Consider the following 130,859-nt stretch of genomic DNA (forward strand, 5'->3'; position numbering starts at 1 on the left):
ATATATATATATATATACACACACACACACACACGACGCTTGTTCGGGCTTTACTCCCATGCTATAGTAAATATACAGCGCGGGGTTAAAGCTCCTGCAATCCAGCAGGTTTGGGTATGTCTGTCAGAGGCAGCCAAGGACCCGCAGGAGAAGACAAGTGGGTTTTTAAGAACTTCTGCCCTTTACAGGTGTTAGAGCGCTAAATGAGCGATGTTTAGAGACCGCCGCGGACCCCCGGAGCGTCAGAGCTGCAGGGGCCTACAGTGGCTTCATATCTGCATTGGAACCGCCGCTCAGAGGTGTCGTCACAGGAAAAAGGGCTTTTTCTTCTGTCCAAAGCTGGGAGGAGGCAACCAGACCCCCGTGCATCCGCTTATGGGGGTCCGCCTCTGGGTGAGAGCCATGGCCTCTAATGAAGTGCAGGACAGGATGGGAAGGATAAAAGACGCCGATAATCAAGTCAAAAATCGACAAAAATAAAAAAAAGGATATAAAAAAAGATAAAATAAAAACCCTGAAAACCCCGCCTTTCCACCTTTAGGGCGCCTTCACATGGGCGTCTTGCACAAATATGTGCCATACACGTGAGCGATGTGCTGTCACAGTGCCGGCGGCAGCATCGCGCCCCCTGATCGCAGTATCGGGCACGTGGATCCCATTGAAAAAGTAACAAAAGGAAGAAACTCCACAATGGTCAGCCGCGGCGGCGGATCGCTGCGTCCCCTAGGAACGCCGCACATCCGTGGGGAATTCCAATGGTGGGGAGCGCGATATGGGGGCGGGATTCACAGGCCCGTGGCACTCGCGCCTGTGTGAAGTTAGCATAAAAAGACTATATAAATTTGGTATTGACACAATCGTAGCGGTCTGCAGAATTGTTTTACCGTATTACGTATACTGCGCGGTGAACGCCGTTACAAATATTTTAAAAATGCTAGAATTGTAGATTTTGGTAATCTCGCCTCTAGAAAAGAATACAATAATTCTATTGGGAGGCGGCAACGCAAAGGCAAATGTTTAATCAGCGCGCCTGGACGCATCCGCCGTACAGACGAAGGAAGATCCAGCCACGACAGAGGGAACGGCGCCACGGCTAGACAGGTGGCAGTGACTTTTTGGCATCATGGCTGTGGGCACAGGTGGAAACCGCTGCGGGATTCTGCACTAGGAATCCATGCGTGCCCGCGGACATGAGGCCAAAAATCATGGGATTAAAAATACAACTCGTGCCGCAAAAAACGGGCCGTCATACCGCGATTAGTTATATAGGTTATGAAAAATTAGTTGGTCATTAAGACGAAACAGACTGGGTCACTAAGGGGTTAAAGTTGTTTGAATGGTTTGTTGACCTTCCTCTGTGTGTTTTCACAACATCATCACTCTTCTCGCCAGTGTGCGGCCGGACTGCAGTGCGAACCTGCGAGACGTAGAAGAGCGGAGACCGCCGGCGCATCCATGTTTGCCTTGTAAGACCTCGTATACATTAAAGTCTACGTTTTTTAAAATCTTTAACGGCACAAAAACGTACGTTCAGCGCGCGCAGAAAGTACGGTGCGATCGCTGCCTCGTCTGTGCGTTCCACCATGAAGTTTGGCTGCGCATTAGGGCTCATTCACATCAGTGCTTCCATTTTTAACGCATCCATTTTTTCAAAATTAAATGGATAACGAAACGAAAACTAGAGTTTCCATTTTTTTTAATCATCCGAAAAAAAAGGACTATTTCTTGTAATTCCCTCCGGCTTCACAGGGACGTATTCGCACGCACAACTCAGGGAATAGAAGCCATTCATTTCAGTGGGTTCATTCAGATTTCCGCATTTTGCACAATAATTTCAGTTGCAAAGAAAAATATTGAACACGTTCTCTTTTTCTGTGTATTTGTGCACCAAAGGTCTCCTTAGAAGTCAACGAGGAGTGCGCAAATGTGCGCAAAATACGCAAGGAAATTAAAAAAAAGGACACATCTGGGGCTAATTAGCCATTTTAATTGGTGCGTTTGTTTACCGCATGCAAATGAACATGCCCTGCGGGGGGGGGGGGGGGGGCAAAAGGTGCGGGAAGATCGGCCAATGCAGTGCAAAAACGCATTGATGATTCCACAAAAACGCAGTACTTAAGCGTACGCAGGCGGTCTTGTGAAGGCGATCTCACGTCCGTTTTAAACTGATCTGCTTTCTTTCCTTTGGCGCATGATTTAAAAACAAACAGCAAAAAAACCCGGAAACCTTTCCCTTCAGCTCCATCCGCCATTGACCGTAAAATATAAAAAAATGAAAGCGGCATTCCGATCATGAAAATGGCGGCTGATATACTCTTGTGGGAAAGAAGCTTAAGTCATATGACTCCTTCACACCACAAAGTGTCATCAGACCCCACAGTACATTCAGAGCAAGAACCAGAATTCCGTTACGCTGCGTTCACGTTCACATTAGGGGCCTTCGTTGCAGATTTCCTCCTAAACAACAGAGCAGACAGACAGACAGGGTAAATACTCATGTGGAAACTGCGCAAAGAATTGATGTGTCGGCGCTTTTTTTTGTTTTTGCCACCAAGGAGATTTTAAAATCCGCACCGTGTGACCTACGGCACAATTATATAGCATTCAATAGAAGGCCACAGTGGTGAGATTTCTGGCATGGATTTGGGTGCGGAACCCATGCCAAAGTCCGCAGTGAGATGATGCCGCGAACAAGTCCGAGGCGCCGTGCTGTATAACCTATTAGGCATAATCAGCCCGTCACTTGACTGCAGCCGATCAGTGCATTCACCAACTGCAAAGTGACGGGCGCGAGCTGCATCCTCCTAATGTGTACGTGAACGCAGCGTAACGCAATTCTGGTTCTTGCTCTAAATTTACTTTTTTTTTAAACATTTGTTAATGTTCCTTTAGGGACTTGAACCATAACGGCTCTGATCGCTATGATAACGCACTGCAGGACTTCTGTGCTGTACTGTTTTATCACTTACAATAGTGATCATAGGCAATGGCAAGCCGGGATGCCAGAGTCCTGCATCCTGTTGTCATGATAGCTCCTCGCAGTTACATCATGGAGGTCTGATGATGTCATAGAGGGAGTGCGCTCCTTCTTTGAACCCTTTACATGCCATGACCTACATAGATTGTGGTATTTAGGGGGTTAAAAGCAGAGATTGATGTTCTCATCGATCTCGGGTGCTGCTGGCTATCAGTAAGAGCCGCCTTCTGCTGCAAGATGGCGCGGGCTCAGTTTCTAATCCTGCGCTATCCACATGACATAAGTTTACACTCTGGTGTGTTATGTCATATAGCGCTAAGGGGTTAAAGGAAATCCCCGGTTATGTTTGGGATTCCAAGCATATTTTGCCCTGATTACCAGGAGTCACGTGGATGTCTACCCATTCCTGGATTGTAAGTGGTGTTCAGTTCCTTTACACATCCAGACCCCATGATTCGGCATTACAGGTGCTGGGTTGGTTCCTGGATAAATTTGCTAATTTTTCTGTCCCTTTGTGGAATATTTACTTACCCATCATTTTTTTTGCATTTAATGGGTAATTTTTCATCCAATTATGGGAGGTGTTGTGAGGGAACGCCCAAAGATAGGACATGCTGCTATTTTTTCCCCATGCCATAATGCTATACGAGGGGAAAAAAAACGCTCATGTGTATGACCCTGTTATCGGACCACACCGGTACCGATCTGATGACCTCGTTGCCAGGTGCCAAATTGGTAGATATGGAAGCTGTGATGAGGAGATTTTGCTAGCATTATCTATCAATAGCATGAAATCACTCCATGTTATGTCAAGACACTTCTCAAATGAATTCTACTTTATTATGAACATTGCCAACTCTTATACAGAAAGACGAGGGCGTATCCAAATGTTGCCTGGTACAAAGATTAGTGTTACGTAGCTTATTGTTACAAAGGTGAAAATACTTATTGATCACAAGACTTATTGACATCTACCAAATATTCTCAAAGCTCTTAAGGCCCGTCTCAGACATAGAAATTACCTAAGTCAGGATATTGCTGCTGCATTAGACAACATTTCTGCAATAGTTGTGTGTTTTCTCTGTTAACATAGCTTAGCCTTATTTAATTTGTCTGTTGACTTCTTATCTTAAAATCCTAGTTACCGGCACTACAAAGCATAGGTTTTAGTCTTCTATTTAAGGGTCAATAGTCCAATACAAGGTAAGAAACATACACTGCATTCTGAAACGTAACACTTTATATTCCATGAAACACCATTTAAAAGAATAGGGTTCCTATTCGTCCAAAATGTGTGCGTCTTGCAACACACAAATCTTGCACGATTTTCTCAGGCATATGAAGGCGACCTTAGGCTAACTTCACATGGGCATTGGCGATATCGCCCTCGCCATCCATGTGAAATCCCCAAGGATGCGAGGCGCTTTCATATGAAAGATAGCAATGTTTTTACCATTGTTTTCAATGGGAGACCGTGCATCGCGTCCACTCTGCACTCTGCATACGGTGCAATGCTGCTGCCGACCCCAATGAGAACAATGGACGCTGCGATGCAAAAGCATGCACAAGAAAAAGCATGCTGCAATTTGATTCCCGCATAGCATTGCAGTGCCATGCGGTAAAAAAAACACTCATGGATATGACCCCATCCAGAAGAGCTCACAAATCTCGCACGACTTTCTGGCCCGTGTGAAGCTGGACAGAGAGAAATTTATAAGAAAAACTATTCAACTGAAATTGCATGGGATAAAGAAAAGGAAGTGGTGCCTGAACATTCAAGAGAGCGAGGGCGCCCTAAGGGGTTAATAGAACAAGCAAAACTTAAGGGCACAATGAGAGATAGAAATTCCGTGCTGAACAATAGAGTGTTTGAGCAAATAAAAGGCAACATCAGAAATAATTTTTTCAACTGTAGCTGGTTCAGAATTTGGCCGTATTAAAAATATGTTTTTAAACTATATACCCATTTTGCACCAGGACAGGGTCCTTTATATTTTGATAAAGAATGGAGTGAGATGTGTGCCTACAAGGGCGCCTACACTGGCGCCAAAGTTGACTCCAAGAAAACAAAATCCAGCTGAAAGGCTGCCGTAAGTGTGTGAAGTCTGCAGCATGCGGTAAAGACTGACACTACTTCATCCTGTAGGGATGGTGATACATACAAAAAATACATCCTGTATTAATTACACCATATTTGTCGTTTAGTTAATCACCTGTGGGATCTGTAAGATACAATATATGCATTGCACAACACGTCCCCTAAAGGTTCCGATCCGTAAACACCTGTTAGGCAGTGTTCACACCGCTGTAGGTAATGCATCAGCAGTTTCCAAGCATCTTCAGGAGGTGCACAAGGGTTAAATCACCAGAGAGAGGGGCTTAATGTTGGAGAAACAGGACAAAAACTGAAAGCAAGGATGAGGTCTCATCGCCACACGATTAAAGGAGGACAGAATTACCTGTGGCTGGACATTTTTCTAGTCACCGATAGAACATATGAAAGTTACTATAATAAAAGACAACTTCTAATCTCAACATCATAGAAGAACTTGGGAGTACAGGTTTATAGCAGTCTTTGACACTCAAGACAGGACTAATCACTTCAAGCGGCTTTATGCTACAGTGGAGAATATGAGAAGTCTACAGCAGAGATAACACTCTGGCCTGGTGACCCCCCTAACACCAATTTGGAGACCATAAAACTTTCACATTCTTATCAGTGCACTAATTAATTATTTACTCCTCTATTCATCCTGGTATTTTTATGTGCAAAGTGTGAGTGTGTTCATTCCATTAGCCTGAAGAAGAACCCTGAGAGGTTTGAAAGCTCGCTATAACATCATGTATTTTTGGTAGCCATTAAAAGGTATCCTATGTACAAGATTACTTGGTTTCTCTTACTGAGAACAATCACATTTTGCTCCACTGGCTAACACCGTACCAAACTTTTTTTCTTTCTGCGTTTTGAATATTCACTTTGCGAACTAGATGTCCAATGGGCCTAAATTAAAGGTCTGATTTGTCATATCAGTATAAGGGCTTATTCACTTGTCTCTCTCTGCAGGGGGAGGAGGCGGGCCAGGCCGTGAGCAGTGCACTGAGCTTCTGCCCTCTCTCCGCTATTTGCAATGGGAGGGAGCGGGGCAGGCCTTAGCCCCGCCTCTGTTCCAGTCCTCCCATTGCAAACAGTGGTGAGGGGCAGAGAGGGGGCGGGATCTCAGTGCACTGCTCCCAGCCTGGCCCGTCTTCTCTCCCTGCAGAAAGGGACACCGTATATCAGGCGGACATGAAAACCTGACCGATATACAGACGTGTGAATAAGCCCTAAATCTGGTGACAACGCTTCTGAACACCGATCGGTTTGTAGACGCCTTGCTGTTTACAGATGTAATATAGTGAATGTCATTCTATTCATGGATTTTAAATGCCCTTCACAGAAGTGGCATAACAAACGGCCTGCTGTTATTGGCTGTGACTTTTTGTTACCTCATTGTTTCTTTTGTGTATTTAAAGAATGGTCATTCTGTAAAAATAAGATTTTTGTACTTACCGTAAAATCTCTTTCTCGTCTCTTTCATTGGGGACACAGCGGAAGACTGTGGGTATGGCTACTGCCACTAAGCAGAAAGGTGCTAGCTCTTCCTACTAGCTATAACCCCCCCTGCAGGCATCAAGCTAACCAGTTTGTATGCAAGCAGTAGGATGAGCCAAGTAGGATACACAATTAAGAGTCATTAGGACAACAAAACTAATTCAAAAACTGTAACTCTCTGCAGCACAATGTGCAACTGCAAAGAGAACTCCCCAACAGGGAAAAGGGTCAGAATGTGTCTTGTGGGGTTACTTGTTAATACATATATGGTGCACAGTGGGTGAACCCTGGCTAGGGAATTCCCATCGGTACCCTGGGTCCAGGTTTGCGTTTAGAAAATATCCTTTGTCCGCAATCCAGTTGGTCTGGAGAGACGTCTGGGACCTGGTTAACCGGAAGCTTTCAGTTTATAGATTCAAGCTGAAGAAAGAATAGCCCCGTGCTCTGCTGATCGGATCCAGCGAGAAATGACTACCTTGGAAGCCGCAAGACCACATCTTGGGCCATCAGGAATCAAGAACAGTCGGAGTGTCTGTAAGAGGTCATTTGAGAAAGGTAGGTCTGCAAGACTTACACGAGATCCAGTTTGTGAAGAGCACGTTCTCTTAGATGAATTGTGGATGGACAAACTCTGGGGGGATGAGAATCACTGAAAGGCCTTCCATCTTGATAAGTCATGGGATTCATGGGAAGGGGAAAAGATGTACAGGAACCAGAATTCTGTCTATAGAATTACTAGAGCGTCCACTGCTCGAACTTAGGGGCCCTGATACCGGGCCACAAACACTGGCAGCTGCCAATTGATTTTGGACAACATGAGGCTGATGTCCAGTTGACCTCACCTTTGGCAAAGCTCCCAAAAGACTTCGGTATGTAGTTCCCATTCTCCTGGGTTGACTATCTCTCTGCTGAGAAAGTTGCCTATCCAGTGGTCTACTCGGGAGACCATCGGGGTATGTGGACTGCCAAGAATGCTGGAAGATGATCTTCGGCCCAAGCCAAGATCTTTGCTGTTTCCTTCATTACTTTTGTGCTGCAAGTCCCACCTTGATGCTTTATGTACATGACGACTGTTGTGTTATTGGTTTGGACAAACACTGGTAGCCCTGTCAGCTGAAGTGCAAAGTAGTAAAGGGATAGGAGAATAGCACGAAGTTCCAACATGTTTACCAGTAGCTTGGCCTCCTTTTTGGTCCAAGTTCCTTTCACGGAGATATTCTTCAGAGTACCCCTCAGCTGGGAAGGATGGTATCTGTGGTGAGCACTTGCCATTGGAAGGTCAGAAAGAAATGTCTCAGATGGATCTATGGGGGCTTCAGCCACCAAAACAGGGAGCGTTGAATGTGCGATCTTCCGATCCAGGGAGGTCGAGAAAATGGTCCACTGCAGAGGCTGTGTGTGACATTGGCCGAAAGGAATCGCCTTGAAGGAGACCATCAGCCTGAACTCCATCATACAGTGACGAATAGTCATGGGATTTGGAGTTTGCAGAGAGCGTACATGTTTCTGTAGTAGTAGTAGTTTTGTCGTCGTCGGCAATAGTACTCAGACTTGAGCTGTGTTGAATAGTAGACCCAGAAAATACAGCCGTTGCAATGGAATGAGAAAAGACTTGGGATGGTTGATGATCCACCTGAACCTGGACACCCTTTTTACTGTGAAGTGGAGACTCTCCGAATACCTCAGTGTAGTTGCTTAACTCATTGGGTAGATGCCTTGCAGACTCAAATAGAGGAGAAAACTGTCCCGAGTGCCGACCCCACTGCCTCAAAGGAAGTTTTGGCTATAACTCCCCATCATAAACATCTTGAAAAGACAAAGCATCAGCCATAGGGAGAGGGATGTGTTTCACCCAACGGGACATTGGTGAATCTACTGCTGTTGAAGTCTATCACTTTTTTACTAAATCATCTAGAAAAGAAATCGGATTAATGAAGGGTTTATTGGGAATGCTCCATTCCTGGTTCAATACATCCTCAAACTTTTCATGAGGAGGAAGCCCCCTTTGGAGAATGCTTTGGACGTTGGAATTAAAAAGTCGCCGCTGTTGTATTGAGTCTGATCTGTGACTTGAAAGGTATCCCTCACGGAAACTATCAGGCTTATCCACTACAGTGTAAATTTTAGAAGCCTGTTCTTCATCCAGATGAGGACCCAGAGTTTGTTCTCTGACTAATGTCTCTGGAGGCAGATTGCGATTTCCGTTCAGGAAGAACTGAATGGGATGGGGATGCAGGAGATCTAGAGGATCACTTTGAATGAGATCTAGTTCTACGTAACGAACTAGTCTCCAACTGATGCATTTTGACCAACTTGATTGTTGGAACGGTCTAGCCTTTCTAAGATCGCTGACCTTACCCGGGCGTCTACTGCTATCCCCTGTGACAGGGAGCATGCACATGCTGGTTCCACGATTTGTATAGGCTGGGCAGAAGGGGTGCTAAAAGTTGGTTTTATGGCTGCCTGCTGCGATGGAACACAGAGCAAAACTGTTCAAACTGGCTGCATGTAAGTTTAGTATTACAGCAAGAGCACCCCTATGGTAGTATGTGGCTGACCCCTTTCTAGAACCTTTCGCTCTGGAGTCAGACATGGCACTAAAACAGCCATTGTACAATTACTGCAATATAGACTACTGCAAGATGTGCTGCAGGAGAGGCAATAGTGCAGGGAGGCTAGCCCCCGGGTGGAGCTTACCAGTCTGGATAATGATCCCAAGAATCCTTGATAGGAGAGTTGGCTCTTATAAGTGCTCTGTATTACAGGTCCCAGCAAATCCTCATGAAGAAACTAAAATTGAAGGACCTGGAGAAAGGGTATGTGGACGGACCTTATTCGGATGAGAAGCCAGCAAGGCTTTTGTTTAAATGCTCTGCATGAGCGCCAACGACCTTAGCAGCGACGTCGTCCAAGCGACTGTCGGCCTGTGTAAATGGGCCTTCACACTTTTCTGCTTAGCGTTCACCTCCCAGTGGCAGTAGGTATAACCAAGGCCTTCAGCTGCGTCCCATAATGAGATCGATGAGAAAAGAATACACTTGTGAATAAGAACTCCGTTCAAAACAGCCCAATTTTGGAAAAGGTTTTTACTTGTGAACTTTAAATAGAATGCGGTTTTCATGCTGGATACCACTGAAGTGCCAGATGTTTGCGGTTTACGGTGTCCGTGCGCCTGGCAATAAGTGTATGCAAGCAGTGAGCTCGTATTTGGAGTTACATCTGAGAGCAAGCGCAATGCATTTTATCTTTAAAAAAAAAAAAAAAAACGAATTGCATCCATGCATTTTTGATTTTCACGTATTTGAAGGGGGAAAAAAAAAATCACAAGTGCTTGTAATAGTTTTAACCCTTTCCAATCAAATTTGTATTCTGGTTTTCCTAGGGGGCTTAATCTTTTTCTGCCGTTATACAACAGCGCTATATGCTGGCTAAAGCCAGTACTGCATGAGGTGACACGTTGGATAGGCTCCAACAGCAGAGAGGCTGGCAATATACAGTAAGATAACCCCGACGGACGTCTTCCAACATCGAAGCTGTACAGCCTTAAATCATAATGTCTTTAGAGGTCAGACAGTGGATTGGAAAGGGTTAATGGTAAAAGTCACTTGCACGTGCGATGCGATTTTTACCATTAAAACTATTACAAGCACTTGATTTTTATTAGGAAATATTGGGCGATTCCCTGCAAGGAATGACCCAAAAATAGAACATGCAATTTCTAAAAAAAAAAAAAACCACTCATGTGAACATACACATTGAAATCAATGTTCTTTTCATGTGAGACTTCCAACCAGATTGCTATCAGATGGACCTTGTGTGTGTGAATGCTTCATTCATCACAGGCAATGCACTATGGGGTGGGTGGGTGGGGGGGATGGATGTCCCATTCACAGACGAGTGCCCTAAAAATTGAACTTTTATTGATATCAAATGAAAACTAAAGGCTACAGACTAACAAGTAAAACAGACAAAGCACAACATATAAGTATCACGGTTGGAGAACCTGTCCTCCACAACCTTCCCCATGGAGGGACCCCTAGATGGGAGGATATAGCTCCAAGGAGGAGGAGGAAAACCCCAAGCAAAAAAAACTTCATGTCTGGGTTGTCTCTGACGCCAGAGAAGTGTCCTACTGGTGTGTGTGTGTCAGGGTTAATGCTGAACGTAAAAGGTGCCAGTATGCAGAATTTATGTAGGAATAATCAGCCGTTTCCATTTTCCTATTAATGCCCGTTTTATCGATTGGCTTAGCTTGACTAACGAGTCACCCCAATCCAAGCAGAGATAGTTACTAGGATAAAACACAATTGACACACTATATATTAGAGAAGTTCGGGAATTATTCCCCGACTCAAAATGGTTGAGCCATACACAAAATTAATGAGGACGTTCAGGTGGGGTGAATATATGTATGCAAATGAGCTCTCCACCAGAAAGAAGAAACAGGTATGTAAAGTAACCTAAAGCAAATTTTCATTTGAAGCATTTCTGTGAGAAAGAGCAAAAATACAATTGCCAGTAGCGTTCCCGTACCAAAACGTACGAAGGGGGCTATTATAACTATGCAGCTTTAACCATTTATCTGTTTGAGCTTTCTTCAGACTTGGCTCCTAAGGAGTGCATTCTAGAATGAGACTAGTTCGGGCGTTTTGTTGCGAACCTAATTTTGCCTGGGCATTCTAGGTTCTTCTAGACACGGGGTCACTGTGGGGCCTTACTTACCTAGAGACAGTCATGCCACTAGCCCACCCGGGTTTATTCTCCCAGGAATCTGGACCCTTTCTTTGCCATTGATAACATCCAGGATATGCAGGATATGGCATCTGACATGTGAAAAATCCTCTACAGCATCTGGTAAGACTGCTTAATATTCCATGTGCTATAAACAAATATCTTGCAGCATATTGAAATCCCAGGAGAAAAAAAAAAAATAATTTGAATGTGGGTATGTCATTTTTTTTTTTTTTTTACTTGGACTGTCAAAGTGAAAAAAAAATGCAGCATTTCCTATTCTGGTGCAAATTTTTTTTTAATAAGAATCGCCCATTCAAGTCTACGGGTGCTAAAAAAAAAAAAAAAAAAGATTGCATGGTGCGAATATAATCCATTTAACACACACATGTAACCATGGGAACCATAAATGAAGAACCAGAAAGCAATTACTTTCAAGAGTGTGAAAATTGACGCATGACATAAAAATTGTGCATGAAAGTCATTACAATACAGGAAAATCACAAGGAGAAAAAAAAAAAAAAAAGGCATGCATGCATACAACCTCAGGCTGGATTCAGACGAACGTATCGGCTGGGTTTTCACGCCGAGCCGATATACGGCGTCTCTGTAGGGGGGGGGGGGGGGGGAGGAGCCTGGAAGAGCCAGGTGCAGTGCTCTGAGCTCCCGCCCCCTCTGCACTATTTGCAATGAGAGGCGGGGCTAATGCGTGTAATTTAGCCCCACCTCCTTTCATTGCAAATAGTGCAGAGAAGGCAGAGAGGGGGCGGGAGCTCAGTTCCTGCTCCTGGCTCTTCCATCCTCCCCCCTTCCTACAGATGAGGACACCGTATATCGGCTCGGCGTGAAAACCCAGCCAATATACGTTCGTCTGAATCCAGCCTCAAGATGACCCGTCACCTGCATCCCAAGGTATGATGCTACTTAGTTATTTTAATATTTTACTTCGAAAGGTCATCAGTAGATGATCAGCTGGGATCTGTCACCCGATCCTTAGGGCCAGGTGCCTTTAGAGCTCCTGTTGAATTCCCTGAGCGCTGCACTGCAGTACTAACCCGGGTCGCTGCACTATGGTCAGCGCTTTCTGTTCCTGTGCCGATTGTAATGGCAGCGGCCCTTTCAATAGCAAATGCAAAGTAATGAAAGCTAAAATAACTAAGTAGCATCATTGAAAATCAGTGAGAGCTGCACCGCAGTTACAAGCAGCGGCCACTACACCGGTCAGAGCAGCAGCTTCCCCTCCCTAAAAACTTTTGACATGTCATAGTAACAGATCAGAAGTTTTAAATCGCTGGGGATCAGGTGCCGAGATCCCCACCGATCACTGGAACAAGCTAGCTGAAGCGCACCTCCGAATACAGTCATTGCTCGCTAGCTCAATTTTAAGTCTATAGCCCCATCATCTAGCAAGCAGTGAAAATACTCAATAAGCGCTTCAGTTAACTTGTTCTAGCGATCGCTGGCAGCTGGACCCTAGTGATCAAAACTGTTGAAATGTCCGTATGAAGTGTCAAAAGTTTTTTTAGAAAGTGCGGCTGCACTTTAGATGGCAGGTTTACCCAATCTTCATCTACTGTGTATTGCCACCTTAGTGCGTATGGGAAGGGGGGGTGTCCCAAGCATTCCTGATGGCAGATGTCAAGGGGAATAAAAGCTTTGGGGAGTTTGATTTCAACATGCCTGACACTTTTGTTCTCATGGAAGAGAAGATGTTGGCAGATGTCTGGCAGCAGCTTATTCCCCTCTTCCCATTGAGACTACATGCATGCTCAGACAAGCCCTGTGTAAGTGTATAGGAAGGATGGGTGTGGGGAGGGTTAACTGCCCTTTAAACGAAGTGCTCAGCCTGCAGCTAAGGTGTACGGCCACATTAATGTTGTCATACGCCTTTAATCTGGCAGCAAAAAATCCAGAAAGTCTACTAATCTGCAGATGACCGAGATCTGATTAGAAAGTCTCCCCGACTATAAAACCAAGCGATGGATTTTGAAGCAGCAGCATATAAAAATCTGATCCCGAGCCCATTTACTGCTGAAGAACCAGATTTCCTGGGAGTCTGTTGGGTTGTGGGACAATATTTTGGCTTTGCTATACCATAGGGTGTAACCTGCTATTTTGGGCATTCTTTCTTAGGCTGGATTATACCTCGTGTCTCTCTGCAGGGAAGAAGGGGGGGGGGGGCCTGGAAGAGCCGGGAGCAGTGCTCTGAGCTCCCGCCCTCTCTCTGCCTCCTCTCCACTATTTGCAATGGGGAGAGGCGGGGCTAATTCTCCCCACTTAACCCCGCCCCATCCAGCCTCCCTTCATTGCAAATAGTGCAGAGGGGCGGAGAGCTCAGTTCCTCCTTCTGGCTCTTCCACCCCCCCCCCTTTCCCCCCGCAGATGAGGACCCCGTATATCGGCGTGAAGACCGAGCCGATATACGGTCGTCTGAATCCACCCTTAGGCTGTATTGACTGATTATTGATTACTGTGTGTTGCAGGATGCCCAGAAATGGCTCAAGAAAAGAACCTACTATCCCCGACACTACAAGACGTCTTAGACTGGCCGGCATTGCTCATGTGAGCCGCACAGGCAAATCAAAGCAGAGCGTAATGTGACTCATACTTGCCTTCCTCGCCATCTTCTTGTAAAGCCACTGGTGCACGCATCCCATGGACTGCATAGGTGCATGTGCGCTTATACGGACATACCGATAGAAAGGTAACGGTACAGAGAAACCTATCACACTTTACATCTATGACCAATAGGCAGAAGATCGGTTCACTTTAATGTATCTTGACATGTAATAACAGAACAGATAAGAGGTAATGTTGTGATTTAAACCCCGAGCCGCTCCTCATGGATTTTAATATTGCATCATGACAGTCGTGTTAAGAGTTCAACTGAGGGAACCCTCAACCACACCTAAGAAATTTGGGTTGTGGCCTTTTGGTATTCAGAAATCATCCCCCCCCCCCCCCCCCCCCCCATGTCAGATAGTCTGAAAAGTTAAACAACTTTAAAGAAGTTCACCTAAACTAACAAACACAAAGCATAACTTCTTGGCTTTTCAAACTATACCTTTATTTAACCACTTTCATCCATTGCTTCCCTTCTGAGTGGTCGCGAAGATACAAGTGCATTATGTTGTGCACAGCATGTGAGGTGTGAGCTAGATACGCCTAGCACGGTAAAAGGAAGGGGGAGGAGTCATAAAAAAAGGAGGGGACAATACGCCTGGCAAAATGACAATCTCTTGCTTCAATGATGCCCCCTCCCACAACGCTTCACAGCCCTGGCCACCATCGTAAAACTTGCAGCAAAACTTTTCTATTGAAGTCATTTCGTTTTTTGTGTTTTTAGTTTTTTTTTTAAATTTATTTTAAAGAGAAATTCGAAGAAAAAAAACAAACAAAAAAAAAAACATCCAGACAGAAAATCCCGGCAATCCAAACCTCAAATCCTGATGGGAGGAAGAAAAAAGAATAAATATTGGGATAATGGGAAGGGGGTTAGGATATAAACCTTGGCTGGACAATATGACATCTATTTTGTACACTGCACCGTCCCACTGAAGCGTAAATGCAGCATCGTATCCCATAATGCAATTCTCTGGTCTTTCTAGGCAGACTATAGAGATGGAAGGGTATTCTGCCCAGTCTATACACAGCATATATGACCAAACCTCATAGGCTGCATCTGCCATTTACAACTTTCATTCATTTACCCCCCCTCTTCCAACCCTTTTAGCAATTCGCTTGACCACCGCCGGAGGGCATGAAATAAAAAACTGTATTGATAGGGTATTTTCCTTTCAGTGGTTTATTTACAGGTAAACACCTCAGTATTTTAAATTGAAGCTGAAAAAAATAGCGTTGGAATAGTGGCTATTTCTTAACGAGTGCTAGTTTTCTCTTCTTCCACTGGTTCTTTGCATTTTTCACATATTTATAGAACTCTTAAACCATTTCACCAGCTTCTCTACCCTGCATTCAGAGGTTTGTTTTTTTTTTTTCTTTAGAAGAGCCAAACCAAATCAACTCTTCCTTTAGGCAAAACTGAAGAAAAGCAAAAAAGAAAAAATATATTTATATACTATATCATTTTCCCTCCTGCTCCTCTCCACTCTCTACATTCCTCAGAGCAGTGTTTTCAAGTCTCAGCACAGCCGGTTCACCGTTGGAAGGGAACCGGAGACACACGGCAGCTTTAGAAGGCAAGTCCCTCTTCTCGGTGCCAGCAGGGTGAGCGAGATAGATGCATGGCTTGGTTTTTTTTTGCTCTCTCTTTAAAGTCCAACAGTAGAAAACAAACGCGACGGGGTAATCCTAGGCCAGGCCGAACCCCTCAGAGCACTCCTGAATTGCCAAAAGCAGCATGTGACGTAGCTTCTCGTAGCTCTCGTAGGCCGGAAGGTCCAACTGGTTAAAACTGGAGAGAGGGAACAGATGTAAACGTCTAATAGTAATGAAGGGATATAATGCGGTAGTGGACATCCAGGGAGGAGTCTCATGAGATAGCAGCGGATGCTTACCATGTGTGGGCAGAAGGCAGCCTGTCCGTAGACCGATCATCTCGATGTATTTGGAATTTCTGAATGCCATTCATTCCCTCCAGAGCTGCGAAGCCCTGCAAGGGAACCTTGGATGTTCCAGTGACAAACTGAAGAAACTTGGCTCTGTCCGCTTGATCAAAGGAGCGCAACGCTCTCCAGAACCACTGAATCTATGAGGAAAAAAGGCAGCGGTACTTGTAGAAGTTCAACCACATATTAACTGTAAATATATGTATACATTATAGCAACTTGGGGTAGTAGTCACACCCAGTTTGAGATTCCATCCAGGGTTATGTCCCGAAGCCCTTAGCCAGAAGCACTCTCTGCTGCTGAAGCACATACCACAGTTTTGGCACATGTCCCTTTCTTTTCCTACACAGCATGCCAGAAACGAACAGGAACCTGCCAAAACAGAGACTTACCTCTGTCCCAGCAGCTCTCTATAATGGCAGAGATAGCGTTCGGACAGATCCCATTTTAAAGATCTGTTTGCTGTCATTTAATGTAAAAAACGGTTTGCATCCAGAGATTGAAAACGCACACTATGAGTTACCCCGTCTTAAGGTACCTTTACGCAGAATGACTAGCATCTGAATAAATTACTCAAAAGAGCAAATTCAAACAATAGCTGTTCAATGTAAACATGGCCACTGACACGTTGTTGGTCAGCTTACCAAAAAAAGTCGCCGTTTGATCAAAAAAGTCGTCTGGTGTAAAATTCAGTGTCGTTCGTATTTGAACAACTTGTGAACAAGTCTCCTCTAATAGAAATATCTCGGAAAAAACAATAAAGTATCGCTCTGTGTAAATCCAAACGAACAGTAGTCGCTCAGAAAAGTCACTTAGGGGCACAAACGACAACCTGAACAATAGTACCGTGTAAAAGGTACCTTTAGACTCCAGGCTGATGCATTTCATGTGCACCAAGTATGTAAGGACAGGAATGAGATGTGCGCTGCTGCTGGCTCTGGTAGCCATGGTGTAAGCCATCTGTCCTTACCTGTATGGAGTTAGACTGATACTTGTGATACTCTGTGTTAGATTTCAAGTCATCAATATCTATGGTGGGCAAGCCAGAAATGAGTAACTCCAGTTCTTGCTCTGTGAAGATGGAGATGAGACGCTTGGGGATGATTTCGTAAAATCCCTCCAGGAAAGCAGCCAACTGCTTACGGATTGCACCTTAAAAATGAGATAAAAGACATTCCTTAAATGCCAAGAGCATGATACTTGTGGGTATCATCAGGTGTAAAGAGTAGGTAGCCACAGCATTTCTATGAAGTACTACAGCGATCACAAGCTTCACACAAGTACATACCGGTCATCTTCATCTGGCACACAAGGTGAACATATTCTTTCTTGTTGTCTTCAGTAACCAGGATGTTTGCACCGTTAGGTTTTAAGTCACGGACTTCACAGACACCAAATTCCTGAACCTAATGCAAATGCAAACAAATGTCAAGGACTCGACCCAGAAAAAATATAAAAAAGATTCAATCCAGAAAACTACTAAAAACGGTACAAAACTCTAACGACTTATTCAAAGTACAGAAATAAAAGTCAGAACCACGTCTGTTAATTAAAAACTAAAACGTCAAGCTAAAGTGCAACCTCTGAAGCGATCACTCAAAATAGGTCTAAAAGTGGTCTTCTTGAGAGGCCCTGCGCTCATAGAACATGACCGGTACGCATAGTGATGAAACTAAATGTCTCTAGCAGGAAATCTAGTGTAGATAAGGGATAGCTTTTTTTTTTTTTAGACAGGTATCACTCACTATCGCTTTTTTAAATAATGTTCTTGCCCGTGGGTGCCATAAATACATGATGGGCCTAGACATTTGAGGACCCCTTAAGACTTGTGTTATGTTAGCCATATTCTTGTGGTTCTTCCTGTTACTGCAGTTTTGTCTCATTCTTTGCAGAGCCAGGCACAGCCACAATTGAGCGTATGGCCCTGTGGATGTGTGGGCAAGGAAGGGGGCAACAGTGATTGTTTGAGCGTCAAAGTCCTTTTATTCAGTTGATTGGTGAGGGTGCCTGGAGATAGACCTCCAACAACCCTGAAAATCCCTTTGAGTAAATCCATAGCCATCCACCCTACTGGCTACCAATGGCACAGGATCAGAAGCTATGGGAGTCAATCATAAAAGATTTCACAGTTTTTTCAGGCATATATTTAAAAAAAAAAAAAAAGTGAGACTTTTGGCTGCCTGTGCCACTTTTTTTTTTTAAAGGGGTGCGGTTTGACAATAGCATGTGTGGCCAGCCCATGCCAAACACATTGATGTATAATTTATACCGAAAACTGGCAGAGATTATACCAGATCGGATCTGATGTACTTTTCTGCTTAGGTGCGCGGAGTTGCCACGATATGCCTAATACAGAGTCCTGCTCCTCTTCATGTATTGGGGGCATTGTGTGCTGGTGGAAGGATTAAGACCAGCCTTTGAGATGCTAATCTTAATAAATTTCCCCTCATGTATCTGAATGATAGTGCGACTGTAACAAATCTATTGCTCACTCATTTACCTCAGTGCTAAATGTTAAGTCGTATCCCAGTGTGGAGACATCATTCTCAAGCAGGTACACTAATCCTTGGTAGAAGTGATAATCCTCGCTCTCCATGTCAGTGTATCTGAAAGGCAAATAGTTATTGAAATAACCGTGTTTTGGCATAATATATAGGTTAGACGTACGAAGCAGATGGGAACAAACACAGTTGTATGATCAGAATATACTGACTTGTAGTCTGTAACCATCTAAATACACAAGTCTGCACCGGAGCTGTATACACAAAACCATAGGATACTTTTAATCAAGGCTATTTGAAAAAGTTTTATAATGAGGCATCCAAGAACTTTATCAGATCATCAATAGATGATCAGCTGATTTCCAGAATTGCTGTCACTGCGGGAAGCAAAAGGTGCCAATCATACCACAGCGGCCAAGGTTGGTACTGCAGCGCAATTCCCATTAAATTCAATGGGAGCTGGGCCTGCAATACTAACCTGGACCGCTACGCTATGGTCAGCACTTTCTGCTTCCAGTGCTGATCACAGTGACAGCGGTCTTGGGAATCCGTTGATCAGCGGGGATCCAAGCAGCGGGTCCCCACCGATCATCTATCGATGACCTGTTGGCCAGCAACAGGAAAGACAAAGTCCTGGAATATCTCTAAATTCGTATATTATAGGGGTTTTCCAGGGAGAATATCACTGATGACAGGCTGGGGTCAATTGCTCGACGGACCGCACCTGATCAACTATTGAGGATATCCCAAGGACCCATCATCAGTAGTTTTCTCCCTGGAAAACCCCTTTTAAGAAAAGGAAATGAGCTGCTAAGGTGGACACACCAGATTATGCATGCAGCTCAGTGCAATTACAAAAGATACAGAGGTCAGGTGTAGCAATTATTAGGCCCTACCTGACTGATTTGCCCAAGATGTGCTTGTAGAATGACCGTGTGAAGTAGCACTCCAGAAGCCTATTGTCATACACGGCTTTAGCGACTATCCGTCCGACAAACTTGAAGTAGCTGAGGTGGTTGGGGTTACAGTGAGAGGAGGGGTTGATTGTGTAGGTGACTCGGTCCCCAGGTGACGTGCGAAACAGGGCATACATCGGATTAAACATTTCCCTGGAGATGATCATGTACCATTCTCTGAGAAGCCCGCCAGCATCCTGGCCTTCTTCCCCTTCAAACACTATATACCTATAAAAAAGGAGAATGTTTAGTATTTCTCTACATCGAAAGCCTTGATTTTGTAAAATGTGGAAACGCACTGAAACAAAAACGCGCCCACTGTATGCTGCATTACTTACAGTCTGTTTTTCATTTCTTCAGGGGATTTCCTGTGCAGTTCCCTGTAAGAGTCTTCAAACACATGGTCTCTTCTCACATGTACAGCCATATCCTCCTTTCGCAATCCTTCATCGAGTCGCTCAAGCTCCTGACGGAAATACCTGCATTTTGCCAAACAGCAATTCTTAGTGAGACCTCGAGTTTAGTGGGATTCCTTAAGTAGCAACCCCTAATGAAGTACTTAATATAAAGCATCTAAATGACAAGCATTACATTAAAAAAAACACAATAGCGAGTACAGAAATACTAGAAGCAGAAGGGGATAGGACCATTTTGGATCATACGTACTTGCGCTTAACATCGAAGTCCAGGACCCTAATGTAGTCGACAAGAACAGCAAATGGTCCATCGGCCAGGTGAGTGGTAGACTGCCTGAGGATCTGATTTAACACAGTGCGGTGCGTCTCTGAGGAGACAAATAGCATAAAATATATCTTATTGCTGTGGGTATATAGGCAGTCGTAGCACACGCACAAAAAAAGTCTCAAGGGGTTGTTTCATCAAGGACGTTATCCCCTGTGGATAATTTAGGATTAGCGGGGGTCTCAGTTTAGCATGAATTTGGTATACCTAATTTTTTCATGATAAAATGAAGTTCTGCAGTTGCCTAGATCTGCATGCATGATGCTAATTGGAGAAAAGTGATGTCATTCGGGATATCCTAGCCTTTGAAATATTTTTAATATTCATTTTTGAAAAAAATTATTGCTTTTAAGAACTGGAGAGCTGATTATTACTCAGTTTTTGTGGTTATATGGAGTGTTGAAGGTCCCTGCATGAATTGGGCGACTGGTGGTCACGCCACTGAGTTCAATGCGACTGCCAATGACAGCCAAGTCAAGCACTCGGCTATCTCCAGTGCTCCCAATGAAATCAAATGGAGCAGCAATGCGCATGCCCAACCATTCCCGTTACACAAGGGCCTTGACGGCACAAAAAATTGCTATTGATGACCGTTGCTCAGGGCAGAATGAACCCAGAACAGCGATGCTTGTTGCCCCCGTGGATGTCTTAAGCCCCATTTACACGCAAAGATAATCTTTCAAACGAATGAAAGACTTTTTGCGATCTATTTGCATAAAGTGCTAATGGCCATTACCACTTTATCATCTTCATTTGCATGTAAAAGGGCCACCAGAAGCTGTTTGTTGAGCCCAGCTTGTAATCACACGCTCAGCTGTGCAAACAGCTGCATTGTTCTTTGTGGCTGCCAGCAGATTACAATGTTATCTGACGGCTCCCGTGGAGATCAAGCATCTCTCAGTAGACCGCACGCTGTTATCTCCCACTAGCTGAAGGATGGATTTTAAGTTGATTTTAAAAATCATCGTTCAAGCGAAAACTGCATGATGCTCCCATTTACATGTAATGATTATCGGTCATTTTCAGTCGTTTGAAAAAATTTTAAGCGATAATAGTTGCGTGTAAATGGGCTTTTATTCTGAAACGTTGCAGCATTCCATAATAAATACACTTTGAAATTTGATTTAGAGCCGAGCTCAGTAACGGGGATGGACTGTATTGGCCTTTCCCCGCCTGCTGCATGTAAAGTGACAGCTCTCTGCCTATACACAAGGGGAGAGAGCCATCAGTCTTCACGCAACGGACGAGAAGAGGTCAATACAGCCCACTGTCATGACTCAGAGCTCGGCGTCAAGTAAAACGGCAAAGTGTATTTATTCTGAACCACTGCAGCATTTCAGAATAAGACACCCATGAGGGCAACAGGCATCCCTGTCTCAGGTTTATGCTGCCCCTGGTTCAAGCAGCATGAACCTGACAATCTTCTTAAAGGGGTTTTCCCACTACCTACAATTGATTACCGACACATCTAGTCCTTCCTGGTTGCTGCCGACAAGGACCTGGCCTGTGACTGCTGCAGCCAATCACAGCTCACAACAGTGACCTTCTATAGGCTGTGATCGGCTGCAGCAGTCACATGTCCTTGTCAGCAGCAACCAGGAATTGGAGTGGCAGTGAGGCAATAGTGGGAAAACCACTTTAAGTACAACTTGATGAAACACCAAAATGTTTTACTATACCCTTACCTGCAAATCGTAGGAACTTCTGAGTGTCAGGAGGCAGGCTAGATGAAATGTGCATAGCTGAGGGCTCCCTTGAAAAGAAGGGATCTAAGGAAGAAGGTGTAGCAGGAGTGAGGGGTGCTGGTGACAATGGGGGAGGCTCATCTTTTATGTGAGCCAGTTGGCTCTCCCGCGTGTCCCGCACAGGAGGCTTGCTCTCTCTTTCTGTTGCATGGACCAAGAAGAACGCTTCTACAGCTGGCTGCAGAACTGCAAAAAGAAAGATGAGAATAAGAGAAGGAAACTAAAATACGACAGAATTATGGAAACCGAGCAAGAAATACAAACATTTATTTTTTTTTTTGTACCTAGCACTGCATGTTGATCATGAGACTCCTCCAGCTCCTTTAAACATTCTCCCAACATGTCCCACAATTCATCCAGACTCAGCTGTTCACTCAGCAGGGGTAACTCCGGGAGTCGTTCCTCCTCTTTCTTTTCAGCAGCTTGAGATGCTTCAGAGCCTAGAAATAGAACAGCAACCATGGGTTATCCAAAGGAAGAACAAATCTGACCTATACTCCATGCACATAACTCATAAGGACACTGACCAACTGACTGGGTATCCTGCGTGGCTGGCGACGGTTGGTCAACATCCATAGGAGATTCCTCCCTCCGTGCTGAACCTTCCGCCTTAACAAGATAATAAACGTAGTTAGATTAATGGCTACAGTTAGAGCGGTAAACACATGGAAAGTTAAAGAAATAGGCTAGTAATGACAGAAGATATAGGATACACAAAGCAGCGCAGAGTATGAGGATGCCATGCAATCCATGTAGACACAGTGCACGCTTTTAGTCTGCAAAAAGCAAGGTGATTCCACTAATGAACCATGGGAAACATGCACAAGACCAAGAGGTGAAGATCGTATACATAACCACAAGGCTCAGACAAGGAGTTCAGTGTATGGTCACAAAGGAAGGTGGGAAAGGGGGAAACAAATGTGGATAGAAACAGATTAAAAAAAAAAAAAAGGAGGGGAAGGAACAAACTAAGGATGAATGTTCTGCCAGCGCCAGTCATCATGCTAACCGTTGCAGTTTGCAGCTGTCTCCGCGCCCTTTGACCCTCACGTACCATTTGTATAATGGCATCAGCCTCAGCCTCCAGCTGCTGCACAGCTGCCTGGATGCTGCTAGCCGAGGCCAGACTGGCAGCCCCTGCAAGAAGAAGACAGCCGTAAGAAAACATTGTCCCACAGCAGGTAATATTAATGCTTGCCTTCACTAAAAACGGAAACCATTTCATTCTATTACGTCAACAGTAATTCGTTTTTGCCTGTTTGTCCAATTTAGCTTTCATATGTTTGCTAGCAGGCAGTGTTTTGACATTATTCCATTATCTGCGATAACAAAAACCTACTTGTCAATCTAATCATAAAATGCACAGAATTCTAACTTTAAAAGTGCCACATAAAAAAAAAATGATACAATCCCGTCTGCCTCCAGCTGGCACTATAAGAGGGTTATTGTATACTGTTTTATAAGTGCATTTAATATAGAAGCTGTATGTAGTTAGCCCTCATGCTCCCTCTAGTGGCAGATGCAGGTAACCAGAACTTTATCAATTAAAGGGGTAAAACTATTGATGATCTATCCTCTATAGGTCATTAATAGTTAATCGCCAGGGAACAGCCACTTTGAATCCCCAGTGATGAGCGGTGACTGCCCGGCTCGCCATCAGCGAAATGAACCGGACATGTGTCATAGGGTACAGCAGCGGAAGTGCCATAGCTGGCTTCACTCCCAGTGAAATCTATGGGAGCTGAAGGCAGCTATTACACTTCCGTCTCAGACAGCAGGGATGGCTGGGGAAGTGTGACAGCTGCTTCAGCTCCCATTGATTTCAATGGGAGTGAAACCAGCTAGGGCACTTCCACTGCAGTCTTCGATGACATGTTTTTCCCACTGCATTGACAGTGGGCTAGGCGATCAGCTCATTACCAGGGATCCTGAGCAGAGGGTCCCCAGCCAATAACTATTGATGACTCCTGCTGAAAATCAGTAGTCATCAGTAGTTTTTGCTTGGAAACATTTCTAAATCTGTGGCTATGCAGGGTTCTCTACAAGACAAAAAAAAAAACCACCACGTGGTTTTCAAAGAGATATTCCCTTTAAGGGTAAATCTAGTTAAAAAAAAGTTCCCACCTAGTCTGCTGGTTTGCTTGGCTTTTTTGTTGGCTCTTCTGGTGTCATCTCTGAGCTGAATAATAACCTGTAGGACTCGGAGGAAAAACTTTTGTGTGGAGGTCTTTGATGTCAGCATGGACATTGAAGGTAACTGGAGTTCTCTGCCCCCTAGAGGTCTCTTCTGTGAAGCGACGATGATCACATTCTCTGCGATGTCAAACCTGGATCGCAGGGATGGAGTGGGGAGAGACCTGACACTTTAGATTGAATTATGCCCAGAATGCGAAATAAGTCACTTGCTACACTAAAATGATTACAGACGTGACACTTACCTGCTCTGCATCTTGCCCTTAGCCTTGGTGTTATGAGGCTGCTCCTCCGGCATGCCATCTGGAGAGAGCGACTCACACTGAACGCGCTTCTGCTGATCGAGGTTATACTCACGCAATTCTGCCAGTAGCGTACCTAGAATGGCAATCAGGTGCAAAATGAATGACCTACCAAAACTAACAAATAATCAACTGGTCCTACAGATAAACAACATGCCTTACCTATCTGTTTACACAGAGTATATCCTAGATGATGGGCCCCACTGAGCAGCAATTTTAATACAGTGTCCCGTGTCCCAGGGTCGCCTCTGGACAGTTGAAGCAACACGTTGGCTGCATCCTCTAATCCTTCTTCTGAGCATGAATGAGAGGTTAACACCTAAAAAATGAAAGACAGACCTATGGTAGTGGGGAAATTATACATTTCAACAGAAAAGCGACCTATTAAGTGATTATTTACATGGTGCTGTGAATAAGCTGTTGTTTCCGTGCAATGTGACAGAATCTGTAAAGTAGTTCCAAATGCAAATATCACACAGTCTACGACGTATCCCTCTATGGAGTCCCTTCTATGAGCTACTATTACTATCCAAGATCTACTACGGTTGAATTCACTCATTCATGTACCGTAATTTCCTTCTACCCATTTCTCATTATTAGGGGGAGTCTCGGGGAAGCTCACGGAGGCGCAGGCTATTCTGGAAGCTCCGACAACGTTGGAAACTTCTTGGTCTCTGAGATTGATAAGGATCATGAGTTCTATCCACTGACCTGTGATCTGAAGGAGGGTCTGAAAGATGCTGTGCAGGATGCCATCCACAGCGAGGCCACGGTGAGCCAAACGCTATCTCCACTCTGTTCTTCGGCATCTGACCCCATAAGGCCTAGGGTGTTTTGGTCCTAAAGGACCAGACACTTTCTGGGGATTTTACCCATGTGATGTTTTTAAGGCCCTATTTAGTTCATAGCGCTAATTTAATAAACACTTCTACCTTCTCCTCCGGGTCCTCTGCTGTGTCTGACAGCCAAATGAAATATTTACCTCGACAGAAAGCTGCAGCTGTTTTTCCGTTAGTCCTGAAGCGGCCATCTTGTCTGGTGCATTGGACTCGTTTGACTTCGCTGTAGACTTCGTACTTTTCATCACAGCTATAGGAGTTAAAAAAATAAATAAATATGTATATCATTTGGCTTAGCCGATCTGGCAGGAGGGCTACTGCAGGATCAATGTGCCATGACAATAGTTATTGATGACGCATTTTATCAATATGTTGCAGATGAAATCTGGCTTTTGGCCAGGGGTTGGTACATGCCAAACTTGCATCAAGTCCCAATTGTTAGATACTGATGTCTCTGAAGGATTGTACTGTCCGGCCAAACACAAAATCTGTCCCTAATGTCAATTTACATTGTATCACGGTGCAAAGTTATCTTCAAATGCTTTATGCCCTCATATTGTCAGGAGATATTATATGCTTTAACACAACTTGTGGACAGTAGCTTATGTGATGCTGCTTAATATACAGGGTTTCTGATAACTACATATTCCAATATACCCTACAAGCCCTAGGAACGTGTGGCAAATGGTATGGCATGATGAAGCTTATGTATTGTAACACAGTATGTAAAGCCGGAAAAAAAAAAAAAGCCCATCCGGTTCAGCCTATTACCCCCCAATGTCTGGGTTTTGATGTCAGAATCTTGGTATTTAATTTATGACAGAGGGACAAGCAGGGATTTCGCAATCCTTTGCAGAGTCACAGGGAGCTTTTAATTGAATCAAGGTGGTCAAAAGGCCTCCTGATCTTACATGAAGTCTAATTAAGCAGACCCATGGAGACCGGGTGTTATGACCCACTGTGGACTTGCAATTAATCTGCACTAGGCAAAATGAACACAATGCCGTCACCAGATTCATGCTGCCCGAGCCGGGGACAGGTAGGTACATTGCAGGTGTGTATTTCCATACAATAATTTGAAAATCTACCTCGAACGAAGCTTGGCGTCACAGAAGCCATGCTGACCTCTCCACACCCGGATCATCTAAAGTGATTGTTTTCCCTCTGTGTATATGTCAATCTAGATGAAGGCACCCCCATGACTCGGAGCTCCAGTTGAAGTGGATTTTCAAAGGTTTTGTTCTGAAATGTTACAACATTTCAGAATAAGACACACACATCCACAATGTACCTACCAGTGCCAGGGTCATGCTGCCCATAGTTTGAGCAGCATGAACCTGGGAGCAGGTTCCCTCCCTCCTGGGAGTGGTTGTCCCATCATGATATGTTGCAGGACAACCCTTGTAACTCCTTCCATACTCCCCTTTAGGATAAAATGTACTTGGAGTTTCCCTTAAAGGCTATGCCCACCTTCACAAAGTTATTCTACTTCATCTTAAATTAAAAATTGAGCAAGTCTGCAAATTATTATTATTTTTATTTTTTTTTTAAACCAAATAAATAAAAATACATAAATATATATATTTTTCTTTTCTTTTGAGTATATAATCTATTCTGTGTCTTTATGCAGACCTGTGTTTCCATGGTAACAGACTACAAACCAACCACGTGTGTAGTCTGATTTTGCAGTCATGCTTTCACCTCCTCTTTTCTAAGGTGAGCATAGCTTCTAAGGTCATTGTGTACTTTTTACCATTTTTTTCCCCAGACAACACCCGGAAGGAATTTTCATAAAGTGGTTGTCAGAGATTAAAAGAAAATGTCTGCTCCATCGCCCAAAATAAAAAAAATAGCACCACCACAGATGTGCTCTGCTGTTACAGCTCATCCCTATTCAAGAGAACACCCCATAGATTATGCTTCTCAGGGACACTGACACCCCAGGTCCTGGACAACATCTTGTTTCCAACAGTCAGAATTCCATTTTTCAGATACAGAGCACCAAATGTTCCCGCATAAGACAGCATTAACCATTTTCCCTGCAGCCAGCACTCAGGCCAAAAACTTACTTATCATAAGGATAAGTCATCAATAGTTAAGTGGACAACCTCCTGAATTCACATAGCATTTTAGACCCATCTAGAAACCGGAAAGACAAAAACAAAACTAAATGATGTTCCCATGAATAACGTACAATACTTACTTGATACAACACTTGTGTTGGCAACTGTTGGCACAGTTACAGCGGGTACAGGAAGAGGTACTGGTGCTGTTGCAGGCGTTGGGGCAGGAGCAGGTGCAATTGCATTACTTTGATTAGCCATACTGTCTGGTAATTTATTATCAGGCAAGGCAATAGATATAAGGGAGAGGAGTCTGAGCAATTTTTCTGTAAGCAGCGAACTCCGTCGAATGACCGGATGAGATAACATATTCATGAGTTGTCCCAAAGGAGAGGCCTCCAGGCTACACTGCAAGCTTTCCGCTTCTCCTCCAGAACTCACAGGCACAGACTTTATAGAAGTTTTCCCCTTCCGGCTCACATTCATATTGTCTAACTTAACTAACAAGTCCCAGAAGTCTGTGGAGATGTTGCTTGCCCCACTGTTACTAGACTGAGTAGGACAGGGGCTACAAGTCAATTTTATACTCCTCTCCTTATTTTCACTGTTTTCTACATTGCACTCTTTGGTCCTCTGTTGTGTGAAATGGCTTGGGAACACCTGAGAAAAAGAGAAAAGCAGAAATATAAGCAAATAGAACAGCAAATAGACATTTCACAATAACTCCTACTGGTGTCACGTGTGCCTACAGAAAAATTCACAAGGAGGTGGTGAGTACTGTGTTTCCCCAAAAATAAGACAGTGTCTCATATTAATTTTTGTTCAAAAAGGTTTAACTTTTTTTTTTACATGTATAGCTGCCTGGACACTATTTCTATTGACTTTTTTAATTAACTGTTAGCAGGGCTTAATTTTGGAGTAGGGCTTATATTTCAAGCATCCTCAAAAAGCCTGAAAAATCATTTTGCATCCTCAAAAATTCTGGAAAACCATGCTATGTCTTATTTTCAGGGAAACAGGGTAGAAAGAGAGTGAAAGTCAAGAGAAGATCTTTATTGTGTGGAGTATACAGATGTAGCCAAATTTAACCCAACACTGATAACTTGCTGCAACAAGTTATCACAACAGAAGCCATTGGAAAAAAAGGCAAGAAACAGTTCTGCTCCACACTTTTAAAGGCCCCTTAACACGTAACAAGTGGCGGGCAAACAATGCCAGACACTCGTCCCCATGTATACTCGCTACCATGCTGTTACACAGGAGCGGGTATCGCTGGATCGCTCACAGAGCGGCTGGAGGAGAGATCTCTCCCCGCTCCCCCCCCTCTCCATTCACTGTAAGCAGCGGCCGTTCAGTACTGAACAGCTGCTGTTTACACTGAACAATGGTCGTTCGGGATTTTAAGCTGCTTAAACTGAACGATTCTTGCTCAGTTTCTGCATGCTTCTACACGGGACGATTATCTCTCAAAACCCTGCGAGAGCCTGAACAACCAGAACGATAATCATCCCATTGAAAAGGGCCTTAAGTCACTGGGTGTCAAGTTAAACTTCGCTAGATTTGTACACATCTGTCGGGAATTTTAGAATGACTCTTCCATCACGGAATATGAACAGTAAAATAACCATGGATTTGTCTAAAGAGCCAGTCTGGGGAATCTTTATTTTTCCCTGGGATGCAACTTCCATACAAAGCATATTGGGGCAGATAATATACTGCGTCATTGATGATATACCCACTGTGGTCCAGTCTTTCATCGACTAGCTGCATACAATAGCATTTGCTACTTGGATTGGAAGTCACTTTATTTCCTATGAGAGCCTCAATGTGAGTCTGTCAGGAATAAATTGAGACAATGACTACTAGTCCGCCGCTGGATTCAGCTCTGGTCCCTCATCACATGACACAATGAGGGACCAGAGCGGATGTCTCACTAATGAAGCACTTTGTAAGTATATTATCTGTTCCAATATGCACTGTATGTCAACTGCACCTCCAGTAAACAATGAAGTTTCCCTGAAGTGACCCTTTAAAACTTCTAACCAATCACCTAGAGTGCTATGATGTTCATATACTACTTCTAGGCTGTCGAGTCTGACCGCCATGGTTGTATGATGCAGTTCTAGACACATCATGTGCCCTCCTATGATAAGGAAGGGTTGCCAACGCCACTATGTTCATTGATATAGCAGTGCTAATAGTGGTGAAACAAAACATACGAACCAGACAGCAAATTAAAAGTTTTGTAGCTTTTTAACTTATGTTGCACTTTAATTTGTCTTTATTACCTGAACATGGTTTTCATTCTGATGGAAAGATATTTGGAGATGTGCAGAACCTGTTCAATGGTTGTGGAAGAAGTTGTTACAGGAAGTCACCTGACCGCTGCAACAACTGGCGTCAGCACTCACATGCTGGGAGCCATGATGCCAGGAGTTCAGACCGGTGACCTCCCGTGACATCTTCCACCAACAAATCGGAGGACGGTGGGGCTACAGTGATGTTTCCCTGCAGTAGAGGAGGCGCAAGTACAGCTCTTTTTGTCATTTTAATACAGTTGCAGTTATGGGAAGATGTTGTCTGGTATCTGGACGACCCCTTTAAAGGATTACTACAACATGGGTGAAACCAAAAGCAGCAGCATAGATCCCTCTTTCTGCACTACATTTAAAAAAAATCTTTTGGCTGTATGACCAGAACTTCTCAGCCTCTGAATGTCCAGATTGTTTCCATTTGTTGGCAAGAAGGTCTGGTTTACATTGGTCAAGCAGAGGGTTGATTGGACAGGCAAGTTAGTAAAAGCATGACTAGTGAGCCAGTGTAAGCACCCAGGTCGAGTGCACAGTAAACAGGCGAGTACTGGGGGAGGGGGGGGGGGGGGGTAGAGCAAATAGTCGCTCGCCTTGCACTCTGAAATGATAGTACATAAAGCAAGTAGAATAGCTGGAGAAGGAAGGTTTGCTCTCCCTGGGCGCAGTTCACTAGGGCCAGTTAATTGACTAATGTAAACAAGTATGAAACCGTGAGGGCAAATCAAGTACTAGTGATCTAGGCCAAGTTACTTGACCGACGCAAGCCAGGCCTTGGAGCTTCAGTCAGTGAAAAAGCTCGATTCCATCCATGATTTCTTAGTTGTACTCATTCATTTTAAAGACCGGCTATAAGACTTGTGAATCTAAGATCACATGCGGCGGACGGAAGTTCCATTGTAGATCCGGCTGATGACACCAGAAGAGCGAGCTACAAGCTGCGCTTTTTCTTCCGTCTAAAAAACAGTCAGTTGGATGGAAATTGGGCGGACACCATCATAATTAATGCGGTCCATCCGGCGCTGTTTGGTTCTGTCCACTGATGGAACTGTTTGACCACAGGGATTCCCCTTTCTTGCTCCCTGAATGGAGTAGGAAAGCGGAATCCCTGCGCCGATGTGAAACTACCCCTTACATCAGCAGAACTCAAAAAAAAGTTAAAAGACGACCCATCGCCTCTACTGACAGGTCAGTTTTCGTGAATACTTTGAGCATCTTTTCTTAGAATGCAGCATTATACTGTTCTGGTTATCCTTTTTAGAAATTTAGGAATAAGTTAACTAGATGTTAGCAGTTGGGGGCATGCCTCTGCTATGTGGACAACATCAGACTGTAGAGACACACCCCTTTGACAAGGTAATGGCAACATCCAGTTTTTTTTTTGTTTTGTTTTTTTTTAAAGAGGAACATTCCAAAACAAAGTTAAGAGAAAAAAAAAAGATAAATAATTAGTTCATGGGGAATGCATGTATTTAATGAAACAGGCCAGGAGTGCTGTACTGAGAAAAAAAAAATGGTATTAAAAAGGGGCTGTCCAGTTATAAATTATTGATTGCTTATCCTCAGGCTAGTTTGAATTGGTACACTCATACACGGAGCCCGATTTCTAAAGAAAGCAGACAGCTCTATTTCCACTGAAGTGGCGAGGATTAGCATTACAGGCAAAGTTCCCATTCATTTCAATGGGAACTTAAACAGCAATACCAAACATAACCACTGCAGTAAGAAAGGATCTGACAGCTTTCTGCAAAAATAAGCTCAGTACATTAGTGCAGCAGCCTGGCAAACAGCTCAACAGTGGGGTCCCCAAGTGATTGATTACATATAACATTCATCCTTAAAAACGTACCTTGGCTAACTGAATAAGAGTGTCCAACACATGCCTGCACACCACAGGGGCAGCTTGTGGGTGAATGTGAACAGTAGAGCCGCATGCTGCATGCTTTTCTGTGTGCTTTCGCCCTAATGATCTCTGGATTTGGAATATATTTGTTCGGCAGCCAAGAGCGGCGTCCATTGACACAGAGAGCCAAGACAACTGGTTAGAGTTCTTGGATTCCATTTTGTGCAGCAGCTCCAAGGGACGGCCATCGTGGCTGGAAGAACAACCCTTGGCGGAACCCCTTTTATCACTTCCTCCAAGAGAAGTCTTGGGACTTTCTATACAGAGTTCACTCTCGCTGCTCCGTTGCAAGATGGACAAAAGGCTTTTGATAACCCAGTTGCGGGTCTGCGCATGGTAACAAAGGTTACGCAAGACCCTGTGCAGACGGCTGGTGTTTAGTTTTGGCTCATCGACAAAAAGCAGAACAAGCAAACAGGAGAGGGCTTCATGATCCAATAACAATCGTCCACGCAGACGCAGCAAGCTGTCCACATTACTGCCTGCAGGCCTGGGGAAATACAAAGAAAAAAAATGGCTGAAATAATAGCTGAATAGACAACATACACAGGGTAAGTAATATATTCCTATTTGAATGACAGCTTTAAAAAAAAAAACACAAAAAAAAAAAAGACTATGGACACCTTTGAGATGGTGGAAAAAAAAATACAAATTACTTTGAGTTAAAGTTGTACTAAGTTTCAGGCTGCAATCTTGATTCTTTCATACCCCAATATGCAGTTTACAACCTACTCCTGGTTTCAGACTTGTCTCATGTGGACATGTGACTCCCATACTTCAGTATGGTGCGTGTGTCCAAGATGCTACTTTGTGCACTAGTTGTTATATAGCAATACATTTTAATTCCAGTACGTTTCCTCTCCTTTGTGCTGACGGCTGATGAGTGGTGTGTGATACGCCTCCACCTGCAGAGTTGGGTGGTCTGCTTTCTCTACACACAATCTATGTGAGCTCTCCTTCAAGACTGCTTTGTGTGTTCTTTGCTCCCCATCTACAGCCTGTGTGATCGGTTTTTCTTAATAAGATGCCTTCTCCTCCTCCCTGCTGCTATACATAACAGAGTACGGAGGGGGATAGTATAGATGGTTGACAAAGCCAGAATCAGTGGGATTTATGTCAGATTCAGGAAGGCAGCCATCTAGGTGGAAAAGTTCTACAGTTTCAACAGCAACAAAAATATAGGCCCTTTATAATTAGGATTTAGAAGCTTGCTTTATTAAGCTTTTAGGAAGCAAAAGGACTAGAGATGAGCGAGCGTACTCGCTAAGGCAAACTACTCGAGCGAGTATTGCCTTATGCGAGTACCTGCCCACTCGTCTCAAAAGAGTCGGGTGCCGGCGGGGGGAGCGAGTGAGAGAAAGATCTCCCCCCCATTCCTCCCCGCTCTCCCCCGCCCCTACCCGAATCTTTTGAATCGAGCGGGCAGGTACTCGCATAAGGCAATACTCACTCGAGTAGTTTGCCTTAGCAAGTACGCTCGCTCATCTCTAAAAAGGACCAATAAAAAAATTCAGTACAGAGAGGTCCATAGTCTTTCAGTTTTCTTTTAGACAGATTGCGATAAACAAAAAAAAAAATCCAAAAAAAGTGTCTGTTCACGTTTTTGCAAAGTCATCAAATAGTATGACTACAATTATCCATATTTTTATAATTGCTCCCTTAGGAAACAGGAGCGATTCAACTATAAATCTTCGTTTCCTTATACCTTGTATGCGTGCTGCTGCTTCCCATCTGGAAAGTGCTTCCTCTTTGTACTGCCAAGCGTGTGTACTGGACGCCCCTGTTTCCACTTAAGCGGCTTGTAAATGCTGTGGATGACAAAAATAAGTGTAACCTATAAAAATGCAACAGTTTTCCTTTGATATACTTTAAAATAGACGGTTCTTGAGACTAGTCTGACACACAATGTTACTATGATACTGCAAAGACCGTGGCAGCAGCTAACCTTTCGATCTATGGGGCTGTGTGAAGGTTTATTCTGAGGGGCAAGCTGTAGTTTCTATTTGTACGACTCTGGGGTACATATGACTTTTTGATGTGTTTGTATTACATTGTGTCTTGGAGACTTAGTGACAAAAAAGTGCACCGTGTATTTATTCTGATGGCATTCACCATACAGGATAGATAGTGCTTTTTTTTTTTTTTTAAAGAGATTGGATTTTTGCCGAATGCAGCAACATTTTTTTTAATTGGAACTTTCAAATATTTTATTAAGAAAAGGTTTACGTCATAGGGAGACTTGAACTTGCGATGATTTGATCACTTATACAATATACTGCAATACTTCAGTATTGCTGCATATTGTACTTAAAATGGCTTATTAAGAACTGCCAAAGGCAAAGTCAAGGTTTAACTGAGAGAAGTCCATGGTAGCCCTAGGAGTCTTCTGGCAACTGAAAGGCACCTTATGATCTTGGTGCAGGAAGGGAAGGCGGGGGGAGGGGCGGGGTGTGTGTGTAGAGGTACGGTTCAAGTAATAGAGGTAGCCCCAGCCCCTCCCATCTAAGTGGTTGCAGCATGTAAAGTGTTAACATGCGAGGTTGGCATCATCTTTGATCCCAGCTGTCTTTCACACCCAACATCCACCTTGTATGGAGTGGCCTCAGAAATACAAACCCTGCACATACATGGTGGATGTCGCCAACTTTTTAAAAAGGATTTTTCTCACCCATGACATTTAAAGCATATCCACAAGATAGGCCATAATTTTCTTATTGGTGAGGGATCCACCTTTGGCTCCTCCTCCTGTTATGGCAAAGGTGTGCCTTTGATTCCCTGATTCTGCAAGCCAGGGAGAAAAGTAGCAGAGCCATATCTCGTAATAGATTGAATAGAGAGAGCGCAATGCATTTGTATGCCTCAATCTCCATTCAGTCTCCAATGAAGCTGTTGCCAGCCGTCTTGAATCAAGGGACACCCATTATTTTGACAGTTTGTAGGTTTTACCATTTAAAAAAAAAAATTTAAAAAAATTGTGGGAAAATCCCTTTAAGAGAAGCCTTACTGCAACATTTCTCTGGTAACAGTTGTTGATAGAGTATGTTTAAGAAAATTAACCTGGGCTTCTCAGGATGGCAGAAAGTGCTGATGTGCTGCTGTGCCCAAAGAGTCTTTCATGCATGAGCTGCCTCTGCCGTGCCTCCTGTTCTCTCCGCAGAGCTTGCGCCTCGGCTGCTATATCTGGGGGCATCACTGCCAGAACACTATCTTCCATGTCCTCTAGAACACTACGACGCAAGTCAGATGGCAGAGTTTGGATGAAAGTCACTGGATCCATTGGGGTGTCAGACGTGGTGTTCTGTGCAAGTTCTCTCCTCTGCTGTTCTGCTCTCTGCTGAGCTAAAACCTTTTCGAAGTGAAAGAAAACAGTTACAAAATAAAGTAAAAAGATAAAAGGAGAAGGAGACAATCTTGCTTATACAAGCATACCTCTTCCTGTATAGCAGGTGGTAAAGCAGCTAGGAACTCTGGGCTTACTTCAGTGACACCAGCACTGCCTACAACTGGTGGAGGAATAACTGGGGCAGTAGTCGGCGCCCGAGCAGGTGGTCTGATGCCAAGTTGGTTTTGTAGCACCTCTCTGCGAATATCTTCTGGAAGTGCAGCAAGAAAGGATGGATCCACTCCCTCAGGTAAGTTTATACCTACAAATCAAATAGAATTTCATCTCTTTGTAAGTGAGAACTCATATAAAGAACACTTAATTTTTTTTTTTGCTAATAGTTGTCTCTTACCTGCTAATGGATCTTCCTCTTCACTACTTGTGGATGGCAAAGGTTCTTCCAGAATACCACTAGAATCTGTTGCCAACAGGGCCACAGTGGGGTCTCTGGTGGAAGGCATTTCAGCAGAGGGCGTTACTGGAGAACTGAAAAGCACATGCAAGAGAGTATATTTTTATATATTATATATACACATACATACACACGCACGATTAAGACATGGAGAATATTTAAAAACATTACTACTGCAGAGGCTGATGCAGAAAATACAATCACAAGTCAACAGTACATTATAGCTTTTGGACAATATGTATAACTTATGGCTAAGATCACATCTGTGTCGGAGGCTCTGTTACAACGTTGCAGATTTTAAAAAAAACCAAAACAAAACCCGCACTGCACGTAAAAGTATTTTTCCAGCAAAATGGTGGTTACCTTGACTAAACCCTAACAGACCCAATTATAAGGGGGGGGGGGGGGGATCCTACAGTGCTGTGAAAAGCACCCAAGTCTACTTAAGTATAGGGCTCATGCTTGCAAGCTTTATAACTCTAAATATGGGATTGCAAAGCCACTTAACATCCCCATCCTTGCTTCCAAATATGCAGCTTATGCATGGAGCCTTATTATAATCATGTGCAGTAAGCTCTTAGTGATAAAAGCAGCCTTCTTCCCAAATCAAACGAAAGCACATTCAGTGCTCATTGCTATCCCCATACCTGTCGTCACCAAGCTGCGACACCACCTGACCATCGTTTGCAGCTAAGGGCTCCACGGGCTGCTGGCCAACTGCAATACTTGTGGTGACCACTAGAGGCTGGTCTGGGTTTATAACTCCAGATGGCTCTCCAACTCCTTCCTCCAGGGGCCCAGATGCAAGACTACTGGTATCCATAGGAGACCCCTCCAGCTGACTGCTAACAGCAGTAAGAGCATCAGAATCTTCTGCTCGCTCCGGGGACAGAGAAGCTAGAGAAAAACAGCAGACAAGAAATTAATACTGCGAAATAGGTTTTATGATCTAGCAAAGTTCAAGCTGTACAACGATCACTAACCCAACAGCGATATACTACATTAGACATATACTAACTGATGGTCGGTGCTGGAGATAGCTCCATCTGAGTAGCATCCCCCTCTGCATTGGGTCTTCCAGGTCCAGACTCTTCTTGATCAGCAGGCATGAGTAATTGGCCAGTGTCCTCGGTACCAGGCTCTGTGTGCAAGCTTTGAGGAAGTTCTGCCAAAGCAGCTTCAGGAGGATGAGCACGCAATGTAGGATCCAAAGGAACAAGTTCTGGGCTTGTTGGGGTCCCTTCAGCAGACGATGGGGCAGTAGGGAAGTTCTCAGGACGGCCGCTGCCATCTTGATCTTTAGTAGCAATAAGGAGCCAAGGAAACAATCATGAGATTGATTTACACTTACATTTACAAAGAAAGCCATGACAATAGCTGGTATCAATTAGGTTTCATATAAAGATGTCTAAAATATATTACAAATGAAAAATAAAATCACTATTCCTGTTTGTAATCTAAAGAATGGATCGTGTGACAAGGAACATATACACAGATCTAAATTTTATACCAAGTTCTTGAAATTCTCAGCATTTTTTGGACACATGAAAAAAAGGCCACACCACTAGGAAGGCAGTAGGCTGTATAGTTATCACCAAAATAGGGGCAAAAATCCCTGCCCCTTTCAACAATACAACTTACTACCTCACCCTGAAGAGGGCAGAAGCCACTTACAAGTCACTCCAGCAGGTCGATGAACTGAACAAGTTGCAAAAAAACTTACCATATCGCCTTAAATGCCTTACAGATCTGACACACAAAGGTGGTTAAACATTAATAAAAAAGCATCTAAAATATGAATTCACTCTCCGTAAATGCTGCAGTCAGATACCGCAGGAAAGACAGTAAACTGTATAGTTATCTCCCAGATCGGGTGTGACCCCAAAAACTATACAATCTACTACCTCATCCTGAAGCACCAAGTAATCTTCTGTCATTGGTTCCTGTGAGAGAAAAAGAATAAAAAGCGACCAAGTAGAAGAAATACCTGCAAGACTCAGCTCAAATGAGGCGTTCCTCTTGGAGTTGGCAGCCTAGGGTAAGGAAAAAACAACAATTATAGAAGTCCTTTCAAATGCTGCATATTTGGTGGAATTGTCCTAGCATTGTGCCCTTATGGGGTATGGTGTTCTCCAATTACATGAAAATTACTAAAAGCTCTATTACTCCCTCCCCGCAGATGGCACTCCTGTCTATGCTACCTGGTTCAGTGTCTGCTATCAAAAAGCATCGGCTATGTTTCCTTTTAACAGCCGCACGCTCAGTTATACCAAGATATTGGAAAAAACAAAAAGATCCCGTCAACAGTGGAGTGAATACAGGAGGTTGATGATTATGGAGGAGTTGGTGGCGGAGGAGGAGAGGGCCGGTCGGGAGAAGTTTATAGGCTTTTGGCGTCCCTGGATGCAATTCCAGAAATCTCTGGAATGTGGAAGATTGATTGGAAACCCGCAGACTACAGTCTAGGATCGGTTTTCCTTTCGAAAGGCCAATAGAGAAATATTAATCCTTTCCAACCCAATTGGTATCCTGGTTTTCCTAGGAGGCTTACTCTTTTACCAGTGTTATACAACAGCGCTATATGCTGGCTAAAGCCAGTACTGCATGAGGTAACATGTTGGATAGGATCCGACAGCAGAGAGGCTGACAATATACAGTAAGAGAACCCCGACGGACGTCTTCCAACATCGGAGCTGTACAGCCTTCAATCATAATGTCTTCAGAGGTCAGACAGTGGATTGGAAAGGGTTAATGCTTCATGGTGATAAGCACATATTTTCTCTTCTATATATGTACTTAAACTATGTATTTTTCCTTTCCTCCTGATGTGTGTATGGTGTGTGAATGAGGGCTCCTTCTCACCCCCTCCTCCCACCTCTTTTTTAAGTATGGTAGCCGTACTAAGAGCTATGATTATCAGGAAAGATCAGATGCATACAACATTTGGTTCAGTTGATAGACAATGATACTGATTGCAGGTTATTAGCAGCATCAGGAATTTATCACTGTTACTTAATTACCCGATTCTGTTCAGTTGTAGTAAGTGGTTTAATGATTGATATTTGCTATAGCAATGATTGTAAATGTTTAGCTTTAGTTCTGTAAAAACTAAAATGCTTCAATAAAAATTGATTAAACATAAAAGTTCTTTCAAAAGCCCAATGTCGGACCAAGTTTGTTTAAACTTTTTTTTTTTTAATGAACACATCCCTCTAAGCCACAAAAGTAAGTAATTGTACGTGCAAGTACAAAAATAAATAAAAAGCCAGGAGACCTGAGGATTTTGATCTTTGGAGTCCTTCTCTTCCTTAGTTTTCTCAGCCATCTTTGCCTCCTCTTCTGCCAGCTGTTTCCGCCTTTTCTCTCGCCGCTCCTCCAGCTCTTCATCCCGCAAAGCTTCAAGGTGGTTAATTATGGGAACCTTAACCACTATTCAAAGAAAAACAAAAAGAATCAAATAATTCTGTAAATGTTCAGCTGGAAATGTACATTTTGTACCGCTAGGAGAAAATGAAAGAGGTTCTCTGCCATAAACTCTATGACCCCTGTTCATATGCTCGGGATTCAGGGCACGAATGTAAAAAAGGGTAACAAAATAGGGACCCCACTGTTAGAATGGAGAGCAGCTAGAAAAGAGCATCTTTCGCGTTGGAGGACAAATCGGCAGACACATGGGGGTGTCGAGGGGATGAAAAGAACCACTTAGGCCTCATGTCCACTAGAAAAATTCAATCAGCGCAGATTTCTGAAGCAGATTCCGCACGGATTTGCTTTAAATGTTTTTTTTTTCATGCGGATATCTGCACCTATTGATAGCAATGTGGCCGATCCGCACTAAAATGGAGCATGGTGCGTTTTTTTTTCCCCGCGCGTGAAAAACGCAAATCAATTAAAATGCCATCTGCGGATGCAAAATTCAATTTAATTGATTGCGGATGGGCCAATGATTCCCTATGGGCAAAATTGAATGCGCGGAATCAGCAATTCAATTTTGCTAGTGGACATGAGGCCTTAGCCATTAAAAATTGTGGCCGTGCGTTAAACTGGGCTACGGAGCGGAAATACTGACCAGGCGCCACTCCCCCGCCCCCCCCCCCCCCCCCCCCAACCCCAGCAAAATATACTGGACTGAGGGGCACGGATCATGAAAAGTGGAAGGAATCCTACAGGAAAAATAAAAAAGGCAGGAGAATTCTTACCTAGGTAATAATAGCCATCCAGTTAGAAAAGTAGCCAGCATCCCAGATCCAGCAGGAATCCCCCTTCACATCTTACCTTGGTGAGGGAGGGCGTGCTATAGTCAGGCAATGTGAGATCAGAAAGGATCCTAAACTGGCAGGTCACAAATGATTTAATACTCATCTGTGCCACCATTTATTTTGGAGGCAGGGAGACCAATGGGGGGAGGTTAGAACCCACCTGATGCCCCTCCTTAGTGGGGCCACAAAGAGATCTTGTCTTCCTGTATGCCCAGTCCAAAACAAGAAGGAGAATTCCTAACAGAAGGACAGCCAGACCTGCAAGGCAGAAGTTCTGCCTCCTATGGACACCAAGCTAAAACTGTTTTAGCTTAGTGGCTGAACAAGGTGTAGCTGGTAGTAGCATTTTGCTTCGTGTCCACCTCTTAGTGACAGCAGCTATACCCAAAATCTTTGCAGTGTTCCCCAATTACATGGACGAGAAAGCCTCTTCTGCGTTGAAGGACCCAGTTTGTCTGTGCATCACACACATCCCAGCGACTAATTGATGCTGTGTCATACTTTATATCTAATATGGTGGCACTGCAGGGAATTCAACAACTTGCCAGATTTTCTCATAGATCACATCTGAATAGCGGGCATCGCAGCAAAGACATTAAGGAACTCATGAGCTGATGCCGTCTCTTTTTTCACACATGAATTAGAATACAATTTCAATACCATAACACCAGCCCTCACCTGATACACAATCGTGCATGCTCTCAGCATCTAACACCTTGCATTCTTCTGTCCATCGAGTCAAAGCTGTAGGAATACTGGAAAGCGTGCCTTAAAAAAAAATTTAAAAAAATTGTATAAATATGGAATACAATTTAACAATGAACTATATAAAGCCAAGGAAACCAGTCTGGGGAACTGAAGAACATTCATATGAATCTTTAAACAGTCACTCACCAGCCTGACTTGTAGCAGTACTCTGATCATGGAAAAAGTCATCTAACAGTTCATCATCAGAGCGAGCTATAATGTGGACATCGTCATTGCCAACCAGGAGACGTGCCCGGCCCCGGCTCTGAAGGGGAAGACTGCTGCTTAGTTGCAAAATGTCCGCAGCAGCTGAAGGGCCAAGCAACCTAGGAGATTATTGAATGGCATGAATGAACTATATCCAGTTATAATATATACAGATCATCATATCTCCTCTCTATTAGTTCATCTCACCTCTGTAGTATTAAAGGTGGGTTTGGTTGCCTGTTGCCGGGATAGTGAACATGAATGGTGTGGCCAGCATTAGCAGTGATCTGTCGAAGAGTACGCTGGCTTCTGCCAATGCCCTGAGCAAGACGAGTTGTGGAAGTGCCACTGCCCAATGTGAGAGACCCATGGTCTGCATGCCGCACCATTAAAGGATGAGTGGCAGGGATGTTACCAGGCGAAGGAGGAATGTCGGCTGAAAAAACAACAACTATATGGTTAACCATATATACTAAGTGTATACAATGAAAGCAGCACACCAGGAGTAAAACAAACTCAAAGTGTAAAAAAAAAACGTGATTTGGGTAGGTGAAATATATAACTCTTACTGGCATTGGAGAACATGTTATCAAACTCTATAATGAGATCATCCTCTCTGTCAAATCTCTCAAAGCGCACAAGGGGTGATGCATTCATGTCAGGGTAATCCTCATCCAGCTCCATCTCCGAACAATCATCATCATCGTCTTCATCCCCCTCCTCACCCTCTTCATCATCCTAAAAAGTAAGAATATATATCTATTACTTGTATGGTACTGCTTTTCAACCTAACAAAGATATCATAAAAGAGAATAGCACTTAATAGGAATATCATACACTTTTTTACAGCTCTGTTGCAGAACATACCTGATCATCCTCATCTTCCTCCTCCTCTTCTTCCTCCTCCTCCTGACTGTCATCTTCATCTTCATTGCTGCCACTACTGTCCTCCTCTTGTGTATGTTCTTCTTCATCCTCAGGGTCTAGGATGTTCATAGAATCTGTTACAGGAAATGGGGAAGCGATAATGCAGACAAATATACATAAACTAACATCAGATAACATTCCTGGTAATAAAGAAAAACTTAAGACTTCGACTGCATCTTACTGGATGACATACCTTCCCTGTTAGCCTGAAGTGTAGACGCTTGGCTCAGGTTTGTAGGAGCCTCGTCCATCAATACATCTTCCTGTGATTCATCTTCCCCCACAGGACCTCCTGTTACAGTAGAAGGGGGTATTCAAATTAGATAGCAGATTCATAAAACTTTTAGAAAGTGTACAATATTTCTAACAAGCTCCTTCATTGGTTTAGGTGTGCCTTAAAGGGGCAATAACTAACAAATTCTGTTCATCTAATAGCCTGTGTGCCTCATCAATCTTACATTTTTGTTTTACTACTGTTAACCAAGTTTGAAGTGGCTGTCACTTGGTGTCTCCCAGTTCCTCTGCCTGTTGCTAGTAATGGAGCTTCTGTAGTTACTGGGACACTAGCACATGATGATGGGGCCATCTTCACAGGCTCCCTGCAGTGCACTCACAGGCTGAGATCCGCAGACGATGTCTCCAATCTCCACAATCTGTCTGTGCATGCACACATTATACTGTGTACTATCCATATGGCCAAAATGTGTCTGAATCTTCCTGGTAAAGCAGTGGGAGGGGAATTAAGATACTGCCTTCCTGCTGATTGGACCAGAGACAAAATAATGTAGCATGGGAAATAAAGAAAAAAAGTACAGAACAGGGAACTACTAGCAAAAGGCTAGGTTTGTGGCACACTCCCTGCCTGGAAAAAAGATAGCAAACATCAGAGCAGAAGAAAAATGGGAAAGACCACCTGAAAATCAGAACTTAAAACTGTGCAAACAAGAGCAAATGAGCGTGTAAGGAGAATGGTTATATTTTAGAAAACTTGGGAACACTTTAAACAACTTCTTTTTCATAAGTTATGAATGTGAGAGGGGACCCCAGCTGAAAATTAGCAAGAATGGAGGACTGCTGACTTACAGTGGAGAATGTAGGTCACCTGTACAATACAGGTAAGGTGTATTAAATTTCAAGAGGTGCGTTTTAATGCTTCATGTGTACAAAACTTGCTACTGGGATTCCTCACATATAACATAGGTAGTCTGTGTAAAACTGAAGAACTCATTTAAAAAGTGCAACTATATAAAAAGTAAGTAAAATAAAATAAAGTACCTGCAGCCCCATCTCGCTCTAGCAGCTCATCAATTAGATCTTCCAACTCAGTCTCCACCTGAAAAAAAATTTAAAAAAATAGCTAAAGGCTATGGACACCATTGCCATGGAAAAACAATTTTTACATTCTTCATTCCTCCCCATCTACAGTCTGTGCGATTTCCCTTCCTGGATGCCCCCATAGATCTGCTGTGTATATCCCTCATCCTCATCTTGATGCTCTCTAAAGGCCAAAAGGTACAGAAGCATAAAAAATAATCTCATCTGTGTTGCATCCACAAAAAAAGGACTGCATTTCATCTGTGTGCCGTCCATGTGATTGATGCAATCACGGCTGGTAATCATTTAGATACCACTGTTAAATTCTGATAATGGCATTTGCATGGCCCAACAGAGCTGTCTCCCAAACAGCTCTCACTCCCCCCAACATTATAGGGTGCTGTTCAACTATCAAGGCAGCATTAGGCCTTATGAAGGCCCCCATGACTGCCCTGTATTTATGCCAATTAAAGGGGTTGTCCCGAGGCAGCAAGTGGGTCTGTACACTTCTGCATGGCCATAATAATGCACTTTGTAATGTACATTGTGCATTAATTATGAGCCATGCAGAAGTTATAAAAAGTTTTATACTTACCTGTTCCGTTGCTGGCGTCCTCGTCTCCATGGTGCCGACTAATTTTCGCCCTCCGATGGCCAAATTAGCCGCGCTTGCGCAGTCCGGGTCTTCTGCAGTCTTCTATGGGGCTCCGTGTAGCTCCGTGTAGCTCCGCCCCGTCACGTGCCGATTCCAGCCAATCAGGAGGCTGGAATCGGCAGTGGACCGCACAGAAGAGCTGCGGTCCACGGAGGAAGAGGCCATCTTCAGCGGTGAGTAGAGAAGTCACCGGAGCGCGGGGATTCAGGTAAGCGCTCCGGTGAGCTTTCTTTACCTCCCTGCATCGGGGTTGTCTCGCGCCGAACGGGGGGGGGGTTGAAAAAAAAAAAAACCCGTTTCGGCGCGGGACAACCCCTTTAAGATGTGCCTGCGGCATGCCTTAATAGATTGCCTACAGAAATGCAATATATTGTACATGCGATCAGAGGATCGCCAGTTTGTGGGGACTAAAAAATAAAATAAAATCTATGATTTTTTGAAAACGGGAACAAAAAGTAAAGAAAGTAAATGATCAATTAAAAAAAAAAAATGTGCAAAAGGTGTTTAAAAAACAAATTAATGTATTCATAAAGTGAGAAGGACATCATATAGTCAAGTCTCACCTGCATTTCCTGGGTGCTCAGAACTTCTGGTTGCCCAGCAATTACCACAGCATCCGTCTCTACCTCTCCATCCATAATATCTCCATCTGCCACTTCAGCTTGGGAAACATCTGCGTCCTCCTCCTGAGCTTCAACTCCTGCTTCTCCTAAATGATCCACAGAGAATGTATAAATAAAATTTACTATCAGGCCCCCCTCACACATGCGTTGCGGAAAGTGCGGCGATTTAAATCACGGGGCTTTGTGACGTTTTACTTTCGCTGCGTCTGACACCGGCATTTAGCACTCCTCATCAATGAAAATTTACCACGATCGAGCGTCTGTCTGAAAGGCTCCATTGAAAACAATGGGAGCCTCTGACAGCGCTAAACGCTGAAACAAACATCTGTGTGAGGGAGGCCTAACAGGAAGGTGTATTGTGACTTTACTGCATGGTACCTGTATCGGTCTGGTTACTGTTTGGGTCTCTGGGAGCTCCATGGGTGTCCTGTTCGGACTTATTTTTTCCAGATGTGCCTTTGCTCCCAAACAAACCGCTTGGCTGGTTCACTATACGGGACAACGTCTCTAAAGGCTTTAGTGCTGCATTCACAGTGTTTGCCATGTTTGGGCTGCAAAATAAAATAAATCAAAGTGTTCATTACAATAGAAAAGCCACATAACACTGGCGGTAACACAAATCACCTCCTTAATCACTCATAGAAACTATAGAAAGGAAGCCTGTTTTCGTACCTTGATAAATCTAGGCTATGAGGCACCCTTGCCAAATCACTAACGAGACCTTTTTTCAGGAAGAGCCGTATGATGTTGTTCATGCCGTTGTGCTGAGTTTTAGTAGTAGCGCTGCTGTAGAAGCTCGAGGTGGACGGACAGGACTCCATTATAGTGCTAATAATACACATCACCGCCTGCAACCTGAAAGTGAACAGCAGCTTGAGGTCAATGAGCAATACTAAAAAAACAGTTCCATCACCACACTAAGTACTTGTGCCTCACGTATCATGCGTATCGGGCCGAGTTAAATCCAATGGGTGAGCAAATGCCGTACAAACATCAAGTGACTGAATCAACCACTTGTAAACAGAAGAACAGTAATGTGGGTTACATTGAACCCTTCCCTGACATCTGCTGCACATGTACGGCAGATGCTGGGTATCTCTGTACAGCGCAGTGGGTGTTGGGTGTGGGATTGGCAATTACGCCAGTCTCAGTTAACCCCATAGAGGCTGCTAGGAGTTCTGGAAGCAACGTATGAAAATGAGCCGACAGAGGGAGGGAGTTCCCTCTGTTTCCTGAATGGCCACCCATGATTTTCTCGCTTTGTGAAGATCTCCAGGATTACCATTGACATTTGCCTCTTAAATCTTGCCCAGGGCTTAAATAGGATGTGTGCAGAAATGCAATGAACTGCAATACTGAAGTATTGCAGTATATTGTATAAGCAATCAAACGAGTATTAAAGGGGTATTCGGGTTGTAACAAATTATCCCCCAACCAAAGGATAGGGGTTATCTAGGTGACTGGTGGGAGTCCGACTGCTGGGTCCCTCACCGATCCCAAGAACGGAGGTCACCCTTGATATTCTCTCTTAAATGAACATAAATTTGTGAAGTTTCACAAAGCATCATTTCCTTAAGCACAATTATCAAATCAGTTACTGGCATAAATAGCTGTTATGGTAACCGTTACCTGGCATGCTTCTCTGTACTCTCAGCCATTGCTAGTGCACGACCAAGTGCCGCTTTTACTTCATTCACCAGTGCCACCTGTGCATCAGTACCACTTCCAGCTGCAGCCAAACTGGCTAGAAACAGGCGTGCCAAGGCTGGGGTGTCCTTGTCCTCAGCATTCTGAGTGTGGGGAAGGAGATGATCCAGGACAAAAGCCAGGACACTACAATCCTGTCAGAATTAACAGAATTACTCAAAGCTCCCAAACTGCAAAAATGTATCTATACTTCACTTTGAATTGTTAAATACCTCTTTAATGAGCTCAGATTGTCCTGCTGTGTAGTTGTAGTTTGCTATGAGTGTGGCAATACCCACGTAAGACCTCACAAGTTCTGCCAACAGTCGAAGTATAGTAGAAGTGGGCAGTAGAGGTTTGCTGCCTTTTGCCTTCTGCTTCCCCTCTTCCGAATTGCGGTCTCCCTCCTTGTCCTTTTTGCCACCTTCGCGGTTTTCCTCTGGTGTTAGTGCTGCTATGAAATCAGTGCCAATTAGAACCATTGAATAGTTGTGTGCAATCTTCTAACATAAATACATGGTCACACACTATTATAAGCCACAAGCTTCTAATGACGGGTGAACACACACACACACACACACACACACACACACACACACACACACACACACTAAGGCTTGAATGACTTACTTTCTCCTTGAGGGGTCCCGGACTGTGGAGTCTCTGTGGATGAACTGTCAGCAGTAAAGACACGGGCCTAAGAACAGAATGTCAAAATCAGAATACATCACTAATGAAAGGCGTAATTGTCAAAGAAGAAAAAAAATATATATATTTGCTTACATTGATAGCAAAGCTACCCTGAGGATCAAAATCACTGCCTTGTCTGGTGAGATCTCGGTACTGTTGAAAAACTTCATCACCCATGTCCTGCAAGATCTGACTGACTTCCTGGTTCATACCCACAGGTTTTGGCTCGGTCTTTTCAGTAACTATGAAAAAAACCCAAAAACACACAATTATATAGTTATAACAGACTGATTAAATGCTGATCAACTACAGAGACCAGATAATGTAAAAGGACCAGCATGCATCATAGTAGCACTTCGCAAGTGGCGATTCTGTAAGTAAAGTCACCTATAACATCCCAAAAAGAACTAAAGCAGCAGGCTCGCCCGATTGATAGCTACTGATGCCACTTAAGCTCCACTCCAGGCATACTTTTCTAAAAAGTTAGTTTCCTTTTTATCACCCTGTGAGGAAATGATACTGGTAGATACTGGGACCAGCAAGGAAGCCCTTTGTTGTAGTGAAAACAAAATTAGCCATTTGCAGGAGATCCCAATGTCTCCCTGCCGCACCAATACACATCCTCCAGACTTGCTGACTGCGATTTCCCACCACTGAGATGGGACAAAAAAAAAACAAAAACAAAAGAAAGCAATAGGGATTAAGATTTAAGAAGCATACGTAGGTCCCATCTCAAGAGCAATTATATTTTCCAAACCGGGAGTTTACCACGGACAGAATGCATTCAACTCTCCGAAGCATTTTGGCTGGTGGAAACCGAGATGTCTGACCTACCTGTCAGAAACAGTCAGTGGTGGCAGCAAAGTATGTTGGTAGCATGAAAGGTGCGATTTGGGCTCCATCTTGCCCAGAGCAGTATTCAGGGAGCTTAAAATAGGTCGACCCATTAGTCTACCCCTGGGTGCCGTGTGTCAGAGGCTGGTGACTGTCGGACCTGTAAACCCCATTACCATGACACTCCCCCAGGAACACCATCCAGAAGTTGGACTACAACCGATTGAACAATTCTCACCTTTCCAGTGGATGAGAGAAGGATTGCTTCTGGCTGAAATATCCCTTTAAAACCAGCTCACACGAGCGTAAGTGTAGAACGCAACGTTTTACCGCTGTAAGCAGCGCTGTCATGCAGTTTGACTTTTTTTCTTAATTTCCCACTCTGTCGTTTAGCAATAGATAATTGGGCTCTATCTCATGTAACATGCAGTAAAATAGAACATGCTGCTTTCTTTTACACACGGACTGCACGCAATAAAAAACGTTATTATGAGTGGGTCGATGAAAATCAATGATACTTTTTGACTCCATTCACCGTTTATTATGCGCACATACATCGCACGCATAGTACGCAATGAAATTACGCTTGTGTGTGCCTGCTTTAAAACAAATGCATATATAAAATAAGGGGGATGTGATTAATCTGTCAGTGACCTTATAAACCACATTCATACCCAACTTTAGAATTAACTGACAATATCTGACGAAAACACTCTTGGACATGGACACTAAATACTGCACCTTCTTCTGGAGCGTGATAAGCTGCAAGAGCATTCAACATGTCATAGATGACCTCCTTTATTGTATCAGGAATGACAGGAAGAGTGGAGGGCTTCACCGGTGTGGTCTTCACCAACTGCACAGCATTAGGACCCTTGATGCGGAGATTCTCAAACTCATCATCAGATGCTGGGATAATTAAAAACAAAAGCATTTCAGAAATTAATATGGCCATCTGAAGCACGACTGCCCCATTCATATTATGCGTGTCAGCTGGAACTAACTCACCAGTTCCTGATCCTCGGGGTGCTGGCAGAGCTATGCGAATGCAACTGTTTGCTACCTCAGTGAAGATGTCAGGGTTTCGGCAGGCAGCTGGGCCCAGAACTCTCAGAATATAGTTAATCTCACGAGACCCTAGACTCCCTGACACAACTCCAGAGGTTGTGCTGCCAGCTCCACTAGTTGCTGCCGAACGTACAACCTGCGCATCAAAATAAAACATGTGTGCATTAATGCATACAGTAAATGGTTATAGATAGGTTTACCAGGTTTCTCAAAACAGTGATTGCATGGAAGAGGTTTTACAGGAAACCTGTCAACTATTAAGCACCATAAACTAAGTTATGGCAATAATAGTTAGGGGACATGGAGAGTGTGAAGCCTCTTTTCATACTCGCCCAGTCCCCTATCGAAGTCAGTACATGCACATTGCAATTGATACCAAAAGGCTGCGCATGCACACTCCCATAGAAATGAATGGGGATGAGCATGCACTCACTTCGGAAAGAGTCATGGGCTTGGACTTCACATAACCCATGCTTATGAATGAGAAGCCCAGAAACACACATCGAATAAGGATCATTGACATCTGTCTTGGAGGTTCTTTGCACAGATTTGACAGAAAATCCTTGATGAAATAAAGCAGCATGCTGCACTATTGTGCCTGGTAAAACGGCGGAAGCCAGATGGACCCAATTAGTCAATGAGGTCTGTTCAGCGCTGGCATATGACACATCCGTCAGTTCCAGTATTTTCATTGTTTGGCTATGAGGATGGAACCAAATAATGGAAATCTCCAAGAGCCCTGCCATAGATGTGAAAAGGTCCTTACATGTCAAAAGTCAATGTGCCTGGTTGTATATCGAATGGTTTCAATATATCCTTCTACAACTGCATTTGCAACTCATAGGAAACAAAACTTCAACAAAAACCATGAAAAATTGTAAAACCGTATACCACCCTTACACTATTAAAGGTTTTCATTTTTACAAAGATACAGAAAGCATCTTGGCACATGCCACCTATACATAAGTATCTTGACAACTGTGATAAGAGGACATTGTAGATAAAAGATATACCTTTTCCATTGTGTGTTGCAAAGTGCACGGATCTTCTATGATATGCCTGAAGAGCAGGGTAACTAACGGTGTAAAGCCATTAAATCCAGAGCTCTGGGTGAGGCTCAGAATCATGCGTGTACTCTTTAGTTCCGCAAACATCATGGCGTATTTGTGGTCACGCGTAAGACGCAAACACAGACGAAGGGTAGCGTGTAAAGTGTCTGGATCCACAGGTACACCAAGCATGCTGACGCATGATCGGATCAACACGGTCACCATCTCTTCTGTGAGGCCTTGGATCACTATGTCTCCCACTTTCGGCTCTTCAGGAGGAGGTTCTCTTTCTATGGTAGCGTTCTCCGTAATTGGTGTCGGGTCTACATGTAAAAATCCAAAATATAGTCAGTAATGGAAGAATACACAATTCTTATACATGGCAGGGAAACAAAGCTGAACATCGTGATCAAATTGGCACTCACCAGGCACCTTCTCCTCCTTTTGCTTGATTTCAATTTCTTTGCCTTCCTCCAAGGTTTTTTCCAGTTCTTGGCCATTCCCGTTCTTGCCACTTTTGAGTAATCGTGGAACTCGTAGCAAAGTCAGCATCACAGGGCGTCGATTGCCAGTCTCTTCGTTTACCTATAGGGTACAAATAATAAAAGCTTAATCCCCTTATATAAGAAGCGAACAAAAAGTAGTATAAAAACTTTCAGGGCTTTGGTTATCCAAAACTGAAGGAAAAAAAAACCAAAAACAAACAAACTTTAAAACATAAAATAACTGGTTATGTGGGATGTGTGACAAGGAGACAGTCACCTGGACCATGGTGGTAAATTGTACAGTGTATCTTCGTCGCCCAGCTGTAAACCGAACACAAGTCTCCCCAGCTTTCCATGCTGCATCAATAGTGCTGTTGTTGCTGGCACTGTAGCTACACCAACGTCCTGATCTGTCATCAAACCAACGCCAGTTGTTACCATTTGACTGTAGATACTGGAGAGGAAAATATAAAACAAGAAGGTAACAACCCTTCATCTACAACAGAATTATAACCATCGAGTTTCCATACAGTTTCAACTTCAATAAAATATGTTAAATTACACACTGACGACCTCAAAGCTAAGAGGTTTATAGTGTGAAACAGTTCCAGTGGGGATTAAAAAAAAAAAAAGTTACAAAACGTAAAAGTCCTACCCAATATCAGAGTGCAAATTCACCTGCGGTGAAGCTGAACTCGCAGATTGCGAAACATACATATTATATACACACACACACACACACACAGTCACTTCCACTCTACTATTGTCCCCACCGCTCGTCGCCCAAATCAACTGCGGTGGAATATATCCCTATTCCACACCACCTCTACTCGAGCCAACCTAAACAACCAATCACCGTGAATCAGCCAAACCAAATAACTAATCACCATGAATCAGCCAAACCAAATAACCAATCACCGTGAATTAGTAAATCCAAACAACCAATCAGGTTGCAAATGGTGTGGAGATGGGGTGTAAAAAGCTAATACGCACTCTGGTGCCTGATTAAGGAAGTTGTATCAGAATAGACTTATCACATAAGTATGATCAATGAAGTCTCACTGCCGAGATCCCCAGTACAGGGGTCACGTGACCCCCCCCCCCCCCCCCCCCCTCGTTACTAAGTGCTCAGTGCACCCACCCACTGCAACATCACACTGAATGGAGTGGCGGTCGCACATGCGTGGTGTTGCGCAATTCATTTCAATGGGATGGCTCGCTCTACAGATGCATGGAGCAGTACTGCAGTAAGCCCACAGTGAGGAGCAGAGGAGGGACACAGGACCCCCATCTTCAGGATTGGTGAGGTCTTGGTGCGAGACCCCACTGGTCAGACTTATGACCTATCCTGTGGGAAAATGATGAAAGTCTATTCTTTTACAACCCCTTTAATACAAATCTGTCCTCTCCAAGTTTCTTCATTGGCTGCCTATTGCCTAGCATATTCATTTTAAAATACCAGCAATGACATACAGAAGGCTGACTACATGCCGCCGCTTCCATACATCTCAGCCCTCCCTACCTACCAATGTAGTATCCATTCTCACAAATCCAACCTCTCTTCTCCACTCAATGGGGAAGGCTTACTCATAAATATTCTGTGCTTCTGTACTGAAGGCAACGGATATCAAAACAATCCTGAAAGTCCAATCAGACTACAGAAATTGCACCGGATATTCATATTAATAGAAACCACATAGTTTAGAATGACGGGACTGATAGAGAATGTAAATTAGTTGAGGCTTTAGGTCAGCAAAGCCTGCACCGAGCTAAAAGATTTGCAGTGAATTTCAATTACCTGAAAGATTACTACTACATCCATTCCAGCTAATAAGTAGTAAATTGCCATAACATACCCATCAGTAAAGGGCATTCTCTCAGATTTAAGATTTACGTTCACCAAATATGCATGGTAAACACCTGAACACCAGTTTGTCCCAAGTAGCAAGCGTATTTTAGTTTGCATCTTAAAGCAACTAGTTACCCTGTTCATCTGCATTCTCCTCTTGGAGGAAATAGAAGTTTTCTCATAGAAATCAATAAGCAGCAGGACAGGAGTAATCCACCTGAAAAAAGATTGGATATTAGTTATGTGAGAAGTTCCTATTGATGACATGCTAAACATGAACTGACGAGTGTAGTTGTAGTGAAGCGGCTTACTTGGGTGTCTGCACTTCCTTCTGCTCCTTAGCTGCCTGCAGACATGGCTGGACCACTTCTAGTAGCTTGATCAGTACATTGAGGATGCCACTTGTTTCTACAACCCTGGCACATGGCAGCTTTAACTCCTGTTACAAGGAAAAAGAAAAATCAGCTCCGGTCAAAAACATAAGGTAGCTCTGCATATCCTCAGCAGTACAAGTCACTATTGTCAATATGAGGGGACGGTGCATGAACAGGGATTAAAGAACACCTAGGGGAAAAAAAGTCTCACGCACTGCCCCTTAAGGCCCATTTACACAACGAATTCGCAAAATATTCTTAGCCTTGGAAAACCCCTTTAACCCATTAAGAACCAGGCTGTTTGTACCTTAAGGACCAGACACTTTATGGATTTTAGCCATGTGATAGTTTTACTTCCCTATTTATTTTCCTTTAGCTACCAAAATTATTTTTGATTTTTTTCCCAACCGTGACAAAATTGGGCTATTTTTAAAATATTTTTCACAGATTTTTTTACCCCATTTTATAGTTTCATTGGGGGTGAAAAGATAAAGATTTTTTTTCAAACATTTCTAGTTTTTTTTTTAACTAGTATATTTACGCTAAAATAAAGTATGGGAATGGGTTTCTCATTTTGTTTCAGACGTTTTGATATATAATATGTATGGCTTCAGAATACAGGGCGCTTATAGCGACGGTTTCGGGTTATTTTCTTTAGTCTGGCCTGAAGCTCTAAGATAATTATCGGGAGGGACGACTCCTGTACAGTACCTGCGCTGTGAGGTTTTGCAATCTTTCGCTTTCTAGCTGAAGTGTCAGAAAGGGTCGCCCCTAGTGAACTTGAGGCGAGTTTAGCCATCAGCTGAGGGAGCAACGAAGCGTCAAGAGTAGACAGATTTTCCAATCTAGCGAGTGCGCAAAATTGTACCATTGAGAGAGAATTGTCCACAGGTCAGAGTGAAATTGGCTGAATGGGATCATTTAACCCCAGGACTCATGCAATGTGAAATGGGGATGTCAGAATTTGCAAGGAGTGCACCTGCGTATGAAGTAGATGAAGTTTCTGCAATGGGAACAGAACACGGGCCCTTATCGTGTCAAAGGCCAGACACAGATGGGAAGAAGATAGAACTTGGGGTGGTTTGTAATCCACCCAAACAAAGACAGTGTCCAGGGTGATGTGGAGGCTTTCCAGAGCAGCCTAGATGAAAGGCCACTTTACTAGGAGGTCATCGAGATAGGAGAGAATGATAATCCCCCTGATGTGTAAAAGGGCCATCTCTGCCTCCAGGACTCTTATGAACACCTGCGAACATGAATTCTGCAGAATGTCACATGGGATGTAGGCATCCTTCATGTTGATAAACAAAAACAGGAACTCTCCTTGTTCCATGGATGTGATGACAGACTTAAAAGACTGGATGCGGAAATGCCAGACTTTTACATATGGATTCTTAATGGGACGGATGGACCAGTCCTTCTTGGGTACGACAAAAAGATTGGAAAAAAGACCCGCGAAACACTCCGAGAGGAACTGGTTTGATGACAACCTGGTACAAGAGCTGGCATATACCCTGATCCAAATCGTTGACTCCTGAAGGAGACATCAGAAGTCTGGACCTGAAGAAACAGTGGTCATTGTGTGGCAGATCCAGCACACACAGACCAGATTACAGCTTTCGTTTATAAGGTAAACCATTGATAAGGGATACAGCGTTCTGCAGCATGGACACCTAAAGGGCTTGTCCCACCAAATGAATAAATCTCCTATCCACAGTATGGGGGAATAACTGATTGGTGGCGGTCCAGCCACTGAAACCTTCACCAATCCTGAGGGCAGTAATCACAAAGGTTGTTGACTGAATAGAGCAGCGATCAAAGATGTGCAGTGCCACACAAATCACTTCAATGGGATGGCCAGAGAGACAAGTTAAAGAGTCTTAGGAAACCATGTTCTCAAGATCAAATGGAGGACGCAACCGATCCGATAGTTTTCCCCTAATCCTGTGAATAGAGGTTATCGTTTTTTAGTGGGACAACCCTTTTAAAAACTTTACTTGGGAAAGGCAAACACCGGTTACAAACTCACTCAAATCTATGATGCATCTTCACACTTCTCAAATAAAGCTGAGAGGAGCTAAAGTGACATTTTTATCACAAAGCATTAGCTTAAAAAAAAAAAAAAAATGGAAGTACCAACTGCCAATGTAATAGCCAACACTGGAAGCAAGCGAAAAAAGACAGGGTGTCATACTCCGTCCTGTGCCCTGGTCTGCAGCGGAGAATACAGAGAGGCATCCTTCACTAATGGGAAGATAATTAAAGAAAAAGAGCCATAGCTGCCTAAACTAAGAGCATAAGGTAGAGCGGATCGGATGGTCAAGATCAGCGCCGGCCTCATATTGACACCAAGCTAAAAAAGGATTAGTCCACAGGTATAGCCTGCATAAGAGGAACCAATTTTTTTCTTCTTAGTGTCACGCCTCCTAGTGGCAGCAGACTATACTCGTGGTTCTGTGTCCTCAAAATGAAACGCACAAGAAAAATACCTGAATGGTTGATTATTAAAGTTTATGCATGATAGGGGAAAAAAAAATTCTGCTTTAAATCCTCATGAGACATTGATGTAGCTCTGGCCTAGAATACAGGAACAAAATAAGACAAATCTCATGCAATTACAAAAAGGGACTAAATTCGTTATGTAGATTAATCATAATGTGTGATGTAAAAAGTCATGCAAAAGGTGAAAATATACTCAATTACATTGAAGAAATTTTTGTATAAGGGGAGGGGAGCTACCTCAAAAAGCAGGGTCAACAAGAGGATTCGAGTGGCCAAGTTGGAAGCTTGAGGAAGAGTAGCCATCTGGCTTATCCATTCAGATACAGTTTTAGTATCACTTGTTGTCAATGGAACAGCAGCCTTAATAAGGACATCTGCAGCTTCCCACACCTAGGATTAACATAAAACTTAATTATACAGTGAAATTCATAAAAATACACAAGGACAACCCCCCCAAAGTTCTCTTATCGCCCTCACCTGGTTAACCACTTGCTTGAGAATCATGTCCCGATAGTCCGCTCCATTTCGCTTTATAGCAGTCATAATGAGATCACAGACACGATAAACAGTGTCTGGAAGCTCATCCAGAAGATGGAAGCAGCCTGGAAGCATAGAGTCTGTGAAGCCATGAAGCTCCTCTTGCTCTAGGGGTTCAGCATCTTGAAACTTCTCAAGACATTTGGCCTCCTCTTCCTCCTGCTTCTCCCTTGCCTTCCGCTCCTCTTCCTCTTTTCGGCGGGCAGTTTCCTGTGGAGTCAATATGGGAAAGTTACATCACTTTCATACAAAAAAAAACAAAACAAAAAAAAACACTTCACAAATCTAAATAAAGCACCTGCAATTTCTAAAATGTCCAACACATCCAAAAAGCTGTAGTTATTATGTATGTGGCTTCAAATATGCAAAAAACACAAACAATATACTACACTTCTGAAAAAAACAGAAAACAAACACTACCCCCCCTTTGTAATGTTTCACCAGAGGTGGAAAAACAGCCTGTCACACCATGTGGGGGTGGGGAGGGGTTGGGATCAAAGTGGATGGGAGGGGGGAAAAAAAAAAGGTAAGGGAACATTGGTTCAAGAGGATGGGAGAAAGAAGAGCTCAACCTTTTCTAACGCAGGCACATAAGCTAGTGCCCTTTAAATAATAAGAAAAAAAAAGTATGCATGTGTGAATTCGTGTTGAAGGCTCCCTTCATCTGTCCCTCTTTACCCCAACCCTGAACTTGTACTGTACCTCGGGCAGCTCTGCCCTCTGTTCCATAGGGATATCTTGTCCCAGCGACATGGCAATGGCTCTCAGCATCTGATCTTCCTCTGACATACTCAAGTCCTGCAGAGCAATAACAGATACCCGTGTCAGCTGGGCTGCTCTGCAGAATGGGGAGGTCAGGGCATGAGAGTAAGGATGCATAGGAATAGGAAAAGGCATCAAGTGTCCAATGGGTTTCAAGGAAATTGGAGCAAAAGGCGAGAAGGGAGCTGCTGCAGCTTGACTATGGAACCTGTTTTGCTAGGTCAGGGAAGGGAATGGATAAAAAACATTTTAAACTTATGTACCAGCCCTAACAATTTACTATTAGTAAAAGCTGCTCGGAAGCAGCGTCTACATGTATGGGATGGTCCCTCACTTAACTATTCTAACTGTTCGGTCACATGCAGATGCTTAAATATCTGCCTTATAAATCAGCAGAATGGCACAGAGAAGCCTGCGGTAGAAAGGGGCTGGAATGAAGGAGAGGGTAAAAGATGGAATGTGATGAAGGTACAGAAGGAAAGCAGATCTGAAGCTGAAACAGGTTAAAAAAAACAAAACAAACAAAAAAAAAACAAAAAAAACACAACTTCAGGTGGGTCACTTACCCGCACAACCCCACCGATGAGAGGAGGGGGGTGGGTGAGAAGATATTCAGTAGCTTGTTCCATGGTGCTTGTATTAAGAAGTGCTTCCATTGCATGCTCACGAGTGAAACCCATATCCATGAGCTATAGAGAAAAAAAAACAGAAAGGTTAGGAAAGTCACCCAGTAAAGTTTCAAAGTGGAGAAATAAGTTAAAAGCGGGAGCGCTAGTCCGACAAATAAGTGGGCGCTATGGCAAACTAAATTCACACTCCCACCTGCTGAAGTTGTTGCTGGTTCACTTGGGGTTCCCGCCTTGCGCCGCTCTCATCCGGTTGCCCAGTTTCTTCTTCACGGCTTCCCTCTCTCTCTTTACTGAGACGTTCTCTAATTACTGGCTCCCCGCGAAGAATGTGACACAAGATGGCAAGCATGGACTCTGCCATCCGCCCGCCATACACCTTCAGCGGCTTCCGGTTCCACAAGTTCTTTATACAAGTAAAGGCTGCCTTTATTGGAGAAAAAAAAAAGAAAGATGAACAACATCACTGTAAACATTAGGAATGTATCTTCACGTAAACCACTGAAATATGCAGCTTCCATTTCCCCTTTGGCATTATAATGAAAAAAAAAAGACATTTCGGAGACACACAGGCAGCGCAAAACTGGAAGCAGAACATACCTTCTGCGTAACCACTAGGAAGCGTAGAGAGCTAAACTGAGGGAAGTTCTGTCCTCCAGGTAGCTTGGTGGGAGGTAGAGAATGTGGAGATTCCAGAACTGTTGTAGGGTTCACCATCTTTTCCACCAACATGAGCCAAGCATCCAAGAACTCCCCAGTACCATCTGGCAAATCAGAGTGCTCCAAGCCCTCAGCAACAGGAACTCTCCCACCCATTGATAGGGCCCAGTTAAAAGTTCTGAAATGACAAGGAATAAAAATTCAGCATATAAACCAACACCGTTTATCACAAACCTAGTCAGATACGGCTTTCCCCAGTGTTAAAAGCCAATAGCTGGAGTTAGAGAAGCTGGTACGCCAACTTCAATATTTTGTATAAAAAGAGTGAAAGCCAGCATTACCAAATCAGCTAGTCTGAACTTACAGGGGATAACTGAGACTCCGATATGGAGAACTTATCCGATAAACTAATATCAGATAAGTGGAGGGACCAACTCACGGTATCTCCAAGGAGCCAGTTGAATGAAGGAAATGTGGTACTCTAGTGGACACCACTATCCCTCTAAAAATCGGTAACCAAGTACAGCTCCGTACATTTTGTAGTGGCTGTGCCTGGTACTGCAGCTCAGTCCCATTCAGTTGAATGAGTTTCAATAGTAGGCACAACGGCTACTAAACGTATGGAGCAGTGTCGGATTAGCAATGAAGTGGACTGTCAGAGTGGAAAGGTCAAACGTCAGACCTCTACCGATCGGATATCGATTGTCTACCTAAAGGCCAATTTACACAATCATTCAATGTGAATGCGAAAAGAGAAAAAAAACCCTTAATTTAAATGCTCTGCACGAGCGCTGATAACCTTAGCGGCGATGTCAGCGCTCGTGCAATCGTTAAAAAAAACAAAAACTGCCGGCCCGTGTAAAAGGGCCTTTAGGATAAACATTCAAAATAAAGTCCGGATAAGCCTTTTCAATTAACATGTAAATTGAGACAACAGATGTATGTAGTAGACTGAACTAATACAAAGTAAACTTAAACATGACTACAGAGGAAACAGGCTGTTAACTTACTCAAAAAGTGCGTTGTGCCCACCGGAACATAGGAACTTCTGTAGCATAAGGTGATATGGATATTTCCGTTCATCAAACAGCATTGGAGATGTAAAACCAACAGAGCAGATAAAGAACGTTAACCTAAAGAGCAAGAATAACGTTAAGCACATGGAACTACAAAATTCAAAATAAATATGCAGAATGTGTTAGAATCCCCAATACTGACCTGAACCTTGGCGTGGGAGTATAGGGGGGAGGCTGCCAAGAGAGACCTTTGGTGAGTAATTTTGTTAGAGCAGACGCAGTGGAACGAGCGGCTGGAGTAGGGGCAGTGGTTGTACTTGCTGCATGATGGCTTCTCCTTTGTCGAACAGGAGACCCCACACAAAGTTTCACCAACAGTCCAAAAAGCTCTGCTAATGCTCGACCCAACCTTGAAGACGCTGCAATGGAAACAGAGACCAGTGAGAATAGGATGTGCAAAATCTTCAGGGGCCAGCTAGAGCAATCCAGGAGCCATTTCTTACCCATTATCAGACATTTTAGATGTGACTAGAAAAAAAACATATCACTAATGCTAACCTGACAGAAGCGGCTTTATCTGTTTGATTCTGGCAGCCATTGCTGGTGTAATCTTCGGTTTCCCCTTTGGATCAGAAGTGCTTGGTTCATCGGTTTCCATAGGCGCCAGTGAGTCACCATCTAACCCAATACCTTCCAGCAAACCTGTTGTTTCCTCATTTGCAGCTGAAGTTTCAACCTCTCCATCTGCAATTAAGGGGGGGTAAAAAAAGCAAGACTCCTATTAGACTAGGGAGTTGAAAATTATACTGACTGTATGTCTACCAATCAGATATCTTAGACACAAGCAGCAAAGTGTTATTTAAACAACGTATAGTTCATAGCTATTGACATTTATACATGGCGCAATAGATAAAAGTCTGTGTAATATCAACGCACTTAACAAGTGTAATGACAATACCTGCTCTTTTGGCTCCTTGGGGTAACGTACTCACACTCTTCTCCTCCTTGGGGGCAAGTTTTTGCATGTCTGCTTGACCAAATTCACACCCAGGTGGTAAACTATTTTAAATGAAAGAAAAAAAAAAAGTCTACTTAGAACACAGTGATTTAGTGATTTAGTCCTTTATTTAATTGAAAATGTAGTCAAATTCTAAAAGTTTAAATTGAATTACTACATATTTGCTGTGAACCATGCTGATTCTAGTTAATCAGCTGATAAGAGTTTTCTGGTCTATTCTTGTGATAAGCGATTAGTGGAACAATCTGTTCATGTTGGGATAGGGCAGTTTCACCAAATTCATCGTAAATTGGGACGGATGATTCAGACTTCCATTAAAGTCAATGGGAGTAAAAAAATTAAATATATTTTTTTTATTTATCGGTTCATCACTTTGCCCTCCAGAAGATCACCAATGTAGCCAAAGACCACCAGAGTGCATGAAAAAGCCACACATCTATAAAAATTGTGTACAGCGGTGTAGGCGATTGCTTGTAGCATAGGTTCTCCAAGATCAAAAATTGCGTCAAGGATAGAATTAGGTACGCTGATTGTTTTAAAAGCAATGTCAAATTCTACCAGGTGAAGAGAACACAAGCACGGGCTTGCTCCAAGCAACAGCTGTAGAGCTGTAGAGCTACCAAAAATTACACCAAGGGGAAACCACAGGTGTGGTGCTCGCTTTAGCAAGGTCATAAATTTTGGACAAATTCTACCGGGTGAGCAGGGCAGCCACGCACCGACCATCTCCAAGGAAGAGCTGTAGAGCTACAGCTGTTTCTTGCGCTTTAGAAAACTTTCACTTTGGGAGAATGATGTGGAAACATGTCAGAAGCAGAAGGAGAGCAGCAGCCGCTCCACCACCACCGTGAGAGCAGTGTGCGCTCCTCATGACAACATGAGCGCTGGAGCTCCATATTTCCATACTGACATTTTTTCATTTGGGTGTGCGGAGGTTAAGTAGCAGGAGAAATCATGGCAGAAGCTAGAGAAGGAGAGCAGCAGCAGCATGAGGACACAGTGTGGTCTTCCATATAAATCTCACAGCCTACTGGTGCAGACTGACTGTTGTGTGCCTTTGACTGGGAGGAAGAGGAGGCGGCGGTAAGTACTTGAGGCATGCTGCGGATGTAATGCACGGACAGAACCACCTCTAAGGAATGGCAGTAGGCTTATCTCGCTTCCTGCAGAATGTTGAGCTGTTGCTTTAGTGGGAGCCTTTGAAGAGCCAATGTAGCCCGTCCTCTACCATCTCCACCAACACATCTACTATCCCTTACTTTCAGGTTTCTTTTTTTTCCCCTTCTTTCACTTAGTTTTTTTGTTGTTTACTTTTTAGTGTAGTTCTGTGACTTTTCAGCTAACTTACTTGTTAAGTTTGCAGAAAAACCACTGCTAGCTGTATAAGGCCTGCAAAAAATTTGTAGTGGGCGGGCTCGTGACTTTAAAGTACCTTTGAGGCCACAAACAGAACTACAATACTCCCCATGCCGAAGCGCAGATTGTCTGTCTGCTTTGCTGTTATATACAGTAACAGCAGCAGACATATTCCCTCTTCCAATGTACAGAAGACATTTCATATAGGCATATAAACATGATGCAGCTTTTTTTCTCTTGTCCCTCCAATACAAACCCATTTAACTTCTCTGCATATATAAGCTTTCACATCAGTAGAAATATCTCCTCTGAAGAATCTATCCCTAAGAGACATTTTATATAGGCATGTAAATGTGACGCAGCTTCTGTCCTGTGCTCAGCTGTATAAAGGCCTCTAGATACACTGTGTCAATGTTATATACATATGGCTAGGTCATGTGAGACAGGCAGGTGTCCAATGAAACTGCTGCTCATATGCAAGATGCAGGACACATTTGATCACATCAAGGTACTCTGGCAGCTGATTGGCTACACTCTGACCTCTGTATTTTGGGAAATGCAATTTTTGCCAAAAATCGGGTCGGACTTACTCGACCTAATTTTGCGGAAAACGGTGTGATTTTTCCGCCCGGTCAATCAAGACGAGCAACACTAGTTCTGAACAATTAAAGGGGTATTCCAACTTAATGTCGTGGCATATTGCTAGCATATGACATAACATTATGATCAGTGGAGAGCTATAACCTCCGACTGCCACCAAATCACAAGAACAAGAGACCACGATCCCTTCTGGGCTTTGTCTGCACAGCAGTTAACATATGTAGGTTCCTGTACAGCTGGTGGATAGGAAGAAAAGTGTTTAAGGGGAAACTGAAAAAGCCACAGTGCTTTATTACATTCTGAGGATGGCTGGAGGATGCTGCTATAGGACCCCATCAATTAAGAAGTGATCGCATAGCTCTTTAAAGTCCACAACACAATCTTTTTTTTTTTATATATACATTCACTTTTAATACTGGTGAAATGTCAGGATTTAACACTGAACGTTTGAACATGGCCTGAGAGTGAGGGCGGCTTTACGCAGGATAACTAAAGCCTGGATAGCTATTCGAAGCAGTCGCTAAACCCACATCCATGTGGCCCCGAAGAACGTTGATAGAAGAGGTCTGCCTCCTACACACACAAAGTTAAAAACTGGAGTAGCTTGGTGCTTGCAGGAGGGGTATAGCTAGTAGGAGGAGTTAACACTTTTCTGTTTAGTGTTACCTCCTAGCGGCAGAAGCTATACCCACAGTCAAAGCTGCACCCCCCCAATGAACAGGATGAGAAAGACTGCTTTACACAGCAGCGATTGCTACTCGCCTGTTCGATTTTCTGGCTGCTGAAATGTAACCTGCCTCTTAAGTTATTGGCTAGTCATTGAAAGAAAAAAAAGACTTCTGGTTTACACCAGAGGATAATCAACCAGCGACATTTTAAGGTGATCTGAAATGAAGTAACTAGGTCAACGAATTCTCAATAGTCACCCAGATGGTGGTCACATTTACACAGAAATGTAGCTTATGTTCACTCTGTCGAGCAACTATTCGATTGTTTGTTGTTCCACATAAAGCTGGCCATAGGAGTGAGAAAGAAATTAGCGCCTATCCAATTTCGTGTTCTACATTCCCAAATAAGTAATATTCTACAGGAACACTTATATAAATGATATTCTTCTAGAATATTACTTATAGGGGAATGTAGGGACTATCCAAAAGAATCCTAATCTTGTTCTTTGATACAGTCTACTTGATCATGTGGCAGAGGTGGCTGCTTGCATATATCCCCTTCTTGTGTGGCTAGTCAAAAGGCATCAAGCCCTAGCAGCATTACAGATATTAGGCATCTCTGGAGTGGTGTGTGGCATCATGGGGTGCCACAACCCCGGTGGGTGATAAATCCATACACTCTTGCTTTTTTCTATATTCCCGTGGCACTATTTGACTTTCCTTTACTCAGTAGTGAGGAAACCTCTTGACCATTGTTAATGCCAGTTTAAAAGACTAATGTGACGCTGCTCCAAAAATATTGATTGATAAAACTGTTGGTTTACACAGCCCTGCTATTGGTTACCTGTTAGGAGTACACAGAGAAAGTAAGACGGTGCTTTCCCACACCAGAGAGCAGTATAGTTGACTAAGCTTGTTCAAAACATTAAGTCCCAATTGCGAGCCCCACTGGTTCACAGAGATGGCACGAATCTCACTCTAAAAGTTAAAACAAAGAAATGAGAAAAATGAAAAAAAGGTTACTAAACACTTGTGAACAAAGTTAAACAATCTAAAAAAGGACAAAGCTCACATAAATTATAAAGCCAAGTTCTCTAAAGAAAGTTCTGCTTACCTGTCCTACTCTACACGTATGGACAAACATCATGATGTAGGCATGTGCTGCCGTGAGGGCATGAAGTAGCGGTGTGGCCTGGGCAGAAAGTGTGGCGTCTGTGACATTCCCAGCGCATGCCAACTCTCTCAAAAGTACTGATCCCCCTGGTGCCTCAATTGGTCGATGAAGAGGATCAAGAGAGGAGAGAATAGAGTCCAGCTGAAGAAGCCCTTCCTGGAGAACTTTAGGCTCATGAGATAATGTCTAAAAGCAAAAGAAGCAATTGTTTCATGACAAACGATAAGAAGAGGGATCAGCATAAAACTAACGTAATCATCGACGAAGTCTCCTGTAAAAGCCTACATTAACTATTTCAGACCTCCATGATCTGTGGAAGCATCTGTTCTATTCATCATGTAGATACATGATCATTATTGAGACATGCCCAAACCACCCCAATGCCTTAACCTTATCTATCTTAATTATCCGTATTTCTAGATCATGTGCCAGATTTGTAAAAATTTTACTACATCGATCAAGTGTAGTCAAATTGCAGAAGTCTTTAGGAGCAACTTTAAAACTGCCTTAAAAGGGGTTGTCCCGCGCCGAAACGGGGTTTTTTTTTTTTTTTTCAATAGGCCCCCCCGTTCGGCACGAGACAAACAAGGGATGGGTTAAAAAAAAAAAAAAAAAAAGTTTAGTACTTACCCGAATCCCCGCTCTGCGGCGACTTCTTACTTACCTTACCAAGATGGCCGCCGGGATCTTCACCCACGATGCACCGCGGGTCTTCTCCCATGGTGCACCGTGGGCTCTGTGCGGTCCATTGCCGATTCCAGCCTCCTGATTGGCTGGAATCGGCACACGTGACGGGGCGGAGCTACGCGATGACGAGTAGAAGGGGGCGGAGCCAGAACGCCGCTCGTGCCGAGACCCAAGAGAAGGGAGAAGACCCTTCTGCGCAAGCGCGTCTAATCGGGAGATTAGACGCTGAAATTAGACGGCTCCATGGAGACGAGGACGCTAGCAACGGAGCAGGTAAGTGAATAACTTCTGCATGGCTCATATTTAATGCACGATGTACATTACAAAGTGCATTAATATGGCCATACAGAAGTGCTGAACCCCACTTGCTGCCGCGGGACAACCCCTTTAAGTTTAGATTTTTATAGTGGCAAAACAAGCAAAAGACAGTAGAAAAGAACCCCAAAATTCTGCATGTGAAGTAAATGAATAGCAGTATTAGCTACACGGCTCTTAGGGGATCTGTCCACTTCTCAAGTATAAAGATACAGACACTCAAGTAAAAAATAGGCACAAGACATATACCAATGCGGTCTGGTACAAATACATACCAAAATGGATTTGCAAACTCCAGCCACAGCTTGGCATGCAGCAGAGGTAGGAAAGTCAATAGGTAGGTTAGGAAGGCCCAATATGGTTACCAGGGGCAGGAGACCCTTCTGGCTCACAAATTCTTGACAGTGATCATCTGTTGTGTTGTTGCTCAGTATAGATTCCACAAATTTCATCTGTGAAGTAGCAAGTGTGTTACATAATGATCAGCATCGAAGCCTAAAAACTAATTGCAATACAAGCATACAAGTATAAAAACAAACAAAAATAATCTGCAACTTTTTATTTTTAAGGTTATTTCCACGTTACAAAGAGATGGCATATCACTATCATACGCCATCATGTTATGATCAGTGAGCGTCTGACCTCCGAATGATGGAGCAGCAGAGTTATTACCATCATGGCGCCGCAGTCACTTGCCGTGCAGGCAACTGCAGCATGGTGCCAATTCAAGTGAATGGGGTCACTGTGAAGCTTGCTGCGAAACTACCTGGCTGGGGAGCCACTAGGCAAGAAAAACATAAGACAGCCTCTACATTAGGTGGTCCCAGATGTACGCTAGAGGCCCAGCAATATGCCATCACCCATCAACAATTAGGTCATGAAACTTACCACATTGAGAATATAATCCATGAGAGGAATTGGAATTCTCTCTTCGTTTCCTACCACCCTAAAAAAATGGAGAGAGAGATTAGAAATACAGAGTCAGTCAAACAAGATTTACAGGGAATTCATGGAGTCATTTTTATAGGCTGTCATAGAAACACATAGGACTTGTCCATGAGATAAGGACCGACTAGTTAATGCTAGATAAATATAGATTACCATGACAATCATCTCGGCGCAAGTTGTAAAGGGCAGCCGTAACTACCTGAAAGTCTGTGCATAGTTATAGCTAATATTCAGATTACTACATCCTTGTGCCACTAGCAATAGTATCTGCAGCGGTCAACATTTGGGGAGTCACATGCAGGGAGTGCAAGTTGTAAAGGTTGGGGAATGCCGCTTTAGGAAATACTAATGCATTGCAAGGCTATAAATCGCAAGGGTGCATTCAAAACACAGCAGCAAAAGGGTAGAGGAAAGCTGCAGTGTTACCGCACCACAGCTACTGCATCTATATACAAAAACTGCATGCAGGTAATGTGTGGAGACGGCAGCACAATTAAAAAGGTTTGTGAATGTATTATAAATAGGGATGAGCGAGTATACTCGCTAAGGCACTACTCGCTCGAGTAATGTGCCTTAGCAGAGTATCTCCCCGCTCGCCCCGAAAGATTCGGGTGCCGCCGCGGGGCGGGGAGCTGCAGGGGAGAGCGGGGAGGAACGGAGGGGAGATCTCTCTCTCCCTCCCGCTCTGCCCCGCTCCCCGCCGCAACTCACCTGTCAGCTGCGGCAGCCCCCGAATCTTTATGGACGAGCGGGGAGATACTCGGCTAAGGCACATTACTCGAGCGAGTAGTGCCTTAGCGGGAATACTCGCTCATCTCTAATTATAAACATCTATCCAACGTTGATGCCAATACTAGAGAAACTTAGATGGCAGGGATCCAAGAGACCTCCTGGTCCATCTAATTTGCCCTCTTATTTCCTTTTAAGTACAGCTATAACTTTATCCCAGGCGTACTCACATTCACGTACCGTTGATTTTACAACCACGTCTGCTGGAGGTTTGTTCCAAGCATTTACCACTCCTTCAGTGAAATTTTCCGATGTTACTTCTGATCTTCCTCCCCAAACTATTCCCAAATCCCCCCTCACCCTCATGTTTAGTTTCTTATTAAAACCAATCCCCCCCCCAAACTTATTTAACCAGTTCCCTCCCTATGTCATATGTGTACGCCACCTGTGGGAGGGGTTAGCACAAAATGCAATACCATTCATGGCATATAAATGGCAAGGGCTCAGAATCTGTAACTGACAGCTCGGGTGCCACCGCAAGGGCCGGGATTAGAGAGAACCATCTTACTGCCAATGAATACGCTGCAGTACAGAAGTGCGGTAATATACTATCTAGGCAATCGTAGGATCGCAGGTCCAAGTCCCCTACAGAGACATAGAAAAGGGTAAATGAAATGAAACGGTGTCTCCAAACATTTGACTAGCTGCTGTATGTGCCCAAACATAAAAGTAACAACAAAGGAGACCACTGCAGCTCACCAAAACAACTAACAAGCCCCCATATGGCTATGTGAATGGGAAATTAAAAAAAAAAAAGTTATGACTTTCAAAAAGTGGAGATGAAAACCCCTTTAAAATAGTCATCGCATCCTTATGGGGTTGAACCTTTAACAATCCATTATGCCCCACTTTTTTTTTTCCTTTTGCTTCGGGCTATACAAATTAAAGTTATTTAGCGAGCACCTGTCATCTTTAGGCCACATAAACTATGCTGCGGGTCTCAAAGGCGAGGGAAAGGGGAGTCCGGGGAGCTGCATTTCATACTCACCTGGTGCCCTATTCCTGCACGGAGCCCCCGCAAAGTTGGCACGCACACATAGCTTTGATTCTCTTCAGACAGCTCTGTGTACATGCTCTCCAATTCATCTCTAGTAGTTTATGGGATCAAAAGGTGAAGACAGGTTCCCTTTAATTCTCTGCTAAGTTTTAGGCTTAAGACTAGAGATGAGCGAGCGTACTAGTTAAGGACAGATACTCGAGCAAGTATCGTCCTTTTCGAGTACCTGCCTGCTCACCCGCAAAAATGGCCAGGGGTGAGCGCTGTGTTGCGGGAGTGGGAGGTGGGGGAGGCAGGCACTCGAACAAGACGGATACTCGCTCAAGTATCTGTCCTTAACGAGTACGCACGCTCATCTCTACTTCAGACCATCCACCATTCTTATAACCCAGCTTATGGTATCTTCAGTCATCAATCTCCCATGTTATGCCCTGCTGGGTTTATCTAGAACAGGGTTCCCCAACTCTAGTCCTCAGGGACCCCCAACAGGTCATGTTTTCTGGATCTCCTCAGTATTGCACAGGTGATGTAATTATTGTAAGTGCCTCAGACATTGCCGCAGGTGTTCTTACTATAGGAGATCCTGAAAACATGACCTGTTGGTGGTCCCTGAGGACTGGAGTTGAGGACCCCTGATCTAGAAGACTTCATGCAGTAAATTGGCTGACTTGTTTCCCCGTCTTAAATCAGGCACAGCCAACAGGGCACAGAGCCTGGACGATCACCACAACCTGGTAGCTTTAACAGTCGACAGGGTTTGCCATTGCCATCTTAGTCAGCTTTTGGGTGATGGTCAGATACAAGCCCACAGATCAGAAGCTGCATAGTAATAGAATCAAAGCATAATACAAGTCAATCCTGTGAGGCTTAAAATCTCACTCCCCAGAAGGTTGCCTGGAGCACCATAGGAATAGATCTGTTAGTTCACACACTAACAGAACGGTTCCTTTTAAAATGTACATTTCCCTTATTCAGCTATGGATACGAAGCACAGAACACACTTACTGCTGATTTGGTTCGACTTCACTCTGCTGATTTGCACTGAAGCTCTGCATAGCTTGCACTTCTTCCTCCTCTTCGTCCTCACTGGAAGCCTCCTCTGCTGCGTGGTTAGACCGGGGTGGAGGAGCAGTGGCTGTGCCATCTGCCTTCTGAATTGATGGCTTTTGACAGATATACTTTGGGTCCCTACCAAGATTGCATATTTCTTCTAAAAGCTAGAGAGAGAGACACAACAAAAACCGCTAAGAACGCCCGGTGACGCCCCAGATACAAAGTGATAAGAACTATAAACGTTAACACCACACACGTGTTTTCCTCCCCTGGAAGTGATCTCACAACCCAAATAATGTACAAAACGCAGTAGACACAAAATACTGAGCCTTACCTTAATAATAGCAGTAGTGGCATCTGTTTTTAACGTGGGCTGGTGCCTCATCAGCTCATCAACAGCACTGCCCAGGTTAGAGGCTGTATCGCCTGCAGGAGACCGGAGAGAGGTCAAAGCTGGAAGAGACCACGGGCCTCTTAATCCCTCAGTTAGAGACCTGAAGAGAGCTACACTATGCTGCACTACAGGTCTCTTCAGCAGGGGTTAGAGGTGGTTTAGAGAAAATTGGGAAGTGCCATGGACTGCATTTACAGAACCTTGGAAAGCTTAAATCCAAATGCTGGCACTGCTATATGAAAAGAATCATATTAGCCACGGATTAACAAATCTGATATGCGACATACTTGTGGCAGGGACTGATGCATCTACTCACACATGCAGATGACTAGTCTAAAAGATATTGTAATAGGTCAACTAAAAAGGCTAGGGAATATTAAAAGTAAAAGCAAAACAAAAGCCAGTCAGGGAGCAAGCTAGTCAAATAGGCCATGGCCTCAAGAGTGGATCATTTTGTGAAAGGAGTCTATCGCTTGCATTCTACCATAAAAGCAAATTTACTTTGAGGAAATTATGTGTCACTTACCTAATGGATCTGAGCTACGTCTCCTCCTCATCGCAGGAAGGTAGTCTGGTGATAACAACACTTTAAAAAGCCTTTCAAAAGGTTGGCACTGCACAAATGACTGCAAACCACGGGCATTCAGACAAAGTGCACTGAAAACATTTGGAAGGGAGCCTAGAACCTCCCGGGTAGCAGGTACCTGAAGAGAGGGGGAACAACATGTCAGTACATGGTTATAAAGGAAAAGGGGCCAAATCGCAGAAACAAAAATATTAACGTGTGCCCAAATGTGTCTTTACGGACGCAAACATTTTCTGCTAGATTCTCAACAGCTATATTTTCCGTAATGCGCAACTTAACAGGAATATTCACAAGATTGGATAGATAAGACACAGGAAAGATGATAAAAGTCTGACTGGTGGAGGTCTCACCAGCTAGACCCGCACTTACCCAGAGAACAGGGTTCTGTGTTTCCCTTTCCCCCTCTTCTTCACTGTACCTCCTGGAGCAGCAGATAAGCATGCAGTGTGCCACTCCATTCATCTTCAATGAGACTGCCAGAGATAGCCGAGTGCTTGTACTCAAACATTTTCACCAGCCTCATTGGAATTAATGGAGCGGTACACATGCTGGACCACCACTTCATTCAATCTCTATATCACAGAGGACAGAGGGGCGCAGTGAGGAGAAGAGGGGGGACACTGAACTCCTGATCACTGGATCGGTGGTCTCAGTGGCGAGACACCCCCCCCCCCCCCCAAAAAAGCTGACTTTTTCCTCCTATCGTATGGATAGATAAGTCAATCTTGAGAATACCCCTTTAATAAATAAAAGCTTCAGCTTGCTTATTCAGAGAAGCACATTACCTCACTGACATATCCCACATGCTGGGCACTGCAAATAGCTCCTGGGGCCCTTTTACACGTAAATGATGATAAAGTGTTAATGGACATTGGTGTCCATTAACACTTTATGCAAAATGATTGCTAAAACTTTCAGTCTTTTAAAAGGTTGCCTTGGAGTGCAAATTGGCCTTAAGAAAAGATGCTCCAGGATTGCCAGTTAATGGAGATTGTAATAATTTTCTAAGACAGACATGTAAGGAGAGGCAAAAAGGTCCTCTTTTTAAAAAAAACAAAAAAAACACAACACCACATGTTATTAAGGGAATATTGTATTTGTTGACAATTTAGGGACTGGTAACGGCTTAGAGAAAACTGGATGGGACAGAATGGATTTTGAATGCATGATTCATTTCTTTTCAAAATATAAAATAATGTCAGGTACTACAGAAATACAATGGGTAATATGGGATTGATTACCATCAGCTAGAGGATTATTCAACCCATCGTTATCATGGGTTTATGGCCAGCTTTAAGAAAATGAATAATCAAACAGGAAAGAAAAGAAAAAAAAGTGATATTCTTACATCTTTTATAAGGAGAGCGTGCAGCATTACATCTGTCAAACCATTGTCTTGGAGAGAGGAGAGTAGAGAGGGCTCTTGAAACACGAAGACCGTTACCACTTCAGTAGCTGCAGAAACACAAACAGTTTTATCATGGAATACTAACACATCTTACTCAGTATCATCATCATGAATTAAGACATCAAGCGCAAGTAACCCAACTTATTAGACATACCCAGCAAGAAGAGGGAAGGTCCATAATATTCTGCATTACTGATTATGTGTTTCAGGGATGTTGGAAGAGTTCCATCCATCACTAATATATTGACAAAAGGAAAAGAAAACAGTTTCACTCATGTTCTCAGAATTCAGGCTATTAATATAGTCTTCAAAAGAAAATTACCATGACGAATGCCGTCTGAGAAAGCCGGATCCTGAATTGCCTTCTTCAAAAAATTTAGCATAGATTTCAACAAGGCTGCTCTTTGTGGAATGCACTGCACCCCTGCGAAGCAAAGAAAATCATCTTGTAAGCGCATCCACTTTCTTACAATGTGAGTGTTACAGTATTGTACACAATTAAAACCCTTACCAGAGCGTGGCATTACTAAACTACCCGCGCTACTGCTTGTTGTCATAGGCCGTGGCTCTGTAGAGGTGGAAGGACCTGGGCTGCTTTCCATGGCTACATCAGAAACTACAACATAAAAATGTTACTTCTGTAAGCAGAGTTCAAGATTGATCAATGCATCCAATATTGCCACTGAAAAGGGATTCTCTTGAGACTAAAATATCCTCAGGGTAGGTCATCCATATCAGATCAGTACGGGTCCGCTGCTCAAGACCTCTGCTGATCAGTGGTTTGAAGAGCAGCAGCAACTAGTTAGTGCCACGACCTCTTCTCAGGCTAGTGAATGGGACTCAGCTGCTATACCAGGCACCACCATTATGCGATGTACGGAGCTGTGACTGTATACAGTGAAGAGGCCACAGCGCTCGCCTGCATGCCGCAGTCTCTTCAAGCATCTGATCAGCTGGGATCTCCAGCAGCGGACCCCACCAATCACATATTGATCACCTATCCGTAAAAGTAATCAATATTTGAATTCCAGAAAACCTCTTTAAATGAAGATAAGGCGATTGCAGTATAATTTCTGTTTTCACAAAAAACAGTTAAAACTACTAAAATCCTAGCTACACAAAATTACCTTCCATATCAGTTTCCATCTCTTCTCCCTCCTGAACAGTGCTGGGGCGCTGGATTTTTGGTTTAATCACAAATGGACACTCTTTCCTGCACAAATCAACTTCATGCTGAGAAGAAAAAAAAGTGAGCGCAAGAGAATTGGATTACTTTTTGATTACGAAGAGTCAAGCTAATAATCACTAAATGAGACAATAGAGGTTTCTGTGCGTAGATCTGCAATTTTACACATTCAAGAATAAAAACTGGGTAAAAGTTTCACAGATTGAAAGATTTTTAGAACAAGGCCTTAAAGCTCACCTCCAGTCGGTAAATGAATATGGACAACCCACTGTGAGATTGAAAGGCCGCCATATCCAGGTTTGTAATGAGGTCAACAACCCTCACGGCGCGTGTCACAAACGTGATCTGGTCCTGCTCGTCTCCTAGGAATTTGATCACCTGAGAAACACAATGCCAAAGAAAGCTCGGACTGATGCTGCAACTGAACAGAAAATGTAAGCTGCTGTCATGGTGACTATAGCCACTAAATCTTCAATGCAGCCCTCAGATTATATATGTTACATCAACAGTGTAGCTCTCCTTTTACTTAGTAAACAATACGTAGAGAGAAGCCCAAGTTCTTACTGCCGACAGAACAATTAACCACCGACACGCAATTTTTGCAGCGGGGGACAAAAATATAAAAAGCAGTCTATTACACAAAACAATGGCTGTACCTTTAAAAGTGCTTCCATCATGCCACAAGAAACCAGTGCCTCCCCGCCAGCATCATAACTGGCTAGATGATACAAGAATGAAAACAGAGCGGTGGCAAACTGATGAGGGTACGGCTCCATGGTGGGATCTGAGAGGAGGAACGAATGAGAGTCTGAGCGTTGTAGATGATATTCTGAGCGTCACATAAATAAAAGTTCACAGTTATAGAAGGGAACTTATGAGCATGGTCACACTAACTCGGGACTGGTATGTATAGGGTGCACATGTAGGTCTCATTCTGAAACGCTGCGGCGTTTTAGAACATAACTTGAAGATTCATTCCAAGACGGAATTGAGTTAACCCTTTCCAATCCAATTTGTATCCTGGTTTTCCTAGGGGGCTTACTCTTTCTGCCGTTATATAATGGCGCCATCTGCTGGCTAAAGCCAGTACTGCATGAGGTGACACAGATAGGCTTCAACAGCAAAACTTCAGCAAAATGGGTCATTGTGGCCCATAAGCAGAACAAGCCATGTCAATGGCCATATGTAATGCTTCATTTCCCATATAGCAGCCACTGCAGGAGATACGAGAAGCCGCAGTTTGCTAGGGGTCCCAAAAGTTGACTCAAAAGTGGTTGCCTGTAATGAGATAATCCCTATTTAAGAATAAATGCGGAAAATATAAAAAGGATTTGCACTCACCAATCATAGCCTGAATACAGTTTCGGACAAGAACAGGTAAAAAGCCATGGTAAGAGGCAGTACCGGTGCAGTCTATGATGCTGCTTAACTTAGGCGTTCTTTCCAAGTGAACAATAGAGGTCAAGGTTCTCAGAGATGCCGCTTTTATATCCTATTAAAATAAAAAAAATAATTCTTATTGTACCTTACATAAGTCAATGGAAGGCTAAACTGCAATGCTTTGCTGCCGTTCTGTGGATTGGAGAAAGACTGTCTTACCATGAGCTGCTTGTCTGTTATCTGGAGAACATCTACTAATTCCTCTATTAAACCATTGTAAAGAATGCTGTTTGCAGACTCTTGCAAGGCATTAGAATAAACTATGAAGAGAATAATAGCGTTACATTTAGATAAGCATAGTGGACAGGAAATATTTAAAAAATTGCTGATTAATGGAACAGAGTTGCCTGTAGAAGCCACTTTCATGTGCAAATTACAAAACCTACCTAAAATAGAAATAGCGTGTAGTCTAGCTTGAACTGCTTGTAGTCTCTTCTTGTGATTAGAAAAACCATGTGCCAGCCGTATGTGGGTAAATAAGAGCATCTGCAAGATAAAACTGCAGTCAATACAGCAAAATAATGAAGGGGTTTTCTGAGTTATTTTATATAGTTTTAGGCAACCAGTGTCCAAAACTATATAAAATAAATATACTCAACTGTGGTCCAGCACCGCAGCATCTGATAGAAGACGTCACCCGATTGGAAGGCCCAATCACTTCCCATAAACACGTCATAGGAGCCCCAACAGGTTCACAGAACGTCCCTGTCGGGCCTACTATTGCCTGCAGCGGTCAACATGGGTAAACAACGCACATCACCACTGCAGAGCTTGTACATGAAGACTGGAGGACCAGAAGCGCGTGGCATGGAAGCATCATGGCAGCAGTAGACAAGTATTTTTTTTTTCTCCTTGCAATTAGTTTTCTTTAAAAACTACTTGTTTAGCAAGGTATAGTTAATGGCCGGCTACACATCAACCTCAAAAAGCTACAGCAAGGCCACAGAGGACTGAGTGCACAGTGCTTTCTTAGCAGCAATACCATTCTAGAAAATCAGCAGTGGTACATGGGTGAGCGCCCAGCATTCAGTCACTAATAGTATAGTAGACAAACATTTATCTGGAGACATGTTTAAAAGGGGTTGTCCAGTTGTAAGCTTTTAAATAGCCTATCCTCAGAACATGCCCAATGACATAACCACGTCCCGCAGCTGGGCCCTGCATAAAATAAACAAAAAACAAGGGTATTCTCACCTCTCCTGGGGTCCCGTGAAGCAGCCGAGAGTCGTGGCTAGTATTCGGCGGCGATTCCAGGTAGTAGGATGGCAGAAGCATGTGACTGCTGCAGCCAATAAGATGCTGCAGCATCAACCCAGGATACGAGATCTGATGCCAGAAGTTCAGATTGTGACACTGCAGCAGTCACGTGCTTCTGCCGTTTAACTGCCCAGAAGTCATTGCCGAATACCGGCGGTGACTGTCAGCTGTGTCCCGGGACTCTAAAAAAAAAAGCGAGTATACCCTTTCTATTTAACGCAGGGTCCAGCTGAGTGATGAGGTTTTGTTCCAATGACAAAACTCTTAATAGTAAGGGTCTACCACCTGGGATATCCATTGAATAGTTGTTAACCAGGCCAAAGCTCCATTCGCAGCACTGCAGTGGTCAGGTTTGGTATTGCAGGCAAAGTTCCCATTGAAGTAAATAAGTACTTTGCATGCAATACCAAACCTGGCCACTGCAGAGAGAACGGAGCAGTTTGCTTCGTGGAGAAAGCTCAAATAGCCTGGTGAACAGCTTACGGTTTGGATTCCTGGGCGGCAGGCCACTGCCGATCTATTATTGATGGCCTAACCTAAAGATAGGCTATAAATAGTCTACAATTGGACAACCCCTTAATGTCTAACAACTTACACAACATTAAGTGAGGACACAGGTTAGAGGAAGATTATTCTTAGATACAGCCATTAAAAGATGACAAAATTATGTACCTGCTTATCCTTGGGAATGCTGTGCAATTTAGTTAGAGACTCCATAATTTCAGAGGGACTTTCAGAAATCTAGAAAACAGAGTACAAAGTATCAAAAATACCCAAATCCTTACACATGCTTCAGAACAACATTGCACTGCTTAACATGGCAATGATTGCATTACCTTATCTAGCTCTTCTATGTGAATGTAATGTAGTGTATTACTGGATGCCTGGAAATGCAAAAGACAGACATGGTTTATTTAACTACAGAAAACACTTCACAGGGTACTCACACAAACCTCTGCTCATAAACTATTAGCCCTTTGCAAGCCAATTTTGGATTCAGAGTTTCCTAGGGGGCTCTCTCTTTCTGCCATTATACAATGGCGCCATCTGCTGGATAGAGCCAGTACTGCGGTATGGGACACGCTGGAGAGGCCCCCTGACAATAGCGCGGCCAGTAATCTATAGTAAGAATACCCTGCCAGACTTCTTCCGACACTGGAAGATTGTACAGACTTCAATCAGAATGTCTTCAGTCGTCAGACAGTGGATTGGAAAGAGTTAAAGGGAACCTGTCAGATCCCCACAGCACTATAAACAAAGTAATGGTGCTGTTAGGGGACGTCACAGGGAGTTGGGTGATGTACTTTTTTATACTCACCTGCACCCGCAATCCATGCGGTGTTCCCCTCTGAAGTTCATGCAGCATGGGTAAATCTGCCTCTTTTCAGAGTCCTGTGTTCGTGTTTCTCCCATAGACTTGCATAGGAGAGCACACGCACGAGACTCTGAAGAGTCAGATTTTCCAGCGCCACATGATCTTTGGAGGGAGACAGCACTGGATCGCGGGAGCATGTAAATAAATTTTTTATAATATATATACATATACACACACATATATATATATATATATATATATATATATATATATATATATATATATATATATATATATATATATATAAAACATATATACACACACACACACACACCACTCCGCGGCTCCCTGTCATATTTGCAAACAGCACCATAACTTAGCTTATGGTGCTGTGAGTATGTGACAGGTTCCCTTTAAGATGGTCGTCCAACGTAACCAATGCAAGTTTAGAATGTGTAACTCAAGCCAGTTCACTCACTCTTTTTTCTACTTTTACTTCAGATCCAGGTTCTGCATAAAATTCAAAATGAAGAGTCGTGGCGCTCGGTGGGTATTTCTAGAGAGAAAAGATATATACATTTCGTTTTTTAATAAAATATATATTACAATATGATTGCATGTTAGAATTTTATCAAGACTGGGCGAAGTTAAGGAGCTAAAGTAGCTAGCAGAGGTAACTTTTTATAACAATTTTTAATACAGGTGTTTTACCTTAACTGTAAGCTGAGAAACTAAGAAAATCAAAGTGGATCCAGGAACTGTCCAAGAGACTGCTAATGACTATGGTAATGCACTATGTTGTCAAAGGTAGAAGGTGATGAAATTGTATTTTATTCACATTTTCCAATATGGTGTTGTGCTGCCTTTGGCCCCAATGACTGCAGTAAGCCTCCTAGGCATGTTTGACACCAAGTTCCACTAAATCCAACAAATGTATGGAGGCAAATCCCTCCATTCATCGAGGAGAGCTTCAGATCGTGATGCCCGGGATGATGGGCGCGTTAGCTGTGCACAGATACAGTGTTCTAGTTTGCCCCCAAGATACTCTGAGATTGAGATCCAGAATTTGGGCTGGCCAAACAATTTTGCAGATTTTCTGCTCCTCAAAGCAAAGTTCAACACTGCGTGCCGTATGACACGGTGCTCGGTCATGTGGGTAGAAACAAGCAGCTGTACCAAAGTATTGCCACAGAGTAGATAATGCCACATTGTCCAGAATGTCTCAGTACCCATTGGCATTGAGGGTAGTCATCATTAAAATCAATGGCCTTAGTTCTTCCCAGAAGAAATGCCCCCTACACCACCACAGAGCTTCCTCCAAACTTCACTATTGGAACGATGCTGTAGCAAAAGAAACCACTCTCCAGGCAACCTCCACACCAAAGAGCGGCCATCTATCAGAGAGATTGTGTACTGTGATTCAACACTTCATAACACTTGCTCCCACTCATTACACTCATTAACAGTCCAAGAACGACTTTCCAAAAACCATCACAGGCACCTCTGTACATTGACTACTGGGATGTTGGGCTTGTGTGCAGCAGCTAGTCTATGGTAACGGTTCATATGCAGTTCCTTACAAATAGTTCTAGTGCTAATTAATGTTCCAATGGCCTGTGAGACCTCCTAAGCGAGTACTTCTGTAGATGATGTGCATGATGCCTTCAGAACTCGCCAAAGGCTTCATTGTCCACGTTCTGTCAGTTTACGGGGTCTCCCCGAATGTGGCTGCACTGCACAAACACCAGAGGTTTTTAATTTCCCCAACATTGTCAACAATGGACTTTGGAAGGTCCAAAAGTGCTGCAATGTCCCATACTGATTGGTTGGCTCAGGTGACCTCCCATCACCATACCCTGTTTGAAGTGGTCAACTCTACATCTCGTGACATTAGGATTGTTTCTGTACCAGGATACGCCTGTGTGCTACCTTCCTTTATACCCAATAGTCCCATAGCAGATTTGCATATCCCTTTCACCTGACAGCACAGGACTGGTGGGGGTCCCAATACTTTTGTCAACATAGTGCATTTCCAATCATGGTCTACATGTACGTATATACAGCTCTTAACCGGTGAGAAATGCCACTGTTGTGCCCAAGTGCAAATGTACAGTAATTCCAATGGAAAAAGGCCATTTGATTTCTCTGTAATGCTGCTCAAAAAATCCTCCAAGCCAATAACCCCGTCAACGCCATAATCAACCTTTTGCTGTTCGCATAAGTACAAGGAAGATACAAGCGAAGCATGAAACAAGACTGCTAAACCAACCGCTATGACAGACATTACACCAAAGACTTACCGACATCTGCATATCCTTGCAACATTCAGCAAGTCCAAAGCCATTCTCTTTTCCTCCCCAACTCTGTAAACAACGACCAGATCTGATTAGCATATTATTTTTTATTGGATTAGGAGTCCAAATCAGCAGTTTATAGAATTGTATATTCTGTATTACAAGTTCACCTCCGCAAGATGCTGTAGTCGTGACAACAGGGGTGTTCTTTTGTCAGAGGCCAGACGTGTGATGTAGTTGGATCTCTTGCTGAAGACATACAGAAGGTTTAGCACAGCCAGCACAACTTGCATGTCAGAAGAGGCGAGCAGAGTGGTCAGGTGCTAAAAAACATAAAAACACATCAACGTCTGCTCCAAGTAGTGAAGAGAGTTACAGATTTGCACAAAAACCAAAAACAGCATCCAATATTTTAAGCAATGACAGCAAAAGTTCCAATAAGGTCAGTGACCCGCTGATGATACAAATACTTTGGGACCGGCCTCTATAATCAAAAAAGTTGATTTCCCTCACCCCTAGTGCTACCTAATAGGTACTCGTCACTAATCAGCTCATCCAGGCAAAGAAAGGAAAAAACAAATTTAGTGGAGATGGTAATGCATGTGTGCAGCTCTCTCCATACTGTTAGACTGCAGTTGCAGAAACAGTTGTGTGCCAGGAGGTTTCCATAACCCCTATAGAAATGAATGGAGAGAGCTGTGCCTGTGTGCAGTCACCCTTCCATTCCTGGCCTGGAAGTGGTCACCAGCGGCTACTTCAATAGCCAGGTCATGAAATCTCATAGAAGTGGTGGGATACACATATATCGAACATTAAGGACATATTCTGAGGATACTCATTTAAAATAATCCGTTACTAGTCCTGAGTTATACAACTTGTATTATAGCCAAGAGCCGAATCCACAAATCAGTTGGTTGCTGCTAAAAAAGTCACCAAGCTGGTCTACAAAGAATTCCCTAGAGAAAAACTCAATCCACGGTGACTGTTAGTATTCCCTACATCGGATATCTACTTTGACAGCTCCGTAGTATTTGTACGAGGATCCACCCCAGCTTTATCACACTTATCTCCAGTAATTACCTCGATAGAGCTGTAGAGATGCCGTGAGAAGCTGTACTCAATCAGCAAGGCAGTAAAGTTGAGCACTGCCAGGAGAAGTGCTTTCAGCTGCTCCTTCTCAGGTCTATCACACACAAGCATCCAAGACATGTTCTCCACAGTCTGCCCAGCATCGGCCAGGATCCCATCAAAGCGATCTAATAGGTCCACCCAGTGATAGAGCTCACACTACAGAGAAAAAAGGTGCGATTTTTAAATTACATGCCAAACCATATAGTAAAAAGGAAAACAAAGACAAAATGGTACTAAAAACTAAGAACCATGTACATTACAGAAGTCAGGTTACATACCTTTCCAATGTTCCAGGTTTTGATCTGCTGTAGCTCCAGCAGAAGTTGCTCATCAGTACAAAGTTTCAGCTTGTCAATCAGAGACCTGCAATCAGCAGGCTGCACAGTAGAAAATAAGACCAAGAATTAGAACTGTATCAACAGGGCTAACGGAATGAGGGTTAACAGACAATCGTATTATAGAGCATTGAGATTGAAGCATCGCGATATCCAGAACGGATCAGGTGATCACGCGGTGCATACTGGGAAGCTGCGCATGCGCAGTAGCATTCTACGGACGGAGAGGATGGGCGCCATGACAAGTCCTGGTCCAGGTGATCCCAAGTATGGAAGGTGAGGACACCTAATCTATATCCCGATTTGTTGACCAATTATGTTTCATGGTTATATAAATGTGTTTGTATGCACTTTGATTTTATACTTGAAAGACACCAGCTATGCCGTCACCTCTACTCCGTTATCCAATCGTATTATAGCTGTGAGCTTATTATATACATACAGAGTTATAAAAATTATTTTATATATATATTTTTTTTTTATAACTGTATGTATATATAATATGCTCACAGCTATAATACAATTGTCTCTTAACCCTCATATGTATATAATTTTTTTTTAATATATTTTTGTTTCATTCTGCGACAAGGGTGGGATCCTGTCTTGTGTGATCGGGAAATTTTATTATTTTTTTTTTTTAGAAAGCAAGCTATTGCACCCACCGAACAGCACCCTGTGGTACCCTGTCAATCAAGAAGGTGCTGCAATTAGCATAGAAAAGTGCAGGTTGCTAAAAAGGTGCCAACGGGAGTTTGTTCAGGGTATGAAATGGCACCAACTGACGCACAATGATAATAGCATTTAACACACACCATTACAATGTGACATGCCTCCTTACAGATTCTTTTTAAGCAGAGTTCTTAAGGGGGTTTTGGGGCAATTTTCTATCACAGTGGATTTGGCTGCAAGGTTTGTTAATAAAGCATCACTATACTCACCGCCTCTGTTGGCGTCTTCTTCAGCTTCGTTCTGTCGACCTTCATCTTCAGAGTTTAATTTTATAAGCTAGCGAGGAAGCAAAAAAACAAACAAACAGTATTTTAATAGTTGCAACCATTTTTGAGCATTATTCATGCATTCTACACTAGACATAAGATAAAGCACAGTATATGACTTAACAAGCAACTGTTTGCTTATTGCTGGAATTGATAGACATCAGTCCCCATCAATGGTCAATGGCCTTGCTTTTAAAAAGCTAGTAAAGACCAAGAGGAGCTTGGGAAATTTTAAGAATTTGTACCGCTTCAAATGGCAAGAAGCAGACACCAACTCCACTCCAAGTAGTGGAGACTGTTTGGAGGATGATGGGGGTTGTTTGGGGGGTACAGTGCAGGACAACAGCGGTTGTTTGGATTACAGTGGCAGATGATGCCGTGCATCATTAGCATTTGTGCATTTAATGTGTGGCCAATGGGGCCCAGAGACACTAAAAGGTTGGACACCCCTGCTTTAGGGTCTATTTTGTGTAAATGCTTGTGGAAAGAATGAAACAGAATAAAAAGACCAAATTAGCTAGAAACCCCCTGTCTACAAGACACCACCCATTTTTAACAGTTTTTTCAGCAGGTAGACGTGCATTTAGACACAGAGGATCGCTCAACGGATGGCTTTTGGGCGATCATTTTTTGCATAAACTACTATTTGGTACTAAGGCCTGTTAGTACCAATTAATAGCGTGTGAGCGTCCAGGAGCTGTGATCAGGGAATATACCACCCGCTGTTCGCTGAATACATTCTCTTTGTTGTGCCGCAGGGCTGACAGCTGAGACAATGTAATCAGCTGTAATCAGCGCTCCGGGCAGAACACAGTGTGTGGTCCTTCTCAGCTGTTCTGCTGAAGGATGGATTTCATCGTTTGGCAGAAAATTGAAAGATGGGCACATTTACACGCAATGATTATCGCTCAAAAGACGGTTTTTGAGCTAATTTTGAGTGATAATCGTTGCGTCTAAATGGGTCTTAAGACATGAAGCATTATTTAAAGGATGACAGATGCATTATTGTTTTCTCTGCATACAATAGACCCTATATTTCAATAAATCAGAACCACGGACATCAGCATGAATGCATTTCTCTGAAAGGAATTATCCAGGAGTTTACATTGATGGCATATCCCAACTTCATCAGAGTGCTTCTGTAGGGGGTCCCAACCCAGTGAACCCCACTAATTAGCATAACACATGGGTGTCAGCAGCAGCAGAACTAGGAAGGCCTCATTCACATCTATGAGACTGCCTGGTTCTCCAGCTCAGAATATACAAGTTGGCAAGCTAATCTACAGCATCAGACAACGGCACGGACTTGGGTATAAACATGTTGGTACGGCACTGAAGGAGCTGTGATGCCAATTCGAGTGCTGCTGTTCACTTGTTCCATTTATCTGTGGAATCTCGGGGATGGAACACACACTGATCACATACTACCCTTCCTAAGGACAGGTCATCAGTGTAATGACCCTTTCATACGGGACGATTAACGTCTCTAATCGTTCAAATTCCCACGCTCCCACAGGAATTTGAACGATAATCGTCCGGTATAAATGCATGTGACGACTGACGAAGAATTGTTCAGTCCTGCATGCAGAAAACTGAACGATGAGCTTTTCAATGTAAAACAGCAGAATATTTAGTTCTGAATGATTGTCTGTTTACTGTGAATGGAGGCTGGCATGGGGAGAAAGCTTCCTGTCCAGTATCCATTCCGGCAGCGCTGTGAGCGATGCCAGCGATATTCGCTCATGTGCTGGGACGGGCTGCCGGGCATCGTTTGCCCGACAGCTCGCCCAGTGTAAATGGACCATAAGGTCCCTTTAAAGTAACCATTCTCCTAACTTCACCTGATAACTTTTCAGAAATGAATGCTTTCCCTCAACTTACTCTAGCTGGAACCAGCAGGGCACGTAAAAGGAGCAGAAAACTGCATTGGAGAGCGCCTGTTGCAAGACCGCAAGTGTCGTCCAGAAAATTCAAAGGAACCAGGAACTCAATGGGAGGATGTACACAGAACGCAGCGCCAACTAGAAATAAAGTGAGAGAAGAGTTACACAACCCATACAGTTATAAAACTACAGTTCAATGTAAGCAACTTATACATTCTATTAACAATTGGACCTTGCTCTAAAAGGCACCTGTTGGACACACTTCAGAAACGGAACGGTGGGCTCATTTGCAATATTACTAAACAAGTACGTTAATTAACTTAAGGCAAAAGTTATCAAAATGCAAGTTAAAAAGTTATTTCAAGGCAGCCATCTGAAACCATTAGAGAAGATACGGCCGTGTGAAAGAGTTTGTTCCAGTGCTGAACATAAATGGTCACCCATCAAGTCCTACGAAGACTGTAGCATATAATGCAAAGCATTTATAGGGCATCTCACGTTTACATGTAGCTATAGAATACTATAAAAGTATGAGGAGGACAAAACTTTTAACTCCGGTGAGTCAGTCGGCCGTGTGACACGATGGAGCACCGAGCTGCATTCTATAGCCATGAGTACAGTTCCCAATAATGTTATAGAAGCAGGAGGTAGTGTGAGGGGGTCATCAAAATTCTTAACACAGAGCTTTGACAGAAGGACAATGATCCTAAACAATGGGAGAGATGCAAGAGCGACTTTCATTTCAGTGGACTTTCAGCCACCCTTGTATTATAGGACAACCATTTACCTATAATACATTTCCCCTACAGCCGCCCCCCCTTAGCTGAAGACTGAGCAGAGTCCAGTGCAATCAGCTGTGTTTGATGGCACCACCTCCAACGTCCCTTTAAGGGGGTTTTCCCACTTCAAGCGGTTTTGTTGCAGGAAGCAGACAGTTTTGTACATTGCGCAGACAAAACAGCTACAAATGAGAATCCTTTTAAAGGAGTTGTCCAGTTGTAAACTATTGATGGGTCCACTGCCCAGGACCCCCTTTGTGTTCATGTACTGAGCTGATTTCTGCAGGAAGCCTACAGCTCCATTCCAAGTATAGTGCTCAGGGTTGGGATTACAGACAAAGTTCCTATTTAATTAAATGTGAACTTTACCTTTAAATACCAAAACTCACCACTGCAGTGAGAACGGAGCTGTCCGCTTCCTGTAGAAATCAGCGCAGTCCATAAACACAAAAAGCTTATAAAAAAAAAAAAAAAGCAGGATCTGGGCAGTGGACCCCCACGGATCTACTATTGATGGTCCGTCCTAAGCATAGACCAAACCGTTTTCACTTACACAAAACAATCAAGCTATACTCTGCAGGCGGGGAAGCTCCTTGGGCTTTTATCAAACACATCCATAGGGCTTCATGTTCCCATCCTGTTGCAAACAAGTGTTCAATTGGCATTCGCCATGCTAGCATTTGTAGTCTACACGGCGGCGTGGCAGCTTTCATTCGAGCGTACATATGCATGTCAGCTCATGGCTTGAGAAAGCATGGTTGATGCAATGAAGTGTCAAAGAAAGAACATTGTATGGGAGTAAAACCAAATAGTCAGCCATGGTCAGCAGCCCCACTACTATATACCATTGCCCCCCATTGTAGCCATTTTAATGAGTTGTCACTAAATCCCTGCGTTGGCATCCTCTGATACATAGTATCCAAGAGCGAAGCCCGTGATGCATGGACGCTGTGTAACGGTGCTCCGCAGACTGTACGGAGACTCTAGAGACCCGCCGCTTCTATATTATTAGCTTTCAGTCTTAAATAGTCTTGTATCACATTCCTTTACTAACAAATTACATGCGGCGTAAACTGCTGCGGCGGCTCTTCCTCGCACACTTCCTCATCTCGCTGGTATACACCTGTACAAACAATTATTTTGGCATAACGCAAGTTGAAACAAGTACAGGAAGCATAATCTTAGCGGTCCGCAACCCGGGGCGATGCAGTCGCTGCGAGACTCCTAGCGCCATGTAATCGCTTACTGGAAGAGAAAGGCGACCAGATGACCGATCTACTGGTTGTAAATGTGACCGATGCATTTCCTAATGGCCCATTTACACGTAACTGCTGTCGCGCAAGATTTGCGCTAAGCAAGCCAGGGGCCTAGATATTTGCTGCTGGCAGCCATCGTGTTGGATGAAGTTACACCTGCAGTTGTGTTTTATTCTTCCAAGTCCGCAGTGGATCTAAAAAGGAAGGAAACGTATGAAGGAAAGACTGACGATGTCTTTGTGTTTGGCTCGAAAAACTGCATGTGTGAAGCCAACCTGTAGTGGGCCTATTTCCTGCCGATGTGCATGGAATCAGGGGGACGTTTCCGAAGTGAAATGCGCCAGTTATAGCTTCAACCGTGGCAAAAATAAATAAATAAGTGGCGCATATGACCGGATACAGATCGCTGGATATACGACCGTTTATGCAGAGTGAGTAAAAAAAAATAAATTTTTTTTAAAAAGGCTTGTGGCCAAATCATAAAACAGCCTATATTTATTACATTCCCATTGTCAGCCGTCCAGGATGGCCAATGCAATCTTCAGACTACTTAATCCCCTGTGCACTGAAATTTGCTCTGATTGGCCAGTGCTGCTTACGTGATCAGCACCAGCCAATCATAGAGCAGTGCACAGATAGCATTAGCTAGACAGGAAATAGCAGCGGTCATCTTGGACAGCCGAAAACCTGGACCAAGACAGACAAATCAGAAGGACGGTAGTGAAGAACATGCATGTAGTAAACCCCACATGCTGCCGCAGCGTACCTTTGCATGGCACCGAACTACAGGCATTCTAAGGGAACAGCCCTGACATAAGACAAATCGTGAAAGAGGCCATAACCTTATTCCCTGTTGCATTTATAGGGAATTCACAAAAAAAAAAATTTGAAAACAGGGTTTTTTGGTCCCCCCCCCCCCCCCATTGTATGGCCCCCTGCACACGGGCAGAAATTCTGCGGCGGGATTACCCGCAGAATTTCTGCCCGTGTCCACCTGCATAGTTTTGCATTACAAAACACAATCCTAGGCAGACGACTGCGATTTGTCCGTGTGAAAACACACGCGGAAAACAAATCGCGGCATGCTCTATTTCTGTGCGGGTCTCGCAGAGGCCCGCACAGAAATGTCAGTGGTGACGGGCCTGCTCCGCTCTGCGCATGCGCCGGCTGGCACATAGAGAACAAAAGACGCCGGGAGCGGGTGAGCAGTAGGTCTCCGCAGGGGCACAGGTCCACATCCTGCTGCGAGAATTCTCACAGCGGGATCCGACCCGGCCGTCTGCAGGCGGCCTATGCCCTATATAGAAGTACAGCTGGACCTCTCAGAACTAGCGGCGGTACAGTAGTGCATGGCGTCTAACATTTACGCAATACTCATCCCGTGCACAGGATTTCCAGCTTGATCCATCATATCGGAACCATGAAAAGCAGCATGATGTGCATTTACATGGGCAATATCAATCCAAGATGCAGACCCATCACATCTGCATGTGCAATACGTTTAGCAAGAATAATGCATCGCTGCACTTGCTACTTTCATGCCTGTGAATATATACGCTGCAATTTTCTCGTAGTGTCGCTGCGAGAGAAGAACTGCATTTTTCGTATCACATCAGTCGTATGAGAGAATCACCCGTGTAAACGCGCCAATGCTCCTCCTTACAGGCGTATTATGGATCAGCGTCTGCAGCTTTGGAATATGGAACCTTAAAAACTAAGGGGGAAAAAAAGCGCAGTATGTCGGCACCATAACAGCACCGCAGCCGGTGTGCCACAATACAGACCAGTGCCCGACGCCTTCCAAGCAATTAAAATGCATCCCAGTATTTATAGAGCAGGAAATGACTTGGGTGTGTGGAGTCGGCTATAAAATAATCCAAGTGATGGCGCTTCTAAAACAATCATTAACACTTTCAACTTGGACACTCAAGTCTAGTGACACCTTGATTTTATAGCGACGCCTGGTCATGTGTCTTGCAAGACATCCTTCTTACAGGCCCAATCATTAAAAATAAAAAATAATATATATATATAATATGCGCGGCGTTAGATCCTCATCACACCCACCGTGAGCTTATAGCTATTCCGAGTGTGCTGTAGTGCAAACGGCCAGAGTTCCTGAGGTCTTCAGGCTTGTAGAGAGGATTTAACCCCCAACTTCACCTTTAGAGCCACTTTCCGAAAAGAGGCAGCTGGATTTCACTAATGCGGCATGAACTCAAAAATACTCAGCCGCTGACAAAACGTAAAAGCTTCTGACCGTCCAGCAGTCTGTAGTCCGCATACAGAACCCATTCTACTGTTTAACTGGGGATAAGCCCACTAAATGGAGGTGAATGTGAAACTGCAAACCTGCGGCAGTTCATACAGTCATGGATATCCTACAGCTGCGGGTTCGAGATTATATAATATATAGACTATTAGATTAGCCCCATAGGACAGGGAGGAGAATCTCTGCGGCATCAGCGGGCCTATGCAGACGTGCGGTTTTAGGGTTATACACACCAACTATTGGTCTGTTGCGGGGAAAAAAAATGAGCGCGTTCCATTCTGGAATGATTTCTCGGACATCAAACAACCATTAAAAGTCAATGGATGTGCAAAGAAAAAAAAATGGAACGGACATGGATAACAGAAATGTGTTGACGTTTTTTACGGATCACCGATACACAACAGTAGAATGTTTTTGGGCTCTTTTTTGGCATGCAAGAAATAAATGGACACCAGCAACACATACGGTTGGAATTTGGACATACTCGCAGGGCAGGGCAAAAAAATCAAGACATGCTGATCCCCACCACTTAGCTGTTCCCTGGGCCTGTGTCCTTGTGGACGGAGCTCATTTCTGCAGAAAGACGACAGCTCTGTTCTTATGGCAGTGCCCAAGCTTGGTATTGCAGGCCAAGCTTGCGTTAAAGTGAATGAGATCATGGCCTGCAATACTAACCCTGGCCACTGCAGTCGGAACAGAGCTGTCTGCTACACATATGCAGCAAACAGCTGATGGTTGGAGGTCCCAGGTGGCAGACCCCCACCAATTTCTTATTGATGGTCTATCTTGCAGATAGTCCTTCAGTAGTTTACAACTTGACAATCCCTTTAAGAAGTTTTCTATGACAGCAAACAATTTTTCTTACAATAGACAGGTGAGATATGTTCGATTTTCCAGGCTGCTCTGTATTTAAAATCCTTGGTGTGCGGTCATTATATTATTATACATACAAGCAATACAATTTATTTTGCCATTTTGTCCTTTAGATGGGCCGACCATAAGGTACGACTAGAAGAGACAATTGTGTTGGAACCGGTCCTGGGGTTACCATCAGCACAACGGCGGAGGAGTATGAGCCGTTGACAATCATCTAAAGCCCAGGAACCATAACGGCCATTATACTACTGCAGCTAAAAATCTTTAAAGTGACCGTATCTCTACAGTCCATCCTTCCAGATGTGCTGTTACACATCATCTATTGCTACCTGGTATCAGCCTTCACAGGTAGTAGCATCCTTCAACTGGATGACAGACTAAAGGAGCACAAAAATATTGTGGAAGGCCCGGGACCATGCTTTATACTGAAGATAATCATTCCCAAGACCAACCCCCCGCTACCCGACTGCTAGGAAGAGCTGATCAATACAAGTGAGCACTGCGCAGAGAGGGTGGCAGGAGGGGCACCCAATGTGACTGTATGGCACGGGGGTTACAGGGCATTTCACGCAATTTTTTTTTAATTTGGCGCCTAAAAAGTCAATGGCGCCATTTTTTTTTTTTTATAAGTCTGGAGCCCTGAAATGTAACATGTTTATCGACACCCGGAACTCCATCAAAAAAAAAAGACCAGCAGCACGCTAAGAATAAAAAATTCAACTTCCACTTGTGCAGAAAAGAATTCTGGCTCTGCACGTGTCTGTGGGATTTCTGCTTCTAACAGTAAGGCCGGCTCACATGAGCGCATAATACGCGGTGAATGGAATCAATGAACGTGCATTTATTTCTCATTGACCCATGCACACTTGCGTATAATACGCGCGTACAAACAAACAAAAAAAACAACAGCATGTTCTGTTTTACCGCGTACAGCCCTATTGTTCTCTATGGGTGTGTATGAAAACGCTGAACATCTGCAGTTACATCGCGTACGTGCGGCGTTTTTACACAACGTTACTTAGGCCTCCTTCACACAGGCGACAAAGTCGCGCGATTTTGTAGCGTTGCTACAAATCGCATGTATGTAAAGCACATGCTTTCCTATGGGTTCCTTCACACATGCAATGTTTTGTAGCATGCAACAAAACGACACACAAACCTCGCAGGTCTGGTTATATGCCCGCGACACGCAAGGTTTTGTAGCCCATGTTTCCCTATGGAGCCTTCCTCTCTGCTGTTGCATCGCATGAAAACGCGGTTTGCGTGCGATGCAACTTTGACAGTAGGAAATGCTACGGTCAAAGCTATAATCTAACCCTAACTGCAAGGGGGGGAAAAGAAAAAAACAAAACACACATACATCACCTCTCTCGCATCTTCTCCCCGGGTCCCGGCACTGATCATCTTCTCTTTTGGCCAGGGATTCAAAAATCCCCGCCTTCTGGAAGCGCTGGCTCTGATTGGCTGACACTTAGCCAATCACAGCAAGTGCTCGATGAATGGCTGTGATTGAATGGCAGTGATTGAACCAATGACAGCCATTCTTCAAGCACTGGCTGTGGTTGGCTAAGTGTCAGCCAATCACAGCCAGCGCTTCCAGCAGCCAGGAATTTTTAAATCCCCGGCCCGAAGATGAAGATGATGATCAGTGCCGGGACCTGGAGAGAAGATGCGGCAGTACCCCAGACAGCGTGGAAGAGGTGAAGTATACTTTCCTCGCACGGGATGCTACAAAGTCGCGCGATTTTGTAGCATCACATGCTACTTTGTAGCGCTACAAAATCTCGGTATTGCTGCGGGGAAAAAAAATAAATAAAAAATTAATCGCAGCGATGCGATATCGCTGCGATTTTCTCCCAGCGATGCGGTGTCGCCCGTGTGAAGGAGGCCTTAGAGACAATAGAAGTTTAGGAAAAGGGGGGAAAAAAGCCAGGAAGTCCATGCATGACAGCGTGCGTGAGATACGCGATGGTACGCAGCGTTTTATCATATGGTCGCGTGAGCCCAGCCTAAGGACGACACTGCCGAATCCATCATGCCGGCCCAATTCTGCAAGGGAAAAAACAAAAACAAACACATACAGTGAAGTACAACATGCAGCGCAACTTTTTGTAAAGTTTTTTTGAAGGCATCTGTTGTGTAAACGCAAAGCGTTTCTTATTCGTACTTTAGTGGCACGATGGGAAATGTCCCTCGTACGTGACTGCTGGAAGGAGGTTAGCCAAAAATAAGTCCTAGATAGAACCGCGCAGACACTTCTCGTTCCGTGCTACAAAACGTGTCATCAGGACTCACAAGACGGAGGCAAATTGTCCCAAGATCAAAAAATAAAATCGTACAGTCATGTGAAAGCAACGATCCCAAGTGCTAATTAGACCAAGTCAAAATTAATCAGGGATGGGCCAAATACCATGAAGTTTAAAAGCCAGTTAGACCGGCTGCAAGAGCCAAAGTCATGGATATGAAATTCTGGTTGGGGTATTTGGAGCGCGACTCCCGGTCACACATCTGCCCCCCCCCCAGTAATAGAACTACTTTTCTACTCCTCAAAGAAGCAGCCAGCCACCCCTGGCACCAGCCATTACAATGAATGTCAGGCATGTAGATGGCAGGGCAGCGCTCCTCAGAGTCGTTTCAGCAGTCCTTCGCTAAAAGTGGGGACCTTTGTAAAGGACCCCATTTTATGACATGTGTGCCTTTATTGTGCCTTGAGACAAGACCTTAAAAATTGATAGAGGGACGCTGTCCCTTCTGCAGGGGGGGGGGGGGGGGGGGGGGGGGAGATGAGGAGAATAACCTCAGATGCATCAACATCCACTTATGCAGATTAAGTTTAACCCCTTTGTGCCCAGCCTATTTTGTGCCTTAAGGACCAAGTGACTTTCATAGTCGCATTGCAAGAGCCATAAGTTGCACTGCCTCTCCTCCCTTCTGGCTGTTTTTCAATGGGAGGGGGCAGGAAGGGGGCGGAGCTTGTGTGTCATGTGCTCCTGCCCTAAGAAACAGAAGACGGATCTCCACCGGCTATAGAATTAATCATCACATCTGTAAACCGGATGCTTTTAAATAGGAGGATATCTCCAATGCAAACTGCTCTTCACACCCACCAATTATCTATACAGGTCAAGCCTGATCAATCAGGTCTGGCCGAGTTCTCTCCTAAATAGGCAGGTAATCCCCGGCGGATTGCTTTACGCCCATATTCTGAGCTTTAAGTACCTTCAGGAGTCCTTAAGTTCAATTAGTGTTACTAAAATGTGATGCGAGTTCCTAGAAGAGAACCGATTTGTATCCATCTGCCAAAACCTCTTTGTGACGAGCCGATAGGTTGCAGTAATAACACATATACACCGGGCAGCCGATGGATACGTTGTGTATAGTATCAGATGGCAAAAAAAGCAGCCCCTAATACCGATAACCGTCCGGGCCGCGCTCGTCACGTGTATTTGTGTCTCAATGTCACATGAAGCCCCAGAATTCCCTGAACATCGTCAGACTGAAATGTAATATGAAAAATGAACGCAGGACTTCACTAAAAATATACATATTCTATATTATACACAGCTAAAAAAAGGAACGGGAACACAAGCATCCCAGTATAACCCCAAGGCACTTAAAGGGATCTGTCAACTGGAACCTGCTGTCCAAACCACAGGCATGATGTTATAGAGCCGACTGATATATAGTCTTATGGGGAATGAGTCAGGAGAACTTGTATACATTTATATCTCTGAACAGTCCAATGGGCGGAGCTATCAGTGATGGACAGCTACCCCTGTATATAGTCACAGATGGCTCCGCCCACTGGACTGTTCAGAGATATAAATGTATAAAATACAAGTTACACTGAATTTTCCCCCATAAAACTATGTATCGATCTGCTCGGCTCCTCCGGCTCGGTAACATGAGGTTTGGACAGCAGGTTCCAGCTGACAGGTTCCCTTTAAATGTCAAAAATGGCTATCTGTGCAGTTAGGGTGCCATTACACAAGCGTCATTAATGCTCATGTAATAGCGCCAATTGCTGGACTGCATCTGATCTTGCAGATTCAGCCTGGTGATTTTCGGGAAATCACAAGCGCTGCTAACCGCTCCCTTGTAATAGCAGCCTAAGGCCTCCTTCAAACGACCGTATGCGTTCTTCGCACGATCGCAGCTACAAGTCGCATTAATGAAGAATACCCGCAATGTAGTCCCGGTCTTAATAGGCGTTTTCTCATTCATTCCCACGGGTGGCTGTAGCGTACCGGAGGGGGGAAAAAAAATTAAAGCACGCTGCTGTGCGGAAATAACTCGGTTGGCAGAAATCCTTAGAATGACCGCGAATGCTTAAATAGGCATTGGACGCAGCTAATCTCTCACCCTTTTCCCCCCCACTCCATAGAAGTCTATGGGAGCCTCCAGCGATAGGGCAAGACCCATCTTTTCACGCAACGTATAAAACCGGTCGCCAATTTGCTATTTTTGCCGGCGTGATTTTTTTACGTGGCTGGGAAAAAAAGAAACGCTCATCTGAAGGAGTCCATTGCAATCCAATGCTTCAGATGGCCGCGATTTTTGAATGTGGCTACAATAGCTGCGTATATACGGTCTTGTGGAGAAGGCCTTAAGCCGTATTTACACAGGCGAGCGTGATATTGTCTAAGAAACTCCGACCGCTGTCACACTAGCAAACCTCCAATTTTGCCTGAGAATGCGCTATTTTGTGAAAAAAAATGCATTGCAGAGCAATTTTTTTCTCCTCCCTTAGAAAACGGGAGACTTCGATATGTGACTTCGATTTTGTATCATCAGTGCAAGCAAAAAAAAAATAGAAAAACACTCATTTAAATTAATTAATGGGTTATTTTCCCTATGCGAGTTCTGTCCATATTGCGATTAAACGGAACTCACACAAGAAAGCAGGTCGTGTGAATAAGGACTCAGGAAGCTCAAGTGATTGTGAATCGCTTTGGTACAGATAAAAGTGACAGGAGAGGCAAAAGCAAGAAAACACCCCAAAAAAAGGAATGGTTTCACAAGCCGTTGGCACAGACGGTTCCTTCCGGACTGATTCTTCTCCCTTGTCACTAGTAGTGTGAGGCGGTACCTGCAGCCCAGTCAGGTTGCACAGGTAGTCCTGCTTCTCCAGGATGACACATCCACACGTGACGCCACAAGGTGGTTTGTGGAGCCACCCAGCAGCAGATAACAGGGCATGGAGAGCTGGACAGGGCAGGTAGAAGGGCATCGGCCCGGCATCTGCCCCTCTGTATGAGGAGGAGCGCTGCCAGAGGGCTACAGACTGACCTCCAGTTTGCAGCTTTCCCAATGCAGGAAACCCCAGCAGTCAATCTACAGGGATCTCAGCAGCAAGTGTTGCATCACTCTGCAGCGCCACCACAGGACAAATGAAGCATTACTCAGTTCCCACTGAAATCAAGTGTCTGTGTAATGCAAGAACAAGTCAGGTTCTCCAGGGGGCCGCTCTTTAGAGCCGCTTTCTGTTAAAGACTACTCAATGGGACTCACAGCCCAGGTATTAACTTCTTTAATAAGGTTTTTGACGTTCGGTTTTCTAGACTAGGCAACCCCCCCGGGCCCCCCCCCCCCCCCTATAACGTCATGGGGTCTATCTAAGATGGGATACTCCAGCCAAGTAGTCTCCAAACTATTGCTCTCCAGTTACTGCAAAATTAAAGATGCTGACCATGGTTTGAAAAACATGGCTGTTCTCTTCAGAACACAGCGCCACCCTTGTCCATAGGGTTGTGTGTGGTACTGCAGCTCAGCTCCATTGAAGTAAATGGGAGCTCAACTGCAATACCACACACAACCCTAAGGACAAGGGTGGCGCTGTGTTTGGAAGAAAGCAGCCATGTTTTTCTAACGCTGGACAACCCCTTTAAAACTCCAAGCATGTCCTGCTCCAGCCTGAAATCATGACCCATTGTTGCCTCTTGAGGTTCCCAGATTTGAGAAAGAACCAGAGCAACATCAAAAGGGATCAGTTTGCTTTGGACAACTTTGAAAGAGGTATGCCTTGTGACCCCAATGCCATTCATCCCCAAACATGAACAGATAAACCTGGATTACCTCTAATACCATAGAGGTGACATTTGGCGCAGGACGGTGGTGGAGACCACCCATTGTCAAACATCGCGTCAGCCGCTGACACCGGACAGGGGAATACATTGCGGTCTAAACGCTTTCTGCCATTTACGTGAATGCCTGCCCCGTAATACTACATTTCCACTGCAGGGGAAATATGCAGTTGGCTGTGACTTTCCCTGCCAAGATCAACTGATCGCTCTGGGTCCCGCTCTTGGCATCCCCGACGATCAGCGGTTCCCCACAGGCCCCATTACTTGGGGAGGAGTTGTGCATCGTCAGACGACACTTTTAAAGGGAAACTCCACAAATTCCCATTGCAATATGTCACCGCATGACTTCCAATGCCAGCATTCACAGTGCTTGTCTCATAGGAATGCATGGAGTGACTTCCATCCACTCATAAGACGTCGGAGTCACTTGATACAACGCAAGGACTACAGAGAGCTGATAATTTGGAAACAATTAAAAACGCCTGGTAAGAAAATTGCTACAATATTTGTGGCACATAAGTGAGCCAGTGTTCCCTTGGTTAGCCATTCCCTTTCTATCTGAAGCTTACGTCACAGCTGGTCATGTGATCTCAGTTCTACTTGGGGTTATGTATTAAGTTTCTAGTCAGTTTCACAATCCTGCTGTTGCATAAATCCTACCACAGGAACTGCCTAGAAGGGGAAACAAACACACCTGTCACAGTAACTGATGATCACAACAGCTACTGTCACACAGTTATAATAGAGGAGATCACAGCTCGTCCTCCTGGATACTGATGGTCCGTGGCTTATTTACACAAATACAAAAGGTAATAATAAACCGTCCCCCCCTGCAGGAAATGGTACAACCTGTAGCTGATGCGTCATGGGACAGATGTGAAAGTGAAACTCTCACTCTTAGGGCGAATTCACGCGAACGATATTCCCGGGCAAATTTGATGTGATGCGCACAAAACTCACACGACTATAAGACGTTCTTTTAAATGGACTCATTGACACAAACAACCTTTTTTTCCCTTGCATCTATCTTTGGGCGTTCCTGTTGGGATTATAAAAAAAAAACGCCCATTGCATTCAATGGGACCATGAAAGACACTGGTACGCCATGCAAGTGCGATGCAATGTTTCCCATTGAAATCAATGGGAAGCACTTGCAATCGTAGCACACGTGATAATCGCAATTTCATAAAAGCGATGAGATTTTTAAACAAAACCGCTTTTCATCCCCAATATCGCACAGGCCTGTGTGAATGTAACCTCAAGATAATCAGGCAGGGGGCGGCACTGCATGGAAGGGACTGCAATACACAAAGGAAAGAGTCTGACAGGCAACACGTTGAGGGAGGCAGGGATGGAAAAATGTGTTTTTGCCAAAGTAGCCCTTTAAAGGTAAAAAAAAAAAACAAACAAACAAAAAAAAAAAAAAACTTGTGCAAGTTGTCTTCCTTTTTTAATATCAGGGCCCTTCTAAAGATAATCAGATAAAGAAACAACTAATAAAAAAAATAGACAAATCCATGAAGGGCCATTGGGAGGTCTAACATGGACAGCCAATTGTCCTCTATGGGGGTAGGATCATGTGCAGTGCGTTACCGTGCGATCATGTGTCCGTCTCACCAAAGCATGGGAAACCAGCGGGGATACAAAGGGACTCTCATGCCTAGAATCCCCATCTATACGCTCTATTAGGATATGGACATCAGAGGGGAAACTCTACAAACGGCTCGACTCATCCCTGTAGTACTGCATGAACGGCCATTCCTCTCGGCAGCCCGTTGCGTTCACCTCGTCACCCCAGCAGTCATATTTGTGAACAGAGTTGTCTTTGAACTGAAGGAAGATCTACAGAACGGTCCAATATGGCAAAAGGAACTGCAGGAATCATTTGTATTCTTCAGCAGGTTAAAGGGAAGCGGTCATCCCCTTTGATCCCCATAACGTAGTTTATGGGATTAACAGGTAATGACAGGTTCCCTTTAAGGGATCGTTCACATCGCCATCGTCCTGCTGCACGCAGTGCCACTTCATCCTGAAGAATTCTGTAACGATCGGAAGGCGAATGGACCCCATTATAGCCAATGGCGTCTCTTCAGTTAAGACATACAACTTCTTACTCCGCAGGGAGCCATAGCGCTAGTATGAACGAGCCCCAACTTGGATCACCAAGATGTGAGAAGACACGGGATTCACAATCACTACATTTAGCCATTTAAAGCCTCTCGGAACATTTTGATAAAAAGGTCAAAATCAGTGAAAAGATGCTCCAAAAACCACACAATAGATGACTTGTGAAAACCCTTCACTGTAAGCCAAAAGTCCGACTACAGCACTGCAGCGCCCCCATGTGGAGGTGTAAATAGGGAACGGCATTAACGGGCCACTCTGCTGATTTATTTATTCATTATACAACTCCCCAGTATATAAGTGAGTTATTACATTGGTTAGTTATTTCTGTCTGCAACTCCCGGCCTCTTTCTCCTCAGATGGTCATGTGACCTCCATTCCGACTCGCTCAGATTTGCTTTGGGGTTATAATGTCTGAAAACAGTCTGCCAGTCTAAGTGATGCTATTCCATGAAACTGTCTATAGGGGGACACAGGCACTCCTATCAGTTACGGATGATGATCACACCGCTCCTGTCCCACAGTTATAATAGAGGAGATCACGGCTCACCCTCCTGACCTGTATACTTGTCGTCTGTAGCTTATTTAGAAGAATATAAAAGGTAATGATAATTGAACTGTCCTCGCAGCAGGCAGAAGCGGTCTAGACTATCTAATGCATCATGGGATTTATGTGAAAGTGAAACCAAAAAAATAAATAAATTCACTCTCAGGATGATGCCTGATAAGCATCAAACAAGGGGCCGCACTATATGGAAATTGGCTGCAATACACAGAGGCGGCCTGTAGAGTGTGACAGGCAATCGGGTAAGGGGGAGCAGGATGGAAAACTTTTTGCTGGGGTGGCCCTTTAAAAGTATATAATTGCCTTCTATGGGGTGGAAAAATAGGTCTGTAGAAGTAAACGTGCCCGACGCGGACGCAAAATTCCAACAGTATACGCCGACTTCTAAATATACCAACACCTACATGAGGCGGCGTTAGAGGTGTGCAATCAAATAACCGCTTTATAGGCACCAACTTCATCATCACGTTAACAAGTTTTTCAACGAACACAAATGCAACTCAACAACAGTATAGGGGGACGTAAAGTTCAGAAAGTGCAGCACAGTGGTTAGCGCTGTTGCCTTGTAGCACTGGGGTCCTGAGTGCAGATCTGACCAGGGACATCTGAATGGAGTTTGTATACCTTACCTCCGGGGACTCCGGTTTCCCCCCACACTCCATAAACACACTAATAGGGGATTCTATAATGTGCGCTCCCATGGGGATGGGGCCCGATATAAGTATGCGCTATATTAGCAAGTAAAGGGGGGAAAAAAGAAAAGTGAAAAAAAATTGAAACAAAAACGACTATCATCTGTAGTGATCTGTCAACAGAGACTGCAATGCAGTTGTTCAATGACAGCCAGCGGGTCCAGACAAAGGCATTCAACAACTGTATACCAAAAAATCCTATATGACCAATGTGACTGCTGGGGTGACCCGACAACATCGCTTCAATAGGGCTGAAGGGGTTAATAAAAAAACTGAAATATATATTAAAAAAAAACAGCTCCATGGCGAACCAGCGCTGCAGCCTTGCTGTGGTCCCGGTGGTTGTGGTCATCCCTGACATCACAGGACCTCATCTAGTTCTCTCAGCACTCACATTGTGAGCACCAATGATGCTGGGAGTTCTGGAATGTGATGCTGCAGCGATCAACCATCACCGGGACCACAGATCGCTAGATCCCGGCAGCCACGGAGATGTAATTATGTTTCAGTTTATTATTTTAACCCCTTCAGCCCTAATTAAGAAAGGTTGTGCGGTCACCTGAGAACCCCTTTCACTGTTTAAAAATCACAGACAAAATGGGCAAAAACAAACGGGTCCTTACCTGTCCTCGACCCCGCTGATCCTGCGCTGCAGCACCACCACGATTCCCCTAATATCTGTTGACAGCAGAGGTCAGGTGACCGCCGGTACCAGGAGAACAGACGACGACACTGCAGCCTTTGATTGGCAGGCAGCGGTCACCTGACTTCCTCTATCAATAGCTACTGCAGGTGACAGCCAGCAGCCACAGAGTCACCAATCGAAACTCCTGGCATCCAGGATGTGAGCGGCGGCGATACCGCAGTTCTGATTGGCAGGCAGCGGTCACCTGACTTCCGTTGTCACACAGGTAGGGGAATCGTGGTGGTGCTGCAGCGCGGGATCACCGGGGCTGAGGAGGGTAAATACCCGTTTGTTTAGTTGTTTTCACCCACCCCAGTTAATCGTAAGCGGACAACCCCTTTGGCTACATCCACACAGGGCCGATTTGTCGCAAGTTTTCCGTGCAAATTCCCCAAAAATCTGCGCCATTTACAGCAGCGAGAAAGCGGATGCGATTTTCAAAATCTAGTCCTAGAAATATGCGCGAGATTTCACGCGAGGTACGGATTTTAAATCCGCATCACGCCAATTGCAGCGCCGTATTTTTTGTGCAAATCCCGTTTTAACGAGCGGGTGAACGCCGCAGCATAAGCCACCAAATCTACAACAAATGTAGGTTTCTTAATGCCAATGTGGCACCACAGATCTGCGGCGGTGCGCCCGCTGCGGGCACTCTGCAACAACAACGTCCCGTGTGGACGCAACCTAACCTTTACACGGGACGACGAACGGCCAAACAGTCGCTCGAAGGAGCAAATGCAAATCAGTCATTTAGTGTAAACATGGCGGCGAGCGATAAGTCATTTCAGCTTACCAAAAAAAAAAAAAAAAAGTCACTGTTGCTCAAACGCCGTCCGATGTAAAAAAAAACTTAGTATTCGAACTCGCGTACAAATCTGCGCAACCGTTATTGGTACGCTTAAAACAAAACCTGAGCGCTAGTAAAAGGCTAAATACAAATACAAAATACGTAACGCGTCGAGAGCGGGGACGGCGATTCTACCAGCGGTTAGATCTAAAATGAGCGCGGCGACCAATCATTTACTATACGGGTAAATATCCCCTCCGTGCAACAAAGTAAAAAAATAGAATAAACGGGAGGAAATAATTTTTTATCTTGACTTTCTTCATTTCTGAAGTGGCTGCTAACAGAGAACAGTAGTTTTTTTTTCCCGTAAAAGGGTGACTGTCTCTTTAAGATGTAGAGCGCTGCCAGGGAGCGGGTCACGTGACTACCTCGCCTGATGCCCGGCCGGCAGGTACCGGCAGAAAAGAGCTGGGTCATGGTCAGCCACAAGCCCCCAGCTTAGGGCGGGCGGTGAGGTGGGGGCGCCGGGCGCGGAGGGAAGGGGAGCGGGAAGCACACAGCCGGGTCATAGCAGCAAGGAAGGGGTCAGGAAAAAAGGCCGAGGCCTAGCGGGTGTCAGACGGCTCGGGCCGAGCACGGGGAGGCGCGGAGAGGGAGGCCCCGGCGCCTGACGGAAGAGGAAACGGGCGAGCGACGCACTGCAGGCCGCGCCCGGCTGTGAGGAACCGGCAGGCCGGCCTCTTCACGGGTGACAGGACTAAGACAGGAGGGGGGAGGAGGCCGCCAGCTGCTGAGGAGCCGGGAAGAGACGAGAGGCCGCCCCCGTGTCAGCTGCCCCGGCTCCCAGGCTCTGCCGCTACCCACCCGTCAGCTCCGTCACTCCGGGCCCGCTTACCTGGTCGGTCAGCAGCTTCAGTTCCGAGCTCCAGCCGCCTCCGCCATCTTAAAACAACCCAAAGCCCCCTACTGACTGCCGGACCCCTGAGCGCAAGAGCCGCGGCATCTAGTCTCGCGAGATTCTGAACGCCCCGCCCCCCGTCTGTTCCAGGCTGTAGTCTCGCAATAACTTCCTCCCCACCTTCTGAGCGCTTCCCCCGTCCGAGGTCTCGCGAGATATGGCGCGCAATTTCCTAGTGCTAGTCTCGCGAGAACGTTGCTTCTCACACATTAGATGGAGGCCGGGGCGGCCCAGAAAGTCTCGAAGATTCTGAGAGCTCGCGAGATTTACAGCTGACAGCAGCAGCAGTGGGAGAGGAGTGATACAGCAGTGTATGGCGGGTGTGCGGAGAGGATGCTGGGGGTTTATTGCTAGAACTGCTGACTGTTGCCCATAGCAACCCGTCTGAGCTCAGCTTTCATTAACCACACTGCTGCAAATAAAATGAAAGCTGCGCTGTGATTGGTTGCTATGGGAACTAAGGGCTGGTTTACACCTGCATGACAGGCCAAGAGTAAAAATTTAACAGGGTTTTGTCAATAAAGCCTAAAATAACAAGTGAGGGTATAATCACCTGTACGGGGGCTCCGGGACGCAGCTGAGAGCGGGCGCAGGCATTAGCGGTGATTTCCGAGCAGACGGTCATGTGACCGCTAAGGCCAATCAGAGGCCGCAGCATCGCCATTGGCGCTTGGTTTGAGGACGTGATGCTACAGCCTCTGATTGGCCGTAGTGGTCATGTGCTTCTGTCCAACCGCAAGTTCAGCGCCGATGTGCAATTCCACGTGGCCTCCGTATTCGGTTTTTCACATCCGTCAAAAAAATTAAAAAAGGCCAATTCTTTTCTTTTGCCTCATTAAAAACAAATCAGACTGCGCACGGACGGCGTCCGGGTGTCTGCGTTTTTTTTTTCTCTCCCCATTGACTTGAATGTGTGAGTCTCGTCCGTAAAACGATCATAATAGCCGCACTTAATGGACGCGCAAAAGTAGCACATGTAGCAATTTCTCTATCTCAGACTCTCAGGCCGCCTGCACACGACCGCGTTGGATTCCGGATGTGGGATCCCGCATTGGAATCCGACCGGTGACCCCGCGTACCTGGCATTTCCTTGTCGTGTGCAGGCGGCCTTCTGTACTGCGGCTGTTCTGTCCGCGAGTCGTCGGACATGCGCAGTACAGATTAGGCCGGTCTCACACGAACAGAGTTGAATTGCGCATTCTGTGATCGCCGTCCGCGAGTATGATGTGCAGTAATTTGCGGGCATTGAAATACATTGACTCACCGGTTCGCTCACACTTGCGGGTAGGAATTGCGGATTCCATGAGCGGAAGAAAAACGCAGCATGATCTATTTTACCGTGGATTCTGCGCATGAGCTCCATTGATTTCTATGGATGCGTTCGATCCGCAGTGCATACGCAATTACATTGCATACGGACGCGGATTTGTACGCAGGTTGCTAGGAGACCAGATAACAAATGGAATAAAGAAAGCAGGAATTTGTGGGCAGACAATGCAGGACGGAGTCTGGGGAGCAGAACACCATCCAGACTGCGGTCTGCACCCTCCGCTTGTTCTTCTGGGCTCTTCCTCAACAAGAATAAGGCTAACTTCACACCGGCAAGCGTGATATGGGGATACGTGAATCCCGCCCCTATATCGCGCTCCCCACCATGTGAAATCCACAGTGATACAACATGTTTTCATGGCAAAACAGCCTCGCATGACTTCGAGCAGAGGAGCGCGGAGATTCTCCCATTGCTTTCAATAGGGCCAGTGCTGCTGCCGGCTCCATTGCAAACAATGGGCGCTGCAATACAGGATCATGCAGGAAGATAGAACATGCTGCGATTTGTTTCCTGCATGGCATTGCACCGCTGTGCCATACAGGAAACCATCGCTCATATGTATAACCCCATTCAAAGGGGTTTATATTTGTGCGTCTCAAAATGCACAAATCTCGCGCACTTTTAGCGCCTGTGTGAAGGCAGCCTGAGTGTTTGGGATTTTTTAAGTGGTTTATACTACTTCCATAATAAGTAGTATAAACTAGCCAAGCTGAGAGAGCAGTATGCATTCTAAAAGCATGGCTCTCAGAACTGCTCTCACCACAACAGCACAAGAGAATGTCGCCGGAGCGTTAGAAGGGTGTTTCTAGGGGGTTGGGCAACTTTCTGATGTCCATACGTATTCATCCGGGTAAAAAAAACGCACACATACACGGCCATACGCAATATCCGCACTCAGAATCTGAACTGTTCGTGTGAGCCCGGCCTTAAAGGGGTTGTCCCGCGAAACAAAGTTGGGGTATACACTTCTGTATGGCCATATTAATGCACTTTGTAATGTACATCGTGCATTAATTATGAGCCATACAGAAGTTATTCACTTACCTGTTCCGTTGCTAGCGTCCTTGTCTCCATGGTGCCGTCTAATTTTCAGCGTCTAATCGCCCGATTAGACGCGCTTGCGCAGTCCGGTCTTCTCCCTTCTGAATGGGGCGCTCGTGCTGGAGAGCTGCTCCTCGTAGCTCCGCCCCGTCACGTGTGCCGATTCCAGCCAATCAGGAGGCTGGAATCGGCAATGGAACGCACAGAAGACCTGCGGTCCACCGTGGGTGAAGATCCCGGCGGCCATCTTCGCAAGGTAAGTAAGAAGTCACCGGAGAGCGGGGATTCGGTAAGTACTACCGTTTTTTTTTTTTATCCCTGCATCGGGTTTGTCTCGCGCCGAACGGGGGGGCTATTGAAAAAAAAAAAAACCTGTTTCGGCGCGGGACAACCCCTTTAAGGATTTTTTCACAAGAGTGACTTTTCCGTCTGATTTTTGAACCAATTTTTCGGACAGAAAATTGGGCGGAAATAGAACCTATTCCGGCTCTGACCGCGGCTGGCGACCCCATGTACCTTCTTTTGCTCAACTGTGGATGATTGCGGATGCTCACCGTTGGTCATGGGCAGTACAGATTTTTTAGAGTTGTAAGGGACCTCCAAGGTCATCGGGATCACTAAATCATCCCAGACAGATGATCTGTGTCTCCTCCCTTTCAGTTTTAGCCCATTGCTTCTAGGGCTGATCCCTCTGCAGTGTGACAGCCCTTCAGATATTTGTAGACCGCTATTAAGTCTCCTCTCAGCCTTCTCTTTAACCATTCCTCATAGGAACCGCTCACCATCCTGGTAGCGCTTCTCTGAACTTGATCCAGTTTGTTGATGTCTTTTTTAAATCAGGGTGCCCAGAACTGACTAAGGAAGAGTAGAGAAGGATTATTACCTAACAAGATCTAGACTCTATGCTTCTCTTAATACATCCCAGAATTATGTTTTTCTTTTTTGCTTCTGCGTCATACTGTTGACTCATGTTCAGTCTATGATCTTTTAGTATACCTGTCAAATCCACAACCTCTTGTGTTCCAGTTGGCAGCTCTCCGCTAGACTATCCAGGATTTGGACAGTTCCTTGCTGAAACCCAGCCTTTTTCTGTTTCCTTGCTCCTGCTACTAGTTAGGACTTCCTATATAAGCCTAACTGATTCTGTCATAGAAGGAAAGAAACAAATGTAAATCTGATGCAAATCCTGTTTTTTTAATCTTAAAACCACTTCATACACGTCGGAAAATCGCAGGGGAAACCTTACCTTTTTCACTGACCTACATCGCACTTGTCCGTGTAAATACGGTCTATGACAGTTTTACTTACAGTTTCGATGCATGAGATCCGATCATGGCATAATTGATATGATTTTAAGAATTCACCTTCATTTATGCTCAGTTCGGTTCGGTTCCGTCTACTTTCAATTCCCTTAACAGAAAAAAATTGTGCTTTTTTCCACTAAAAAACAACCCTTCCATTAGAGGGATCCATATTCATAACCAAATCCACATATTAGCTCTATACGCAGATGATATGCTGCTTTATGTCACATCCCAAGAGTAGACATCCCCGTGCTTCTACAGGAATTCGCTAGATATAGTAAGATCAGTCATTTTAAAATTAACATTCAAAAATCTGAATTTTTAACTATAACCATCCAGGCAGGAGAGGCGGAGCACCTTCGGGGACTCCTCCCCTTCAGGTAGAGGAATTTGTCTATAGAATACCTGGGAACACAGCTTCCAGACCATCCAAGAAACACCTTCAAATTAAACTTCACTTCCTTCACTCCAGCTATTAGAGATGGAACTAAAGAAATGGTAGAACCTACCACTTACGTGGTTTGGGAGGATCAACACCCTGAAAATGGATATCTTACCAAAAATCCTATACATTTTCCAAATAATCCCCTGGGACATACCTAGATACTATTTTATAAAGCTCAGAAAATTAATGACTAGATTTGTCTGGCGAGACGCCCCACAATGTATCGGTTATAATACCCTTACAAGACTTAAATCCGAGGGAGGAGCGGGATTGCCCCATCTAGAATTCTACCTCAAGGCGATGATCAGTAATTGTATCATAGACATGTGGCAGCACTCTGGCGATAAGCTGTAGGTGGAGGTAGAGAAGGCTATAAATCCCTTGCAGATCAAGGGAGTATTTTGGATCCCTTGGGGACCGGAATGGAAGAAGCTTGGTGTCTCAGCTTTCATACAGGGATTGCTACACGCCTGGCATAGACAGACTAGAGGAAACTCCATGATTTTGATACCGGGGCCACTTAGACCATTGGTGGGGAGCTGTGAATTCTCACCTACAATGCCACACACATTCATCCCATTTATGCCAGAGAGGGAGTTTCCTTGTGTGCGAGATGTCATGGGGGTAAGGGGAATGAGAACCCTCATAGACTTAAATGGAGAACATGGTTTGCCAAGGGTATCTTGGTTATTGTACATCCAACTACACAGCTATATACCTACACCTACCCCACACTCTGATCTGGTGGTAAACTTCACACCATTCAAACGTTTATGCATGGTGAAGGATGCGCCTACACATATGATATAACTGGTGTATACGCTTCTGCTAGAGGAGCGGACAAAGGGCTCCGACCCCAGATCGACTGGGAGATGGGAGGAGGCCCTGGGAAGACCTGTTCCCGGAGAGCTCTGGTCCAAATCTTATGCCCTGACACATAAAATGAGTATATCACTTTAAAATAATTTCTCAGTGGTATAGAACCCCGGTCAAATTACATAAAATATACCCCTCCGTTTCTGATCAGTGCTGGAGGTGTATGGCAGACAGGGGCCCCATGCTGCACATGTGGTGTGACTGGCTCCTCATCGCAACTTGTGGCACGATGTATCCCAACTATACCGAACCAAGAGCCATAACTTGTTTTGTTTTTCCATCGACAAAGCTCTGAGGGCTTGCTTTTTTGTGGAATGAACTCTAGTCTGTCTTCATTTATCTAATTTTTGGGAACATATAACATTGTTGCTACTGAACTAATAAGTCCTTCAATCTCACGTGTCTGATTCCAAATTGGTAGTATAATTGGTTTTAACGAGCTCGGAGAGAAACAAAGAAAGACACCAGCGTCTTGTGTGGTATAAAAGTTATTCTCTGTATATATTTATAGCATCAGGTTTCATATATACACAAAAGTGACATAATTTTCCCTTAATTGATAATAGCAGAGCTGCACACCCTTAAAAGTCAGTACTATTCAGGATAGGTTATAACTCTAATGATTAACATATGTTAATGCCTTAAGGTGTTGGTTTTTATGACGTGTTACTGTTCAGACATGTGATTTCTAGGAAATGGAGTTGAACAATTGAAACAAAACTTATACAATGATTTCTAACACAAGGAATCCAAGGGTGAGGGTTGGAGCTCACCTTCTTATCATTGGGAGAGGTTGCAGCTCATCTGAGCAGGAGGCAGAGAGATCAAATTAGGAGTTTTCCCATGAGAACGAAGTGTGGGGTTACATAGAAGAACTTTGGACATACAAGCATATAATATTAAACACATCAACTATTTAGCTGCTGCTTATACTAGCACAGTGCTATGTCTTGCCCAGTCTTTATAGTATTTCAAAATGTGAAAAACAGATGACTTGTTATTTTTCTTTAAAACGCTGAAAAATATATATAGTGCAAATGTGTCATTCCATGGATTACAGGGAAAAAAGATCTAAGTTTTATTTGCCTGGTATACAATGGAGAGGCAGCAGCACTTGACCAAGTGCTACGGCCCCGTTTATGCAGCCGATTTGCAAGAGTACTCAGAGTTGAACCGCTAGCAATCTGGTCTTTGTGACCTAAGGACTTTCTAAAATTGGTCAAAAGCCATGTTTGCAGTGTACCTTTGCACTTGGAAAGCTCTCAGTGCATATGTTGAATGCATGCATAGGGCTCCCTTTGCCCAACATATGCCAAAAGGGTGTCTGCACTGGTATACCTTCTTTCCGCTGTACAGAAAAGCTTAACAAGACACTATCACCTACTTTTAGCCCTTCAAGCTAAATTTCACGGTCTGGCACTGGACTGGAGTCTTGAGTGGTAGCCAGCAAGGGCGGGCAATGTGGTTAGGCAAGCCAGGGGGTTGGTACACGAGAGGCAATGCAGTACAGAGGGTTCAGCAAAGATGTAGTCACGAACAAGCCAGTGGTTGGTACACAGAGAGGACAATGCAGTACAGAGGGTTTAGCAAAGACGTAGTAGGGAACAAGCCAATGGTCGGTACATGAAAGAGCAATCATCTTTTAATGGAGCAGGTAGAGGCTGAGTGATTAATAAACATGCACTGGAAGGGGGGCCAGGGCCAGGTTTTTATAGAAAGCCCAATTAGTGCAGGGTGGAGCTAATCAGGAGCTGGGTTGCAGGAGCAAGGAACTGGGCAAGGTTAAGCAAGGGAGAGCAGTCGCCTGGGCACAGGAGGTCCCAGGTTCGAGTCCCGACACTAAGCTTATGGGCTAAAAGTAGGTGTCCTACTGGAGACCTACTTTTAGCCCTATCAGCTATTAAAGGCTGAATCAGGAGATGTTAAACCTACCTTCCCCACTGTTCTCCCGGTGTAAGCATAGGAAGCCACCACTCAGCACATTGCGCAGCGCTTGCTAAGTAGTCCGCCTATTCTAATTTTATAATGGGTGGACTACTTAGCAAACTGTACTGTGTGGGAACTTTCAGCACTCACACTAGGGTAGTGATGGCGAAGCTTTTAGAGACCAAGTGCCCAAACTGTAACCCAAAAACCACTTATTTACTGCAAGTGTCAACACATTGGGGGCAGGGCTTATCACAATGTACTATTTTACCTTCTAAAAAGGACAGGGCCGCTTCAAAATAGACAGGGTGCAGATTTTGACTACTTTTTGGATGTGGTAATAGTGACCCCCTGAACCAGTGACCCCAGCGATAATAGGGACAACCCCCCCCCAACAGCAGCCCCCAGTGTAATAGCGACACCCCACAGCGCCCCCCAGAGTAATAGCGACACCCCACAGCGGCCCCCAGAGTAATAGCGACACCTCACAGCGGCCCCCAGTGTAATAGCGACACCCCACAGCGGCCCCCAGTGTAATAGCGACACCCCACAGCGGCCCCCAGAGTAATAGTGACACCCCACAGCGGCCCCCAGAGTAATAGTGACATCCCATACCGGCCCCTCTCCCCTCCCTTCCTTCACTCACAGTTGTGGTGCGCTCTTACTTCTGGTGACGACATAATACACCAGTACCGAGCAGACGTCAGGGGAGGAGGATCCTGGCGGCACACTAAAGTCACAGAGCGGAGCCGCGGCCCCTGCTGGTATTCACAAGTGGTGAGGGGCTGATGGCTGCACGTGCCAGTAGGGGGGGCTCTGCATGCCGCCTCTGGAACGCATGCCATAGGTTCGCCACCACTACACTAAGGGAACGAACAGGGTAGATAAGTATAATACTTACATCCCTGGACTCAGCCCCTAACACAGTGTTTCCCCCAAAATAAGACACTGACTTATATTAATTTTTGCCCCATAAAGGGCACAGTGTCTTATTTTTTTTTTGGGGGGGGGGGGGCTTATACTCACCTGGTCCACGGCGTCCTGATGCCTCCCAATGGTTCTCGGCGGTGCTGCAGTAAGCTGCGTCCTTGTCATCTCACAGCTGAGCTTCTTCCTGGTGACAGGGCTTTGAATACCCAGCCTCCAGCAAAGCGATTGCTGTATTGGCTAATCGAGCGCCAGCAACCAATCACAACCAGCGCTCGATCAGCCAATTACAGGGTTTGCTTTGCTGGAGGCAGGGTATTCATAGCCTTGTCACCAGCAGAAGCTGAGATAGCAGATGGGGAGGACTCAGCAGCCGCCAGAGACCATCAGGACACCGAGGACCAGGTGAGTATTTCCATGGGAAAAGGATCGGTGCATAAACGGTGTAGATCATTAAGTTGATAGCATAGCATACAACACAGTATTCCTCTTGCAGCTGTCAGAGCTTTCCAAATCATCCACCTCCTTTCTGTAGGTCCCCATTTACAATATAGGTGTTTAAGTATAGGTTTATTGTTTGTCAGCTGTAATCTCTGCTTACAAAATAATATTTTTGCACTTACCGTAAAATCTCTTTCTCATCCGTATCATTGAGGGACACAGCTAAAGACCGTGGGTATAGCTACTGTCACTAGGAAGCGGACACTAAGTAAAAAAAAGTGTTAGCTCCTTCTACCAGTTATACCTTTCCTGCAGGCATCAAGCTAACCAGTTTGTATGCAAGCAGCAGGAGCAGCAAGTAGGATAAAAACGGGTTACAACAGTTACAGTCAAACAGTAAAAACGTAATAGAGATAGAACCACGTGCAACTCTGGGGAGAACGCTCCAACAAGGTGGTCAACATGGTAAAAGTCTTAAAATTGCTTTGGGTGGGTTCTATGTCCCCCAATGAATCACACGAGAAAGATTTTACAGTAAGTACAACAATCTTATTTTCTCGTCCATTGTGTGGGTGTTCCAGAGCAGTTCCTCAGGGATGGGGAAGAGTAAAAAAAAAGGACACATGGTCGGTTTACGGCTGTCTGCAAAATTCTTCGACCAGGAGAGTCGTCAGCAGATATAAAAGTGTGAACTTAAAAAAGGTGTGTAGAGAGGCCCACATAGCGGCCTTACACACTTGAAGCACAGAGGTACCATTGCATACCACCCAAGAGGCACCCACTGCCTAAGTAGAGTGTGCAGTTATACGGAAGGAAGGCTCCCTGCCCTTAGCACGGTAGCCCTTTGCCACTGATGACCTGATCCAACGTGATATACTGTTTTAGAAGCTGCAAGGCCATGTCTCAAGCCATCTGGAATCACAAAAAGAGAATCGGAGTGCCTGAAAGAAGACATCTGGGAGAGGTATACCCTCAAGGCTCAAAGTCCAATTTGTGGAGAGCAGATTCTCTTGGATGCGTAGCAGAGGTAAGGAAGGTAAGATAATGTCTTCATTGATGAGGAATGGCGACATGACTTTAGGTAAGATTTAAGAGCACAGGACACAGGACCACATGGTATCTATGGAAGACAGTGAATGGAGGTTTGGCCAACAAGGTTGCAAACTCAAAAACCCTGCAGCTGGAAGTGATGGCTACCAAAAAGCCTACCTAGCGCAACGGCTTGAAAAGGTAAGACTGCAGTGCATCCAGTACCAGGTTGAGATTCCAGGATGGAACAGGAGAGCTGTACTTTTTTCCACCTCAAGTCCCCCTAAAACTAAGCTAAAACTGGCTAGCTTGGTGCCTGCAGGAGGGGTATAGCTGGTAGGAGGAGATAACACTTTTTTGCTTAGTGTCTACCTCCTAGTGGCAGTAGCTATACCCATAGTCTTCAGCTGTGTCCCCCAATGCAACGGACAAGAAGTGATAATTTGAGCAGCTAGGTCCAGAAGTGTCCAATTGATATGGGTGGACCCAGATGGCTGGTTGATGCATATTCTCTGCTAGTGACATTGGGGTAGATTTACTAATGTAAATGTACCTAGGCCTTGTCATAAAATGTTACTGTGGGAGACAAATAAGAGACAAAGCACAAATTCAAAAAAATGAAGAATACATTTACTTTGCAGCTTTTTCAGTCACTTTGCAGAAACCAGTGGAACAGCTACTTGAAGGTAGACAGACTTTAGAAGACTGCGCCACAGACTCAAACTCTTCAACAACTTTGTTACAGTCCTCAGTACAAATTTCACCCCATGGCAACTTGGAGCGCTCTTTGCAAATACAATCTTCGATTACATTGCAAACCGCTACACGGTTACAAATGCTTAGTCACTCTTAGTTACTATTGGGCCTCTCATGGCTCCGTGAGAATACAACACGATACTCTGTGTTCTTGTAAAAACTCAAAGTCCTTGTAACGGGTGTTTCTCACAACAGCAGCAGTAAATTCATCAGTACTCTCACCCTTCTACGGTCAACTGCCTGGACCCAACCATTCCGAAGAGGAGGCTCCAGGGAGTCATTGCACAGGCCTCTTGACTCTCCTCCCAACTTCTCGGACAGGCTTCCAACCGTGTTCTACCCACACACTCATCCTTGTGCACTTCTAAATATATGTAAATATATTTGACACAGAACTCACTCACCTTAAGTACATTTTTAACCCCTTAGTGACATAACCAATTTTCGATTTAAAGGGGTTTTCTGACACTTTTAACATTGGTAGCAGTGAAAGGCACAAGGTGTGTGGAAGACAAAAAACACACCTCCTGCTGCACGCTACTCCCCCGCCGCTGCTCTACTCCTCTGTTTACATCGGCGGCAGCAGTCATGTGGGTTGTTTACCCACGTGACCACTGCAGCCAATGGAAGGCTGGCATCTGCAGAATTAAGCAGTGTATGGGAGTGATTAGATGAGTAAGTTCTGATCATTTCACTCCGTTTCTTGGAGAAAAAAAACTTATATGTGACAATCAGAGAGCAAATATGCTCTCTGATTTAAGGGGAGGAGGGTGATAACATGAACGTAAATTCATGTCACCCCTCCCCCGTGACAGAGAGAAATACAAGAGAATCAAAAATCTTCTTTGCTGCAGGCTGGTCTCCCCTACTTCTTCCTTTCACCTCTGCACACACTGACTAAAATCTTACAGCTGAAAACTCAGTATTCCCGACTACTCTTCAAATGTAGCTCAGGTTATGTAAGGGCTACGAACATGTTTTGGTGTCATTTTAAAGCAAAGAATCTAAGCCTTAATATAGCATCAAAAGCATGTCGGTAGCTCTTACAGAATCGGAGCTACAGCCAAATGTAAAATCTGCTCATCTAAAACTGTCTTTCATGCAGAACAAACAAATCTGGTTCGAAACTGCTGGGGGAGTGGGGGAAGGTTTTTTAAGACACACAAAAAATGATTATGGGCAGGGAAGTTGTCACATGCCATTGGTTCACATGACTTCTGCAGCCAATCACTGGCTTCATTGGTCACGTACCATTCATGGCTATATCACCACTGATTTGCTGCAGTAGTCAGGCCAACAATGGACAGTAGGTGTCAGCTGCAGGAGCTTCCAGGCCTGGAACGTTGGGGACCTGGGCAGCTGCGCTAGAGCAGAGAGGTATTTACTAAGAGAGCATTACTTTTTTTTCACTCTACTCCATTCCCTGCCCATAAATCTCTTTTTTAGGCTGGCTGCACATGTCCGGATTTGTATTGCGGAATCCAGAGCTGGCGTCTGCCTCTGGATTCCAAAGCAATTACTGCCCATAACATGCTATGGAAAAGCGTTTTTTCCCTCTAAACGAGTGGAAATCAATTGCGATTTTCTGCTCGTGGAGGAAAAAAAATTGCAGCATGCTCTATTTCAGTGCGGATTCCAACCCACGGCCCTTCCGCAATGACATTGCAGAAAGGTCGCGGGCACCCACATCATTGCCTAGCGACAAAGAGGGAAAAGCATGGATTTAAAAAAACAAAATTGTACTGCGCATGTCCGACAGCTCGCCGTGCGGACCATGTACAGTATAGAAAGAAGAAGAATATCAACTATGCGCGGTTGCCAGCTGGGCACTGGGTCCCGAATGCGGCATCCGACCCGTTCGTGTGCACCTGGTCTTAGTGTTGGAAAACTACTTTAAATAAGAGATTAATAATTTGAAATTAGCAGTGCTGGAGTAGAACTATCATGTGTCGCCTCCCTTTCAGTTTCATCCCATTGCTTCTAGACTTTCCTTGTGCAGATGAGAATAGGGCTGATCCCTCTGCAGTGTGACAGCCCTTCAGATATTTGTAGACAGCTATTAAGTCTCCTCTCAGCCTTCTCTTCTGGAAGCTAAACATTCCCAGATACTTTAACTTTTCCTCATAGGACATGATTTGCAGACCGCTCACCATCTTGGTAACTCTTCTCTGAACTTGCTCCGGTTTGTCTGTCTTTTTTAAATTGGGGTACCCAGAACTGGACACAGTATTCCAGATGAGGTCTGACCAAGGAAGAGTAGATGTGGTTAATGACCTCACGTGATCTAGACTCTCTTAATACATCCCAGAATTTTCTTTGCCTCTTTTGCTGCTGCATCAGATTGTTGACTCATGTTCAGTCTGTGATCTATAAGTATATCCAAGTCTTTTTCACATGTGCTGCTGCTTAGCTCAATTTCTCCCTTTCTATATGTGCTTTTTTCATGTTGTCCAGTTTAGGACTTTGCATTTCACCTTGTTAAATTCCATTCTGTTAGTCGCCGCCCACTGTTTAAGCTTGTCTAGATCTTTTTTAATCCTCTCTTTTCTATAGTGTTAGCTATTCTATCCTTCCTAGCTTTGTGTAATCAAATTTGATCAGTTTCCCCTCGATTCCCTCATCTAGATAATTTATATAAAATGATGAAGAATACTGGGCCCAGGACGGAGCCTTGTGGTAACCTACTTGATACATTCTTCCACTTGGATGTGCAGCCATTTATAACCACTCTTTGATTACGATCACTTAGGCAGTTGTGAATCCCCCTAACAGTTGTCTTGTCAATCTCATATTTGGTGAATTCTTCAATAAGTATGGTATGAGATACTTTGTCAAATGCTTTACTAAAGTCAAGATACACTATATCTATTGCATTTCCCCAGATTCTGTCATAGAGGGAAATTAGATTAGTCTGGCATGACTTATTTGTTACAAATCATGTTGGCTCTAATTAATTACTCCATTGTTATCTAAGTACCTGCATACATGCGGTTTAATAATTTGCTTAAAGATCTTTTGCGGTATAGAGGTCAGGCTCACAGGCCTGTGGTTTCCTGGGTCCACCTTCTTTCTTTTTTTGAAGATAGGGACAACATTTGCCCTTCTCCAGTCTTTTGGGACTTCTCCTGTTCTATAGGAATTTTCAAAGATTATGGCGAGTGATTCAACAATTACCTCTGCTGCTTCCTTCAGTGTCCGGGGATGCAATTCATCTGGAACTGGAGAATTGAATACATTTACGTTAGCTAAGTATTCCATCACATTTCTCTGCTTATAGATAGCCTGAATTTTTTATTCCCCCCAATAGCACAGGGAAGATCAGCTGATGTTCCATAAACTTTCTGAGAGAAAACACATACAAAATAGGAATTTGAAGGTTCGGCTTTTTCAACATCATTTTTAACCAATTTGCCATTTTCATCCTGTAAATATCATATAGCATCTTTGACTTTGTTTTTGCTTTTGACATAAACCCCTTTTCATTGAGTTTGGCTTCTGTTGCAAGCCTCAATTCATTATTAGCTTTAGCTTTTCTGACACTTGCCCTACAGTTTCTGCAGACTGCATTATATTCTTCTTTAGATATTCCCCCCTCTTTCCATTTGATAAACATACTTTTCTTCCTTTTTAACATGTGTGGAAGTTCTGTGTTCATCCATCCTGGTCTCTTTAAATGCTTCCCATTCTTCCTTCTTTTAGGGATTGTTAACGATTGTGCTTTGAGAATCTCATTTCACAATATTTCCCAACCTTCTTGGACATTTCTGTCCTTAAAGGGGTTGTCCCGCGCCGAAACGGTTTTTTTTTGTTTTTTTTTTTAACCCCCCCCCCCCGTTCGGCGCGAGACAACCCCGATGCAGGGGTTAAAAAAACACACCGGGTAGTACTTACCCGAATCCCGGCGGTCCGGCGTCTTCATACTCACCTGCTGAAGATGGCCGCCGGGATCCTGTCTCTCTGTGGACCGCAGGGCTTCTGTGCGGTCCATTGCCGATTCCAGCCTCCTGATTGGCTGGAATCGGCACGTGACGGGGCGGAGCTACACGGAGCCGGCATTCTGCACGAGCGGCCCCATTGAAGACAGCAGAAGACCCGGACTGCGCAAGCGCGGCTAATTTGGCCATTAGAGGCCGAAAATTAGTCGGCACCATGGAGACGAGGACGCCAGCAAAGGAGCAGGTAAGTATAAAACTTTTGATAACTTCTGTATGGCTCATAATTAATGCACAATGTACATTACAAAGTGCATTAATATGGCCATACAGAAGTGTATAGACCCACTTGCTGCCGCGGGACAACCCCTTTAAGAACATCCAGCCATTGGATTCTTCCTATCCTCTTTCTTAGTTCGTTAAAATCTGCATTTCTGAAATCCAATTTTGAATTGGTAAGAATTTGGTCCAAGATAGCAGATCCCCTTGTTTTCTCTTTTACCTTTTGGAAAATAAGGTGGTCAGCAAGAGCAGATAAGAATTTGCTGGACCCATTAATTTTGTCTGAGAAAGGTTCCTAACAAATGTCTGGATAACACTTGCAAATGTATGTCAATGTGCGGGGCGTCCACATATTGGACAGCACATGGACAGATGTCTGTGTGGTGTCCAATGTGAGTTGTGTCCTAGCTCAGTGTGCACAATGCAGACATGCGGGAATGTGTTGGTGGCCTAAGGAGCATACTAAAGTTCTGAAGGTCTTCATGTAAGAAGAGTAGCAGGAGCTGCTCAGAAGGACACTTTGAGCACCGGGTCATTCTGTGAGGACTAGGAGACTGCTTGGAGATACAGCAGTGTCCCTCATCTTTGGAGGAGCCATCAGTCGAGATGCGAGAAATTGCAGGACTGAGAAAGAGCATCCACGAAGAGTAATCAGCCGCAGAAGGACATCAAGACCACCATCTGAATTTTCAAGATTCTTGGTTGTGGAACGTTTTGTAAGTGAGGCTGGCCTCATTAAAAAGTGGACTGTGTTCATGCTTTCAGTGACTCTTTAGAAACTGAGCCAGTCTGCTGTTAGGGTAACAAGATGAACGAGGTTCTTTGGGACACTGGGCGTTACGAATAAGCTGTCATATCTAGCTAAGTATTGGGACTGAGAATTCTATCTGCAACAAGCTGTTACGTTTGTGTGGGTAACTTAGCACCGGGCCCACACAAACGTATCCCAAAAGCACGGGTTTAGGGAAACACAAGGAACTACCATAGATATACACCTCGCCCTATCTACTACTAGGTTTAGTGACACAAACCTACCTGAGCACATACAAAAAGCACATACAGAATGGGAGGAATTGGGCTAAGCAGCACATGTGAAAAAGACTAGGGTATACTAATAGAACATAGACTGAACATCAGTCAACAATGTGATGCAGCAGCCAAAACGGCAAACACAATTCTGGGAGGTATTAAGAGAAACATAAAGTCTAGATCACGTGAGGTAAGTATTCCCCTCTACTCTTCCTTGGTCAAACATCATCTGGAATACTGTGTCCAGTTCTGGGCACCCCACTTAAAAAAAAGGACATAGACAAACTGGAGCAATTTCAGAGAAGAGTTACCAAGATGGTAAGTGGTCTGCAAATCATGTCCTATGAGGAACGGTTAAAGGATCTGGGACTGTTTAGCTTGCAAAACAGGAGGCTAAGAAGAGACTTAATAGCAGTCTACAAATATCTGAAGGGCTGTCACAATGCAGAGGGATCAGCCCTATTCTCATTTGTACAAGGAAAGACTAGAAGCAATGGGATGAAACTGGAAGGGAGGAGACACAAATTAAATATTAGAAAAAAACTTTCTGACAGGGTGATCAATGAGTGGAACAGGTTACCACAGGAGGTTGTGAGTTCTCCTTCAATGGAAGTCTTCAAACAGAGGCTGAACAGACATCTGTCTGTGATGATTTAGTGATCCTGCATTGAGCAGGGGGTTGGACCCGATGACTCTGGAGGTCCCTTCCAACTCTACGATTCTATGAGCGCGGACATTGCCCCTTTAAAGGGCAGCCCAGCGGTCTTCGGATGTCGGATGTGGATTCTAGGAACCATCCACTCAGGATAGGACACATAAACATGCCACCATGGCAAGGACAACTGGACAGAGTAAGCTGACACACAGAGCCAGAATCACACCATACAGCAGCCAAAATGCAAACGCTAGTAGCAGGTGTTAAGCTATTAATGCCAGGTATTAGTTGACATTTTGATCAAAATATGGAAGCTAGCAGGCCACTTCACGGCTCCTGGCTATACTGCTTGTCCCTACACTAACCAGGAGTCCAACAACACCAACCTTTTTTGCAGCCACAATGCATGAACTTTTTCACACTTCAAACAGAGACAGAATGAGCAGAGAACAGGACTGACGACACCTGATGTCTGGCCACCGGCACAGACACTGGACAAGACACTGTTCACACACCTAATATATATACAGGCATGCAAGACTACAAACCCTAGAGAGAAGGGATACCAGCTTCCTCAGCAGAGGGGCTGCTATATATATGCAGCAGACCAGTGGGGAATGGCTGGCAGGAGGAACTCCCCACCCAGCCAGCTTAATTATCCCACACCTGTGAAGGTGTGCTCCTGGAACCCTGTACTACAACAGATCCCAGCAGCACAACCTGACACAAGCCTCGGGACGACCAAGGTTATTATGGTCCTGGCATGTGTGAGGACGATGGTCCTCTGGACAGTTCATAGCATAATGACCAGACTCCCCGCAGCATAGGCATAAATTCTCAGAGTGGCGCCTCTCTTTCTCTGCCATGGAGAGGGGTTTGTGAATGGTATTAATCTGCATTGGTACAGGTGGAGAGTGCAACCTTGGTTGAGTGTTTAGGGTGGATGGGCTGAACGAATAGGAGGGGTTATTTCCGAAAAAAACTTAACTTCTCCTTTCGCCATTCCGTAAGTCTCGGATCTATGCACATACGTAGTTGAAGGAGGTCTTCTAAATCATCCGGGGTCTCCGCTCTGGCCAGCTTGTCTTTAAACTCTTCCGAAAGTCCTTTTCAGAATTGACTTTGCTGCGCAGCGGGGTTTCACGCAGTGTTATTGGCCAAACAATTAAAACAGCACTACTCACTGTGCCCAGAAAGAAATGATAACACCTAGTATGCCTCCAGAGACAAATTATAATAGACTGCGCCCCAGAAATATGTTCCCCCCTAAATAAATTATAATATAATGTGCCCAGAAATAAATTATAATACATTGTGCCCTCTGAAATAAATTACCACACACTGGGTCCCAGAAATAAATTATAAGACATGGGACCCCATAAACACATTATAATACACTGGATCCAGAAATAAATTATAATACAATGTGATCACTGAAATAAATTGTAATCTACACTGCCAATAAGTTAATTATAATACACACTGTGCCCCCAGAAGTTAAAGGGGTTGTCTCGCGGAAGCAGTGAAATTTTTTTTTTGCCCAGTCCCCCTAAATAAGCATACATTACTAAGCCCCCCTGTAAATGACTTTTCTAGCTGGTTTGTACTTACAGTTCCAGCAACTTATAAAAAGTTTCCCCAAGATGGCCGCCGGCTCTTTTCCCGTCGCTTGCTGTAGCCCGACGTGCGCGCTCCCGAGACGCTACCAGCTGTGTCTCCCTGACAACCAGACGCCCCGCAGCCGCCGACCGGACCCCGGGATTGAACGCGGCCGACCAGTCACCCACCAGCAGGCAGCAGGTAACCGGCGCTAGGCCCCGGCTTCCCCGCGCTAGCCCCGGCTCCCCCGCGCTAGGCCCCGGCTCCCCAGCACTACGCCCCGGCTCCCCAGCGGTAGGCCCCGGCTCCCCCGCGGTAGGCCCCGGCTCCCCCGCGCTAGGCCCCGGCTCCCCAGCACTACGCCCCGTCTCCCCAGCGGTAGGCCCCGGCTCCCCCGCGCTACGCCGCGGCTCCCCAGCGGTAGGCCCCAGCTCCCCAGCGGTAGGTTCCGGGGCCACAGCGGTAGGCTCCGGGGCCACAGCGGTAGGCCCCGGGGCCCAGCGGTAGGCTCCGGGGCCACAGCGGTAGGCCCCGGGGCCCAGCGATAGGCTCCGGGGCCACAGCGGCAGTCCGTCACGCGTCACCCCCGTCAGTCCGTCACCCATCACTTACCTGGGCGGCTGGGCGGCTCTAAGAGAGGATGGTAGCAGAATGGCCGCTCCAGCGCGCTCCCGAGAAGATACAGCCCGTCTGCGCATGCGCAGAAGAGCTGTAGCGGCGAGCACACTGAAGTGGCTCGTGCTCAGAGCAGAAGACCGGACTGCGCAAGCGCGTCTAAAAAAGCAAGCCACCAGCGAATTTAGACGGAACCATGGAGACGGGGACGCTAGCAACGGAGCAGGTAAGTGAATAACTTCTGTATGGCTCATATTTAATGCACGATGTATATTACAAAGTGCATTAATATGGCCATACAGAAGTGTATAACCCCACTTGCTTTCGTGAGACAACCCCTTTAATTATAATATACTGTACACCCATAAATAAATTGTAATGTGCAATGTGCCCCCTAAAATTAATTACCTTTTCTTCCCTATCTAGGCCCAGACTGCGATGAAGACTTCTTCCAGTCACAGCTCATCTACATACAGTGCCCATCAATGCTTCTCTCAGTGCCCCTGTACAGTAACAGTTCTCACAAAATAATAATGCCCCCTTTGTGGCTCCCAGAGCGCGCTCCCTCTGTGTCTCCGGCCGGCTCTCGCAATGTCATCGCGAGAGCCCGGCCTGTCGCTATGGCAACAGGATGCCAGACACTGGCGTCCTGTAGTGCCAATGCCTATGATCGCTGTATAAGTGATAAGGCATACTGTGGTCAAAGTCTCCCAGGGGGACACAAGTTGTGTGAAAAAAAAGATTTAAAAAATGAATTAAAAAAAAGTGTAAAAAAAAACCGAACCCTTTTTTTATGCGTTTTCTCATATTAGCATAAAAAAAGGTTAAAAAAATGAAACCCGCACATATTTCGTATTGTCGCATCCGTAATGACGCGTACAATAAGCTGCACATGCTTTTGAGTGTGCACGGAAAAAAGCGTAAAAAAAAAAACGCTAAAAAACTGAACTAAAAACGCAATAAAAGTGATCAAAAAAGCCTAATGTACCCCAAAATGGTACCAATAAAAACTACAGCTCGTCTCGCAAAAAATAAGCCCTCACAGAGCTCCGTACATAGAAAATAAAAAAGTTACAGGACTTTGAATGCAGTGATTTAGAAAAAAAAAGATTTCCAAAAAAGGGTGGAAAAACCTAAAAAATGTAAGAATTTTGGTATCGCTGTAACCGTACCGGCCTGCCGAAAAAATGGATTATGTTATTTATGCTGCATGATTAACGCTGTAAAAAAAAAATGAAATCTATGGCAGAATTGATGCGTTTTCTCTCCCTGCTATCATAAAAATCAATAAAAGTTTTACAATATAGTCAAATATACCCAAAAGTGGTACCAATAAAAACTACAGTTCGCCACACAGAAAACAAGCCCTTATACGGCCGCGTCGACAAAAAAAAAAAAAGGTAAGACTTTTGATAAATGGAGAAGAGAATCCACCAAAAATCATTGCGTTCTTAAGTCCAAAATAGGCCGTGTCCTTAAGGGGTTAAAGGCTGTTGTCAGCTCTGACAGCGACATTAAAAAGACTGAATTGGTGTTCTGGGGTCCTGAACGCACCCACCTTACCTCCCCGTGATGAGATCATGAGGTGCCAACTGGTCGCCGTGGCAGCCTGGGAGCTTCTGAAGGGCCCCAGGGCTGCAATGACTGATTGCCTATCAAGACATGCCTGTGGCACATCTTGATAAGACTGCCTCTCCAAATGTAGTATAATGCAATACTATGGTATTGCATTATACCGTATGAGCAATCAACAATCAAATGATCGTTAGTTCAAGTCTCCTATGGGAACTAAAAATATTGTAAAAATGAGTGAAAAATAGTTTGATGAATTATTTCTTAAAAAGTAATTAAAGTTTTAAAAAAATCCCCTCTCCTGTACTTAGGCTATCAAAACAAAAAATATTTGATATCGCCGCGTCTGTAAAAATCTGATCTCTCAAAGTAACGCAATATTTATGCCACACGGTGAACATCGTCAGAAAAAAAACCCACAACTTCAGAATTGCACTTTTTTGGTCACCTCGTCTCAAAGTACTGCAGCAAACAAAGCCTCTAAAAATGTGTCCCTGCCGTACGGACCCTTAGGGTGCATTCAGACGACCGTATATCGGCCGGGTATTCACGCTGGCTGATATACTGCGTCTCTCTCTGCAGGGGGAGGAGGCTGGAAGAGCCGGGAGCAGTGCTCTGAGCTCCCGCCCCCTCTCTGCCTCCTCTCCACCCTCCATGCACTATTTTCAATGAGGAGAGGCTGGACGGGGGCGGAGCTAATTTCCGCCACTTAGCCCCGCCCCCGTCCTACCTCCGCTCATTGCAAATAGTGCAGAGGGGCGGAGACAGGGTGGAGAGGAAGCAGAGAGGGGGCGGGAGCTCAGAGCACTGCTCCGGGCTCTTCCAGCCTCCTCCCCCTGCAGAAAGAGACGCTGTATATCGGCCGGCGTGAATACCCGGCTGATATATGGTCGTCTAAATGCACCCTAAGGCTGGATTCAGACGAACGTATATCGGCTGGGTTTTCACGCCGGTGCTCTGAGCTCCCGCCCCCTCTCTGCCTCCTCTCCACCCCTCTGCACTATTTGTAATGGGGAGAGGTGGGACAGGGCGGGGCTAATTCGCACAACTTAGAGAGAGGGGGCGGGAGCTCAGTTCCTGCTCCTGGCTCTTCCATCCTCCCCCCCTGCAGATGAGGACGCCGTATATCGGCTGGGCGTGAAAACCGAGACGATATACGGTCATCTGAATCCCCCCTTAGGCTAGGTTCACACAGGGCGGATTTGCCGATCCGCCCGCGGCAAAACCGCCTGTGGCCGCTAATCTCGGGATCAGCCAGCCATGTGGACGAGATTTCTCCGAAATCTCGTCCACACGGGACGGCTAATCCGCTGCGGTAAATCCGGTTGAAACCGCGGCTGCAGCGGCCGCAGCGGCGGTTTCAAAAGAAGAGCATGTCCATTTACCTTTTCTTTTTTGTTTATTTTCGTCGCGGCCGCGCTCTCCTCTATGGGAGCGCCAGCCGCAACGGAGAAGCAAGTGGCCGGGCCGTTTCAAAGCCGCCGCAGCTTACACCGCGGCGGTTCTCCCGGCAGGAATCTCGCGGTTTTTGCTACGGCCAAACCGCGAGATTTCCGACGGGAATCCGCCCTGTGTGAATCCACCCTTGGAATAAGTCTGTCGTGTCATTTCTGACGCTGTAAAAACAAGACTCTACGCAAAGAGGACGAATTTCTTTTCCCATTTTACTCCACTTAGAAATTGTAAAAAGTTTTTCCGCACATTATGGGGTATATTAAATGGCACCATTTAAAAATACAACTCGTCCCGCAAAAAACAAACAGCGACATCGATAGATAAATACAAGAGTAATGAAGTGGGGAGGAAAAACTGCAAATTAAAATGAAAAAAAAGCGCTGCGTCTATAAGGGGTTAAAGGACTTGGGATCCCAAAAAAAAATAGTGACTTGTTGTAGTCATAAAGAACTGTTTAGGGGATAGAAGAACTTTCATAAGAACGTATAGTGCAGCGCTCATAGCCGTCGGCAGAGGGCGCTGTTACATCGCGCTCGCTTTACAGTATTTCTGCATACGTAAAACCAAGGCCGCCGCTTGGTCAGGTGACCTGGTCACATGACTGTGATGTCACCCAAAGAGTTGCTAGAAGTCGGCAGGCGGAGAAGTTTTCGTCGCGGCGCGTGTCGTGCGGCAGAGGCTGCGCTTCCCGTCATGCAGCGGGGCAGGTGAGGATGGCGGGCAGTTTCTGCCTGGTGCTCTTGGCGGTTCTGGTCGGCACTGCATGCTGGGAGCTGCCTGCCTTCCACTGCAGCCTGTACAACTCCTGCGAGTGCGGCTTCCGGCCGGATATTGACGGTGAGTGTGACGTCATTTGCATGATGTGGTTGGACAATGACGTCATTTTTTGTCCAGTGGGTGGAGGAGGGGTTGTGTAAGACCCGGATGAGCGATTTGTCATCCTTTTGCTACATTGGTGACGCAGATGTATAATTGGGGTCCGCTCATACGATTTCTATTGTCCGCAGTGTTTACGGTAGCAGCAAAGCCAATGAGATCTTGTGAATTCTGCTTAAACCTCGCTTTAAGATTTGCACCAAAAAGGCGCGGAGTTAGCGCTGCGACGCGGTCTGCGGACGTCCGGTGCCGATCTGCAGCGGATTTCACCCCTTCACCTTGAATTCAACTGATAGGCGATCGCCCTCGTCCATCGCGCTCCTCGACGCGGATCTACTTCCAGAGGTGGGACTTTTGTTAACGACTGGTCCCGCCTTTACTTTCCCGTGCCCCTCCCACGTCCAAGACGCCATTGTACCTGCACCTCCACCGCTCATCAGGACCACCTGGACCCGGGCAGCTTCTCGCCACCCTAGCCCACCTGTACATCTCAGCCTGCATCTGCCACTCTCACATCCGTGGTATGACGCTCTCATTGATTTCCATGGGGCCTCGCAGACCCGCGCACGAATGCGGCGCTTTCTATCGCTGCAATTTTCGGGCGCTGTCTGCTCTATTTTGCCGCGGTTACCGCGTCTCCCCACCATGATGGGGCGCATTAAAACCTGCTGTCAAGGGCAGTAACCTGCGTCTGAAAACAGCGGTAAAATTGCGGCAAACCGCCGCATTCGAAATTGTGATAACCTCCAAGCACTAATTAGGCAAGAATGGCGCGCCATCAGTCAGGGCTTAGAAGCTGATATCCAACATGCCGGCGCGAACTGCAGAAGTCTTGAAAAATGAGGGTCAACGCTGTATGGCCTCCTGCACACGAATGGATCGGATTCTTCTCTCTGTACGGTCGCGGATGGTCGCGGCGCGCTGCCGTCAGACATTTGCAGTACAGATTCCCCCCCCCCCCATGCTGTCGCCAGGCGGTGACTCTGAATCCGTGGCCTCTCCGCAATGTCAATTGTGCATGGACCGCGGGTCAGACGGTTTCCATTGACTTCAATTGATTGCGCAATTCTCATCTCATGGACAGCCTGTCAATGGAGGCGTGCGACCCGCAGCCCGTAAACAATTAACATTGAACAGAAGGCGCTGCATGCCGCGCTTTCTCTTCCGGTATTTTCAGCCAGCCCTGTGATGTCACCGCGGCCGGACGTTCCAACGCAGATGTGAAACCGCCCTAAAAGATCTAAAACCGCTGAAACTGCAAACTCTGTGAAAACCACGAGCGTACAGTTGGCACCGCCGTTACATAAATGATATAATCCGCCGTTGTGTCCTGCGGGGGGCGCTGTTCCAGCATCCTGGTGGACACAGTCCTTTCTTAATTTCGTCAGATGTGAAATGAATGACGTTCCAATCTTGTATGTTTTTGTTCTCCGGCAGCCTTGGATTGCGATCTCGCCCGTAACGTCTTCGGGCAGCACCTGGTCAGGGAACAGTTGGTGAAGGCCTTGAAGGTGTTTTTGGAGACGGAGCGGCCCGGTAAGCCCCTCGTGCTGTCCTTCCACGGCTGGAGTGGGACTGGGAAGACGTTCGTGAGTTCCCTGCTGGTAAAACACTTGTACAAGGATGGAAACCGGAGTCCCTATGTGCATCGCTTCTCTCCTATCCTGCACTTCCCGCATGCCCAGAATGTCAATCAGTACAAGGTGAGAGCGCTACTTATTACCTGCGTCGCTTCACTAGGGGGCGCTTTCACGCGACCGAGAAAGTTGCAAGAGATTTGCATGCTGCATAACTCTGTACATACCAACCACATAAACATGCAAGGTTCTTGGCACATATTGCGATAAAAAAAATGTGGGCCCATCCGCCACGTCCAAGGGACCAAGCTTGTGGACGGGTCCTAACACTAACACATACCTCTCTGTTTTGGGCCTCCAGTTGATTTAGCGGAGTAGGATACCAAACTATGTGATTTCTCCAAAGGGACTTGAACGTGTGATCGCTTGATTGCTCCTAGAGTATAGTGCAGTACTATGGTATTGCATTATACTGTATTCATGGCAGCCCTGAGATCAGTCAGAAGGTCCTGGGCTGCCATTAAAAAGGAACAGCGCCTTATGATCTCATCATGAGGGGGCTGTTGGAACCTCCAAACACCGATCAGAGCATTTAAATGCCGCTGTCAGAATTAACAGAGGCATTTAAAGGGTTAACAGCTGTAATCTGATTGCGACTGTTGCGGGTGGGTGTCGGCTGTCGAAGACGGCGCCATGTATTGTGTATGGAGGGGGATTGGTTTCCCCCGTACCGCTCCATGCGAACCCCACACTTGGAGGACATGGATGTGCAGGACTTCAGCTGCCCGCTCCTCACATAGCTGTCGCCTGGCGGCTGTCCCTTCTTGCCCCCCTTAGCCAAGCATGCATGTGTTTACCGGGATGAAGGGAATAAGCTGCTGCCAGATACCTCTGGCGGTGGCTTATCTCCCATAAGAACTGAGGATGTAGCATGTTTAAATCCATCATGCCAGATCCCCCGACACGTACCATTGAGGGGTTGTTGGGGCAGCCCTATACATGCTGGTTCTGCGGTCCTGGTGGAATACATCTGACTTGTACCTGAGGGGTGCGGGATCCTCGAGTCAGCAGACTACAGGTAGTTTATCAGAGTCCGCTGGACTGTAATAAACAGTTGGGAACTCCCAGCAGCTGTCCGTGTTGTAATACCCCTACGGCTAAAGTCTGTTATGCTAGGAGACAACGTGTAACGTAATCGGGTGACAAGTCCGCTGTGATGTTGGAGTGAGATAGGAATGATCAGTCAGTGTTTTGCAGAGTATTGCCCTGCAGTACGAGCTGCACTGGATGGGACTGCAGGTCAGGGATGACCGTAACGGCGTTGGTTGCAGGGGCCACATTTTTAGAGCTATTATGCCTCCTAGTGCATTGCAACTAATGGGTAATACTGTATAGTCCTATGTAGCGGTGTGCTGGACGTCTCCTCATACTGTATAGGTCCCGTGTAGCGGTGTGCTGGACGTCTCCTCATACTGTATAGGTCCCATGTAGCGGTGTGCTGGACGTCTCCTCATACTATATAGGTCCCATGTAGCGGTGTGCTGGACGTCTCCTCATACTGTATAGGTCCCGTGTAGCGGTGTGCTGGACGTCTCCTCATACTGTATAGGTCCTGTGTAGCGGTGTGCTGGACGTCTCTTCATACTGTATAGGTCCCATGTAGCGGTGTGCTGGACGTCTCCTCATACTATATAGGTCCCATGTAGCGGTGTGCTGGACGTCTCCTCATACTATATAGGTCCCGTGTAGCGGTGTGCTGGACGTCTCCTCATACTATATAGGTCCCGTGTAGCGGTGTGCTGGACGTCTTATCGTACTGTATAGTCCTATGTAGCGGTGTGCTGGACGTCTCCTCATACTGTATAGGTCCCGTGTAGCGGTTTGCTGTACGTCTCATCATACTGTATAGGTCCCGTGTAGCGGTGTGCTGGACGTCTCATCATACTGTATAGGTCCCGTGTAGCGGTGTGCTGGACGTCTCATCATACTGTATAGGTCCCGTGTAGCGGTGTGCTGGACGTCTCATCATACTGTATAGGTCCCATGTAGCGGTGTGCTGGACGTCTCCTCATACTATATAGGTCCCATGTAGCGGTGTGCTGGACGTCTCCTCATACTATATAGGTCCCGAGTAGCGGTGTGCTGGACGTCTCCTCATACTATATAGTTCCCATGTAGCGGTGTGCTGGACGTCTCCTCATACTATATAGGTCCCATGTAGCGGTGTGCTGGACGTCTCCTCATACTATATAGATCCCATGTAGCGTTGTGCTGTACGTCTCATCATTCTATATAGGTCCCATATAGCGTTGCGCTGGACGGCTCCTCATACTATATAGGTCCCATGTAGCGGTGTGCTGGACGGCTCCTCATACTATATAGGTCCCATGTAGCGGTGTGCTGGACGGCTCCTCATACTATATAGGTCACATGTAGCGGTGTGCTGGACGGCTCCTCATACTATATAGGTCCCATGTAGCGGTGTGCTGGACGGCTCCTCATACTATATAGGTCCCATGTAGCGGTGTGCTGGACGGCTCCTCATACTATATAGGTCCCATGTAGCGGTGTGCTGGACGTCTCCTCATACTATATAGATCCCATGTAGCGTTGTGCTGTACGTCTCATCATTCTATATAGGTCCCATATAGCGTTGCGCTGGACGGCTCCTCATACTATATAGGTCCCATGTAGCGGTGTGCTGGACGGCTCCTCATACTATATAGGTCCCATGTAGTGGTGTGCTGGACGGCTCCTCATACTATATAGGTCCCATGTAGCGGTGTGCTGGACGGCTCCTCATACTATATAGGTCCCATGTAGCGGTGTGCTGGACGGCTCCTCATACTATATAGGTCCCATGTAGCGGTGCGCTGGACGTCTCCTCATACTATATAGGTCCCGTGTAGCGGTGTGCTGTACATCTCCTCATACTGTATAGGTCCCGTGTAGCGGTGTGCTGTAGGTCTCATCATTCTGTATAGGTCCTATGTAGCGATGCGCTGGACGGCTCCTCATACTATATAGGTCCCATGTAGCGGTGTGCTGTACATCTCCTCATACTGTATAGGTCCCATGTAGCGGTGTGCTGGACGTCTCATCATACTGTATAGGTCCCATGTAGCGGTGTGCTGTACGTCTCATCATACTGTGTAGATCCCGTATAGCGGTGTGCTGGACGTCTCATCATACTGTGTAGATCCCATGTAGCGGTGTGCTGGACGTCTCATCATTCTGTCGCTCTGCAGGAAGACCTGAAGCACTGGATCCAGGGGAACCTCACCGCCTGCAGCCGCTCCTTGTTTCTGTTCGAGGAGATGGATAAGATGCATCCAGGCTTGATTGATGTCATCACCCCCTTCCTGGGTTCATCTTGGGTCGTCTTTGGGTCAAACTACAAGAAGGCCATATTTGTGTTTGTAAGGTAAATGCACGGTTGCTTTCATGCTGATGACACGACCAGTAAAAATCTGTATCGCTTCTGCAGGTACTTTGGCTAAATTATTTGGGTATTGCATGGTTGGAAACTTATTTAAATATTTCTTGGCTACAAAGTGTATAATCAGAACCGAAAAGCCGGGAAGCTACAGGAAAATCTGATATCATAGCCAAAAAGTATGCCTCATTTGCATTAAAGAGTCTGCATGCCTCTTGGGCCATATGGATGTCGTGAATGGAGCGGGCTTAGCAGCAGAGCTTGCTCCCTATGCAGCGGGTGTCAGCTATCATACACCGCCGACACCCGGCCACGGCAGCTGGGCTTGTAGAGAACTCCAGTCCCTGCCGCCAACCCTTAAATGTTGCAGTCAGCACTGACCATGGCATTTAAATGACTTGACAATAGAAGGGAGGCTTCCCCTGTTCCCTGATAGGCCACCTCATGATGACATCACGGGAGTTGTTTGGTTGCTGAGGCAGCCGGAACCCTTGTGAAGGCTCCCAGAGCTGTCGTTAACATCAGCCTATTAAACCCTGCCTGTGGTGTAAAAAAAAAAAAGTGGGCGCCTTGCTTCACTCATTAGGAGAGCTTTAAACTAGAACAATATGGGAAGGGAAGTGAAAAGCAAAAATATACAGCTAATCAATACATTTTAGAACCTTGCTATTAGAAGTGGAAAGAAAGAACATAGACAAAAAATTCAGAACGAAAGTAGAGGAGCAAGAGACACCGATCACAAGAGCATGGGAAACAAACAAGGAGAATTGGAGCTCCTAACACAGGAAGAGAAATATGATGTTATAGGCATCACGGAAACTTGGTGGGATGATACACAAGAGTGGAACACAAGGCTTGAAGGATACAACTTATTTATAAGAAACAGACCAAAAAAAGGGGAGGAGGTGTTGGGTTGTATGTTTCGCCATAGAGATTCAAGCTTCAGCGCGTAAGAATGCAAGGAGAGAACAGCAGAAAGGACACCATTGTAGGCATTTACTACAGACCACCTGGACAAGCAGAAGATATGGATGAACCCTTTCTACATCAGATGGCCATGGTCTCCAAAAAGCATGACATAGTGATCAGGGGAGATTTTACCTATCCAGACATTTGTTGGGAATCTCTCTCAGGTAAAAGTAATGGATCCAACAAATTCTTATCCGCTCTTACTGACAACTCTATCTCTAGTCGAAGAGCAAACAAGGGGATCTACTATCTTGGACCTAATTCTTCGCAACAGGGAGGAAATGGTTAAGGGAGTGAGGGTGACTGGGTCCTTGGGAGGCAGTGATCATGCTATCCTTGAATTTTGCATAAAAGGGGGAGGAAGACCTGAGAAAACGCAGACCTCAAGGTTGGATTTCAGAAAGGCAGATTTCAATGAACTCAGAAAGAGGAAAGAGTCTAGATCACGTGAGGTCATTATCCCCCTCTACTCTTCCTTAGTCAGACCTCATCTGGAATATTGTGTCCAGTTCTGGGCACGCCACTTTAAAAAAGACAAACTGTAGCAAGTTCAGAGAAGAGTTACCAAGATGGTGAGCGGTCTGCAAATCATGTCCTATGAGGAACGGTTAAAGGATCTGGGAATGTTTAGCTTACAAAAAAGAAGGCTGAGAGGAGACTTAATAGCTGTCTACAAATATCTGAAGGGCTGTCACAGTGCAGAGGGATCAGCCCTATTCTCATCTGCACAAGGAAAGACTAGAAGCAATGGGATGAAACTGAAAGGGAGGAGACACAAATTAGATATTAGACAATGAGGGTGATCAATGCGTGGAACAGGTTGCCACGGGAGGTGATGAGTTCTCCTTCAATGGAAGTCTACAAACAAAGGCTGGACAAATATCTGTCTGGGATGATTTAGTGAATCCTGCACTGAGCAGGGGGTCGGACCCGATGACCCTGGAGGTCCCTTCCAACTCTACCATTCTTTTTAGAATCTGATTCTTTAAGAAAAAAAAAATATATATATAAAAGCCTCAATTTATTAACGTGGCATTGTTTATCGCAGAAAGTCAACATGTGATTAAAAAAACGGTCAATACCAGGATCGTGCTTTCATTCACTCCGGCTCTCAAAAAAAAAAATGTATAGAAAGCGATTGGTCAAATGCTTTCCAAAATGGTACCAATAGAAACTACAGGTAGCCTCACAAGGAACAAAGCCTGCCAGGGCCCCATCCATGGGAACATTGCTAAGTTCTGGGTAATAAAGACAGGGACACAATGCAACTTATTTAGCTTTTATCTGTAGTAGTACAACAGGGGATCACCGGTGATTAACCATTAATTACCTGTCCTGAGGATGGCTCAGGAGTAGTTTTTGCCCGGAAAACCCCGTTAAGGACAAAGATTGCCATTATTCATTCCCTGCAGAAAGAGATGGGACGTAGCGAGGGCGGCGGAGGGTCTTAAGAGTTTGGAATCCTAATGTTTCCTTTTTTCTTATGTTTCTGCAGTAATTCTGGAGGAGACGCTATCAATAATGTAGCCCTGAATTTCTGGAGAGAGCGCAAGGACAGAGAGGAGATTCGGCTGGGTGATGTAGTGCCCACTATAACGAAGGCTGTGATGGCGGACCAAGAGCGTGAGTAGAATCTCATATATAACCTATTACACCTGGATGCATGGGCTACAAGTATCACACAGCGGTACTGATTTATTAAAGGGGTATTCCAGGTCTTAACCCCTTAGTGACGGAGCTTTTTTGCTTTTTTCCATTTTTGTTTTTTCCTACTCCCTTTTAAAAAATCGTAGTTCCTTTATTTATCCATCGACGTCGCTGTATGAGGGCTTGTTTTTTGCGGGATGAGTTGTATTTTTCAATGGCACTATTTATTTACTGAAAAACTTTAAAAAAATTCTAAGCAGAGAGAAATGGAAAAAAACCCGACATTCCACCATTTTCGGTGCGTCCTGTTTCTACGGCGCACAAACTGCAACAAAAACAACCTGATATTTTTATTCTATGGGTCAGTGCGATTACTACGTTACCAAACTTATATAGTATTTTTTTTACTGTAGTACTTGCATTTTTTTAAAGATAAATTTTTTTCAATTATTTTCTGCGGTCATTTTGTGTGTGCAATAACTTTTTTATTTTTCTGTCGACGTAGTTGAGCACGGGCTCATTTTTCTCGGATGTCCTGTAGTTTCCGATAGTACCAATTTGGAATACATACGATTTTTTTTTTATTGCTTTTTATTGCGTTTTTTTTCTGGGAGACAGGGTAACTAAAGTGTATTTCTGGCATTCTCTAATTTTTTTTTTCGGACGACGTTCACCGTGCAGGAAAAATAATGCGCTACTTTGATAGATTGGACTTTTACCGACGCGGTGATACCAAATTCATATTTTTATTTTATGATTTAGATTTTTTAATAATAGATATGGCAAAAGGGGAGTGATTTAAACTTAAATTTTTTTTTATAATAAAAAACTTTTTTTTTTTTTTTTTTACTTTATTTGAAGTCCCCCTGGGGGGACTTTAACATGCGATGCTTTGATCGCTCCTGCAGTATGATGTAGCATTACGTCATACTGCTATTTCACAGGCACGGGGATGGCTTGATAGGCAGTTTGCTAAGGCAGCCCTGGGGCCTTTCTAAAGGCCCCCGGCTGCCATGACACCTGCACGGCTCCCCCGATCTTACCGCCGGGGGATTTAAATGCCGCTGTCAAAATTGACAGCGGCATTTAAAGGGTTAATAGCCGTGATCGGCCGAGCGCGGCTATTGCCCGCGGGTGTCAGCTGTAATAAACAGCTGGCGCCCGCGCTGTATGGAGGGTTATAGCGGCACTACCTCCCTCAATACACGTCCTGCAACAGCAGGACATAGTTTTACTATAGCGCCGTCAATAAGGGGTTCAATATTGATGACCTGTCCTTAAGAGAAGTCATCAAACACCGCTCATGTGTAGAACGCCTTTCAAAAGAATGGAGTTCATATCCATGTGTGTTTTGTGCATCTGACAAAGCACAGAACTGCTGCGAGTTTGCGCTCATTTGAATGTAGCCTTGGCGTGTATTTACACAAACTATTTTCCCATGCGAGTTCCATTCAAACAGCTGTTCACCTGGCCAGTGCGCTCATGCACTGAGCTAATTTCTGCAGGAAGCAGATGGCTCTGTTGCCACTGCAGTGGTGAGATTTGGTGTTACATGGAAAGTTCTTATTAAGGCTGCCTGTCCATGGACGTTATTGAATTGCGTTCCCTGCAGCGATAATCCGGCCGCAGGGGATACAAAGCGCAACACCCCCACCCCCACCCCCCCCCCCTGTCCACGAGCGGAGAATCCTATCATGTGTTTTTTTTCCGTTCGCGGCCGGCAAATCACAGCATGCTGCGAATTGCTGTGATTCTCCGCGGTCAGCCTATCTGTCAGATAGGCTGACAGCGGAGATCCGTCTGCTGGCTTCTATTCCCGGGCGGCGGCTCGCGCGGTGAGATCCACCGCGGGATATTGCAACGCCCGTGGAAAGGCAGCCTAAAGGGAATGCGATTTTTGAGTGTAATACTAAGCCTGCCACAGCAGTGGGAACATAACATTCTCCTTTCTGCGGAACTTGGCTCTGTGCATGTGTACCCATACAGTGTACTGCTGATCAGTGGGGGTCTCAGGTGGCAGATCCCTGCTGATCTAGTATTGATGGCCTAATCGAAAGATAGGCCATCCTTAGTTTACAAGTGGATAACCCCTTTAACATGCAACTTTTTTTTTTCCATGCACGTGAAAATCGCATGTACAGCTGTGTTGA

At 44.8% G+C, this 130,859-nt stretch overlaps 2 protein-coding genes across 10 annotated transcripts; one reads left to right on the forward strand and one right to left on the reverse strand.

Annotated features, from left to right (window-relative positions):
* Positions 1-14,342: 14,342 nt before the first annotated feature.
* HUWE1 (HECT, UBA and WWE domain containing E3 ubiquitin protein ligase 1) lies at positions 14,343-99,063 on the reverse strand. Of its 9 annotated transcripts, none has more exons than XM_066580712.1 (84): positions 98,928-99,063; positions 81,912-82,051; positions 79,974-80,040; positions 78,979-79,077; positions 78,650-78,856; positions 77,740-77,892; positions 77,576-77,638; positions 75,754-75,831; positions 74,797-74,844; positions 74,633-74,701; positions 73,090-73,189; positions 72,863-72,963; positions 72,605-72,755; positions 71,920-72,047; positions 71,501-71,641; positions 71,205-71,310; positions 70,589-70,693; positions 70,400-70,501; positions 70,232-70,312; positions 70,018-70,124; positions 68,610-68,787; positions 68,024-68,115; positions 67,642-67,853; positions 64,791-64,848; positions 64,178-64,354; positions 62,841-63,086; positions 62,571-62,704; positions 59,043-59,143; positions 58,643-58,828; positions 58,287-58,503; positions 58,079-58,201; positions 57,009-57,246; positions 56,605-56,835; positions 56,349-56,471; positions 55,723-55,818; positions 54,961-55,230; positions 54,721-54,873; positions 51,919-52,046; positions 51,743-51,824; positions 50,036-50,212; positions 49,699-49,858; positions 49,238-49,596; positions 48,165-48,360; positions 47,898-48,065; positions 46,416-46,564; positions 46,263-46,329; positions 45,866-46,086; positions 45,576-45,787; positions 44,619-44,801; positions 44,325-44,497; positions 43,887-44,032; positions 42,630-42,687; positions 41,548-41,646; positions 41,295-41,428; positions 40,997-41,165; positions 40,635-40,863; positions 40,368-40,546; positions 40,152-40,241; positions 38,489-38,643; positions 37,202-37,247; positions 36,233-36,511; positions 35,862-36,111; positions 35,155-35,288; positions 34,850-35,064; positions 34,478-34,766; positions 33,126-33,228; positions 31,367-31,910; positions 27,349-27,868; positions 25,289-25,395; positions 24,469-24,625; positions 24,250-24,382; positions 23,936-24,138; positions 22,866-22,948; positions 22,339-22,420; positions 22,096-22,251; positions 21,752-21,997; positions 19,992-20,109; positions 19,664-19,804; positions 19,266-19,553; positions 18,369-18,474; positions 17,157-17,274; positions 16,839-17,020; positions 15,818-16,008; positions 14,343-15,714 (listed from the first exon to the last, which is right to left on the reverse strand). In XM_066580712.1, the coding sequence occupies exons 3-84, from the start codon at positions 80,016-80,018 to the stop codon at positions 15,612-15,614; spliced, it is 13,047 nt and encodes a 4,348-aa protein (XP_066436809.1). In that variant the 5' UTR covers positions 80,019-80,040; positions 81,912-82,051; positions 98,928-99,063; the 3' UTR covers positions 14,343-15,611. The 9 variants fall into 9 exon arrangements, with proteins under 9 accessions (XP_066436809.1, XP_066436808.1, XP_066436802.1 ...); XM_066580711.1 differs by having other exon boundaries at positions 22,821-22,948; XM_066580705.1 differs by having other exon boundaries at positions 22,821-22,948; positions 23,936-24,168.
* A 21,748-nt stretch (positions 99,064-120,811) lies between these two features.
* Positions 120,812-128,708, forward strand: LOC136580272 (torsin-2A-like). Its single transcript, XM_066580693.1, has 4 exons — positions 120,812-121,041; positions 122,518-122,783; positions 125,906-126,081; positions 128,558-128,708. Exons 1-4 carry the CDS (start codon positions 120,918-120,920, stop codon positions 128,691-128,693), a joined length of 702 nt encoding a protein of 233 aa, XP_066436790.1. The 5' UTR covers positions 120,812-120,917; the 3' UTR covers positions 128,694-128,708.
* The last annotated feature ends 2,151 nt before the right edge of the window (positions 128,709-130,859 follow it).

Source organism: Eleutherodactylus coqui, chromosome 10 (genome assembly GCF_035609145.1).
Source record: "Eleutherodactylus coqui strain aEleCoq1 chromosome 10, aEleCoq1.hap1, whole genome shotgun sequence".
NCBI lineage: Eukaryota > Metazoa > Chordata > Amphibia > Anura > Eleutherodactylidae > Eleutherodactylus > Eleutherodactylus coqui.

Excerpts from the sequence above, each read along its gene's own strand:
- HUWE1 (XM_066580703.1), bottom strand. The coding sequence starts at position 80,018 with ATGAAGGTCGACAGAACGAAGCTGAAGAAGACGCCAACAGAGGCG. Across the intron at positions 40,242-40,367 it reads TACTGCTACAAGTCAGGCTG|GCACGCTTTCCAGTATTCCT; the intron begins GTGAGTGACTGT and ends TTTTTTTTTAAG. Across the intron at positions 38,644-40,151 it reads CATGCACGATTGTGTATCAG|TGGTTAAGGTTCCCATAATT; the intron begins GTGAGGGCTGGT and ends TTCTTTGAATAG.
- LOC136580272 (XM_066580693.1), top strand. The coding sequence starts at position 120,918 with ATGGCGGGCAGTTTCTGCCTGGTGCTCTTGGCGGTTCTGGTCGGCACT. Across the intron at positions 121,042-122,517 it reads CTTCCGGCCGGATATTGACG|CCTTGGATTGCGATCTCGCC; the intron begins GTGAGTGTGACG and ends GTTCTCCGGCAG. Across the intron at positions 126,082-128,557 it reads GCCATATTTGTGTTTGTAAG|TAATTCTGGAGGAGACGCTA; the intron begins GTAAATGCACGG and ends ATGTTTCTGCAG.